Consider the following 137,449-nt stretch of genomic DNA (forward strand, 5'->3'; position numbering starts at 1 on the left):
AGCTAGTGCAATCATAGGTATGTCTCCAAGAACCTCTTCTGATATGGGAAAGTCAAAGCTTGATGGGAAAGTGGCCAATAGGCCTGTTGCTACCTGGCACTTAATGGCTTTAGGCCGTGTATACTCTATCACATACTCATTGAGTTGCATCATCCACTTAACGATTCTACCAAAGAGAGGAGCCTCACGTTTTGCCCTAGGATGTAGTGCCTAAATTTTTGTATAGAAAAAACCAAGGTCAGGCACTATTGCTCAATATGGGAATAGTTCCTTTCCGTCAGTTTCAAAGTTCTACTGGCGTAGTAGATGGGGAGTCCACTTTGCCCCTATCTTCCTATGCTAGTAGGAATCCTATGGCTTCTAATTCTGTTGCGATGTATATTCTGAACTCTGGCCCATCTTTGGGCGGTGACATCGTCGATGCCTTAGCTAGTGTTGCCTTTAATTACTCAAAGGTAATTTGATGCTCCTGAGCCCATCTAAATTTTACAGATTTCTTGACTAATTTCATCAATGGCAGAGCTGCATGTGCGAGGCGGGGGATAAACCTTCTTAAGTACGCGACCTTTCCTAGGAAAGTTTTCAGCTGGGACTCATTCACTAGTGGCGGAAGATCTAAGATGGATCTAACCTTACTTTCATCCGGATATATCCCAGACTGATCTACCTGATATTCTAGGAACTTTTCAGACTGTACTCCAAATGCGCAGTTTAGTGGGTTCAATCTTAACTTGAATTCTCAGCATCTCGCGAACACTTTTCTCAAAACTTCTGAATGTTGTTCTCTTCTTCTACCCTTGACAACTATGTCATCCACGTAACACTTTATTTACTTGTGAACCATGTCACGGAAAACACTTGCCATCGCTCTCTGATATGTGGCTCCAACATTCTTCAAGCCAAAGGGCATCATCTTGTAATAGAAGTTCCTTATGGGTATCCTGAAGGCTGTGTGGGGTGCATCTGCGGGGTCCATGAAAATTTGGTTGTACCCACTATAGGCATCTAGGGAGGAGAAAAGCTCATGTCCCACTATTGAGCCTATCAACAACTCCATGTTGGAAAGGGGGAATTCATCTTTTGGATAGACCCTGTTCAGGTCCCTAAAATCGATGCAACATCTGCGACAAGGTGAAGTTTGTACTTGGGTGTTTGACTATTGTTGAGGGACTAGGTGGGAAAGGTACTAACATCAGTTGCCCGTTCTTCTTCTTTACTGGAACTACAATAGTGAGCCACTAAGGGTGAGCTAATGAAGCCTACTTTCAAGAGTCGTTCTACTTCCTCTTTGATCCTTAGAGTTATTTCCAGCTTAAAGATCCTTTACGGTTGCTTCATTGGCTTAAATTTTGGGTCTATGCATAAAGAATGACGGACAAGCTCTAAATCGAGTTCTGGCATCTGGTCATATGACCAGGCGAATACATCTTGAAATTCTGTGAGAGAAACGCGGGTCAGACTAGTTTTGGGCTCTAAAGTTTTAGTGATAAGGATGTCTCCTTACCTTTTAGAAGTGTGATGAGTTTCCCTTTGTCTTTGGCTGCTGGCCTGGTGGATATGTATAAAGGTCTTTTATCTATTTCGTCAGTTGCTAGGTTAATCTCTTCTAATGGTTCCACAACCGTGTCGATGGAATCCGTCATGCACCTCGGAGGCGCTCTGACTTCATCGCAGTATTCCAGTGCATTTTCTTTCAATTCTTGAAGTTGTCCAAGTTGTTATTTGGTTTGAATTTTGGATAATTCATGTCTATATAGCTCTACGATTTTAATGTTGTACCTTTGTGCCATGTTCAGTAGTTGGATTTTTGCATGATGGTAAGATCGTAGCGACATCAGTTTGCAATGTGGTGAAATGGTACTAGTTAAGACATTACTTAGAGTCTTCCGTTAGAGAAATGCAAGAAAAATTTTTGAAGAAAAAAAGACATATTTGATTTGGAAAATATAAATTAAGTTTTGAATCTTCTTTTGAAAAAAATTAAACTTTATTTTTGTAATACAAGCTGCAATAAGGCTACGTGAAATAAATTGTAAAATCATACCTCAGGTATTGCTTTCTTAGCTACAGGTGGTTCGTCATCCTCATTGTCCTCGACGATGATGTAGTATTCCTTCCCGTCATCCCCTATCATCCGGACGCATCTGCTTCTCTTCCGATGTTCCGTTGTTCCTATGGGTTTGTTCTCAAGTGGGTGCGACATCTTTATTCCCTCGACTTTGGCTATCATTGTTTCGTCGTCTTCTGTTAAATTCGTGAAGTAGATGGGGTCTTGGAGGTGCATCTTGGACTTATCGAACAGGGCCCTAGTGGCTGGGATCCTTATCGATCTCCCTCGGTATCTGCCATTGATGCATTGGTGGTATGTTGAAGGGACGAGGGCAAGGTCATTGATCAGTGGACGTCTCAAGAGGGCGTGATAGTAGGTTCTTCTCAGGATTATTTGGAACTCTTGCATTATGGTAAAATGGCCTACTCACAGCCTACAGCTCGATGGACCCTTCGGTGATAGATGGGTTCCCGTTGAAGTTTGTTATCTCTAAAGGAAATCCTTTGATATCCTCTTTTCGAAAGTTTATTAATTCTAGTGTATGGACAGAAATGAGGTTAACAGAGCTTCCTGGGTCGACCATCGATCTTCTCATGTCAAAACCTCCTATCTTCTCCATGATATCTATGGGTCTATTGTGATGAGGGTCAGCGGCCAACATGTCCTCCATTGTAAACTCGATACTGCTACGGTCGTGGTTGTACAGTTGCAGGGGGTGCCGGAATACTTCGGTCAGTGCCCTGATGACCAACTCCTGTATTGTTGTGTTGGCTCCTTGTTTGGTGAAGAACTATCATAGCTCTTCACTTTTCTCCAGTCTTTCTATCAGAGCGTCAGCCTGGTACTGTCCGGACGCCCTTACCATGTTGATGCTGCCTCCTTGGGTATGGGCCGGGAGGGGTTGACTTCCATGCGAGCTTGGTCTTTCTTTACAAACTACTCTAATTTTACTTTCTATGCGAATATCCTTCTCAAGGTGAAACAGTCCATTAGGTCATGGTGAGGCGTTTGATGGTAGTTGAACCACCTACCTCCGCGCTTGTCTTTCTTTGGGTCTACTCCAAGCAGTGGTGGCGAAAGGCTGATGACCCTGTCCTCCACCAACTTATTCATAATCATGATCACCTCCTCCCTTGTGCAGGGGAATGGAGGGGGTGGTGGTGGGATTCCCCTCCTCTGGGTATTGTCTCACTAGTATGGCCCTTGTCTAGCTCCTTTGTTATTCCTGGGCTTCCTGTCAATCACGTACGCCTCGTTTCTGTTGTAAGGGAAAGTGTCTTTGACAGTTCACATTGTTCGCTCTACGCATCTTCAGAGCTGGATGAAGGTTTCGACTTCGCTATTTTCGATGCCGATTCTGTAGGTAGGGCGCATACCTTGGACGCATTGCTCAACAAAACTTCTTTCGGTGGCATGCTCATCAAAATCATAATGTATAAGTTTCCGGAACCTCATGACATATGCCAAGAGGACTTCTCCTGATCCTTGCTCTACATTCCGTAGACCATTGTCAACTTCCTTTCTAAGGTGAACCATTTGGATAAGAAGTTCTTGGCTAGCTTGCCCCACAAATCAATTCTCCTAGGGGTGAGGCTTACGAACCATGTATATGTTGGGGCAGTCAACGACTTCGAGAACTCTTGTACTTTTAAATCCCCATCGAGAGCGAAGGAGCTGAGGATGTCCTCGAACTTGTTGATGTGTTCCTATGGGCTACCTCTTTGGCTGTCATACTGTGGCCACTATTGAGGAGGGGTGTACCCAGCAGGGTAAGATTTATATACAATATGGTCGGAATAAGGTTTTTGTAAGGCTACCGAATCTTGGGCCCAATTGCGACTTTCAACCACTGGTCCTTGAACGTACTCCCTTAACTCGTCTCTACTAAGAGGGGTCTCCGATACTGGGTCGGCATAGGGGAAAGCACAAAACTAGTGAGCAGGCATGAAGCCTGCTTAGGTTGGGGTCAGATTGGCCCTATGAAGGTTTTCCGAGACAACGGGCATGGCGTTGCTGGCATGGCGACTAGGGTTAGGGTTGGAATTCGGGACACCAGGGATAGTGGCAGCGGGAGTCTATTCAGCTTGGGCTGAACAGTTGAGCAGGATCTGGAGGTCACTCCTTGTTTCTTCCATGTTCTGCTCAAGTTTCCTAAATTGTTCTTCGAAGAGCGCTTCAAACTGGTAGATCTTGTTTGACAAGATCTCGATATCAACCTAGATGAGTGTTTCCATCTCCTGCTGGTTTTCGACTCCAGGGTTAGTGTTTTCCTGGATGTTGCTCTGCTCCTCAGGGATGGTGGTAAGGTTGATTCGTCTTGAGGCCATTCTTCATGATCAAAGACGAAACCAAAGATTCTACTATAGGATGGGGATGTAGGGCTAGGTTGGGGAGAGGTCTCTTTCAAAGACAAAGAGAAGCCTCGAGAGCGAGGAAAATTGAAGGTCTTTAGGTAAAATCTTTAGAAAATGAGAGGGTCGTGGATACTCAAGAGTATCAGTAACAAATGCTTAAGATTAGATGAGTTCTAATATGAGGAGGATCTCTATTTATAGAGGAGGTCCCCAGATCCTAAAAGGTAGGAGATTAAGATATTTGCTCTGTATCGGGGAAGGGAATATTTGATTTGCTATCAATCATTGGGTTTGCTACTGAGGTATCGTCCCTGTTTCATGAGGATCTATCAAGGATTGGCTTTCCTTACCCTTGAGATTCCAAATTACTCACATGTGTTACTACCTTTTTGCGCGTCGTAACTAATCCTATGTGGCAACAGTAACATCATCATTTAGTGGTCGTACTTCATCAATTCTACGTAGTGGCTTGCAAAGTCCTTTGCTGTCTGGGGTTCGTGTGTGTTTGTGCACATGTGGGCCTCGCCGCGGGCTCGGCCTATTATCCTTTCTATCTTCTATCCAAAGTGGGCTTGTAGGTTGTGAGTTCATTGCACGTTGTAGCGGGTGTGGCTTCATCGCACACTTAGGTGTGTTTATGTCTCTTGGACAGGTCTTTCTAAGGCTAATTTAGGTATGGCTGTTAACTGAACTTGGTTAGTCATGGGTTTATTGCAACTATTCTTAATGTTTTGTGTGCTCATCGCAAAGGTGGCAGTGTACCGCAAGTTCATCGCAGCATGGGAGTTGATTGCAAGCTGCTCGTAAGTGCTTCTGTGGTATCACTCTTGGTGTCTAAGTGTTCTTTGAGGGTTTGGGTGAGTTGTACATACCTACATCCCGCTTGTGCAGTTGTTGGTCTCCCTCTGGATGTTGGGCAATAGAATACCCCAAGTCAGTTGCTCGAGCATGCCCTTAGTTTTCAGAGTGTCCTCTAGCTGGATACTCCAACTCGGCCTATACACTTCGGCCCCCTACTTTGCCAAACCCGAAGGGAGGACCTGAAGTCTTCCTTGCTGCATGGACCACGACCAATGTGCAGCAAAGAACTATCAGAGTCGACATCCGCCACGTCTCCCTCAACCAGCCTCGACTTCTTATGCAACCAAAGGTTCACAAACTCTAGGTGGCACTACTACTGAGCCACCCTGCTCTACGCAACAACCTACATGCTTCTCGTTCTCTCCTCCTCATCAACGACCGCCATATTTACTAAAGAGAACAAGTCAGTTAAAGATGAAGAAATGAAACAAGAAGAAAGACACTTACAAAAGCAAGGATAGACCAATTTGGGGCTCCATCAACCCAGCATCGATCAACATGGAGAACGATGTGTACTCCTACACATCTACCCTCCCTATCTGCCTGATGGCCACTAACTCATCCCTGGATAGCTCGGCCTTAGTCAGCACTATTAGACAGTTTTGTATGCCCTTAGCTTCAATCAAAATGATGTACTTTATGAGTTTATTGTAAATAAATAAAAGTGCATATTTGATTCATGTTCCCTTGGTATGTTTCTGTGTAATACCCTTAAACTGGACTTTTAATGAGACTCGGGTTAGTTTAGAATGTTCACAGCCAGTGGGTCAGTCTGGGGAGACCTATCCTGACAAGGCTAAGGCTGACACTGTGGTGCCACCTAGTCAGTTGGGGTGGTTTGTCTTAGCTACCGGGGTGAGACCCTAGGCACATATAGTGTAGGATTAATTGAATCTTTGAACTGGACCAGATTTCTAGTATTGCCCTGGACCTTGGAGATTGATGGGCAAAACTGGAAAGTTACACCCGACCCCTAGACTCGATTATGATACTACACTAGGTGTCGGATTGGGCTATCTTTGATGTACCAATCAGTGAGATCCTTAGCGGGGGTCATAACCTGGGTATGTTGGGACAGTCTGAGAATTCATCTGAGTGGGTGATCATAGTGACAGGATCAGCCCCTTTGTCGGACAAAGGTAATGATCGGGGATGCACTCTCACTGATGGAAACCAAGACTGCCGGCAGCCGATTTCAATCGTTGAGATTTGTTTTGCAAAATGTATTTTATATGAGATATAAAAGTATATAAATTATGGTTTCGAAATGATTTGCAAAAGGTTTTAATTCTTGGGAATTATATAAGAGAGAGTGCAACACTATTCCTTGCAGCCGAGGGAGAGGTCCTCTCTTGTCGGGCAGTGTATGATCATTATGGGCTGAGAGGTTAAGTGTAAGACCATTGAGGATAATACCTGATGGGCTAATCTTGCATCTGCCCACAGTCCCTGGGTGTTACAAGGTGGCTTGGCCTAGGACCACTAAGGGTAAGTGTTGGGCCCATAGAGCTCATCTGATGGGTTTTAGGGGGTGCACTGTCCATAACAGTGTATTCGGTCAGGCCTTGTAACAAAGGCTGGGCTGAACCCATGTGGCTGATGTGTAGATCAATGTTTGGGTCCAATGCCATAAAAGGAAGCCCAACTGGGTAGCAGTTTGGAAGGCTAAATGAATACATAACCTTAAATGGGCCTTAAGCCCATTTCGAACTGGGCTAATTTGATTAGTCACTTAAGGGGCGAATTATGAGATGGAACAGCTGATAGGATTGGGCCCACATCCTATCCACTTAGAGAGTCCAAGATCTAAATAAAATTTAGATCTTGAAACTTCCTAATTAGATTAGGAGATGGCTGATCTAATTTGCAGATAAGATAAGGCTCATCCCTTATCTTAAAGGGACTTCTAATCCATATATGATTTGGGTTAGCAACTCCTAATGGGATTAGCAGCTGATCCCTTTAAGTCTATAAAAGGAAGAGGGGGCGGCAGCCTTTAGACACACAACATAATCACAAGCAAGCAACAGATAGTCTTGTCTTCAGAGCTAAAATCACAGAAGAGAGAATTTTGCACCCTGCAAATACTCTCTTGCTGCCTCCTTCCTACAGCTGCCGCCTACAGCAGTTCAATCTCCAGTTCTTGGGAGAAATCAAGATTGGATCTTGATTCCAATCTTTTGGAGAAAAGATTGGTGGGAGTTGTATTCACAAGCCATCCAGGTGATTCTTGAGAACGATCAAGTTCTTTTGGAAGAACACTGTTGATTCTGCTCCACCCTGCACTGCGCCATCTTCAGTGGGAGCAGATTTTGGATCCTTCCTTGGGCGTGAACACCTCCATTGAGAGATATTATTTCTCTGTACAGGTATTATCTCTCCCTACTCCTTTTGGTTCAGACCTGGTTCAGTTTATGGTTCATGAATGATCTTTGAAAATATGATTTTCTAAATGGGGAATTCGATTCCTAGTTGAAGGAAGAGAAAAATTTTTGAAATTCGCCCCCTTATTCTACAATCTTTGGGCGTCCATGTGATGGATTTCCTATTATCCCTTCAGTGGTATCAGAGCCATGGTTCAAATCTTGAACCATTCTGTTTCAAATCTGAACCTGCGCAGGTATGGGTTTTGGGAAATTTGTTCCCAAAACAGATGCAATTAATCTGAAATTATTTTTAAATAAATCTGATTATTATTTAGAATAGTTCTTTATAATTTTCTTGATTTATGGACTGTTCGTACAAGAGGAGATCGAATTCTTGGTTTACGCAGGGAGAACTACAAGATTTGTAGTTTATTGAATTTATTTATTACATTTGGTCTATAAATATATATATATATATATATTTTTTTAGACTCAATGTATAAGCATTCGATCTGATGTAATAATTAATAGAAATGAGATTTCTATTTATTTTTATTTTTGGATCGAAGATTGCATCGCAGAGAAGGAGATTTCGTAGATGGGGCATTCGCTATCTGCGATTTGCAGTTTGTGAAACTACAATCTGTGATCTAACCTCTGTTTTGCAGGATGGAGTGTGCGAACAGCCCTGATTAACTGTTTTTTGTTTTTCTTTTATCAGTTATTTAATTTCAGATTATTTTCTTGAATTAAGGATTTAATTAAAGATCAAACCCTAGACCCATTCGAACCAAGATTGGTTCAAAATGTTTGGACCAAATCTAGGGTCTAATTAAGTCTGAAAGTCATCCCTAATTTTCCCACTAATGGGCCTAAGGATTGATATTTAATTAAATGGTTAATTCGGCCCAACCTGTAAAGGCCCAGTTTTAAATAGTTAAAACTACTAAAAGCCCACTTCAAAGGATAAAGCTATATGGGCCGAACTGGGTAACCCTAATTCAGCCCATATACCTAGATAATATTAATGGTTAATATTATGGATTTTTAACGGGCTTCCAATGGGCCTTACAGATAATTAATTGATTGGATCAATTTATCCCTACATGAGATGTTTGGATGCGTGATGTGTTGCATACATGGGCCATAAGTGCTTGGCCCATGCTCATTCGATGGTGGCTCTTACGTACACCATGGCTGAATGCACATCATTTCCATGGTGTCCCTTCTGGTCATTGGATGACCTCCCTCAGTAGTGGGCCCCACACCTCATCAAGTGGTTACGTGCGGAACCCTTGCCGATTTAAGGCCCACCGAAATCTGACTTTGTGAAAGTTAGTGGGAGCCACTTTGGTTTGACCTAAATCAAACAAGGGCATAATTAACTGTTCCCTCCAGCTAATATGAGTGCAAGTGATAGGGAGATTCATATGATGAACTCTCTAAAAGGCTTCCATCATTAGCATAAGGATGAGTCCTTCAGTAATGAGGAAACACATGAGAAAATGGGCTATCCATTTGCTGTTGGGCTTGTCTGAGTGTTTCATAAGATGATAGGGGCGTCATAGACCGATGTGGGAGGGGCTTCACCAGAAAATTGGAACTCTCTCACGGTACCTTGGCATTCACGAATATGATGGGTAAGCACTCACTGGACAGAAAGGTTTACCTGAAACGGCTCTGAACCTTGTCTGGTAGAGGCCAAAGGGAAAACTCATATGATGAGTGGATATGATCCTTCACAGAAAGGTGGTGGGGTTATGCAGCTGAAACAGTTGGCTCCATGCACCCTATGTGATTTCCCACATTTCCAGAGACAACCCGTAATCTCCGTCACTGAGAAAGGAGAGAAATCTCAGAGATGAATAAATGGAAATGGATCGTAGATTAAAATCCATATCTATGAAATGAACATGAATCAAATTCGGTTGTGGACTGATGTTTGCTCTTTTATCAGAAAATGGCAAAAGGATCATTTGCAAAGCTTCTTGACGACAACAAGCTTACGGGCCCAAACTATGCCGACTGGTATAGGAACCTTATGCTAGTCCTAACTTCTGAAAAGCTGGACAAAGTGGCAAAGAATCTTGCCCCAGAGCGTCCGAGTGATAGAGCTTCTGAGGCCCGAAGGAGAGACTATCAGGAATGGAAGGAGAAAAACTCCCTAGCCCGGTGTTACAACATTGCCTCCTTGGACAACCCAATACAGAGGCAGTTCGATCATATCAAACTTGCCAAGGACATATTAAATAGCCTGAGGACGATGTATGAAGAGCATAATCGTTCTACTCAACAAAAGGTCTTGAAACAGTTCATGACCACTCAAATTTCCAAGGGCCAACAAGTTCACGACCATTGTCTTCGGATGATGGGCTACATCAACGGACCGGAGGCTCTTGGATCCGGGCTGGACCTTTCAACCCAGATAAATGCTATCCTTAATTCTTTGCCTCCTTCCTTTAATCCGTTCATCATGAACTATAACATGAACAAGCTGAATGTCAGCTTGTAAGAGCTCAGCAATATGTTGCAAAGAGCTGAAGAATTGATTAGAAAGGATGAGCCTGTAGCTATGTTTGTTGAAGCTAGCAAGACGGGCAAGAGAAAGAGGAAGGCAAAGAAGCCTCAGAAGAAAGCCACTAAGGTAAGAAGAAGAAGAAGAAAGACAAAGCATCGGATGCCTGTCACTTCTGCAAGAAGACCGACCACTGGAAAAGGAATTGTCCTGCCTACCTGGAATCCAAGAAAGGTAATTTCGAAACTTGTGTTATAGAAACCAATTTATTGGTAGCTTCTGCGTCCTGGTGTATTGACTCTGGGGCTTCAACTCATGCGTGTAACTCGCTGCAGGGGTTCAAAGTAAGCAGAAGGCTGAGTGAAGGAGAAGTCACTCTCTACTTGGGGACTACTGCAACCGTTGCAACTGCGGCAATAGGAACCGTGGAGTTAATTTTTAGAGAAGGAAAAGTTGTATTGAAAGATTGTCTTTATGTACCAAACTTAAGAAGAAATTTGATTTCTATTTCAAAACTGTGTGCAGATGGTTATTCTGTCTTCTTTAGTAATACGATTACTATTAAAAGAAATAACAGATTCATCGCATATGGGGAACTGGAGAACGGTCTCTATGTTCTACATCCTTCTCTAGAAACTAATATAACCGAAACTGCGTCGGCTGAAATCCCCAAGAAGAGAGCCCGTGATATAGTTAATCCCATGTGTCTGTGGCATTACCGATTTGGCCACATCGGTGTTGACCGAATCACAAGGTTGGTAAAGGATGGTCCTTTGGATTTTCTAACTGTAGAAGATCTTCCCACCTGTGAGCCTTGCCTACAAGGCAAGATGATGAAACGACCATTTAACGGTAAGCCTGAAAGAAATACAGGCACACTTGACCTAATACATACTGATGTATATGGTCCCCTGAGTGTTAGGACACGGAATCAACATGTGTATTTCATCACCTTCACAGATGATTTCTCACGATATGGTTACGTGTACCTAATGAGACACAAGTCTGAATCCTTTGAAAAGTTCAAAGAGTTTAGACAAGAGGTTAAGAAACAGTTGGGGAGAGAAATTAAAGCCCTTCGATCTGATCGAGGAGGCGAGTATCTCTCTGATGAATTCAGGGACTACATAAAGGACAATGGGATAGTATCACAATTAGCTCCTCCTGGTACATCACAACTTAACGGTGTTTCAAAGAAGAGGAATAGGACCTTATTGGATATGGTCCGGTCACTTCTCATACACTCAGAGTTACCCACATCCTTTTGGGGTTACGCATTAGAGACTGTGATTTACGTGCCGAATCGGGTTCCAACCAAATCGGTTCCGAACACTCCATATGAACTTTGGACCGAAAAGAAACCAAGTGTTAGACACTTGAAGATTTGGGGTTGTCCAGCACACGTTAAAAGAACGAGTGCAGACAAGTTGGAATCCAAGACCAACCGTTGCCTATCTGTATGCTACCCAAAAGGCTTTGTAGGTTACCTTTTCTATGACCCAAGTGAGCAGAAAGTGTTCTACAGTCGAAATGCCCAATTCTTGGAGACCGATTACATCCTGGACACCTATCGTCAGGAAATTGTTCTTGATGAGGAGAGCTCAGGAGCAGTGGGAGATGTCCCACAAGTTCTAGGTAGTGACCAACCTAGAAGATCCACTCGGGTATCTAGGCCACCAGTCCGTTATGGTTATGACCAGGATAGTTACTTGGTGGAAACATTGACTAGTGAGGAGGATCCCGTGACTTACGCAGAAGCTATGTTGGACATAGATTCCCAGAAGTGGGTGGAGGACATGAGAGCAGAGATGGACTCAATGGATACTCATAGGAAGTGTTTAAGAAACACGTGGAAAGCATGGGACTCCGGTTAGTACCTGATTGGACCTAAGTGCAAATGAGAGCTGTTAGACAGTTTTGTATGCCCTTAGCTTCAATCAAAATTAGTACTTTATGAGTTTATTGTAAATGAATAAAAGTGCATATTTGATTCATGTTCCCTTGGTATGTTTCTGTGTAATACCCTTAAACTAGACTCTTAATGAGACTCATATTAGTTTAGAATGTTCACAGCCAGTGGGTCGGTCTGGGGAGACCTATCCTGACAAGGCTGACACTATGGTGCCATCAAGTCGGTTGGGGTGGTTTGTCTCAGCTACCGGGGTGAGACCCTAGGCACATATAGTGTAGGATTAATTGAATCTTTGAACTGGATCAGATTTCCAGTATTGCTCTGGACCTTGGAGATTGATGGGCAAAACTGGAAAGTTACACCCGACCCATAGACTCGATTATGATACTGCACTAGGTGTCGGATTGGACTGTCTTTGATGTACCAATCAGTGAGATCCTTAGCAGGGGTCAAAACTTGGGTATGTTGGGACAGTCTGAGAATTCATCTGAGTGGGTGATCATAGTGACAGGATCAGCCCCTTTGTCGGACAAAGGTAATGATCGGGGATGCACTCTCACTGATGGAAACCAAGATTGCCGGTAGCCGATTTCAACCGTTGAGATTTGTTTTGCAAAATATATTTTATATGAGATATAAAAGTATATAAATTATGGTTTCAAAATGATTTGCAAAAGGTTTTATTTCCCGGGATCCATATAAGAGAGAGTGCAACACTGTTCCTTGCAGCCGAGGGAGAGGTCCTCTCATGTCGGGCAGTGTATGATCATTATGGGCTGAGAGGTTAAGTGTAAGACCATTGAGTATAATACTCAGGATCTATACAAGGTGGTTTGGCCCAGGGACCACTTAGGGTAAGTGTTAGGCCCATAGAGCCCATCTGATGGGTTTCAGGGGGTGCACTATCCATAACAGTGTATTCGGCCAGGCCTTGTAACAAAGGCTGGGCTGAACCCATGTGGCTGATGTGTAGATCAATGTTTGGGTCCCATGCCATAAAAGGAAGCCCAACTGGGCAGCAGTTTGGAAGGCTAAATGAATACATAACCTTAAATGGGCCTTAAGCCCATTTCGAATAGGGCTAATTTGATTAGTCACTTAAGGGGCGAATTCTGAGATGGATTAGCTGATAGGATTGGGCCCACATCCTATCCACTTAGAGAGTCCACGATCTAAATAGGATTGGGCCCACACCCTATCCACTTAGAGAGTCCAAATCTAAATAAGATTTAGATCTGGAAACTTTCTAATTAGATTAGGAGATGGCTGATCTAATCTGTAGATAAGATAAGGGTTATCCCTTATCTTAAAGGGACTTCTAATCCAGATATGATTTGGGTTAGCAACTCCTAATGGGATTAGCAGCTGATCCCTTTAAGTCTATAAAAGGAAGAGGGGGTGACAGCCTTTAGACACACAACACAATCACAAGCAAGAAACAGATAGTCTTGTTTTCAGAGCTGAAATCACAGAAGAGAGAATTCTGCACCCTGCAAATACTCTCTTGCTGCCTCCTTCCTGCAGTCGCCGCATACAGTAGTTCGATCTTCAGTTCTTGGGGAAATCAAGATTGGATCTTGATTCCAATCTTTTGGAGAAAAGATTGGTGGGAGTTGTATTCATAAGCCATCCAGGTGATTCTTGAGAAGGATCAAGTTCTTTTGGAAGAACACTGTTGATTCTGCTCTAGCCTGCACTGCGCCATCTTCAGTGGGAGCAGATTTTGGATCCTTCCTTGGGCGTGAACACCTCCATTGAGAGATATTATTTCTCTGTATCAGGTATTATCTCTCCCTACTCCTTTTGGTTCAGATCTGGTTCAGTTTATGGTTCAAGAATGATTTTGAAAATATGATTTTCTAAATGGGGAATTCAATTCCCAGTTGAAGGGAGAGAAAAATTTTTGAAATGCACCCCCTTATTCCACAGTCTTTGGGCGACCATGTGATGGATTTCCTATTATCCCTTCAAACACCTTCACCTTGGTCCTCGGGATTGACAACTCAATAGGGAACGACCAGACCCCCGATAGTGCATAAAGAAGAACCCGTCCTTCTAGTGTTCCATCAAGGAGGGGGGCTCCAACAAGCACCTTATTGTGTTATCGAGCTGAGAAGTAATAATTGCCCTGGTGGTGCTTCTTCAGGTGTTGGAAGTATGTGAACATCAGCAGGGTGATGTCCATGTGGTACCACCTCAGCATCGTCACGATACCCTCACTTAGAGGAAGCCTTAGTCCAACTATCAGGTTGTGCTCATAGATGCAGAGCTCTCCGGGCCAAGCCGAGGTGGTCCTCTCATCGACGTCGGGGCACCTAAGCTCGTACTCCTTGGGAATGTAGTAAATGGTACTAATTCGAGCTAGGTCTCTAGGTGTTAACCCACAAGGCGAAAATGCAAAGAGGCTGTCGAACCACGCAGGAGCGCCAAGCCCCTCTTTTAACACAATATTCACTTCAGCTTCATCGGTTTCCCCGATCTCGGCCTCCCGAAGGACCACAGCCTCCTTTGCCACGGCACCCTCAACCTCGGCCCCGTGGGCATCGATCTCATGGGCCACAAGTGTAGTGGCCTCATGGTGAGACCCTGGCTCAAACTCACTACCTAATGTGCAAGAGCTAGACAAAGAGGAAGAACAAGATGAGAAGGAAGATGAAGACATCTTACTGAAGAGTCATATTGCAGGACACCTGAAGCACTAGTGGAGGACTAACTCTCGTTGAGATCCTATGATCGCTCACTCAAAATGACAAAGTAAAATGGCTCGTCACCTCTCATTTTATAGGTGCGACCAATAGTCCAAATCAGCTCAAAACAATGGTGTCAATTCGATGTTGCACCTCACATGTGTGTGATCTTAGGAAAATAAAATGATGCCTCTACCGACCCGTAACAGAAACAGCATGAACATTGAACCAGCTGGTTTTCCTAGCAAACCGGTCTTACCCTGGGCCAGTTAATTCGAAGAAATTAAAGTTTCTCAACTGAGGACTGCAGAACTCTTCCACGCTCATCTGCGACTGAGCACTACACTCCTTAACTTTGGAACTGGGGGAGTGATGTTTGGGTAATGGTTGTGCTGACCGAGGATGCCATTGGCTATCTCCACAGTCACACCCCTCTCAGGCCATGTTGACGCCACATGTAACGGAAGAGCACAACTAAGAAAGAGTGTCCCACACAGACACGGAAGCCCAACTATAAATAGGTATCCCCCACTTGAGGTAAGGCACTTTTGAGAACTTTGCACTCTTTGAATACCTCTTTGCACTATCTCTTCGGTTCAGACCAGCACTGTCTCAACTTGCTCATCTTGGCCACATCCCTTTTTATCCTACTGACTTGAGCGTCAGAGTGCCTACCTGGGGAACAACTCCTCGGGCCTTTGACCCTTATCTTGGTTGCAGATCTAGGTGCATGGCTTCGTTCTTCCACCTTGGTCTTATCAAGTTAGTAAGACTATCTGATTGTGTCTATGGTTTGGAACACCTCGGATCAAACAACATCAGAGGGGTATGCCAAAAAGGATGAAAATCAAGACGGATACAAGATGATGATCTGGGTTATAGGGCCGAAGATCTGGGGTGAAGAAGGAAGAGAAAGAGGAAGAGAGGAAGAGGGGTCGGAGGTGAAGGAGAGCTACCGCCGCCGGTTTCGGTGTGTTGAGAGAAACAAAGATGAATAGTTCTAAATAGTTGGTTCCTTTTATAATGGGGCTAAAGGGTATTTTGGTAAATTTGGTTAAATCTTGGTAATTTTTGTGATTTTTTTTAATTTTAGGGTGTAGTTTAGTCATTTCGGCTATAGGGAAGGTCAAAATGATAATCCAATCCAATGGTGGGGTTTCGGGTCAAAGATTTGAGGGTTGAGGTGAGTTTGACCGTAGAGAAGGGTTTTATGTGTGTGAGCTAGTGCATTTGGCCAAAACAAAATCTTTTTGGATGGATGAGTGAATTGAGGTATTTTTTGTTGAAATTTGGCAGGGTGGGGTTTTTGGATGTTTTGAGTTAATTTGTGTGGTCGGATTGAGCCAAATGGGCCTAGATCAAGCAGATTAGGAAAGGGCTTAATTCGATCGATCTGAAACCTCAAAATGGAATCTTTGTGTAATAGAGGGTTAAACAAGGGTATTTTAAGGTATCTGGGGTCTAGTGGTAGTGTCTGATCGATTCAGGGTTGTCGAGATCATAGGAATTTGGGTTAACGATAGGATCTAGAACGAAATTTCATGGAAGGGTAAATGGGATAATCTTTAGTTAAAACTTCTTAGGTTTGTATTTTGGTGTATCTGGAGTTTAATTGTGTGGTTTGATCGATTCAGATATGTTAAGATCAAGGGGATCTGGGTTGTGGGTGTTTTAGGCTAATGATAGGGGTCAAAATGGAATCTTTGATTGATAAGAGGATAAACAGAGGAGTTTTAAGTTAATATTTGCTAGGTATGTATTTTGGGAGGTCTTTAGTTTGATGGTGGTGTCTAATCTAATGATTGAGGTGTAAATGGGGGTTAATCAGAGTGATCTGAATGGTTTTGGATTGAAATTCGGGTTTCCTGGGTTTTTAGGTGTTTCAGAGTGATCAGAATGGCCTGATAGGGCATTCAGGGTAAATTAAGGGTTCATGCGATGAACCAAGCAAAAGTCGGTTGTTGACAGATATCAACAGCCTTCGAGATCTAAGAGCTTGTCTCATGTATTCATTAGGATCTCATTGCAATCAATAGAGATCAAGTCAAACTAACTGTGGTGTGCCTAAGAGTACTCTAAAGATCAATGGTTAGGATGGACAAACATTTAGGCCATGTTTGGTTTGAAGGAAAAGGTAAGAAAAGGAAGGGAAAGGTAGGAAAACCTATAAAGGTTTCCCTAACTTTCCCTTCCTTTCCTTACTTTTTCCTTCAAACCAAACATAGCATTAGAAAGCCTCGATTGATATTCATTGGATTTCTTGGACTAAATTTGCTCAACATATTGGAGATGATAATCCTACTTTATAAACCAAGTTAATAGTTCAAGGAGTCATCTCATAAGCATTGTGAAGTCATCTCCAAGAAGAAAAGTGTTAATTGACATCCTAAAAATCCAAAAACAAACTGTTGAGAGTCGACACATATTTTAAGAAACATCTCATTAACCAAGAAAACATTTGGAGGCTTCTAGCAACTGACTCCTAATCCTAGGGAATCATCCCCCAAGGCATGGAAACTCCCGAGTCTTGTTTGGAGTTGTCTCCTTTAAGCTAAGGAGTCATCCCCTTAATTCTAGGAAACCTTGACAACTTTTAGGAGTCATCCCCTTAAGTAGTCAACCCATTAATCTTTGTTTCCCACAACTTGTTAGGAATCATCTCATTACTAGGACTCAACCCCTAATATAATCTACCAGAACTCGATAAGAATATAAGATCATGATTCGACTCGCAAGATCAAGGGAGCCAATCTATAGACAGTACTCTATCTTTATGTTAGAACTTGATCTCATGTTTCATGAGGTTTAAACTCCTCCAACGGTTCTAAAATGACCATTTTTTCTTTAAAGAAACTTAGGACTAGGTGTTATTCAAGGTCTAACCATCACTAAATAGAGAGAATTAACTTTGATTTCTCAAAAGAACATATTCAAATGACCAAATTTATCATCACTAATAAGCATGCACGTATTTTTGTACATAGTAATTCTAGATGATGATAATGATAGTAATAATGTATAAAAAATTTCTATAAATATGTATTTTCTATTTTTTGTTTTTATTATTAATACAAAATCCTCCCCTAAAGTTTTTGACAATCATAAATCCCTCCCCTGTAGTTGTATTGTTACAAATACCTCCCCTGAACTTTTGATAAAGATAAATAAAAACCTCCCTTCCGTCACTAACCCGAACAAAAAGATTTAGCTGATGCATCAATTTTGCAGTGATATATAGAAATTGAAGGTGATGATTCTATAAGATTGTTTTGGGTTCTGTAGTGGTTCTCGAGAGAGAGGTGTGTTGGCTTCACTTCTCTGCTTCTTCATCCTCCTCTCGCTTATAAAAACCCACAAAGTTGGATCTAAAGAGTCCAAACCCACGAACACCTTCTAGGCTTCTACCACCCTCCTACTCTATTGCCCCCACACCACCTCCTATGTTCTCTGGCAGGCCATGTTGTTTGTGACTATCTAGGATGGAAATATGGAATGGAGAGCACTAATGTTGACAAAGATATTACTATCAAATTTGCAAGTGCCCATCGTACCGAAGCAATTTGTTTCTTATCTGTTATCTATGTGGCTCTACCCCCAACTCAATCAAACTCTTTTATTCAACTTAACAACTAAACATTTCATTTTTTTCCTTCTCTCAATATCATTTTAAAAAGAATAAATTTTAAGTACAGCTACAAAAGAAGAAACACATATCCTAGCTAATTGTAGGTTTAATTTCTGCATATAACCTTCAGTTTTAACTTCAATGGTTTTGCTAACAAAACATTAACTGAGATTTCTGCAGTAAACTCACACAAGCTAAAGTGCTTTCTAGTAGCCCTATTACGAAATTGCCAACTGCAAAAAAGTGCTAGGATTTTGAAATCGAAGCTTTTGCTAAGAATGCTTGGAATTTATGAAGGGAGGGGATACAACTACACAACACAGCGGCGTCAAGAAACATGTAACACTGACAACTTGGAGTTGGCCATTATCAAATATTCTCAGCCTCTCAGGCAGCCACAGTGCTGAGCCCTAGTCCCGGGTTTTGATAAATGGCTCAGGCGTGCCCCAAAACAGAGAGGACTGGTATTTCTTTTATTTCTCATCTTTTTCTGTCAAATCACCCAGATATTTATAAGGGATTCTAGTGGAGGAGGGCAATTTTTGGGCGCTAATACCAATAAAAATAATCTTTTTAACATAATTTCTAACATATCTTAACTTTTTTGAAAAAACATCCAATAAGGGAAGAGATATTATTCACCTCCTTCCTCCTCCTCCTAAACTACCGAACAAATCTCCCCCACCTCTGGTCTCTCTCTCTCCCTTCTTCTTCTTCTTCTTCTTCTTCTGAGTTGTTCCAAATTCAGAACAGATTCTCACCATTCACAACAGAGAAGAGTAGAGGGGGAGAGGTAAGGTGATTTCTCACAGTGGCCCTTATTGTTGGTGGAGGGTCCATGTATGCGAGTTCAAGAACCAGCGTGGGAGTGTAGAACTCAACAAAACAGATACCTCGTTCCCAATTGCAGGAAAACCCTAACTCCTCCTCTCTCATGCTCAATGCAACCGGAACCCCGCTGAGGTCTTGCAGCTAAGCAAGCACACGATGCCCAGATTGGTTTTAACTTTTGATCATCATTCCGACATTGGCTCGGTTTGGCATTGTAAGTTCCCGCCAACACAGAGTTCAATTCAATCTCTTATTATTCTCAACGATTCAATTTCATCTTTGATTTTTCTTTTTCTACTTTTTTCACCTTAACAGTGAAATGGTCTAAGTTCTATCTGTAATCCATCTTAGCTTTAATGTAAGGGTATTCAAGATTCAGGTTCCAATGCTAATACAAGTCAAGATTGTTCGCCATGATTCAATCTTTATCTTTGCATCTATTTACTTTTTAGTTCTCGACAATTTAAAATCTAAAGTCCATGGTTTGTATCTATTCAAGATTCGGCAGGTCTGATGCATGTAGTGTCAAAGGCCCACCAATCGTTGTTGTAGTTCATTACCATCCCTTCATTGGTGCTCGATCGAAGGAGTATCTCAGTCTTGTAATTTTGGAGGTTCAATGTCTCAGAGAAGGAAGGAGGTGAACCGCCCTTATTCGATATTTAAAAAAAAAAAAAGAAAGTTAGCTTATTCTAGAAATTATATTAAAAAATGTTATGTTTATTGATGTTAGGGCCCAAAAGTTTCCCTTATCCGTTAGAACCCCTTATTTATAAAAGGAATTTAAACAAAAGCAATTCAACTTGCAATGAAATGATTTGAGCTATAGAGCATACAAAAGGAAAGAAAAGCAACATTCAAGCACTTGGCTTACTTTGCGTTGAACTGAAGACCTAGGGTAGAGCTCAAATTGACTTTACAAGCTCTATTTCAGCCATGGTGGTAAACTATTGGATGGAACTTATCGTTATCCATCTAGTTCAATGATAGAAGGGTAAAATAGGTATTTAAAAAATTGATGCATCAGCTAACGTTTTTCGTCTAGGTCAATGATAGAAGGGAGGTTTTTGTCAAGTTTCTCAAAAGTTTAGGAGAGGTATTTGTTACAATGAAACTATAGGGGAGGTTTTTATGATTGCCAGAAACTTCAGATGAGGTTTTTGTATTTACCCTATTATTAATCATATGCAAATTGCAAAATCCAAATCTAATTACATAAACACCTCATCTAAATATGTGATAATCATATTGAGTTATAAAAGTTTCAAGTATCATTGACAGGCCTATCTTCTTGGTTAGATTCTTCTTTTGTAATGTTTTATTTTTGTTGGTGTATCTTTTTTTTTTTGTTCATTTATTAAAAAAATGTAAGATTTTAATAGATGTAATTGAAATAGGTGAAAAGTAATAATTCAATTTTCAATTTAAACCTCACAATTAAATAGGGACTAAATTCAAAAATGAGTATTTTAGTTAAAAGAAAGTTTCACAATCTTATTCATGTTTTTAATAGTAGTGTAAATATAGAATTGTAGATGTGTTTAATTTTTTCTTTAATTTTTGTATTTCTGTGTATAAAATTTTATTTTTTATTTAATATGCCACATTTACTTTTTGTGTAATATGATAATTATTATACATGTGCCTAAAGTTTTTTTTTGAAAATTTTATATTTTTTTTATTTTTAATTTTTATATTTTATCAATGTTTGTTATTTTTTTATGACATTAAATGATAACACGTTTGACCCCAAAAGTTAAACTATTGATTTTTGACAAATAGTAAAACTATTTCATTTTTGGTTAATTTTAAATTATGCATTTCATTTTCATTATCAATAAAAATAATTATTATTTATTTCACTTATTTTTTTTTATTTTGATTAATAAAAAATATCATAAATGTGTCTATTTTTTCTACATTTTGTAATTTTCTATATTTCTCTCTATTTTAAAAAATTTATTACCTTACTATGACTTCATAGGTTCGTCAATTTGATTTTGATGGTTGAATTTCTTAGCCACCACATAGATCTAAGTAGTAGCTTTTATTAGTGAAAAATAACTTAAATATAGGATTTAATAAGAAAAAATGGGAGCTAATACCTTAAGCATAAGACTTAATGAGAGGGCATTTATGAAGTGGATAATAAATTGAATTTACATTTTCAACACTTACAATTAGAGATGGACTAAATAGACAAACATCAACATTCTAGTAGCCATTAAAATGACATCAAATCTATAATAAAATGACTATTATACACTTTTTCAAACAAAGAAATGGAGAGTAATTTTAGTCAAAAAAAATTTCACTCTACATCCGCAGTTTTATATATAGTATAAATATTGGAAGTTTCAAGTATCTTTTACATGCCTACCTGCTTTCTAGATTCTTCTTTTTGTAATGCTTTATCTTTTTGTGTATCTTTTTATTTTTTTATAAAAAATGTAAGGTTTAAATAGAGGGAATTGAATGAAGTGAAAAGTATTAATTAAATTTATAATTTAAACCTCACAATTGAATAGGGATCAAATTAAAAAATGAGTATTTTAGTCAAAATAAAGTTCTACAATCTTATTCATATTTTTAATAATAGTGTAAATATATAATTATAGTTGTGTTCAAATTTTTCTATAATGTTTTCTTTTTGTATTTCTGTGTAAAAATGATTCTTATATGTCAAACTTACTTTCCGATTAATATGATAATTATATGATATTATACATGTGCCTAATGTTTTTTATTTTTGCAAAATATGTATTTCTCATTTTTGTGTATTTTTATATTTTTATTAATTTTATTATTTATTTATGACATTAAATGTTAACACATTTAACCCAAAAGTTGAACTATTGATCTTTTCCAAACAGTAAATTAATTTCATATTTGGTCAGTTCTAAATTATGTATTTTATGTTCATTATCAATAAAAATAATTCTTGTTATTATACTTATTTTTTTTTAATTTGGATTAATAAAAATATCATAAACATGTCTAATTTTTTCTATATTTATTTATATGTTAAAAATTTTGTTACCTAACTATGACTTCCTAGGTTGATCAATTCTATTCAAATAGTTGAATTTCTTAGCCAACACTTGGATAAAGAACGGTTTTGTTTTTGAGTTAGTTTCAAAATATATGGGTTTATATTGTTAAAAATATTGACATCATCTAATTAGTAACATTCATTAGTGAAAAACAACATAAATATGGGATTTAATGAGAGAAAATAATGGGAGATAATACCTTAATTATAAGACTTAATGAAAGGGGATTAAATCAAGTGGAAAGTAATAATTGAAATTACATTTTCAACCCTTATAATTAGTGATGAACTAAATAAGCAATGAAATAAAGGGTAATTTTAGTCCAAAAAAATTTTCACTTTGCATCCACACTTTTATATATAGTATAGGTTTGAACTTATGATATAAAATGGAGAAATGTAAAGTTGAACTTGGTGAAAAATCTAAGGAATAAACAAAAAGAAAAGAGAAAAATCATTTATATACTTTTTAAGAGAGAAATCAGCATCTTAGCTTTTTTTTTCTTTTTTTATTTTTTGATATCTTTTGAAGGGTTATACAACAGGGGATAGCCCATCCCCCAATCCATAACCCCCCCCCCCACCTAGGTGTAGACGGGATTCGATCCCAAGACTCTGCTATGACCACCTGGAGACCTTACCAACCAGTTGATTGTCACCTTGCAAGAGAGAAATATTTTTGAAATCGTTGAGCCCTAACTTACCATAATCACTACATGTTGAATAGTGTTGCTTTTATTATTTATTATCAGCCTATTGAAAGGTTACAATACATATATGGTACTGGAAAAACTTGTAACCAATCAACTGATAAAAGTAATAATCAATCAGGTTGTATTTATCAATATTCATGAGAGGTTTTGATTGGTCAAAGCTATTTCGGTATCATATCTTTCTAACAGCAAGGATTTTTTTTATGTACATATATTACTTATATGATATTCATATAAACAAATATGGCAATATGTTGGGTTTGAATAGCATTTTTTTTCCTACAATTACTTACATGCTGGGTTCAGCTTGCCTACCGATGTCAACTTAACATTTTCCGACCTTGTATTTTCTATTATTTTGTATGTATTTGTACTGTAAATATTTGTATTTGTACTCCTTCCACAATAGCATTGAAGCACTAATTCAATCTCAGATTGAACTTAATAAAGAAACTCAAATTTCCATTTCATTTTAGGGGATTCAACTTTTAATCAAGGACCATCCGGCCATTTTTGGTTGCATCCGTTAAGTTTTCTTTTTGAAAGCAAGAATTTATTTTTTATTTTTAGTCCTTTGGTCCATCTTCTAGCACTATACCCTATTAGTATTAGTCAGGACCTGTGCAATGCACGGACTTTATCAAATGTAATTGTGGCAAAATGAGTCTTGCAACAATTCCAAATGGATGGGTAAAGGGAAATCGAGCCAATTCAAACATTATATTTTGATTATGTATTATTATATAAGTCAGTGTTAGAATTACTTTTTTGTTAAGTTATAACTAATAATCTTCTTCCATTATTAATTGTATCAATAGATTCATAATAGTATTTTGTTTTATTATTTTTTACTAAATTTTATTGTTTATATTAGAATTTATAGTGTTAATATTTTAAATGGATTTTAAGTTCAATAGTCTTTCAAATATATTTATTTTTCTTATTAAGTGTACATTTTATTTTTTTGTTATCATGTTTATTAAATTTTGTCATGGTTTTTAAATGTAATTTTAGTGGATATTAAACTATAAAAATTAATTCCAAAACTAGTTATCTCTTAATAATGTTTTTTCTGTTTTATTAGTAGACTTGTATTTATTAGAATTAAAATGGATGGAAACTAAGTAGTTGTGATCATGGGCCAACTTGGGCTGGGTTATATTATAAGGCTATAGCCTAAGTCCAAGCCAGACCTAGGTTTTGGGCCAGAAACATAACCCGCACCAGCCCTACACGGATCTAGGATGGGGTTACCAATTGTAATAAGAGCTATAGCCTAGCCCGAGTAGCGATAGACCTAATTCCGAGCCAATGAATTTTATAAAAGGATTATTTTAATCATTTTGTATTAAAAACACCATATATTATATGTACTATAAGTATCATTTTATAATATTTATATATAAATAAAAAACAACATAAATAATACAATTATGCATAAATAATATAAATATGTGTGGACCAAGTGAGGCTTAGGCTAGGCTTGAAGTATTGGGCCCAAGCGCAACCCTTCAATTTCCGGTGCTAATACAGGCCAAACTGAAAATGATCACCCCCAAGGCTAAGTGAAATTTAAATTAATAAATACTATTTTTAAAACTAACAGTTTTGTTTAATTTTAATTTTACGAAAGATTTTGCTATATATTATATTATATAATGAATTAGTTAAAATTAGTGAAATTGTTAATTAAGTTATAGTTAATTATGTACTATTTTTAAATAAAAAATTTTCATATAAATATAACCTATTAATTATACGTGAGTAATGAATTATCTTTAATTATTAGTAACCTGTATAAATCGAAGAACTTTTCTAGAAAGTAATACCCACCTGTCAGGCTATCACACCCTTGAATCCAAAATACAACGGACTAAGGTGTAGAAAGTCTACTTAATTATCCGTTTAAAACTGTGGAATTGGGTCATTTTACACCCGTATTAAATGGCTGATTGGAAGTCTCCACTCTCTCTTTTCGATTCGATACTGTTTGGAAGACACATTAAGCAGGAAAATCTGTTTGACAAATATTCCTTATTTAAAGAAAAGGGTAAAATACAAAAATCTTTTCCAATCATAACAAGTTGGAAATTCTTTGATCCATTCCATAACATAAAAAGTTGGAAATTCATCCAATCAACATAATCATAATATTCTATTCAAATAACAAAGCAGGACCTTTGCTCCGATGTTTTAAACCACCCCATTCTTTTTTTTTTCTGATGATGTTTTTGAAGAATTAACTCCATTGATTAATTCAGAGCATCTGTTTCTCCATACATAGTATCTATCGATTCTTCCCAAGTAAGAAGAAAAAGGGAATCAATCGATTTTCTGGATGACACAATAGAATATAGATTTCTGTAGATGAGACATCATGCAAATCATTTCTATACTAATAGAACAGAACCCTACTCTACTCTATTTAAATTTAATTTAATTTGAATTTATGTCCATAAACTTTTGAGAAACTCAACAAAACCTCCCTTTGATTGATTGACCTAGACGGAACATGTATACATTTATAAAATTACCTCTCCATTGGGTTTGTGGGATGGGGATGGGAAAAGGGAATATATTCTAAAAATAGGGAAATAGGGGAATATGATGAGAAAAACAAGACCCAAAGGAAAGTCGAGGACCTCTGTGAGAAAAGTTATCGGGGCTTGTCAGACACAAAGCTCCTTCCTTCATCTTCTCCATCTACTTCAGACATGTTCCAACGGTCATATCTCCAGTCACTTTTCTGGCGTTTTTGAGTGGTTGTAAGACCACACTCATTTTCTACATAGCCGATTGGACGATGAGGCCATCAAGATTGATGGCTCGTTGCCTGAGTTGCACTGGAAAATCTCAGTACCAAGAGCAACGTCTTCCATTTTGGGATCCTACTGTTGGAAATTATCAGGGGCAGCCCTGCCACTTATCAAGCAGTTTGAGTTCACTCCTCAGGCAATAATGCATCAGTTGGCGGTGTTAGCGGCTTAGTGTGTTGGGAAGATTGCCAAGAATAGGTCATTGATGGTAAAGGTGGTTGACCTCGAAGAAGAGATTATTGTCAAGTAGAACGTTGTCAAGAGGAATAAAAAGGTATCCAGTGTTCAGGTTGGTGGTGTTTGTTCTACGAGAGAAGCAATTAGTTCAACTAGTGCTGCTGCTGAGGATTTTGGGTGATGACTAGAAGCATGTAGTTCAGTTTGTCCGGTTGGTATTCGTTACATTCGATCTCAATCAACAACTAGTTCGACTATTGCAACGAAAATTGGCTCTGCCACAAACCATCTTACACTAATTTAGAGAAAATCAAGTTTAGCAATGAGAATGCATGTCGTCAGATTGTTGAATAAATTCATATCTGGGTGTGTTGAAAACCACATGATTGGTGCAAAGTAGTGAAAGAGGATTATTCGTGTTTCAGCTGGTGAAAAATCCTCAATTCAGAGGGTTGAGCATGCCGAGATGGGTAGTAAGTGTTGGAGAATTTAAATGAAAGCAAAAAAATTAATTAGGTAATTAAATTTCCTCACACCAATTACTTGAACCATTAATTGTTCTATATGTATTTTATTGTGAGTGGTTCACCCAAAGTTGTTTTTTTTTGGCATATGGCAAAGATGACTATATAAATAGAGAGAGGGAGAAAGAGTTCTACAAGGATGAAAATCTTAAAATAAGAAAAGCAAACTAGGGGGAAAAATACAGGTAACAAAAATTTCAAATCTACCTCTAATTATTTTCCCATTATTTTCCCTTGTATAACCAAACGGTGGAAAATGAAATTTGCACACTTTCTCATCCCATCCAAATTTTCCCACAAACCAAACGGAACCTTATAAATCATAAAATACATATCTGCCCTGAGCAACATCTCCCAATTTCCTTCATTTCCGCTAACGAATAAGCATGACCTAGCTACAACCATGGCCATTAAACCACTCTCATTCTAATGAAAGAGAGGATCCTCAGCTGAATTCGTTCATTTTCATTTGAATGAATTCTTTCTCCCACTTAAGACCAAACATCTACCGTCCAAAAGGTATATCAGAATACCTTTATCATTGACGTCACATGTCTGCACTTTCAGAATTTCAAAATCTTCAATCCATTTGGCATCATCTCCATTTAATCTGAGCCTATGAAGCTGTTTTCTTCAGGGCTAACCGCTACTCAACAATTTTGCTTCATATTTTTTTTTTGGAACTTCAAAAAGGCGATTAGGACTCTGATGATAGTTGATAAATTCAACGGGAACTGATCAATTAGCCATTGTAATCAATACTAAACCCAATGGCTAATTTAACTAGTTTGCTATGCAAAGGAGATTTTATGAGCAAAGAACCCAAAAAAAAATAGACACGATATGGTGTATATCCTTAGTAAAATGGTGACTTGACAAACTAGAAGATGGCTCTCTGTCTCTTGTTAGAGATCACATGGAAAAGTTATAACAAAAGCATTATCTTTACTTTGGACTTCAAATCTAAAACTTGTATCAGGAACAAAGAGGCTAATACTCACCAAATAATGAATCTGATGTAGTTGTATAAACTGTTTGGACCCTAGGAAATTGCTTACCTAGGAGTTGTATAAACATTCAAAATTAAAGAGGAATTGAGATAGTGGTTAGGAAAGAATTATATGGTTTGGAATTTGAAGCCATAGTTGTAGGTTTAGTGCCTTCCTTACTCCATTATCTTTTAGAGTTGGAAAAACAATAATAATACAGGGCCATTACTTTAGTCTATTTAGTCTATAGAAGAGAAGAAACAATTTATGGTGGGCATGACCTTAGGCAGAGTACAGATTCAACTAGTTGGCCATTGGGTGAGACATCAATTCCCATTCTTACTCAACATAGGAGAATAAAACAAATGCAAAGAAAAACAGGCTAGTGTGGACGTGGCAGAGGAGATGAGGATGTAGATTTGTTCTCTTGGCAATAGAGTTCAAGAGGAAGCTTGCAGTCATTGACGTCATTTATAATGGTGGAGAGAGAACAGGCGAGCTTTTTCTTTTGGGGCTTAGACAAGCCAATGAGGAAGTTGTTTTTTCCGAATGGTTCAGCGAGGAAGAAGAAACATATCTAGGTCTGAGTCTCACTTAGCCAATGAGAAGGAATAACGCAAAGACCTACCTTGATCTTGGCAGAAGCGATGGCACCAATGCCGTTGATGTACGGGTGGTTAGTGTCAATGATGTTTTCCATTTGGGTTAGTAACAAAAGGGTAAAATCGATATTTAAAAAAAATTATGCATTAGTTAACATTTTTTGTCTAGGTTAGTGATAGAAGGGAGGTTTTTGTTGAGTTTCTCAAAAGTTCAGGGGAGCTATTTGTTACAATGAAACTATAGGGGTGGTTTTTATGATTGTCAGAAACTTTAGGGGAGGCTTTTGTACTTTACCCTAAAGAAAATGGCTATGTGGAATCATGTAGAGTTAAAAAAAAAAAATCTAAGCAAAAGATAAATGCCACATCATTTTCTTTGCTTCGGGTGGGTGGTGGGTAAGCAATTCAACCATTTGGGGTCAAATGGGTTAATAAATAATATTATAATTAAATAATAAAAATTTAAAACAAATAAAACATATAATACAAAAAAGAGAATTAGGCATATCTCTAATATCGTATATCATTATACTAAACAAAAATAAGTATGAAATGTAAGAAAGCATAAAAAAAAAGAAATCAATCTATAAATGAAATGATGTCAAAGTTAAATAATAAAATTTTTAAAAATAAAAATACAAAGAATCACAAAAATAAAAAAATTTAATCTCAACCTAGAAATCAAACCATTTTTCTTTTTGGGTGCTGAGTTAGTGGGTTGGGTCAAATGGATGGATTAATTGATGATATGATAGTTAAATAATAAATCTTTAAAAAATAAAACAATACAAGTAATCAAAAGAATATATAAAAAATTATGTATTAATTATGTCAAATAAGAAATATGTGTGATAAGTAAAAATTATTTATATAACGTAAATGAAATATGTAATTTAAAACTGATCTGAAAGCAAATTTATTTTCTTATCTAGATGGTGGATCAATGATCCAACTTTTTAAAGAAACTCATGATGTTATAATTAAATAATAAATATCTAAAAAAAGATAGAACACAAAAAATGAAAAATATAGAATTTTGTCGAAAACATTTGAGAACATTTCTAATGTTATATATTCATTATATTAAATAAAAAAAATTGTTAAAATAAAAATTATTTTTATTTATGGTAGAAATGGAATACAAAATTTAAGGGTAAATACCATGTACTTTGGGTAGTGACAGATAGGTACTCTGAACTTTCAATTGTAACACTTGGGTACCTTGAACTCTCAAAAATAGACATAAGTTCATCTGTTAGTATTCTATCAGTTAAACATTATATAAGACCAAAAATACCCTTCTCGAGTATCTTTGAGGAAGGAGTTTTGGCCCCTGGAGTCAACATGATTGTAGATTTAGCTATGTGGGCACTTTTTGCATCACAAATGGCTCCTCAGGGACCTATTGTGCATCTTGTGGTGCATTTGGCTTAATTCCAACAAATCCCTCTCTTTTTACATTGATGTAACTGAGATCTGATGTTTAATGTTATATTGTCTCTACCAAAAACTTTAGATAACCATCATCATTCTCCATTCTTTCCTCCGATCTCTGGATCACCAAGATGTCACGATCATCGTCCAGAAATGCTTCTGTGGGTTCTAGCATGAACTCATGGATGTCATCAACAAAAATACCAAGATATCAACATGCATTTTAGGTTTGATTGGCCCTGTAATGTTGGAACACAGGAGACAGAGACGGGGAGTGCGTGAGCCGAGAGAGTGGTCGACATTCAAGGCGTAGCGAGTGTTGATTGGATTCGTAGCTTTTTTACAAAAGTCCTATTGGGAGAAATACAGAAAAACCCAGAAAAGAACCCAGAAAACAGAGAAATATTAGAAACCCCCAAATCTTTTTCAGTTCACTGGGTCCATTAGAGCTGAACGCTGGTTTGTTCAACCATAGATTTCCAGAATGCAACCACGAAAGCGGATATGGTTTGTTCAACCGTCATCACTACAACAGGCTTTCTAGTTTGTTCAAATGATTACACGTTCTCCATTTTCCTCCGTTAAAGTGGTTCTGAAGTTCTGGATAGGCTCCTTCCAATGGACCAAGACTATCTTAATGGTTCTTGAAAATTTTCATTTTGGGTTTTATTTTGAAAATTCCAAGTGAAAGATAAATTCGACATTTCGTGTTTTTTTTCCGTTAGTACTAAACTACGATGTCAATTATCAGAAAATATTAAGAAGTGCTTTAAGACGATATGTAAAGTGTAAAGATAGAGTTAGTCAATTAGTTAAACCATAAAGGTAGTTTAAGAAATTTACCTTTTCCAATTTCTATCTTAATTATGTTATATCTAAAATTCAAATAATTAATATAAAGAAAGTTTTGTCATGGGCCAGGCTGGGCTTGGCTTTTGCCAAAATTTGAATGGGCCCGAGTGTAAGTCAAACCCAAAGCCCGGACTGTGAACAGGTCTACCTGCATCGCACATAATTTATAACTGAAACACAGGAAAAGTAAGAAGAAAAAAAGAATACACCCCAAGGACCCCAACCATCGTGCTTAATCTTAAAGTGGACAAAAACTTCCTGAACAAAAATGTACATTTCTTATTTCTACAAGAAGCATGTTTATCATTTAGCATACACCATGAAATTTAATAACTTAAATGTCTACAACTTGAGATATGCGTCTTTGAAAGGCTGAGACTGGATATGCTCAGAATCAATCAGTTCCTTATTATTCAGCTTATTTTAATTTGTTTGTATAATATAGCAATAAGAAACGTAGGGGCTTGACAATGACAAGTACAATCATGTAGGAGAATCACAGGCAAATAAGATCTTCCTCCTGCACTTGCAAGGTATTCTGCCAATTTATAATAACTACTGGTTGATGCTTAAAATAACTCTGTTGAAAATGCTTCAGAAGGACCTGATTTTCATTGCCGATTTTTGAAGAGCGAGAATAGAATCTGGAAGCTCTTACAAGGGCTGTGGTCGTGTTTGCACTATGAAGATATCTTTTCCAACAACACATCCTTCCACGTCCTGAGGGCAACCAAACTTCTGCTCCAGGAAGAAACCGACAGCACATAAGCGCTGACCAAGCTGCCGGCGGAAGATTGGGTCCACCGTCAATGGCTTCTTACTGTAGTCTACTGTCAAGCGCATTACTTCTCCATCAGCAGGGCCTGCACCGAGCACCAGCAATTCCTCGCTGAAATTTGCAAATGCCAGTGTACTCACTCGGCCATCGAATTTTCCAGAGGATAGACGCCAAGGGGTTCCTCGAGTGCCTGAAGCTAGGGTTTCACCAAGACCTGGAGCAATTTCAGCCTCAACCAAGTTTTGGTCACGGTCTGTTGGACTTAGTGTGTGGAGCACAAAGGAGAGGTCTGGTGACAGCATTTCCTGCACCAGCACTGCCATTGCAGCCTCCCTTTGTGGCACACCAGCAGCTCGACGGCTTAAAACTGCTCTCCGAGTATACAATGAAGCCCATACACGGCCAACAGCAGCTCCAAAAACCGTTGGATTCGAAGAAGCACTGACATTTGGAATTGATTCATATAACCCAGCAGCTGACATCCCAGCCAAGTCCTCTACATTGGCGCTTGAGCGGACTATTAGGCGTGCATTACTAGGAAAGAGTTTGGCTAATTCCACAATGGTTGCTTCAGAGGGACATTGAGCTGAAATCAGTTCCTGTAGTTCTGAACATACTTTGTCCAGAACGCCATCTTCAATTTTTGCTGTCTCTATCTGTTCAATGAGCAATTTGAAAGCTTCCGTGGACCCACTTTCCTCTATCGCTGATTCCATTGATCCAAAGGGTATTACCGCCCCAGCAGGTACACGAAATGATGCTGGAACTCCCTGATCACTGTAAACTGATATCAGACAAATCACATCAGCAGCCAAATATAAAATAAGAATCAATGAACAGTCACCAGATTACATTTTTTTTTTAAAATTAGTAAGAGGTTCTAGAATTGAAATAGCCAATTGATAACGTGGAAAATTTACCATTGTGCCACCCCTTTTTAACACCTTGAAATTACAAAATTACTCAAACTGCCACCTCCATGATTTTGGCATAAATCACCAGCTTTTAGCCCTTTTCTTATCAAGACTGGTTACATATTAAAAGTAGCTTGAATAAGAGTATTCTTGTCCTTTTCCATAAAGCTTAAAACAAGAGTTGCAAATCATGTACAAACTTTGAGCAAGTTATAATTGGATCCCAGTGTAAGTACATGGATTTAAACATCGCATCCCCTATGACAAGTGACATGCCACAAGACCACTTGGTAAACCATCGCATAGTGACAGTAACACAATGAGAGAACACCGTGTTAGCACAGAACCACAGCATAGCTATTTTGCAAATTTATATCAGCCACCCTTTAGCCTTCATCACAGTGAAACCTCATAATAGTGCATCGCATCACAAGTCCTTATCACTATCTCACAATGCGATATCGCAATCACCTCCCACCTGGCGATTGGATATCCATCTCTAAGTTCTTCGTGGCTCTCAGCGCATCCATTGCATGTATGTACTCAACTTCCCCATCTCACTCCCTTATCACATCCTACATTGTGGCAAAAGCTCTGTGATATCTTATCACACTTTGGATCCGTATTGCAGCACCAGCAGAATTGTCACAGTCCCATGTCGCTAGGGAGCCTAAGCTTGTGTAGATCTGCCACTATGGAGCCTAAGCTTTCTCTGTTTCCTGATCTCAACTCTCTTTTCCAATCTCAGATATCAGATCTAAGACCTTCTACCATCTTTCAGGTAGACCACTGAGGTTCCTTTCCCCTAGACTCACACCTAGAAGTAATTTTCCAAGATAACTATTGTTTTCTCCTTTTATTGCTTTACAATTATTAGTTTCCCTGTAAATAAGAATCTATACTAAATTCTGTGTGAACCAATGTCCAGGGTATCACCAGACATTGGATGTTCTGATCCCCCCTTTTTATCCATAAAAGCTCAAAACAAGAGTTGCAAATCATGTATAAACTTTGAGCAAGTAATCATCGGACCCTAGAAGTAATTTCCCAAGATAACTATTGGTTTTTCCTTTTACTGTTGAGCAATCATCAGTGTCCTTTTAAATAAAGAACCTAAACTAAATTCTGTTTGAATTAATGTCGAGGGTGTCACCAGACATTGGATGGCTTGCATAATGAAACCTTGAAAACATTAATGATTTGAAAACCTGAATGGTGGCATATAACCCACTCAAGAGTCTATCATTTTGTTACCAGAGGATAAAATGTCTATGCATACTTAAGGTATTGTTCCACGAATTAGTTTGTCTTGAACTTAAAGCCCAAATATGAAAACAGTTAGACAACAATGACAATTATTTAGCAGAGAACTACAGAACAGCAAGAATTAAACACCTTTTATACTCTCAACCCTCCCCATACATCTCTTGTGCATTCTTTGCCTAAGCATTTTTTGTTTATTTTTATTTATAAGTAACAAGGCATTATGGTATTTTCCTTCGTTGCCTGAGTTGATTGATTGGTAATATCACTTTGCTCAACACGAAACAAATATAAATAAAGAACAGAGAATCAAATATATTGAATGGTAAAATCAGAAACAAGTGCATCCATAGGAACATAGGAATTGGTCCAACAGTTCAAAAGCAATGAGAATCTCTTTGGAGACGACCAACAAAATTGGAAAAATACAGATAAGATTAACATGATCCCTGTGCAAGGATGGTATTTGCAAATTAAGAATAGTTTAACAGCAAAAAGATGGTTTGGATGGTTCACTCATGCATAATGAATACTCCTAGATGACACCACCAGACGTACTAAAAGGAATTTTGGATGCTCAAGCATGGTTTAAAATGTCACAACATTTCGGTAATGTCACTCAACAAATGTTGGTGTTGAGACCTACCGACATGAACTCTCACTTGAATTAAGAAAATACAAAATGTTGGTTGATATTTCTACCACTTCAGTAAATATCGCCTCTGTCATTCAACAAAAACAAAGAAAAAAAAGTATAATATTTCAAAATATTTCATCCAAATGTCGACAACTCAGCATATATTTGAAATACAGACAGAGAATCAAATTTCAAATCAAACACAAAGAGAGAAAGAGAGATTAAATGGGAAAAAGTAAGATTTCAGTTTACTTACCTGAAGCTGGAAGAACATCTTCAGGCTTGAATAGGCACAAGAGTGGCTTCTACCCTCGGTCTTGCACTGAAATACCTTCTAGGAACAAGAAGCAGGACGTTGGACATCTAAAGCTCTAAAGAAACTGCTCTTATCTCACTCTCAAGTCTCAGCTCGATTTAGGCATGCAATACTATCCCTATTCCCCTCTCACAGTGAATATCCATGAAAAATAAGGGAAAAAAAGAAGAAAAATAGAAGATGAGGAGTTGAGGACCCAAGGTTGAGGAGAATGCTTGTCTTCACTTCCTCTTCTATTGCTTCATCTTCATCTTCAGATTCCTGAAATTCTTGCACACTCATCACAATTCACACTGCATCTTTGTGTCTTTGTAGCTCGAAATTTCAGGTTGAGGGTTCAAATGACCAATAAACCCTTAAGTATAAATGTTTATTGCGATCGCAAACAAGATGACCCTTTTCTTCTGGTAAGGTGATTGTTTTATTTTGAAGACCTTCTACTCTTCTAGTTAGTTCCAGTTTTCACTTCTGCTTGATTTGTTTGATGTGTCTGTGTCTGTTGCTCATTAACTCCCTAGTTGTTTCCCCGTGTTGGGTTCCTTGTAATTTGGGGTCTCCCTATTGGGTGGACTTAGTGTAGTTTTTTGTCTCTGTCAGGGTCTTTTAGTCTATTTTCTTCCCTTATTTAGTGTCTTTCCCTCAGTTGAGTTCCTTTTGTTTTAGTCCTTTTCTGGTGCTTGTGTTTAGCTTTGGTTTCTTTGTCCTTCCCTTTGTCTGTGTCTGCACGGAGAACCTGTATGAACTACAACAGGCATTCGAACAAGCAGTTCGAGAGGAAGTCAATCTAGGTGTGGACAGATTGGACTTCAGAGGTAGGCCTGTCCTTGCCTGTTTGAAGAATGGTTTCACTGTGTTATTGGGTGCCTCTTCCCTAAAACCATGTTCCAGTTTCATGATTTGTGCAAGGCGCTGCATACAACCTGGAATATGAGTGTGGAGGAAGTTAGGATCTTGCCTCTTCAAAGAGGTTATTTCTGTGAAGGAACTTAGTGATCTTGGCAATGTCATCATGGATGATCCCTAGTATGTTTTCGAGTAATGGGCTTTACTAAAAGAGTGGAGTGCTGGTCAGATTCCCTCCTCCATTTCATTTAATGATGCTGAGATGTGGGTGCAGATCCATGACCTCCCTTATGACTTAATGGACACTGATGTAGGAACTGCTATCAAGGAAAAGATTGGTGTTGTCTATGGAGCTCAGGAAAAGGATTTCCTTCCTAGGGTCAAACTTCAGATTCCATTAGATTGCCCTTTAAAATGTGGCTTGTTTCTTTCACCCACTGTTTGGGCTGTGTTTAGATACAAAAAGCTTCCTTATGTTTGTTATCACTGTGGTAAAGTTGGTCATCATTTTCACAACTGTAACTCCGGCCCCATGCTTGCAGTAGATGATTTAGATGTGTTTTTTAGCTCTTGCACCATGGATCATCCTGGGCCCTGGCTGAGAACGCAAGCTGCGGAACAAACTCTGAAAGAGGAATGGAGGCGACCTGTCTTTCGCAACTTTGCTCTGCGCCTAGTGGAAGCCTGGAAGGTATTGGTGAAAGGGGACAAGGTACAATGGACGACAGTTCTGGTCACAGTTCCAGAGGGTTCAATCGCTTCCCAGAGCAGAAGGTGCAAGAGATGATTGGGGGTGCTGCTGAGATGGGAGTGGGTGGAGATTTTTCGGAAGTTGGGGGAGATGGGACGGGGGAGGGCGGTAGTAACGATAACAATCTAGGGGTGACAGCGCTTAATCTTGATAAAGAATATGAGCAGTTAAAAAATGACTCAAAATATCTGGACTGGCGATTCCCCTGTATCCATTAGAGAGATGATTGCCGAGTCAGAAAACTGGGTTCACCTAGGGAAAATAAGTGTGGTGCTTCTGGCAAACAACAACGAACAGAGTCAGGGAGCGGGTAAGATCTTTCATAAAGATACTGGATCTGATTATGGTGGCTTTAGTAGTTTTAGCCTTTTGTATGACTTTCGTATGGCTTATTTTCTTCCTCTGTTTGTTGCACGTTTCTGTGTTTATCATCTTATAGATGGGAACGACTTCACCCTACAGGTGGAGAAGCTACTGGGGTAGAGAAACTTTTCGCTGCTCAGGTCAATTGCTTGCTCTCTCTTGCTTGTCTTATGGGGTGATAGTAGCTGCCCTCAACAGCCACACGGGAGCTGATGAGGCTTTGTAGATGGAACTGCCGAGGGGGAAGCCACCCTCTGGCAGTTCATGGTTTAAAAGACTTAGTTTCTAGGTGATGCCCTGACCTTATCTCTCTTAGTGAAACTAAGATCCCTTCTTATCAAACTTCTTGCCTGAGTCAATCTATTAGATTTCCCCATTTTGTTGATGTTACCCCCAAAGGCTTAGTTGGAGGTTTGTTGGTCATGTGGAAAAGAGCTTTTGATATTTCCATCATGCTTACCCACCCAAAAGGTAAAAGTTTTCCTTCCTGTTTCAACTCCCAGGATGTTAGTCTGCTTGTATGGTGAACCTGATCATGCTAGGCATCAACCTAACCATGCTAGGCATCAACACCTGTTCATAAAACTTGGCTGATTATGGTTCCTCACACCATTTTGACCTATGTATGAGGGGGGGGAAGCTATCTACAACTTAGTTAAAAAGAACTTGGATGATTATGGTTCCTCACACCGTGATAATGCACATAACCACTATTTAAAGGCCATTTACAGCTTTATTCATGAAATACGACTATTTATGATCCCTATTTGCATTTTACGCATAAAAAGTTTACTTATTTATATTTGTTGGTTTTCTCTCAAACAAAGAGCGATTATCTACCATAAGTTTTGAAGGAAAATTTTGTAGGAAAATGCTAGTTAGTTTAGTCTATTCATTTATACTTCTAAATCAGAATAAAGAGGTTTCTTTCCCCCTAGTAGAGATGTAATTAAGGGAACAACTATGTGATTTCCTGAATGGGATTCACCCAAATATAAAAAAAGACCCTAGTTATTAGTCTAATTGGGTGAATTATGTTATGTGAGAAATTATACTAAAAAAATCTCCACCAACAACTGGATACAATCCTAACCTTTGGCATTTTTTGCACAAAGTGGCTACTTTGAACCCACATACTCATGCTTATCAGCCCAAGATTTACCATTACACCAAGTAGCGATTCCTTGATAATTGAAACACAAACTTATTATGGCTAAACAAATCAAACTACTAGGTTGGAACCATAGAGAACACATAAAATAATAAATATACTTACCATTATCATCATCCAATTCTCATCCCAACCATATGGAGTTGGATACATGAATCCTGTTTTTCCATTCTGCTCTGTTTAATTCCATATCCGTTGTTAAAGTATGGGTGCTGCTGATGGTCTTCTATGCACATGACCAATCCATCGTAGTCTACTTTCTCTCATTTTATTACCTATTGGAGCTACTCATCGGTTCCTTTGAATGACTTCATTTCTAATCCTATTTGGTATTTTCACTCATCTATCTCAATACAACTGTTTTATATAATTTTCCTTTTAATCTAGGTGGTATTTGCCTATCATATAAAATTCTAGATGCACCCCTCCATTTTGCCCATCCTACTCTAGTTCTATTGGCAATATCCTCCTCAATCTCTCCTTTGTTATGAATTATCAGATGAGTTATCTCTTGGTTTTCAAACTAAGTTTAACCTGATCTGTGTGCTATTATTATTAAACTTATATATCATATATTCTGTTTTAACCCAGATAAAGGAGGAGGGTTGCATTAGGTTGGTAGTCAGCAAACCTGTGATCAGGCTTGAGCTTAGCTTTTTGCCAAAAATTGAATGAGCTCAGCCCGAAGCAGTGTAAATGTTCATGGACCAAGCCTAAAGCACAAACAGTGAACAATCTAGCAGACGATACTAAAACTTTTGCCAAACTCTCGTGATCATGGATATTGAAAATGACCAAAATGTCCTTACTGTCTAAAATTACAAAAATAATAAATAAATAACCAGGAATTTCCAATAGTAAACTTTTTGTCAATTGCATCATGTATAGAAAATATATTCTAGGAACTTGACTTTATTACTTGTTTCAATCCTCTTTTACTCTAGTAGGAAGACAAGATACTTGAGGACTACTACTTCGAGACAATGGGATTACATGAAGAACTAACCAATGTTTTGAAAGCATAAGGAACAAAGAAATGCATAAAGGAAAAAAGAATATTATACATAAAATATGAATACCTGAACTTTGAACAAAAAAATTTGACTGTATATATATGATGACAGGATCAAATTCAGATCCTACGATCCGATAGGAATCAAATTCAGATCGAGTCCTATCAAATCCGGTTGGATCTTCGGATCGGATCGGATCCGACGTGAATGGTGTTGTATTTAACCCTCAAAAGACTTCAAAACCTGAACCAATAAGTAAGGAAGAACTCAAAATTTTGTCTAATCAACACATTATCTTCCTCCTCATCCACCTCCTTTCACTTTTTCCTTTTTGCTTTTCCTATAACAAAATAGGGGTTCAGCCCCCATATTTCTTTTCTTTCTTCTTTTTCTTATGAATATGTTGATCTTTCATACTTAAACATGAAGTTTATACTCTTCTTATGAAAATTATGGATAATTACTAAGGAAATATGTATGGAATATAGGGAACTACCTTAGGATATATGTTTTGTAGTTAAAAAAAAATCCATTGCCATGACAACTAGGCAACAAGGCGCCCCCCATCCTCTAGCCTCGCCTTGGTGCCTTTTTTTTGATAGATAGTGATAATGAAAATTTTATTAATTAAAGAACTAAGTATGCATCATACAATTCCCCACTAAGAGGCGTGAGGTGCAGCCTCTAGACTACATCACAAAGCTTACAATTGAGTCCAAAAGAGTTGATTCCTATGTACTCCTTGTTTAGCTAGGAAGCCTGCCAGCCCATTTCCCGATCTTCTTTCCCATTGAACTATGACTGAAATATTTGAAGTTAGCCACTTAAATCTTCTCAAAGCCCCCCTGTACGGCCAGGCTGCCATCTCTGGTTCTTTTAGCCATCAAATAACCAATTTGGAATCACCTTCAATCATTAAATGCTCCACTACCAACTCTTTTGCAATTTCTGCTCCTTGTAACACAGCTTGGAGTTCTGCATTTACTGAATCTCCCCACCCTATAGGACCAGAAAATAGAGCTACAATCTGACCCTCATCATTTCTAAAGACTCCCCCTACTACCATCAAAATTTAGTTTAATGATGCCTGCATTTTGAGGCTTCCAATCCACCACCGGCTTGCTCTAACTATGGAACTTTTAGCTAGTTGTCCCCAATTCCTCCTTATGTCATCAAAAGTGTAGGAAGAGAACAGATCAAAGGATTTTACCCAACTTATGGCCCTACATAAGATACTTTCTAACACACATGTTTGATCCCTCTCCTTGTCATTAAAGATTCTTGCATTTTGTTCCTCCCACACAGTCCACACCAAAGCAGCTCTAACACACCTCCACAAAACTCTTCGTCTTCTCTTTGGCCACCTAAAAGTTTTAGGATCAAAAGGATTGCAAATCTGCACCGGTTCTGTCCACCTGCACCCAAAAAGATCAAAAAGCTTTTCCCAAAGGCCTACAACAAAGGGGCAAGTGATTAGTATATGGTAGCAACTTTCCTCATTTGCTTTGCATAGGGTGCACCAGTTAGGAAGATACAAAGACTAGGTCTTCTTTTTTGCAAAACATCCTAAGTGTTGATTTTCCCGAGGGAAACTTCCCAACAAAGGGCCCCACTTTAGGAAGGAAAGGTTTGGACCAAACTTCCTTGCTATGAAAAGGTTGAGGCAATGGAGAGGAGCACAAGGAAGCACAAGAAAAGGTTCCCAAAGGTAAAGATTTCCAAATACGGGAATCTACTGAAAGAGGGTCCAAGCAAACGGGATCAATAGTTTTAAGGAGCAAAGCCTGGTCAATCTCAGAATCTCTCAAATCTCTTCTAAAACCCAAATTCCATTTTATACCAAAAGAAAAGGATGAGGATACAAACCATTGAATTGGCTCGTTTTTAAAACACGAGATGGAATACAAGGAGGGAAAGAGGTCCTTGAGGGCATAGTCACCAATCCAAACATTCATAGTATTCAGGAAAACGGGAAGAATACTATGAATAGCCTTCCATGGGGATTTCAGCGTAGTATGCTGAGATACACCAGCATCCCAACCATTGTCTGCAATACCATGCACACTCCTTACCACTTTATGCCAAAGCCTCTCCCTTTCTAGAGGCCACCTCCACAGCCTCGCCTTGGTGCCTTGAAAACTATGATGATCATCATCATCATCATTCAAGCCTTATCCCAACTATATGGGGCTGACTACATTAATCCTATTTCACCATTCTGTTTTGTTTATGTAGAAAACAATGATGTGGGCCCCACTGCAGTGGTCCCCACTGTGTTCGTAGGACAGCATGTGTAGTTATTTGTTCCAGTTATAGTAGTGTCAGCTTGAGTCAGTTTGTTAATTCAGTTGTTATTTATTTCAGCTTTTATTAACTTTATTTATTATGTAAGTACTAAGGGCAGATGTGTCCTTTCCATTATGTACTAAACATAACCTATAAATAATAAGAAAGTGGCGGCAGCAGATTAGTAAGAATCTGTCCTTCCTTTCAACCACTTGTGTTCTCTTGTTTCTCTTCTATTCTCTCTCCTCTCTCCTTTTCTTCTGTTTTGTAAACCTAAAACCTATTAGGATTCAAGACTGATTACAGTCTTGATCTTCTACTTGGTATCAGAGCCTATCTAGGGCTTCTCATGTGTGTCTAGTCCAGCCGACCACATGAGGACTAGCTAGGGCTGGAAGCTTTGAAGAAGTATTCGGTGGCTGAACCTTGGAGATTACTAGGAGAGGTTCGCAGCAATTGAAGACTTGCCGCAGCTTGCAGAGAGTTGATAATCAGGAAGAAGCAGCGAAGGTTAGGGCTCAGGTAACCCTAGAAGACAGTAAACCGAGGTACATAAGTTTGTTTTTTTTATTGAGTTTCAGAGACTGCAATCAATCGAGATAGGTTGGACCTATCTAGAAGTAGGGGCCGAACTATGTTCAAGTTTGTTTCTAGGGTTTAACTTGCCGAACTGTGCTTTAAGTCTGTTTCTAGGGTTGACTGTTGGGCCGAACCTCTTCCCTCTCAGAGGTGATTAGTTTTTAGGGTTTCATATTGCCCTACGACAAGTCCCACTTGTGCGGACTGCTTGGAGAGTGCAGCTGAGCACTTATTTCAGACCCACAGTTGAAACCCTAATTTTGCTCTCACAACAGTGGGCCCCATAGTAGTGACTTCAGAAAAATAGCATCTCAGATTGACAGGCTACCTGGTACTGTGCATGCCGATTGATTTCATATCAGATTTGTGTTGATTCCTTGCCTTAAATGTGATAGGCGATTGATTTCAGATCAGATTTGGGTTGGTTTCAGATCAGATTTCGGATCAAATCAGATTTCAGATCAGATTTTGGATCAAATCAGATTTCAGATCAGATCAGATTTGTGTTGGTTTCGGATCAGTTTTCAGACCTGCTTGTTTGACTCTGTTTTCTGGTATAGTGACTCTAACAGTTTGTAGCCACTGAATCTTGATCAAAGATGGAGTTTAAGGGTCAAGGAGAAAGTAGTTTTGGAAACCACAGTTATGGTAGTGTATATGAAACCGGGTTTCAGATTACAACTATGAGATTTGATGGGTCAAATTATTTGGAGTGGGCTCAGTCAGCCATGATGGCTATTGGAGGAAGGGGAAAACTGGGTTACCTCTTGGGAGATGTAAAAGAACCTTCCAAGGAGGACCCAACATACACCAAGTGGGTTCAAGAGAACTATTTGGTTATGGCGTGGCTGTGTAATTCTATGCAACCACATATCAGCCGCAATTACTTGTGGGCAAAGACAGCCAAAGAGATATGGGATGTTGTGAAAGAAACCTATTCCCAACCCCTTAATGTTGCCAGAGCCTATGAACTGAAGTGTGAGGTGAACATCCTTAAACAAGGAGAGAAGCCAGTTTCTATCTACTTCTCTACCTTGAAATCCTTGTGGCATGAGATTGACCATCTAGAGACCCTTGAGTGGGAGAGTCCCAAAGATGCACAGACACACAGAAAGCAAGTCGAGACGAATAGGGTATTTGAGTTTCTGGCTGGTTTGAATTCAGAATATGACATTGTGCGACAACAGATATTGACAAGAGATAGTGTGACCCTTACTAGCATACTCCCTGGTGCATAGTGAAGAGACCAGGACTAAAGTCATGATGCAGCCTCAGCCCTCTTTCCCAGCCTTGACAGCTATTAAACCTAAGCCAGGAGGTGACTCAGAAAGGGACCGAAAGAAGGAAGATAAACGGGATCTGGTATGTGAACATTGCAAGAGACCCAAGCACACAAAAGATACTTGTTGGAAGCTACATCCTCACTTGGTCCCAGCAAAACTAAGAAATGAGAAGGGTAATGCTCATGTGGCCGTGAACACTGATTCAGCATCCTCATCAGGCACATCCCTAGAGACTTTAGCTGCTGTTCAAGCTGCCCTCATACAGTTGGAAAAGGAAGTTCGGAGTTCAGTTCAGCCATCTCAGTCGCCATCAACTCCTGCCACATTTGCGTTTGCACATTCAGGTACTCGAGCCTCAACTTACCATGCTTCAGCTCCAGGTAATACTGACCACTGCTGGGTAATAGATTCAGGTGCATCTGACCACATGACTAGCTTGCCATCTTTGTTCACTTCTTATCACTTGTCCTTTGGCCGAGATAGAGTATCCATTGCTGATGGCTCCCTTGTTCCCATTTCGAGCAAGGGGGACATCAAGCTATCGGATACTATCTCTTTATCTTCTGTCTTGCATGTTCCTAAGCTTGATACTAACCTGCTTTCAGTTAGTAGTATTACCAAACACATGAACTGTTCAGTAACCTTTTTCCCTGACCGATGTGTTTTTCAGGATTTGGAGACGAGGAAGGTGATTGGGACTGGCCGTGAGACGAACGGGATCTATCTGCTTGGAGAGAGTTCTTGTCGAGAGGAGTCAATGGATAAGAAGTCTTTTGTTTCCCAGTCTGTGAATTCGGTTATTCCTTGGCATAACCGATTAGGTCATTTGTCTTTTAAGTCTTTGAAGAGTATGTTTCCTGCTTTATTTGAATCTGTTGAGTTATCAAAGTTGAGGTGTGAGAGTTGTGAGTTTGCCAAACATTGTAGAACCTCTTATTCTTTAAGTAATAAAAGGAGTAATTCATCTTTTGATATTGTGCATACTGATGTATGGGGGCCATATCATATCTCTTCTATGGGTGGGTACAGATATTTTCTACTGTTTGTTGATGACCATACCAGTTTTTCTTGGGTCTATCTTATGCGTTCTCGGTATGAGGTTCCTGCTCTGACCCAAAACTTCCATCAGATGGTTCTCACTCAGTTTGGGACCAAAATCAAAGTCCTTAGATCTGATAATGCAAAGGAATACTTTGCTCAGCCATTGACCTCCTACCTTCTTAGCCATGGAGTTATTCACCAGAGCACTTGCCCTTATACACCACAACAGAACGGTGTTGCCGAAAGGAAGAATAGGCATATCTTGGAGGTGGCTAGAAGCATTATGTTTAGCCATTGATCTCCTACCTTCTTAGCAATGGAGTTATTCACCAGAGCACTTGCCCTTATACACCACAACAGAATGGTGTTGCCGAAAGGAAGAATAGGCTTGGAGGTGGCTAGAAGCATTATGTTTACCTCCAATGTACCTATTCGCTTCTGGGATGATGCTATCCTCACCGAGTTCTTGATATGAGAACCCCCTTTTCCCTTCTATATCCAGACGAGGAGTTGTTCATTGTTCCCCTTAAAACCTTTGGTTGTACCTGTTTTATTCAACTTCTCGGGCCTCATCATTCCAAGTTTGAACTTAAGGCCTCCAAATGCATTTTCCTTGGTTATGCACAAACTCAAAAGGATTATTGCTGCTATGATCCGGTTTTAGGGAAACGGTTTGTCTCCCTGGATGTCACCTTCTTTGAGGAGACAACCTATTATCCTAGGGCTTCTCCTCAAGGGGAGAGCAGTGAGAGTGGGGCTGTTTTGAGTTTCTTTCCTCAGGGGGAGAGCAATTAGAGTGGAAGTGGGGCTGGTAGAAGTGGGGCTGCTTTGAGTGGGGCTGTTCCTTTACCTATTCCACTGGATAATGAAGGCTGTAGTGGTGAGGGTGGTCAGAGGGAGCCGGAGTTGAGAGTCTATCACAGGCAATGCAGGCAGGTTGATCCTAGTCATCGGCAGTCCCGACCAGCTCCAGTTCCTTCCGCAGCTCCAGATCCAGAGCCTACTGAGATACTTCTCACAGTTGCCACTTCCCCTCTTGTGGATGACCTTGATCTCCCTATTGCCATCCGCAAAGGGAAACGACATTGCACCACCTCTACAGCTCACAGTATCTAACAGTTCTTATCCTATGATTGTTTGTCTCCATCTTACCGGTCCTATCTCACTTCCATTGCCGATGTCCCTATTCCAAGAACAGTGCAAGAAGCCTTATCAGTTCCAGAATGGAAAGATGCAATGCAAGTCGAAATGGATGCCCTATTGAAGAATAATACTTGGGCACTAGTTGACCCACCAAAAGGAAAGAAACCGGTGGGATGCAGATGGGTGTTCACTGTGAAGCATAATGTTGATGGCTCTATTGAAAAGTACAAAGCCCGGCTGGTTGCAAAGGGGTTCACTCAGACTTATGGTATAGACTACTTGGAGACCTTTGCCCTAGTAGCCAAGATGACCACCATCCGAGTTTTGTTATCCCTTGCAGCAAATCATTCTTGGCCCCTGTTTCAGATGGATGTTAAAAATGCCTTTCTGAATGGAGACTTACAAGAAGAGGTTTACATGCAGTTGCTTCCTGGATTCTATGATACAGAGACAGGTAAGAAGGTTTTCCGACTGAACAAGGCATTGTATGGTTTGAAGCAGTCACCTAGAGCCTGGTTTGATAGGTTCAGATTAGCCCTTGGAAAGTTTGGTTATGTACAGGCTCAGTCAGATCATACACTATTCATCAAAAGGGTGGAGTCCTCTCTGACACTACTTGCAGTATATGTTGATGACATTGTGGTGACAGGAAATGACAGTCATGAGATTGAGTCCCTCAAACAACTCCTTCATCAAGAGTTTGAGGTGAAAGATCTTGGTGCACTACGGTACTTTTTGGGTATTGAGGTTGCTAGATCCAAGCAGAGGATTTTTATCTCTCAGAGAAAATATGTTCTAGATATGTTGGCGGAAACTGAAAAGTTGGGTGTTAAGCCGGCTGATACACCCATCGAACAAAATCACAAGATTAGTGCAAAGGGTGGGGAGCCTCTTGAAGACAAAGTTATGTTCCAACGGTTGGTTGGAAAGCTCCTATATCTCTGCCTCACTCAGCCGGATATCAGCTATGCAGTTAGTGTTGTTAGCCAGTACATGCACTCCCCTAGAACTTCTCATCTTCTTGCAGCAGAAAGAATATTAGCATACTTGAAGAGATGCCCAGGTAGAAGTATACTGCTCAAGAACAATAATCACATGAGGGTGGAAGTCTATACAGATCCCGATTGGGTTGGGAGTGTTCATGACAGAAGGTCTACCTCTGGATATTGTGCCCTTGTGGGAGGTAACCTTGTCTCTTGGAGGAGTAAGAAGCAGAGTGTTGTTTCTCGCTCCAATGCTGAAGCGGAATATAGGTCAATGGCTAATAGAGTGGCTAAAATCTTGTGGCTGAGGTCACTATTTGAAGAGTTGGGTATTGACTATGAAAAGCCCTTAATGCTGTATTGTGATAATCAGGCAGCTATTAATATAGCCCACAACCCAGTGCAGCATGACAGAACTAAACATATCGAAGTTGATCGATGTTTTGTGCGAGAAAGGGTCACATCACAAGAAGTGTGTCTTTCGTACATCACATCTAATATGCAACTCGCGGATATCCTCACTAAGGCTGTACCAAGGAAGAAGTTAGAGACAGACCTATCCAAGTTGGGAATGATAGATATCTACTCCAAACTTGAGGGGGAGTGTAGAGAACACTGATGTGGGCCCCACTGCAGTGGTCCCCACTGTGTTCGTAGGACAGCATGTGTAGTTATTTGTTCCAGTTATAGTAGTGTCAGTTTGAGACAGTTTGTTAATTCAGTTGTTATTTATTTCAGCTTTTATTTACTTTATTTATTATGTAAGTACTAAGGGCAGATGTGTCCTTTCCATTATGTACTAACATAACCTATAAATAATAAGAAAGTGGCGGCGGCAGATCAATAAGAATCTGTCCTTCCTTTCAACTACTTGTGCTCTCTTGTTTCTCTTCTATTCTCTCTCCTTTTCTTCTGTTTTGTAAACCTAAAACCTATTAGGATTCTTCTACTGTTTAGAGAAAAAAATCAAGATACAGATGATTTAAAGAGGTGGATGACAACAGAAGATTTTTCCATGCAATGGAAAATGGAAAAAGAAAGAAAAATTACATATCGAAGTTGGTAATAAATGGAGTCTTAGTAGAAAATAGAGTATCGATAGAAGGTGATGTGGACAGAAAGACAAATTACATGCAGTACCTCAAGTATACAACAATAAACTCAAGAAATACTAAGCTGAAGACAACAAACAAGTTGGATGTTTAGGGATTTCAGACCTAAACCTGAAGTAAAACTCCTCTCAGAACAGTTCTACTACAATAACAATGGCAACGAGTTGGTCTCCCGCTCAGACACACAGCGATAGAGGGATTGGAAGGTGACAAAAATGGGTCAACTCCTCAAAACCCAAGCTCCCAGTACTTGAAACCCTAACTGGGGCTGAGCTACAGCTCAAACGAGAGAAAGAACCAAAAAGGCCCCTACAGAAACAGCCCCCTTCTCTTTTATAAGACTAACTGGCTTACTGGACAAGCCACCCTCTCACAAACAACTCCTTAAGAACAAAACTAACTTCAAATGAGCCCTCAAAAGATAACTTTTGTTACAAAAAGACCCAAGAGACCCAAAACCCAACAGATATGCACTCAACTGCCCTTGACCAAAAATCCGACTTATAAAATGACAAAAATACCCCTCGTCCCAAACTGTCAACAAAGCTACCAAAAAACAACAATTTGGGATCCTACTACAAAAAAAAACATGCAAAACAGAATACATTCACACATTTTTTTCATATTTTTGTTTTTGTTTTTTTTTTTTTTTTTTGCCTCGTCAAAAGGGCTGGATTGGCCTATGCTCGAGGGAGACCAAATCAAGAAGTTGGAAAAGGAATTTGAAATGGAAGAGATTGTTGAGAAACCATAAAAGAGGGCCATAAAAAATGACCTAATTGTCGGAAAACCATAAAAGATGACCTAATTAGGAAACCACAATGCAATAGGTATGAGGTCTTGATGGTTTCCTAATGTCTTTTTGTCAAGATAGTTAGGAAACCATAAAATAGGACCTATTTGAGGTAGTTATAGAATTCTTTGATAAAGGTTCCGTTAACCATAGAGACACTGCTACTTAGAGCTTATCAGAGCATGCCACCTAGAGATTATAAGCCAATTAGCTTGGTGGGGTGTTTGTATATGATACATGCAAAGGTCCTATAGCTGAGGTTAAAGCAAGCTCTACCAACCATCATGACACAATTTCAAGTGCTTTTGTAATGAACAGACATCATAGAATAGATTTTGTTTGTAAATGAATGTTTTCAAGAATTGAAGAGATTTGGTCAATGGGGTTTTTGTATGCAAGTTAGATTTGGGAAAGCTTATGACTTGGTAGAGTGGGATTTCTTGGATGAGGTAATGGACAGGTGTGGCTTTGGGGAAAGGTGAATGAAGCAGAAAAGGGTTGATCAAACCCTAACTGGGGGGGAAGATTATACAGTGGGCATCATGAGTCATGATTAGTAGCTCTTTTGTGTCAGCCACCACCACCACCACAAAGTTCACTTTCCTTTGGTAAATGATGACAAAGACAAGAATGGTGAATCTAGTATGACAAACATCCACAACAGCCTCTCAAAACTCTCATCCACTGGTTGTAGTCCAAAACTCAGGAATATCGTGCAGAACCCACTTTCCAGCATCTCCAGCACATGGTGTGACTTGCTGAATTTGATGTAATTAGAAAAGTTTTCAACCAAGAAAATGTAGGCCATACTTCTTTAACCTTCTTTATTCTGAAACTAGATTGAATCTAATATAGATTTTCTAGTTTCTGATTCCAGAATAGATTAGATTTTGATGATTTGGATTGGATTTTGACGATGATGATAATGATAAATTGGATTATTATTAGATTGAACCAAAATCCGGTCCATTGACAGAACCATCCATAAAGAGTATTCCAAGCAAAAACACCATTATCACACAAGCACAGGTTTTCTGCAACATTCTCCCTAGTAAAAAATCATGCTTAAAAATTCATGCTCTTAACTCTTATACAAGTTTATACTGGAACTAACCAGAGCATTGAGCAGGAATTGGTTGGGAGCAGAAACAGGGTACTTGGAGTTGCAAACTTGAGACGTCCCCAGCTTAAGAGCAACTTGCAAGAAATACATAAAATAATCATCTAAGCATTGTCCCAACCATATGGGAATGGATATGAATCTTGTTTCACCATTCCATTTTGTTCAGTGCCATACCCATCAAATAATTATGGGCACTTAAATCATTTTTAATTACTTTCACCCAAGTCATTTCAGTCTTCCCCTAGCTCTTTTAGCCCCATCGACTTGCAACAGATAACTTTTCCTAATAGGTACTGTAGATTGTCTTCTGTGCACGTGAACAAACCATCTCAATCTACTCTCTTCATTTTATCACATATTGGAGATACTCCTATCTTCCTTTGTTGACTTCATTTCTAACCCTGTCCTTTATGCTATGCATCCTTGTGTATATTTATCCAATGGAGGTGAGTAATGGGAAAGACACTCGGAGCAAGAAGTGTAGCTTAACTATTTTGGTGAATGATCAGCAACGTTTGTGTATACTTATTCTATAAAAGTAGAGTTTTGCTTATCTAGGCGTAAGTAGACGGTAGCTCATAGTGCAGAAATAAAGTGCATTTAGTGTATCTCATAGAATCAAAGTAGAGTTTTGTGTCATGCACAACATGCAAATTTAAGTTGAGAGAGAGAAAGTGGACTGAGAAAGAAATTATGTTGGTAAGTTCCACATAAGAAGGAAATTAATTCTTCCATCACTACATCCTGTCCAATTTGGAACTATACTCCATATCTTTATCGAATGTGGTTCTAGGGCAACTCTACTTTCAAAGGGATTTATGTTTAAACCATGCCCTCTTGACACAAATTTGCTTATTGAGGTGTGCATATAATGGAACTGGCTAAGAGGATTACTCTAGCTTAACCCAAAAAATACGGACAGGGTTCTGATTATCTTGGAAGTAGATATATAGTTTGAGGAGGTTACCTTTCTCAGAAGCTAGTGCCAATGAAGCTAAGCGACCGCAAGCGGCAGACTTTGCCCCAGAAGTGCGAGTATCTGCATCCACAAGTGGGAGAACTCTGGCAGCAGAAGCACCCTGAAAGAAAAAAAGAAGAATCCATCAGCAAATCCAAGTTTATTATCAATACCAAATGAGTAAGTTTATATTAACTTGTACCTGATTTAAATAAGGCACTGTGACTGGAGACCAGGAATGAAAATGGGATCCTGGTGCTTCAGTTGTGGATGCTGTCCCATTACTTGACATATTACTTACAGGTAGGTCCTGTATGGTGTCATTTAACAAAGATAGAGATAAATCAACACCAGTGGAGGATGCTTCCAACCTGAGAGGTTGAACCAACACAAGGAACATCAGGACACAACTAACAGTTTTGCAACTTCATAAATTAACTTAAACCAAAAGTGAGTACTAAATTGTAATATATCAGAATAGCATAACCTCACAGATTTTCCTTTAAGCTTCCGAATGTCAGAAATTTTATCATCATCTTCACATGTCACAAACACAACCTTTTCCTGCACATTACCAAATTATGAACTCTTCTCAATTTTCATTTCCATTAAAGGAATCTAGTTTGCATAGAAGGGATAATGCAAGACTTACTTGCCGGGCCCTAACACCAAGATGTGACAAGTGAGGGAGTTCCTGTAGAAGAACCACCCCAACTATGTTACTCCCAGCAGCTGTAACCTGACAAATGCATAGTGTGCAAGTTCTACAAAGTCAGTGACAACAAATTTCCAGCACCTGAAGATCTAGGATTACAGAAAAGAAAAGAAAAGAACATCATAAATATTTAGAACCTCTTCATCCCCATCAGCTTTGTTGACAACAAGAATAACAGGTCCAGTAGTAGACAATGGCAATGATCCAGGGACAATGTTCTCCACCTGGAGTGCACCACATAAGTCACAAGTTATGTATAGAAGGGTGAGCTAACATTAAGGGAATCCATATATTATGGAGTTGGAAGAAAAATGTTGTGAATGAAAGCCAAGCAACACAAACAGAGCATTGTCCAGGAATTAGGAAGGCTTTCAGCCCCCAAAGTTTAGGCTCTTTTCACTCCACCACTTTAGGAATTCTTTCTTTTTTTTTTTTTCTTTGTTGATCAGTAGATTAGAATGGTCTTCATCCTTTATCACAAAGCATTTGTCACTTCCATAGACGTACAATCCAATACTTAAGAAAATCATTAAAATAAATAACTATTCCATATTCCTTTTTTATAGGTAATGTACTGTCCCAACCTCCCAGTTAACATAACAAATAACAAATAATTCACATACTATGGAATCATGAATAATTCAATAATTAGAGAATATTTTGTCATTTTTATTGTTGAAATTGAAAAAGGATCTATGTGGCTCTCTGCTGCAGGCATGTATTTTCATGTGCTTTTTCTCTCTAACTTACTCTTGTGTTGCATCTTAAGCACCGATATGCAGGCCTGTATCTGTACTTTTTTTTATGTTTTATATTTTTTTTTCAAAACTGGTTCAGAGGGGTCGGTTTAAGTCCCGGCTACCCACTGAACCATGGCCTGACCCAATACACCCCCTGTAGGGCCATATCGGGAAGGCCCCAATACGATACGTATCGGCCAATACAGGCCAATACGTAACGATATTTTGAACCTTGGTTCCAATGCCAGGTTCTGATATGTAAATATTCTTGAATCCATTCAAAAACTTAAGTGCATCATGGTTTTGCTTCAGCAAAATATTTAGATCTTCCATTTCCTATCAAAACTACCTCCAATTTGTTCCACTGTGCACAGTTGGGTCCATTTAGCTTGATAGTAGTCACATGTATTTGAAAGAAATCTGATAACATTAATTGGAAGCTTTTATCTCCATTCTGCACAAGAACTACTGTGAACAGATCACCCGTATAGTTTCTGGTCGATCTACACCAGAACAATATTATTTCAGTCACCAACAGGTCCAACGCTTCATGCAACTCACTAATTCACTTGACAACTATTGAGTGATCATTTGAACCGCTATATTCCAGTCTGCAATCACCCAGAAAATCTTCTCACACATCACTAACCTGTACTCCAACAACCAAATCACACCAATTAATTCCTCAACTGTTCATAGGTTTTATCACCCAAAAAACTCAACACTGTCTACTATTCACAGTTCTATTCTACCTATACTGATCACAGTATCATCTCTGGTTGAACCTAGTAGGAAGCAACACCCATCAATTACAAAGAGGAGAAAGCTGATTGAAGTCTGAGCAGAACAGACTCAATGTGAATCATACTCCTATGAGAACCAGGTTAACCAGCTAGAGAGAGAGAGAGATGATCCACTTGATCTAACCCACTTGCTCTGATACCATTTGATCCTTGCAGTCAAGGTTCGAAGTATCAACATGATACACTTGATACAGGGCATATCATATTGTATTCTTGGATGCCGATACACCTGTTATAGGTGTTTTCAGGAACTCCTTTTATTAGTATATATATGTATATATATAAAAGGCGCATCAGTTAAAGTACCAATACACCTCTGCCGATAAACAGAGGTGTATCAATACTTTGAACCATGCTTTCAGCAAGATTAAATTTGAAGAACCCTGTAGAATATGTGCGAAAAAAAAGAGGGAGAAAGGAGAAAGAAAGGACAATAATAGAAGAAAGAGCATATCATGGGATTCAATTGATTAATCCCCTCAACCTCTATCTTCTTTATATAAGTGGTGGTTGCTCTAGTTAACAAGGGACTACAACTTACATAAAAAGAAAATGATATCAGTAACCCTAATTAGCATTCTTTCTTAAACTAACAGTTCAACTCCTACCAAACATCACAAACATAAAAATAAATAAACATAGCCATGAATTCATATACTCCTAAACAGATTACTTGCCCAAATTCAACCTCATGCTACTTTGCATGTTTGCATGTATTAAATGTATTATAATAATTATTTCCTAGGATTCACTATGCTATTAAATGTTGCTTGGTGTGAGTATAATAGGACAAGGCAACAAAGAGGTCTACCTAAAAGACAGTAGATGGCTTTGGGAGAGGAGGAAGGAGGAAAGGGAGTTGTAGAATGTGTGAGAGGCTAGGATTTCAACCCAGCAGAGCTGTGCAAAGATCTCTGAAAGACTGAGGTGAGGAGGGCTTCAGGCCTCTTCTATTTATAGATATAAGGCACGTAAAAGGAGGGAAACTTTCCCAAGTGTGGGAAAGTTTGTTATTCAGTTAGATCTAAAATAGACAAGTCAAATGGGGTGTCACCACGTGTCCACACAGAGATACCTGTGTCTGTATTCTTGCCCTTCTCCATGGGATCTGCATGTGAGCACTAGTGCAGCTACTGCCCTCTTTTAGAAGCTAACCTGATTATGCCTTAGTTATTTCTCGAGAACACCAAAGTGTTTGTGTGACATCGCAAGATAGGTAGTGGAGGAGTTGCACTGCCATGGTGTTGCAATATAGTGTTAAGGGTGCTATCACAGCAGAAGAGACCACTACGATGCTGTATCAAATCGTGGGACAAGAGTGTAGTGACAAGTTTCTTAAGACCAAGACACTTGTGCTGCGATGACAGGCCATTATTTCGTATTGCAATGGTCAAAGTCACTGTAAGCGATTTTGCGGTTAGTACAAGCTCTGAAGATATATCTTGACGTACACTATTACAGTAGTCCTTATTGTACAATGCCGTATTCTTATTATTTTATTCGTTCTTTTATCTTTCAGCCCTGTAAGGGCATTCTTGTAACTGTACATATCTTCTATCTCTTTAATATAAAAGAGACTCTTTGGGGTGGGGGTCGACTATTCTTGACACCCCTAAATCTGTTTTCTTCTTGCTCTCAATTCAGTTCACATGGTATCAGAGCATGTTGCCCTTTGGTCTTCCTTCTCTCTTATCCACCTTGTTTTCGTGATCTATTGAGAACCTACATCTTTGCCGAGTGGTCCTGGACTGTTTTGATCTCTCCAGGAACCCCTTTTCTGTTTTTTGCACATCCAGAGAGAGATTTTATTGGATCTCTCTCGTTTGACTTCCGTTTGCAGCAAGATTTGAAAGGAGTTGTCGCCTAGTGCTTCTCAACATACGCTGAAATTTTTACGGTGATCCGTGAAGTTTTGAAAGAGACATGGACTCTTCTTCTAGGCGGCTGCACCTAGACTTTCCTTTTCTGGACGGTGTTCAGTTTTCCTTTGTTTTGGATTTTGAACAATCTCCGGTGAAAGTAAGGGGTTTCTATCTCAGTTTTTTTACTCTCTTGGATTGATTACAGCCTATTTCACTCGTTTTTAGATCAAGTTTTACTTCAGTTTAGTTCCTTTAAACTTCAGCCGAACCCTATTTTGTGCTACTTTCTTGCTGTAATGGCTTCAGACAGAGGTGATATCATTCCTGTGAAGATGAATGGACAGAACTGAATGGAATGGTCACCAAACCAGCTAAAGAACTGAGGCCAAGGCTTTACAACAATGGAAGTTGGATAATGGTAAACTTGTTTCTTGGATTCTGAGTTCTATTGACTATCATATATCTGTACCCATGAAGAGAATGAAAACAGCATATGAGATGTACATGTATTTAGAAAAAGTTTATCAACAGTCCAACGTATCTAAACAATATCAGATAGAATCAGAAATATTTTCTTACAGCCAAGGAGATAAGAGGATACAGGAGTATTATTCTGGTTTTCTTGATTTATGGGCTGAATATGAGATTGTTCACATTGAACCCTCAGATCCAATAGTGTGTGAAATATCTTCATAAACACTTTGAGAAGAGAAAGGTGACTCAATTCTTGATGAGACTTAGACCTGAATATAAGATAATCAGGTCCAAAATTCTGAGTAGGGGAACACTTCCAGATATGGATTCTGTTTTAGGGGAACTTCTGAGGGAAGAGACTAGACTTCCCACTGCAGCCGGGTTTGATGGGAAGATGGCTGAAGTTGGGGCTAAAATAGCCTTTGTTGCTCATGGGGGTAAGAAGCCAACCTCCAAGGGCTTCTCCAAAACCCAGTGCTATGAGTGTAAGGGTTTTGGACATATTGCATCACACTGTAAGAAGAAGAATGTGTGTACCTATTGCAAGCAACATGGTCACATCATTCCAGACTGTCCAGTCCAACCAGCTAAGGGCTCTCAGAAAAAGACTCAACCCCGGCCTATCAGGCAACAAATGGACAAGCAACAAACACTATATCTACCAAGGGTGAGCCTTCAGTGAAGGGTGATTCAACAGGTGTCATGGATGAAGAAAGGGTTCAGCAACTGGTATCTTCTGCTATTTCCTCTGTTTTCTCTGCTATTGTCTTGTCTAGTAAATTCTCTGCATATTGTTCTTCCCCTTCACGCGCTTAGAATATGGATTTAGGTGCCACCGACCATATGACAGGAGCTTACCTCAATTACCCAATCCCTTCCACTAAAACTCACCATAAACATATTATTACTACTAATGGTGAAAAGTTAGACATCATTGATAGTAATGATCTATCCCTTCAACTGTCACCAACCAGATCCTTCCCTCTCTCCAAAACCCTCTTAGTACCCAACCTTACTAATCTGATTTCTATTGGCCAACTTATTGATGAAAGAAATGTTCTCACTTTTTCTCATGATGATTGCTTGATACGGGACCAGTACACTGGGAAGGTGAAAGGGAAGGGGCGTAGGTTGGGCTGTCTGTTTAAACTAGACTTCGAAAAATCTCAATCAGAGGCATCCTCAACTTTACTTAGTTCTTCTTTGTCTGATTCTGTGTTGAGTTATAGAAATAATGTTTGGGATTTATGGCATAAATGATTGGGTCATCCATATTCCCAAAAATTAAAATTTTTGTTCGACTCTGGCTTGATTAATAATAAAATTCCTCCTATTCATACTTTTGATATTTGTTGCACTACGTGTTGTTTGAGTAAAAGTCATGTTTTACCATTTCTTCATACATCTAAACATGATGCTAAACCTTTTGAGATAATACATAGTGATGTTTGGTCTACTTCTATTACTTCATGATTGGGGTACAGATATTTCGTATTATTTATAGATGATTGTACTAGATATACTTGGATTTATTTTCTGCGACACAAATCAGATGTCTTTGGTGCATTTAAATTGTTTCATACTATGGTGCAAAATCAATTCAAGTGCAATGTGACTATCCTACGCTCAGATTCAGAGGGAGAATATAGAGATGGAGACTTCCTGGCATACTTGAGGAGTTATGGAATTCAATCTCAGCGTAGCTTCCCAGACACTCCACAACAGAATGGTGTGGCTAAACGGAAGAATGGACACATTCTCAGTGTTGTGCAGACATTACTACAAGAGTCTCATCCTCCAACTTCGTTTTGGGTAGAAGCAGCCAGTACAGTCGTGTATTTGATCAATTTTCTTCCATCCTCTATTATAGGCAACACTTCTCCCTTCCAAAAGCGTTTTGGTTATCCCCCAGATTTCTCTAGCCTTCATGTTTTTGGTTGTCTTTGTTTTGTTCATCTTCCTTTTCGTGAACAATCTAAATTAATTGCTCAGTCTGCTATGTGTTCATCTTCGTCGTATTCAGATTTCTTGGAATGTTGTGTTTCTTGAACATATTTCCTTCTTTGTTGGGGTTGCTAGATTGTTTGCTCCTTCCATCTCTATTTTGCGGGACTTTGATTCAAATGACACTACTACTTCCTCAACTGAGAGAAATCTTCTTGTCTTCACCTGCAAGTGGCTACGTGTCCCAGCTCCTACGCCTACAACCCCCCTTCCACCCGGTCTAGAGCATCCATCTCAGATATCCTCTATAAGTGATACCTTGACCCAAGATCCTCCTATTTCAGATAGTAGTTTGGTTATTCCACTTCGTCGTTCTACCCATATTTCTAGACCTCCTGACTGCTAAGGTTTTCCTTCAAACCATAATTCCTTTTCTGTTGTACATTCTTCCACAGATATCCCTAGATCTTATTAGCAAGCCATTAGAAGTTCTCAATGGAAAGAAGCTATGGATGCTGAAATTCAAGCCCTCCATGAGAATGATACTTGGGATCTTGTGCCAGCTCCTCCAGATGCTTCTATTGTTGGAAGTCGTTGGGTCTATACAATCAAATTGAAGTCAGATGGTTCTCTTAATCGATATAAGGCCCGGTTAATTGGCCAAGGATACAATCAAGTATATGGGATTGATTATGAAGAAACATTTGCCCTAGTTGCCAAGATCACCACAATTCGGACTCTTATGGCCATATCTACTGTTTATTCCTAGACTATTTACCAATTAGATGTGAAGAATGCTTTTCTTCATGGTGAACTAAAGGAAACAGTCTACATGAAACCTCTGCTTGGATATTGCAGTGATCCTTCACATGTCTGTCGCCTGAAGAAGTCTTTATATGGTCTAAAGCAAGCACCCAGGGCTTGGTTTGAGTGCTTTCAAGATGTTGTTGCAACTGGGTATATTCAGAGTTGCTCTGACCACTCCCTCTTTGTTAAGAGAAGACCCCAAGGTATCACTATTCTCCTATTGTATGTTGATGGCATGCTTCTAACGGGGGATGATCATGATGGCATTTTTGAACTTAAGTCCTTAATTCATAACTCATTTCACATGAAGGACTTGGGTCCTCTCACATACTTGTTGAGTTTGGAGGTTCATCATAGCAGTCGAGGGTATTTTATTTGTCAACAAAAATACGCCTTTGATCTCGTCAAACTAGTTGGAATCACTGATGAGAAACATGTTGATACCCCCCTGGAGCTGAACGTCAAGCTATCTAAATCCGAAGGCCTCATCCTTCCTAATGCTACCTTGTACCATCAGCCTATTGGCTCTTTGATCTATCTTACTATGACCAGGCTTGATATTTCACATGCTATTCAGGTCGTCAGTCAATTTGTCTCTGCCCCGCAACAATCTCATATGACTGTTGTTCGCCACATCATCCGTTATGTTAGAGACACAACCTCTCAGGGACTTTTTTTCTCTTCCTAATCATCCATACAGTTGAGGGTTTATGCTAATACTGATTGGGCTGGTTGCCCTGACACTCGTTGATCCACTACTGGGTGGTGCGTCTTCATGGGTAACTCTCTCATCTCCTAGAAGTGCAAGAAACAACAAACTATCTCTAAGTCTTCTATTGAAGTCGAGTATAGAGCTATGTCTTTTACATGTAGCGAGATTGTTTGGCTGAAGTCCCTTTTCGTGGATCTTGGTATTTCTCTTCCTACTCCTATCCATCTGTATGCCAACAACACCAGCGCTATCAAGATCGCATCTAATCCAATCTTTCATGAGAGGACTAAACATATAAAGGTGGATTGTCACTTTATTAGAGACCTCCTTGTTGCAGGCTCTATATCTCTTCCTCATGTAGCCTCTCACATGCAGATTGCTAACATCTTCACAAAGGCCGTGACTAAAAGTCGACATCTCATTCTTGTGGGCAAACTGATGCTGATGTCTACGCATCACTTTGAGGGGGAGTGTGAAGATATATCTTAATGTACACTATTAAAGTAGTCCTTGTTGTACAATGCCGTAATATTATTATTTTATTTGCTCTTTTTATCTTTCATCCCTGTAAGGGCATTCTTGTAACTAAACATATATTTTATCTCTTTAATATAAAAGAGACTCTTTGGGTAGGGGTTGACTATTCTTGACACCCCAAAATCTGTTTTCTTCTTGCTCTCAATTCAGTTCACACAAGCAAGGTTTGAAGTATAGATACAAGGCAATATGCCACTAGGGCATATCGGTCCTTTTTTTCTAAGTTTTAATTTTTACAAAAACTGGTTCAGAGGGGGTCGGTTTTAAGTCCCAACTACCCTCTGAACCAGCCCCTGACCCGATACAACCCCTGTAGGGGCATATGGGGAAGGCCCCAATACGTAACGATTTTTTGAACCTTGAGTACAAGGCAGAATCACAATCTTGTGGATTTGAGTCTATACTATGATGTGGATGCACTTTGGTGATTTGCTTGCATAGCCTCCATCACTTTATTTTTTTTATCAATAACTGCAGATTCATTAAGATTGAAAATTATGTGTACAGAAAAAATACAAAGACTAGGAGATAAACTCTCTTATCTCCCCCTGAATTATATTTTTACAGTTGTGCCCAGAATATATTCTCTTCCCACCCCTTGCTTTGCCAACACAACTGCAAAGCAGTTTACATTTCTCTTAAAACATTGTACTCTCACCTCCATATCTTTGGTCAACCATTTAAACTTTTTTCTTTTCTCCATTGTAGTGCCACAGCTTCATTTCTTTACTTGTTAACCATCCCACTACTAGCTTCATTTCACCCCTCCAATTCCTGACAAGCCAGGATTCCCTATACTGCTGCCATCAAAGTTAAGTTTGATGAAACCTATATCCGGTGGAGACCACAATGAACTGGTCGTGTTCTTTTTGTGGGAAGATTCCACCACTTCCTTCCAATTCCTAAGTAGATCATCTGTTGCGACAAATGAGAATGTTTCCAAGGACTTTAGCCAATGTGTTGCTCTAATTGTGATAGACTCAAATATAGCCTCCCTACTTCTCTCTTTCCCTGAGAAAATTCTTGAATTTCTTTCCTCACAAACCGCCCACAGTATAGTAGCCCTTATGCATCACCACATGATTCTTCCCCTCTTCTTTGTCCATTCATAGGTTGTAGGAGCAAAGAAGCTAGGAACATCAACCAGTGGATTCCACCTGCACCCAAATAAAGAAACCATTCCCACATATAAGCAACAAAGGGACAAGAAATCAGTAAGTGGTAGCAGGTTTCACCATTAGCCTCACACAGAATGCACCAATTGGGGGATAGACACCAATTTGATCCTCTTGAGAACAACTTCCCAACAAAAAGCTGCAATTCTAGTTGGGACAGGTTTTCACCATATCTCTTTAGCAGGGAAAGGGTGGAAAGAGGCACAAGAAAACAAGCCCAAGGAAGAACAGGTCCAAATATGACCATCAGCATAAGAGGGTCAAAGAATACTTCTTCCAGGGTGTGAAGTAAAGTGAGCATGTTAGGCATGTCAGAATCTCTTAATCCCCTTCTAAAGCCCAAATCCCAATTGAAACCATTATTAGAGTTCAAAGGAACCAAAAAATTGGAGATACACTGATTATGCTTAGATGATAAAGCAAAGATCATACCTGACATAGGGGAGAAAAGAAGGTAGCACTGCATTGATAGCTTTCCTGTGAAGAAACTCCCTGATGTACCATTTTATTGTAGTCCTTATTATATTGTTTTCTTATTTATTATTATTTTCACTTCAGCCCTGCAAGGGCCTCTCTGTAAATTCTCTAAATTGTGTTGCCCTACAAGGGCCTCTCTGTAATTTCTGTAATTTCACTTTCTATATAAAGGACCCTTGGGGTAGGATCGAATCATCCATTCTTCATCCCCAGAATTTTGTATTCTGCTCTGGGTCTGTTAAGATGGTATCAGAGTAGGCTGTTCTTTCCTTCCAGACAGAAGGATTTCTGACCATTTGTGTTAGGACTCTTCTCACCCTTGTTCCTCTTGAAGGCTTCTGTCTGGAAGGATTTCTGACCATTTGTGTCACCCAGAACCGTCTTCTTTCCCTCAGAAAATCAGCAGCAAATGACAAGTCTTGGAGGAGTTCCGGTCTTCTCTCTTGGGCGGCAGCAGTTTGTTTTCTTCCTCCAACTGTGTATTGATTTCTCCTGGGCGGCAGCAGCCTTTCTCTCTGTGGTTCAATTTCGAACAGTCACAGATTAAGGAGTCTCAACAGTCTGGCTGCTTCCTCAACAGCAGCAGTATTTGAACCTGGTTTCTTCTTCTGACTGAGGAACTTCAACAGACATCAAGTCCTCTCTTCAAAACTGATCTGGAAAACTTCTCATTTCATGTTGGTGCATCACACTATTGTCATAATCGACTGTTATCAGTCCTTGGAACCCTAGTTTATGTGCTGCCCTAGTGTATTTTCTTCTCTTGGTTACCAGTCCTTGGAATCCTAGTTTGTGCTGCCCTAATTCTGTGGTGCTATTGGAGGTTTTTTCATTCTTCTCTAAAGTTTCCTGCTGAAGTTGCCTTGGATTTGTCTGTATTTCATGCCTCAGCCCTCATTTTACTTTTTTGAATACTATGTTCAGCTCAAGTAATTTTTTCTTCCTTGTTCATTGCTGATTTGAGTACTTTTCCAACATCAGTACTGCTATTCTAGATTGTTTTTCTTTTTTTTTTTTGCTCGTCTATGATGGCTGAAAAGGTTGAATTTCTCCCTGTAAATTTGATGGAACTAACTACAATATGTGGAAGTTCCATTTTGATTTCTATGTTGAGGGAAAGGGACTTGAAGGTTACTTGAATGGGACTGTAAGTAAACCTGATGAGGCTGAGGCTGATGGTAAAGCCTATATACAATGGAAGCTTGACAATGGAAAGTTAGTCTCCTGGATTTTGAGCTCCATTGCGCCCCACATTAGTGTTCCTATGAGAAGACTAAGGACTACCTATGAGATGTATACCTACTTGAAAAAGGTTTATCACCAGTCCAATGTGTCACGGCAATACTAGATTGAATCTGAAATCTTTGCTTATTGCCAGGGGGACAAAAAGATACAAGAATACTAGTCAGACTTTATTGATCTCTGGGCTGAATATGAACTTGTTCATACTGAACCCTCTGATCCCGTTGAATGTGTTAAGTATTTGCAAAAACATTTTGAAAATAGGAAAGTTAAACAATTTCTAATGAGGCTAAAACCTGAGTATGAAAGAATCGGGTCAAATATTTTGAGTAGAGGAACTCTTCCAGACTTAGAATCTATGATGGGAGTGTTGTTGAGGGAAGAAACTAGACTCCTAATTGCTGCAAACATAGAAGGGAAACATCCTGATTCAGGAATTTATACTGTTTTTCTTGCACGAGGGAATAAGAAATATGGTGGAAAGGACCCTTCTAAAACTCAATGCTATGAATATAAAGGATATGGACATAAAGCCTCTCATTGCAAAAAGAAGAATGTCTGCACATATTGCAAACAACATGGACATATCATTCCAGATTGCCCAATTCATCCACCCAAGGGATCCATGAAGAAGAATCAACCACGAGCTTATCAAGCGTCTGAGGGACGAGTATGTGTACCCCTTATTGCCAAGGGAGAATCCTCTACTTCCATGAATAAAGAAGAGATACAACAACTGGTATCTTCTGCCATCTCATCTGCCTTTTCTGCTATTGGCCTATTTGGTGAGTTCTCTAGTTATTGCTCTTCTTCCATTTGGATAATTGATTCTGGTGCTACAAATCATATGACTGGGGCCTATCCTAAACCTTCAAACAGATTGTCTAAAACCGACCATAGACACATTGTCATTGCTAATGGTGAGAAACTTGACATCATTGGAAGTGATGACTTGTGTATCAAACTTTCTCCCTCAAATTCCTTGTCCCTTGCTAAAACCTTCCTTCTTCCTAAACTTACTACCAACCCTATTTCAGTTGGTCAATTGGTTGATGAAAGTCATATTCTAACATTTTCTTCTGATGGTTGATTTATTCAGGACCAGTGCACTAAAATGGTGAAAGGGAAGGGGTGTAGGATGGACCGCTTGTTTGCATTGGAGTTTGAGAAATCTCCATCAGCATCATCCTCTGCTTTTTTGAGCTCTTCTACATTGAGTCCTGTTTTGAGTCAGAGAAACTATGTTTGGGATTTATGGCATAACACTTGGGCCACCCAAATTCTGGTAAACTTAAATACTTGTTTGAGTCTAGTTTTATTAAAACTAAAACTCCTTCTATGAAATCCTTTGATACATCTTGTGTTTAAGTAACAAGCATATTTTACCGTTCACTCACTGAGCTGAACATGCTACTTCGCCTTTTGAAATTATTCATAGTGATGTTTGGACTTCTTCTGTTGTTTCTCGGATGGGATACAAGTATTTTGTGCTATTTATTGATGATCGTACCAGGTACACTTAGATCTATTTTCTGAAACACAAATCAGAAGTTTTTTCAACCTTTAGGTTGTTTCATAACATGGTTCAAGTTCATTTCCAAGTGAATGTGCAAATCTTACGCTCGGACTCAGGGGGAGAATACAATGACGGAGAATTTTTGGCTTACCTGAAACATCATGGCATACAAGTTCAACAATGCTGCCCAGACACTCCTTAGCAAAATGGTGTGGTAGAAAGAAAGAATGGTCACATTCTCAGTGTTTTCAATACTCTACTACAAGAATCACATGTGCCTCCCACATTCTGGGTTGAGACCGCTAGCACTGTAGTATATCTGATCAATTGTATCTCATCATTTGTGCTTGCTAACATTTTTCCTCATCAAAAGATGTTTGGATCCACCCCAGATCTTTCCCATTTTCATGCCTTTGGGTGTCTATGCCTTGTTCATCTTCCTCCTCGTGAACATTCAAAGCTTTCAGCTTAGTCTATCATGTGTGCTTTTGTGGGGTATAGCCCGAACCACAAGGGATTCACTTGTTACAATCCCTCAACACGTCGAATTCGTATCTCTCGAAATGTGATTTTTCTTGAGCATATCTCCTTTTTTTCAGGAATTGCCAAGTTATTTGCACCCTCTGTTTCAATTTTGCATGATTTTGAACAATAGGATTCTCCATCATCCATTGTTGAGAAGGAACTTCTCGTCTTTTCTCGCAAGTGGGTTCGTGGTCCAACTCCTACGCCTATGACCCCTCTTCCTCCTAGTCTGAATCCCTCACCCATCACAAACAACCCTGTAAGTGATGCCCCAGCTTTAGATTCCTCAATTATTCCTCCTGTTCCTTTACGTTGTTCTAATCGTATCTCTAGACCACCTAACTGCTATGATTTTCCTTCAAACCATAGCTCCTAAGCTGTTTTGACCTCTACAAATATTCCTTGTTCTTACCAGCAGGCTAGTAGCAGTCCTCAGTGGCAAGAAGCCATGGATGCAAAGATTCAAGCTTTACATGAGAATGACACCTGGGACCTTGTCCCAACACCTTCAAATGGCTCTATTATTGGGAGCAAATGGAACCTTGTCTGTGTTCTTTTAGCCCTCTCTGCTGCTCACTCTTGGACAATCTTTGGATGTGAAAAATGCCTTTTTACACGGGCATCTAAAGGAAACAGTATATATGAAACCTCCTCCAGGGTACTGTAGTGATCCCTCGCTCGTTTGTCGACTAAAGAAGTCCCTCTATGGGCTCAAGCAAGCCCCTCGAGCTTGGTTTGAAAAATTCAAAGATGTTGTGCACGCTGGATATATCTCTTTGTTCAGAAAAGATCCCAGGGCCTTACCATTCTCTTACTGTATGTGGATGACATACCATTGACTAGAGATGATATAGAAGGAATCTAGGACCTCAAGTCTCTTCTCCATAGTTCCTTCCACAAGAAGGATCTTAGCCCTCTTAACTATTTCTTGGAACTTGAAGTCCAACAGAACTCCTGAGGTTATTTTGTCTGCCAATACAAGAATACCTCTGATCTTGTTAAGTTGGCCAACCTCAGTGATAATAAACAGGTTGATACTCCCTTGGAGCTGAATGTCAAATTATCCAAATCATAAGGCTCCATGCTTCTTAATGCTTCCCTCTATAAACAACTTGTAGGGTCTCTCATCTATCTGACCATGACTTGTCCTAACATCTCACATGTAGTTCAAGTTGTTAGTCAAATTGTCTCTGGACCTCGTCAACCTCATTTGACTACGGCGCATTGAATCATCCGCTATATTCGAGGTTCTTTATCACAAGGTCTTTTGTTCACTTCATCTTCTTCTCTCCAACTGAAGGCCTATGGTAATGTAGATTGGGTTGGATGCCCTGACACACGACGCTCCACTACCGGGTGGTGTCTTCACGGGTGACTCTAATATCATGGAAGTGTAAGAAACAACAGACTGTTTCCAAGTCCTCTACGGAAGTAGAGTACAGGGAAATGTCATTTGTTTGTAGTGAAGTTGTTTGGTTTCAATCATTATTTCAGGAGTTAGAACATTCCTCTCCTACGTCCATTCCTTTGTATGCGGATAACACTAGTACTATTGTTGCTTCTAATCCTGTCTTTCATGAGAACAAAACATATTGAGGTGGGCTACCACTTTATCCATGATCTGTTTCTTGCAAACTCTATCTCTCTCCCTCATGTTGCCTTTGATATGCAAGTTGTTGACATCTTCACAAAGGCCATGATGATATCCAGACACTTATTTCTCGTAAGCAAATTGATGCTTGAGGGGGAGTGTGAAGAAACACCTTGATGTACCATTTTATTGTAATCCTTATTGTATTGATTTCTTATTTATTATTATTTTCACTTCAGCCCTGCAAGGGCCTCTCTATAAATTCTCTAAACTGCGTTACCCTACGAGGGCCTTTCTGTAATTTCTGTAATTTCACTTTCTATATAAAGGACCCTTGGGGTAGGGTCGAATCATCCATTCTTCATCCCCAGAATTTTGTATTTTGCTCTAGGTCTGTTGACATTTCCAAGGGGAGGTTTGAGTTGCCCTAGCCAATACTCCAACGTCCCACCCATTGCCCAAGAGCCTGTGAATGCTGACAATCACTTTATAACCACAATTTTTCCCTCTCTAGAGGTATCCTCCAAAGCCACTTCTCCAATAGAGCTAAGTTCCTTCTCAGTACATTCCCTATTCCTAAGCCCCCTAAAGTTTTACCTCTTTTCACTACCTCCCGACTGACCCTATGGTCCTTTTCTTCTTCTTCTGTCTTCCATAAAAAATCTCTCATCAATATTTTTAGCCTTTGACCAACACCTTATGGGATTTTAGAGACTGAAAAAAAAGTATACTGGAAGGTTTTCTAGGGTCAACTTAATCAGTGTAATCCTTCCCCCTAGTGACAAGTACCCTTTTATCCAACAAGCAAGCATAGTTTTCAAGGTGCCTAGAAGAACCTAGCCGACAGGGGAGCACTTAGTCTCCTGGTCACCTACGCGAGCACCTAGGTGTCGCTTAATGTCTAAAAAGAATAAAATAAAAACGGGATGAACCCCTATTTTTGTTGTTGAAATAGAAACAACATAAGGGCACAACCCCTATCTGTCTTCCAGAAAAAAGAAATAGACCCCTGTTTTTTGTTCCAAAAAATAGGGATTTTTTGGAAAGAAGAGGAAGAAGAAGAAGAAGAGGAGGAGAGGAGGAGGAAGAAAGAAGAAGGGGCAGAGCCCTTGTTTTTGTTCCAAAAAAAGGAAAAGAAGGGGCAGTAACCCTATTTTTGTTCCAAAAAAAGAAAAAGAAGAAGGGACGGAGCCTTGTTTTCTGTTCCAAAAGAAGAAAAAGAAGAAGGGGCGGAGCCCCTAATTTTTGTTCTAAAAGAAGAAGAAGAAAAAGAATAAGAACGAAAAGCATACCTTATACATTTTGTGATTGATTTCCCTTTCTTCAAAGACATACAACTTGGAACCTTGACGAGGATATCCCTTGAACTCGTCTTAGGATATCATTTCTCTCGAACTCATCTTCAAATATTTTATCTATCATAAACCTTAAGAAAATAAGAAATTAATTAAAAACTTATTATATTATGAAAGAAATAAAAATAATGATTCGGTGCATCATGTCTATGTTTATATTACAGACTTAAAATATAAAAAAAAAAAAATATTAAATGTTCGAAACTTACAACAGGTTATATATCATATGGCGTTTGGGTAAGACAAGACTCAAAAAGTGTCTACATGTCGCCTTGACAACTATGCAAGCAAGTTTCTTAGTAAACCTTTCAACAACGGTGTTCTAGAAGCTTGACTCCTTTGGATTAGCTCTTGGGGGTAAACCTAAATAGTCGAGAGTCCATTGCACGACACTACAACCCAAGATTGATGCACACTCTGGCAGTCCCCTTGCTTCCATATTTATACCAGCTATGTAACTCTTGTCAAAATTAATCTTTAGGTTTGACATTCTCCCAAAGTGTTGTACCGTCATCTTCAGGTTTCTAACCCTCTCTAAATCCTCCCCATCACAAAAAAGTAGGGTATCATCTGCAAATTGCAAATTGCAAAAGTAGTGTCCACTAAATAAGGGTAGAATGGTCATTTAAGTTTTATCAGTATGGTGATATGTCTTTGAGTTAGATGGTGTATCCCATACTTAAGTAGGAGCACAAGAGTCATTTGTATGTAATTTAGAAAGGCTAATACACCCTGGCCGAATGTAGAGAACTGCTTTTCTCTTCAGTTCGAACCAGGTTTTCTCTCTTCATTCTTCTTCCTTCTTTCCTCTCTTTTCTCTTCTTCCTTCTTTTTCTTTTTCTTCCTTGATTAATCTGAAGGCAACAGGTTTACAGATCTGAACTTTATCATGGTACCAGAGCTATATTAGATTGGTTCGGATCTGTACAGTCTCTGTGCGCCCTAGTTGAGGTTTTTGCAGATTTCTCTTAGGGTTTTTGGAGTTTGTCAAAAAGGCTGAAAAGGAGTGGTCGTTTTCTCCTTCTAGAGGTTTTAATGCCTCTAGTTGTGTGGTGTGTTCGTTTCAGGTGGCTGGTAGGGCACTCTCTGATGGACCAACGGGGGTTGCTACAGTAAACTCGTGATCTGTGTTCAGGCATGTCGTTCAGACAGGTGGTCGAAGGTATGTGGAGTGTTGTGTGATGTTCTTGTGGGTGCTAGTCTCTTGTGAGGTGCCGAAAGAGGAGACTGTTTAACTACCATTGCTGAAATCTGTGACAGTGGATGTTTCAGCAATGGTCAGCCGCAAGTGTTGTGGGACAATGGTGATTGCTCAACTATAGGAGTGTAGTGTGGTGGGTGTTGGTGAGTTGAGGTAACATAGTAGTGTGAATAAAAAAAAATTAACATTTTTTTCAGCAGCCATGGGAGACAGCAGTGAATACAAATCTGTTATGGTCCCTCCTGACTACTTGAATGTGCAAATGACCTCCATCAAACTGAATGGAGAAAATTACGTCCCTTGGGCCAAATCTGTTTAAGTGTTTCTCAGAGCTAAGAAGAAAGTGAAACATGTGAGAGAAGAAAAACCTTTAGTTGAATCGGAAGAATACAGTGATTGGGAACAAAAAGATGCATAGATTATGACTTGGTTATGGAACAGCATGGAACCCAAGATTAGTGTGAACTTTATGTTCTTAGACACAGTTAAAGAGATTTGGGATCATGCAAAGAAACTTTACTCAGGGCAAGACAATACCACTAGGATATACCAATTCTATCAAGAGTACTTTAATTTGCAACAAGGTAATTAGAGTCTTGAGGAGTACTATGCTAGTCTGAGGAATCTTAGGAATGAGCTGAATGTGTATCACGCTCTCACATCAGATGTCAAAGTTCAACAACAGTAGAGAGAACAGCTTGATTTTACCAGATTTTTCGTGGGTTTGAAATTTGAATATGAACTGGTGAGAGCCCAAATTCTGGGTGGGTCTTCCCTCCCCTCTCTTGAAGAGGTGTTTGCCCGTCTCCGAAGGACTTCCATTGGACATCCGGAAAACCCTACCATATCGGACAGGTCTGCTTTTGCAATGACAAGGAGGGAGAGGTCCTGGTGGTAGAGGTGTTGCTCATCAGAGTCAGCTAGGCCGTGGTAGTAGAGGTGGGCGTGTTGGAGACCGAAATTCAGGGGGAGATCGTGGTAGAGGACGTAATAATAGTCCAAGGTGTACACATTGTGGTATGGATGGACACACTATAAATTTTTGCTATGATCTGCACGGTCCACCTTCATCTTGGGCAAATCATGCAGTGGCTAGTGATGGTATGGAACAAGGGAATCAAGAAACCAGTCAGACACCTACATCTACAGATGCCTCTGGACAAGAGATGATGAGTATTTCACGTACTGAATATGAGCAGTTAATCTAGGCAACTTCTCAGCCAAGTACAGCTATGCTTGCCCACTCAGGTATGGTTTGTCTGGCATCCAAACCCTCCCATTGGATCATTGATTCTGGAGATTCCAATCTTATGACTAGGACTCCAAGTGTTCCAGTCGTGTTCTCTTCACTTTCTTCATCTTCTACTACCCATACTATCACCCTTGCTAATGGTTCAATTTCCCCTATAAGTGGCATTGATGATGTTAACACTAGTTCACTATCTTTGTCCTCAATTCTATATGTTCCCAAATTTCCTTTTAACCTTATATTTGTTAATAAATTAACCAAGTCTCTTAACTGCTCCATCACTTTTTACCATTCATCTTGTGTATTTCAGTATCTCAAGACGGGGATGAAGATTGGTGGAGGGCATGAAACCAATGGACTGTATTACCTTGATGGTGGTGGTGGTGGTGGTGGTTCATCTCTCTCCCCTCTCCAATGGCATTGCAGACTTGGTCATCCGTCTCTTAAAGCTTTGAAGCAACTTGTTCCATCATTGAGTCGTCTTTCTACTTTAGATTGTGAGTCGTGTCAATATGGGAAACATCATCGGGTTTCCTTTAGTCCTAGATTTGAGAGTTGTTTGTCAAGTCATTTTCCTTTGGTCCATTCGGGCATTTTGGGTCCAAATAAAATAGTGTCACACAATGGATACAAATACTTTGTTATTTTTGTTGATGAATGACATGGCTTTATCTTATGAAGGAAAGAAGTAAATTATTTTCTATTTTCCAAAAGTTTCATGCTGAAATCCGCACTAAATTTGGTGTCCATCTTAAAATTCTACATTTAGATAATGGCCAAGAATATTTTTATACACCATTTCAGCAATATTTAGAACAACACGGTATTATTCATCAAACCTCTTGCTCTTACACCCCTCAACAAAACGGGGTAGCTGAAAGGAAAAACCGCCATCTCTTAGAAACCACTCGGTCCTTGTTGCACCAAATGAATGTTCCCAAACGGTTCTGGAGTGATGTTGTGCTTACATCCTCCTTTCTTATTAACTGAATGCCTATGTCCATCCTTGATGGTCAGTCTCCCTTCTCGGTTTTTTTTCCTACATTGTTCCTTTTTCCTCTTACCCCCAGGTTTTTGGATGTGTTTGCTTTGTTCATAACCTTGGCCCTAGACTAGACAAGTTGGATGCACAATCTACAAAGTGTGTCTTTCTTGGCTACTCTAGGACCTAGAAATGGTACAAGTGTTACAGTCCCAGTTCTCGACATTGTTTTGTGTGTCTCAATGTGACCTTCTTTGAGTCGGTTCCTTTCTTTTCTGGGTCGGATGTCTCTTCTCCGTCCACTCTCCTTCCGCTTCCAGTTCCTATTCCAGACCCCATTCCTCTTGTTCCAGCTATGACTAAGTCTTCGCCCGATGCCACTTCCCCTACACGACCACCTATCCATCAAGTGTATATGCATCAACATGCTCCAGCCCCTCCAACTTCTTCACTGTCGACGGATCCAGCAATAGTTTCCACAGCACCCTCACACCCAATGTCTGATCTTGACCTTCCCATTGCCCTACGAAAAGGTAAACACAGTTGAACCCTTCATCCTATCTCCAATTATGTTTTTGTTTCTCACCTCTCTCCTTCCCATCAACAATTCATTTCATTGTTATCTTCTAGCTTTGTTCCTAAGAATGTCCAGGAAGCCCTTATCTCTCCGGGGTGGCATCAGGCAATGGAAGAAGAACTCTCTACTCTGGCTCATAATCATACGTGGGATCTCACCACTCTTCCCCCTAGTAAGCATGCTGTTGGATGTAAGTGGGTTTACACAATCAAGTATTTGCCCGATGGTAGTGTTGAGAGATTGAAAGGTCGGTTGGTGGCCAAGGGTTATTCATAGTTATATGGTATTGACTACACAGAGACCTTCTCTCCTATTGCCAAGATTGGTTATGTTCGTGTTTTGATCTCCCTTGCTGCTATGTATGATTGGTCGTTGTTTCAGCTTGATATCAAGAATGCTTTCTTGTATGGTGACCTTATTGAGGAAGTATATATGGAGCAACCACCTGGGTTTGTTGCCCAGGGGGAGGATGGTAAAGTGTGTAAGCTCAAGAAAGCTATTTATGGACTTAAGATAATCCCCACGAGCATGGTTTGGGAGGTTCAATGAAGTAGTGAAAATGTTTGGCATGAAGCAGTGTCAAGTCGACCATTCTGTATTTAGTTACGATTCTGATGTTGGGAAGATTTTGTTGGTGGTATATGTGGATGATATTGTTATTACTAGCAGTGATAGGTTTGGGATTGATAGGTTGAAGACCTTTTTGTATGATCACTTTCAGGCAAATGATCGTGGCAAACTAAAACATTTCTTAGGGATAGAGGTTGCAAGGTCCAAACATGGTATTAATTTGTGCTAGAGGAAGTATGTCCTTGATCTACTGGAGGAGACAAGGTTGTTGGGTGCCAAACCAACTGAAACACCTATGGAATTGAATGTTAAGTCGAGTAGTGATACGGGTGAGGAGTTTGAAGATCCATGAAGGTACAGAAGGTTAGTGGGTAAGCTAAACTACCTAACTAACACTCAACCAGATATTTCATTTGCAGTTTGTGTGGTGAGCCAGCTTATGCAGAATCCTCGGATCCCTCATTGGGATGCAGTTCTAAAGATTGTAAGGTACTTGAAAGGTGCTCCAGGTCGTGGTTTGCTATACAAGAGAGGAGGAAAACTTGAGATAGAAGGGTACACCGGTGCTGATTGGGTTGGTTCTGTATCTGACAGGAAGTCGACTACAGGTTATTGTACCTTTATTGGGGGTAACTTGGTGACATGGAAGAGTAAGAAACAAACAGTGGTTGCAAGAAGCAGTGTAGAAGCTGAATACAGAGCCATGGCACATACAACCTATGAACTGGTGTGGTTGAAGAACCTTCTACTAGTGTTTTAAAAGGCGTGGGAAGCGTACGCATGGAGGCACACCTCCAGGTGAGGTGGTGCTCCCAAAACGCCCTGAAGCATATGCTAGAGGTGTTGACACCTCTGAGGCATATGCCTCATGCGCCTCATGCACATCTGATATAAAAAGACGGAAAAAAAAAGAAAAAAAAAAGGAAAAGAAAGGGAAGGGAAAGAAAAAGAAAGAGGAGAAAAAAAAAAAAAAGAGAAAAGGAAAGGAAAGGGAAGGGAAGAAAAGATAAGGGGAAAGAAAATGGTTTGCCCCTTGCCCCTTTGGCTGGGGGGCTTCGTCCCCCAGACCCCCCCCCCTATCTCCTTTTCGATACAGCCCCAAATTGTTTTTTTTTTTTATTTAGGGGGGTCTTGCTCCGCTTTGACAAGACCCCCTCCCCCCTTTAAACTAATGTTATGCATCTTTGTTCTTCTTAATATAAAAGATTTTTATTAAAAATAAAGAAAAAATGAGATCCCCCCTTCCTCTTCATCCTCCTCCTAACCCCCCTCCTCTTAAGGAGGCGTAAGCCTCCTTGTGTTCAGGAGGCTTACACATCTTGCATTCTGAACTACGCCTCACGCCTCTGGGTAGTGGAACGCGTTGCATCATGCTTCCGCGTTTCAAAACATTGCCTTCTACAGGAGATGGGGTACTCAACTGGCACACCGATGAAGCTTTATTGTGACAACCAAGCTTCTGTCCACATTTCCTCCAATCCAATCTTTCATGAGAGAACAAAACATATAGAAGTTGATTGTCACTTTGTGAGAGAAAAGGTTCTTAGTGGAGTAATAAGTACAGCTTATGTTAACACAGGAAGCCAATGGGCAGATCTGTTCACCAAATGGTTGAGTCAGGCAAGAGTGGATTACATATGTAAGAAGTTGGGACTATATGAAATATACTCTCCAGCTTGAGGGGGAATGTTAATGTCGATTAAACAAGGGTAGAATGGTCATTTAAGTTTTATCAGTATGGTGATATGTCTTTGAGTTAGATGATGTGTCCCATACTTAAGTAGGGGCACAAGAGTCATTTGAATGTAACTTAGAAAGGCTAATACACCCCGGCCGAATGTAGAGAACTGATTTTCTCTTCAGTTCGAACCAGGTTTTCTCCTCATTCTCCTTCCTTCTTTCCTCTCCTTTCTCTTCTTCCTTCTTTTTCTTTTTCTTCCTTGATTAATCTGAAGACAACAGGTTTACAGATCTGAACTTTATCAATGACAATTTTGGAGGCAACCCAAAACCCACTTGCACCATTTCTCCCCCAAGCCTGTTCAACACCTCTAATAGGAAAGGCTAGTCAACCAAATCGTAAGCTTTCCCCAAATCCAATTTGCAAATGTTACCTTTCTTCCTATTCTCTTTAATTCCTCCACAGATTCATTTGCAATCAAGATCTGATCAGTGATCTGCCTATTTTGAAAGAAAGCTCCTTGGTTTGGAGAGATGATAGAAGGGAGAGCTTCTTTAAGTCTACGGAACAAGACCTTAGCAATTATTTTGTAAAGGCTACTAACCAAGCTTATCAGTCTAAAGTCCCTTGGGTGAGCTGCTCCAGACTTTTTATTACACTCCTCTCATGAAACTTAACAAAGACCTCTAGCAAGTCATTTTTGAGAATGCCCCAACAGTCTTGGTAAAAGGCCATAGTAAAACCATCTGACCCTAGAGCTTTGGATCTATCCATAGAGAATATTGCCTCCTTAATTTCCCCTAGGTCAAAATTCCTCTCCAACCTTAACTTTAAATCTTCCGATAAACAAGGCCAATCCAAACCTTCAACCCACATGCTTGCACAAAGGGGCTTCCATCACAATTCCCATGATGCCTAAATCTATGGACTTATACTTGGCATCCTTGTTTGGATTATTGTTATAGGAAAACTCATAATTTTAAACATAAAAATGTCAACATGGGTCACATCCAACAAATTATAATCTTGTTTGTCACAAAATAAAAACCTAGGTGGCACTGCCTAAGTGCTTGGGCAATGAGGTGGTACCAAGCCACCTAATTCTTGCCTTGCCACCTTGATAACTATACAACACGTTATGACTAAAATTTACCAATCTAGGTAAAGGCATGAAGAAATTATTGATTCCCCATGTTTTAATGTTGGGGACATCCTTGTAGTTTTTGAAAATAAAAATGAGAAAACCTATAAAATTCAGATTTAGATAACATGTACCCAACCCATAACTCTTAACCTCCAATTGTATTTTGGAACATTAAGAGAACCTTTTTCTCAAATTTCATGGTAAGTTGGTGACAAGCTGTAACACTTCTTATTCTGTATAATTGCAAAATTTAAAAAGTACCTGTACAAGGGATCCAACAGCAGTTCCTGGAACAAGAACATCCCAACCTTGAGATCCTAGTGCAATACGTACAGCTTTTAATAGAATTGTACAAAGTTTTGAGACCTGAAAGATTACACTACAGATAGCATTTGCAAGTAGAACAGTTAGATCAGGGTGCTAGCTTTAGAGTACTGACAAATCTGCATGACCTAAAACAGAACAAAAACAATATATTGAAATGAAATATGTTAGGTTCATGTACCTTGCACGAATCTCAGCTTCAGTATATGTCCTTACACTGTTTGCAGCAATTCCAAGACCTCTCCCTAGTATCTGCAAGGGTCAGGAAGAAACTCTTATCAGAAACCAGGTTATATTCTTAATAATTTGAAGTAAGCTAGTTTGCACCTAGCACATGTAATGCACATTAGCTAGGACAGAATTTTTTTGTATAGACACTAGATAGGACAGAATCACCAAGAAGTACATATATAGATTATGGTAGCTCCAAGTTCAATTCATGCCAATCCACCAGCAATTCAAAGGTCTGAAAGAATGAAGAAGAAAAAGGAAGAGCAAAATATTCAAGAAAATTCTAGGGACTAGTTTTTCAGAATTTGCCAGGAAGGTAAGCAGGATGCCATACCTTCAGAAGTGTTTGACTCTCTTAAAACTTCATATGCAACATCCTTTTCATTTCATAAACAGATTCTTATGTTTAATAGTGACCACATCAGCAGAAGACCAGAATCCAGCAACATGGGTGATGATGGATAGCCAGATTTTATCCGAATTTAACATTTGATTTTGGACTTCGGAAGTGGATACAAAAAGAGTAGCTAGACCATCCTTCGGTGCCTTTGGCTAAAATATGGTGAATTAAGTTTTACAAAGTTCTAAGCCAATTTAGTTCAGGATCTTTTCTTAGTTCTCCCCTCCCCTTTTCTTTGAAAAGAAGGTAAGAATTCCATAGCCAGCTCTAAGAACTAACAAATTCAAAGAAAGGGTCCCTAGATCCCCCATATAGTGAGAAACGGTAAAACCAAAATGAGTGAAACTCTTAATCATAAATTTGCAAAAAGAGTCAACTATCAACCAACTAAAGTTTCTATAGAAAAAAAAAAAATGAATGAAAAGGACATTTCTGAGAATTTCAACAACTGATAGCCAAGTTCTTGGGTTGATTTATTTTCGAAAACATAGACTTTCGCTCCATCCTAACAGTTCAAATATGTACCACTGGAATAAAGCTCCAGGTTATTTCTCTATTTAGGCCCCCAAGATGCTATCCTTCCAAGGACTTTCTAACAGTTCTAGAGATCACCCAGTTTATGTTTGAGGGTTTAAGAAAAAAATGAGCAAATTTTTGCACTGCTGTGGCAATGAATGAAGGGGCCATCAGCTGACTTCATGTCATGATTGCTGAACATGCAGCCAGTAAAGGGGATGTCCAAGACTCTTTTGAACAGTAATCAATTTTTCCCTTACTTAATTTTGTGGGATTCATGTTATTTGGGCAATATTTTATTATTATTTTATTTTTCCTGGTGTCTAATAAAGGATTTGGTAGGTTCAGTAAAGATTCTAGAAGATTTTGAGCAGAGGTTTTTATACTTTAACATGGTGCTATGATACTGATGCAAATACTGAATAGTATCAATCAGTAGTTTTTTTCGGTTGGAATAATATTTCTGACAAATCATTATCCACTATAAAAGTTGGAGAATAAGACTTGCAAACCTGGACTCTCTGAGGGAAAATCTGAAGAAGAACTTCAGAATATTCTTCAGTTAGCCTTCTTGCTCTATCAAGAGTGGCCTTGAGTCTCAATGCCCAAATATTCTTGCCATCTTCACTGCCTGACCAGAGACAATAGAACCAGGAACATGAAAACATACCCAAGGAAGTATTAACACCACTTGATATCAACTAAGAAATTAAAAGATGGATTAGAAGTAACAGAAAATGATGGAAAATACCTTCTCTTTCAGATAGACCTTTCTGTTTCCATGCATTGAGTTCATTCTCAATAGCAATACATTCTTCTGGCTTCCAGCCAGACAGTCCCAACTGGCGAATACCAACAACAAGGGCATACAGTGGATCATTCCAAGAACTTACATTCTTTGACCCTGCACTCTGTGCAAGCCAAGATGACCCTCCCATGGCTTCAAGTGCATTGAGAAACCTATTCAGAGAAATCACATCCCAAAATGCTTTATTCCCATGTAAATCTCACCAATCATTTTAAAAATAGAACACTTGCTAACAACAGAACTATATAGCAAATTTAGATGAATGTCCAGATTGTGCAATGCACTTTGATACACATATTGACTTAGCAGCATCCAACTTAGATCTGTTAGTAGATAAGACCTGTGGTTTAGTGGGTTGGTCGCTGTGCCTCACTCTATTGCATTTCCTTTGTCTCCCTTTAACAGTCAGAATGTAGGCCCAGCATTTTTCTATAAACCATAATGCATTTAAGTTTCATCCTTACAGTCCGAAAAGAGAATGTAGACCATCCATAAATGATGTAGACATAGTCCTTAATCAGAAATTTCCAGCACATATAGTAAGGGTTCCTAGTTTCATGTGATCCTAGGAGTTAGAAATGTATGAACATCAAATAATAATTTTGTCTTTTGTACATGGATATAGACATGTGAATCGGCCATTGCATATTATTTTGATAGAAAACTGAAAACTTTATTAAATATAATAAGATATGTAAAGGACTGTACATGCAGTCTGCTCCCTATACATCCTAACACCTCTGAGCTAAAATTGTTGGGTTCTAAGTACAATACTGCCCTTTGCACCCCAGACCTTGCCAAGGAGTCTACAAATCTCATTTATTGATCTCCTAATCCACTGGAATGAGAAGCTCCTTGTGGCAATAGGAGATCTGGCTTCTCTTAATGGCTGCTAATATTTCCATGGACCTGATAAATCTCCTTGTATCTAGCCTACAATTACCCGTGAATCCCCTTATATTTTCACCATGTTGTTCAGTTGGGCCTAGTTGTTTTTATTCTTATTTTAAGTTATTTAGTTGGGAAGTTGTTGGGCTTTAGGCCCATTAGTTTATGTTTTTAAGTTGTGACTGTTCAGCTACATTAGTAGCCGCCCTACTAAGGGCATCCTTGTAATATCTCATCCTTTAAGTTAAGTATAAATTATAATGAGGGGTTGGCGGATAGGGTTAAACTAAGAATCCTGGTTGACTTCCTACTCTTTTCTCCTCCTCTTTTCTTCTCTACTGCTGAAATCTTCATCTTCCGCTTCCTTCCCTTCACAAGTATAAATCTAAGAATCCTGCTGAAATCCTGTTCAGCTACATTAGTAGCCGCCCTACTAAGGGCATCCTTGTAATATCTCATCCTTTAAGTTAAGTATAAATTATAATGAGGGGTTGGCGGATAGGGTTAATCTAAGAATCCTGGTTGACTTCCTACTCTTTTCTCCTCCCCTTTTCTTCTCTACTGCTGAAATCTTCATCTTCCGCTTCTTTCACAAGGAATTCAACTAAATCTGCAATCAGTGATTTCTACTTGGTACCAGAGCAGGTCAAAGGTTCCTTGAGTTGTTTTCTCATGAAGCCCTAGATTGGTTGACTGTATAGTGATTTAAGAGGTTGATCGAAGATCTCAGGTAAGCCCAGTTTTTGGATTTTTTGGTGGATCTGTTTGCCCTGTAGCTGGTCTAGGGTTTCTCATCAAAATCAGGAAAAACTGGAGAAAGGAGAAGAGTCTTGTTTCTGTTGGACTCTTCAATTTTGACCTAGGAAGTGGCACCCTAATTTTTAGGGTTCCTTGGAGTTTTCTATAAGGGGCGATTCAAGTCCTGCCTGATTCAAGTCTAGGACACCAAGAAAGATGTTGTTAGTTCCAGAAGTGTTTCGTTTGATCTTCTTGCATATTTCAGTTATTTTCTTTACACATTTTGAGAAGCATGGAGGGAGTGAAATGGGACCAATGGGAGGAGGTGTTGGAGACCTTTTCGGGACTGGAACCATTACTACAGTTAGGTTGGATGGTGCAAATTACTTAGAATGGTCATAATCTGCAAAGATGGCCATTGGTGCTCGTGGGAAATTAGGGTATATCACTGGTGAAGAAGTGAAACCCAAAACTAGCAACTCCCAATGGGTACAGGAGAATTATATGGTGATGACTTGGTTGTGTAATTCCATGTTGCCCCATATAACTAATTTTTTTTATGGGCAAATACAGCTAAGGAAATATGGGATGGAGTTGCAGAAACCTATTCACAAAGGGAGAATGTTGCTAGGGCTTATCAGTTGAGAAATCAGATTATTTCTACAAGACAGGGAGATAGACCTGTTGCAACCTATTTTTCATCCCTTAAAACCCTATGGCAGGAAATTGACCATTTAGAGACATTTGCTTGGGAAACCACTAAGGATGCAGCTACCTATCAGAAACATCTAGAGAAGTATAGGGTGTTTGAATTTCTTGTTGGCCATCCCAAGTATGATATTGCAAGACAGCATCTTTCCAGGGACAGGGTTACCCCTCTCCTAGGCATATGCCTTTGTGTCAGGGGAGGAGAGCAGGAGAGATGTGACGATGAAAAATCCTGTTTTTTATCAGTCTGCCATGGTGAGTAATGTGAAACCTAAACAAAGTGAAGATTAGGGTGGCAGTGAAATCAAGAAGGAAGGTAAAAGAGATTTGATCTGTGACTACTGTAAGAAGCCTAAACACACAAGAGATACTTGCTGGAAGCTTCGCCCACATCTTGTGCCGACTAGACTGAAAAATAAGAAGGGAAATGCTCACATGGCAGTTACTGGTGACATTCCGGCCCCTCCTACTACAACTTCTGCAATAAGGACCGAACTTGAGAGGTATGGGCAACTTCTGAACCAGCGGGATACAGCCAGTTCCAGTTCAGCAACAAGCGAACAGCAAGGTACAGGTGGTACTGGTGGAGTCCACTCTACCCTTTGCTCACACAGGTAGTTCACATGTCACAGCAAATTATGTTTCTACTTCAGGTAAAGAGGGACCTCCTTGGATTATAGATTCTGGAGCCTAAGAGCACATGATCCATAGCTCTACTATTTTTTCCTCTTACCAGCTCTGTTCTGGCAGAGATAGGGTCTCCACATCTAATGGATCCCATGTTCCCATTGCTGGGAAGGGATCTGTCAAGATTAGTGATTCTATTTCTCTTCCCTCTGTCCTTCATGTTCCCAGATCCTTAATGTTCCTAGATTGAGCACTAATTTGTTATCTGCTAGTAGTTTGATTAAGAACCTGAACTGCTCAATAATTTTTTCTCCTGGTCATTGTATTTTGTCGGATCTGGATTCAAAGAGGACAATTAGGAGTGGTCGTGAAATGAATGGGATCTACCTCCTGGATGTGCTTCCTCTTCATCAGAGTCATCATGTCAGCAGGGATAGTGAGTCAGGATATGTGGGTCAAATTATGCTTTGACATAATCGTTTGGGCTATTTACCTTTTTCTTCTTTGAGTCTTTTGTTTCCAAAACTTTTTGAGTCTGTTAGTTTGTCAAGTTTGGAGTGTGAAGGTTGTCAACTTGGAAAGGATTGTAGACATTCATTTAAACCTAGTAATAAAAGGTGTTCTTCTTTTGATGTTATTCATTCTGATGTGTGGGGGCCTTACCATGTTCCTTCTATGGGAGGCTATCGATATTTTCTCTTATTTGTGGATGATTTCTCATGATACTCTTGGATTTACCTGATGAGATCCCGCGATGATGTACCATCCTTGGTGAGGCAATTTCATCAGATGGTGCTAAACGGTTTGGAACAAGAATAAAGGTGTTCAGATCAGACAATGCCAGGGAATATTTTGAAAACACCTTGCCTCATATCTGTTAGAATAGGGTGTTGTCCATCAGAGTAGTTGTCCCTACAGTCCACAGCAGAATGGTGTTGCAGAAAGGAAGAACAGACACATTGTTGAGATTGCAAGAAGCATGATGATCACATCTACAGTTCCAGTTCGGTTTTGGGGTGATGCAGTTCTCACAGCAGTATATCTGATTAACAGGGTGCCATCTCGTATACTTGGATTCAACACCCCATTCAATCTCCTTTTTCCTGAGTATGTTTCATATTCCTCCCAAGGTGTTTAAGTGTGTCTACTTTGCACATATCCTTGGTCCTCACCGCTCGAACCTTGATCCCAAGTCAAAGAAGTGTGTCTTCCTTGGATATGCAGAAAATCAGAAAGGGTACTACTGCTATGGTCCAGTCTCTGGGAGTCGGTATGTTACCATGGATGTCACCTTTTTTGAATCCATATACTTCTTCTCAAAGAATCCTTCTCAGGGGGAGTGTTTTGGGGAAGTGAGTCAACAGTCTATTCCTCTCCCAGTTCCAGTCCCTGTGTCTATTCATGTGCTTGACCCTCCTGTGTCACCTACCTTACCACCTCCTTTGCGTCCTGCTTCTCAGCATTACTTACAACAGAGACTTCACAAGGAGGTTGATTCCACTACAATAGAACTCACATCACTTCCTGTTGGTTCCTTGGAGACTCCAGATTCAGCTGACATGGATTCAAGTATTCCTCTTGGTCCCACTATTGTTTCAGTTCCCATTGATTCTACTAACCCTGTTACAGATAACCTCGATCTTCCTATTGCTCTCAGAAAAGGGAAGAGAAAGTGTACTGCTTATTGTATTTCATAGTACTTATCCTACAGTGGACTTTCTCCTTCCTACTGTGCTTTTCTTTCCTCTCTTGACTCTGTGTCTATACCCAAGGGTGTTAGTGAGGCTCTCTCCAAATTTAAGTGGAAGACAGTTATGTAGGAAGAGATGGAAGATTTGATTAAGAATCAAACATGGGACATTGTAGATCTGCTAGAGGATAAGGAGACAGTTGGATACAGATGGGTTTACACAGTAAAATATAAGGCAGATGGAAGTATAAAAAGGTACAAGGCAAGACTTGTTGCAAAAGGGTACACAAAGACCTATGGCATTGATTACTTAGAGACCTTTGCACAATTACAAGGATGACCTCTATTCGGATACTTCTTTCTCTTGCTGCCTCATACTCTTGGCCCTTGTTTCAACTTGATGTGAAGAATGCTTTCCTAAATGGGGATTTGCAAGAGGAAATGTATATGGATCTTCCTACTTGCTTCTACAATGATGCTGAAAAGGGAAAGGTTTGCAGGCTTAAGAAATCACTTTATGGCTTCAAACAATCTCCTAGAGCATGGTTTAAAAGATTCAGAAAGGCCTTGATTGCTTTTGGCTACACTCAGACTCAAATCGATCATACCTTGTTTGTGAAGCGAAGGGGATCTTTGGTGTCAGTCCTAATGTCTGAAAAGGAATCTACATGAAGAATTTGAAATTAAGGATCTTGGAGAACTGAGATACTTCTTAGGCATTGAAGTTGCAAGATCAAAACATGGAATTTTTATTTCTCAATGGAAGTATGCCTTGGATCTTTTTCAAGAAACAGGGAAGCTTCGAACGAAGGCAATCAATACCCCTATTGATCAAAACCATAGAGCCAATGCATCAGAAGGTGAGCCAATAAAGGACATTGGGAGATATTAGAGACTTGTGGGTCGGCTGTTATACTTGTGTATGACAAGACCAGACATTTCCTATGTAGTAAGTGTGGTAAGTCAATACATGCATGATCCACGAGTCCAACATTGGGAGGCAGTTGATAGGATTCTTGCTTATCTAAAGGGACACCCGGGCAGAGGCATATTGTTTACTGATCATGGACAGTTGAAACTAGAGGCTTATACAGATGCAGATTGGGTAGGATGCCTTAATGACAAGAGATCAACTTCAGGAGCGTGCACCCTTGTTAGGGGTAACCTTGTATCATGGAAGAGTAAGAAATAAACAATGGTGGCAAGATCAAGTGCTGAAGTTGAATACAGGGCCATGGCACATGGAGTTTCAGAACTTCTCTAGATCCGTTCCCTATTAGAAGAAATTGGTGTACAGGCAGAAGAACCTATGATATTGTACTGTAATAACCAAGAAGCAATTAATATTGCCCATAACCCAGTTCAGCATGACCGAACTAAGCACATTGAAGTGGATAGACGTTTTATCAGAGAAAAAGTGACTTCTGGAGAAGTTTGTCTTCCATACATTGCTTATGATCTGTAGCTCGCTAATGTTCTCACAAAGGTGTTGCAAAGAACAAGCTGGAGCATGATCTACACAAGTTGGGAATGTATGACATTTACTCCCAACTTGAGGGGGAGTGTTGAGTTGGGCCTAGTTGTTTTTATTCTTATTTTAAGTTATTTAGTTAGGAAGTGTTGGGCTTTAGGCCCATTAATTTATGTTTTTAAGTTATGACTTTTCAGCTACATTAGTAGCTGCTTTACTAAGGGCATCTTTGTAATATCTCATCCCTTAAGTTAAGTATAAATTATAATGAGGGGTTGGCGGCTAGGGTTAATCTAAGAATCCTCGTTGACTTCCTACTCTTTTCTCCTCCTCTTCTTCTCTACTACTGAAATCTTCATCTTCCTCTTATTTCCCTTCACAAGGAATTCAACTAAATCTGCAATCAGTGATTTCTACTCAGGTAAAAGAAAAGATCTCTACCCATTTTAGGTCAGTCCAGTAGGATGTCACCTACATGGTTTCTAAACTCTCCTCCAATACCAGACAGATTATCCAACGAACAGCCATCAAAATTTAGTTTCAATGCTCCAATAGAAGGATGTTCTATTCTTGGGCCACAAAAATGAATGCACCACAGTTTGTCTTTATCATCACCATTCCTTGGGAAGTCACTTCTCTTTGCTCCACTAACACTACCTTTTGCAACCAAAGCAATCACCCTCTTGCTCTCCTCTAACTGAACTAAGGCAATACACCTCCTGAACTGAGGGTAGATCCCTACTACCTAAAATCTGAACTCTAATGGGGTCATACATGGGATTCAAGCCCAACAGGAAAGCAAACAGTCATTGCTGAAACACAAGTTTATTGTAGGCCTTGGCATCCTCGTCATTCTTCCATTCAATACTCTGGTAGTGATCATACTATATTATCTTGGTCCCACCTCTCATGTTCAGAAATCCCAACCTTTGGTTCCTGAAATTTACCTTTGATATAACCTACTTTCCCCCTAGCGGTAGTGTATTACTTGATTCCCTTGGACCATTCTAAGTAATTGAGACCATCCAAAGGAACAATAGTCATGGGAAAAGTTATACTGTCCAAACCTTCATTCAGTCTGCCTTGATTAGAAGTAATACTAGAGGTAGCAGAATCGTCGAAAGCCAATGTGACTGATTAGACCACTCCATTCAACCCAAAATACATCAAAAAAGCAAGCCACTCCAGAAACACTAATTATTAAGGCCTACAGAAAGGAGGAAGTGACCTGTACTTCAGTCGCACCACCAACAACCTCAATTTAATCACTTTTCACAAAAGACTGACTGCTACACCTTCCCTGAAGCAAAGCAGCCATCAGAAAACTCCTAAACACTGACTAGAAAGTCCACATAAGTACCATACATGCACAAAACACATTCGACTAACAATAAAAATGGCCATACTAGACTCAAAAGGTATTTACCTTACAACTGGATCACACAATCCACTAGTGGGGTTGAAAGTCTTCAAACGACCCTTAACACTATTCAGCCGCCACAACAAATGTTTCTCTTGGTGCTACAACCAAGAAAAAAAGAGGAAAAAAAAATGTCCAGGTGATTCAGAACAGGTCTATTGGAGTTTCTTTAGTCTTCAGTCCAAAAAAAGGTAAGTTCAATAGAGAAACCATGATCAGACTGCTTCTAGTGCCCATAGAATTGCTCAAATACCAAATTATCCAAGTAGAAATCAATTAAAAGGTAGAAGAGAGAAGGGAAAAGAGAAGGAAAAAAAATATTTGAGGCTAAAAACTCTAGGCTGGCAGCGCCTAGACTGTTATTTATAATAGGAAAAAAGTACATGAAAGTAAAATGACAAAACTGCCTTTGCAGCACATACAAGCAGAATTACAACACCAACATTGGGCAATAGCCTTTTATACCATATTTATAACATCAACATGCATTCCAATTCTAACATTTAAAACCATGACAATAGCCAAATCAAAGAATTATGAGACATCAATCATTCATTAGTTTCTTGAAACATCCTTCATTGACACAAGCATGACGCATGTGCCTAAATTATGAGCATGAACCTCCAAGGTTGACTATTGATGCATTTTCTTTACCCTCACCTTGTAAGCTTCTAAGTTACTTTTAGAACAGTTCTAAAACCCCAACCAGTATCAGAACTTACTGGAAGGAAACATTATGGTACCACCCAATACTCTTTATTTCTGGTCAATCCAAGATCAATGATTTAAAAGGTGCGCCTAGGTGCACAGGTGAGGCGCATTTTAGGGTATGCGCCTCACCTATGCCCTAGGTGCAGCCCTTTCAAAAGGTGCACACCTGGTGCACCTAGGCGTGCACCTTTTGAAAATTTGACGCTTTTTTGCTTCTTTTGAACCTAGTAAACTAGTACCATAGCGGCTTCGAGAACCCCCTATTTGCTAATGTTGTTCATTCATTCATCCTACTAAAATATCTTCATAAAAAGCAATTAAAATTATAAAATCAATATTTTTTGAGTGAGAACTAAGAATTTAAGACCATAACATGGACTTGTTTGGGCTTGCCTTGAGGGGTATGGCACAAACGCGGCTCGTAGAATCAGGAATGTAATATGTTTTACATCACATTAGCTACTTGAAGTAATGCAATTGAGGAAAAAAAGAGAATGTGGGTTTTACATGCTTGAAAATGTTTTATATGTTTGATTTAATTTTTAAATTCTCATTTGAATACGCTTTACAAGTTATGTTTATTATTTTAATTTTAGATAATAGGTTTTTTAAAACATTTATTTTAATATGTTCACATTTTTTATTAATATTATGTTTAATATTTTTTTGAATTTTTTTACTTTTTTATTTTTTAGCATTTTTTGTATTTTTGTGCCTTGCTTCAAAAAGGTGCACACCCTCGCCTTGCACCTTGTGCTTTTAAAACACTGTCCAAGACAAGCGATTCATTGAACTATTAACATGATATTATCAATTTTTTGTGATGCTAATACCATTTTTTTGGAATAAGTTAAGGTCATTTTATTAAAGAGAAAACATACTAATTGATACCAATTCAAATTAATATTTAGGAGATTTTCTTTTCCATATAGGTAACATAATTGTAAGCTTAAAAGAGATCTGAAGTAGGATCAAGATTAAAAATACATACTTAAAACTAACCTAAGATCAGCAGATTTTAAAGTTTTGCTCAGAAGTCTCAAAGTACTACCATTTTTTTTTTTTTTGATGGGTCTCAAAGTACTATTGGTTTATCGATTAGAATCACTACAAAATGCACTAAAATGTTAAGATACCAGAAAATACTTGTTACCATGGCAAACCATATTGGTAAACTGAAAAATCAAGAAACAACAATACGATATCAGCAAAATAACTCACACTTTAGTTCCTAGGTTTAATTGAAAGTCCTCTCCAAGATGCATATAATAAAACGCAAATACAGTAAAGAGGAAAAAGTGCACAAATTAACTTTATTTTATTGACAATATGTACTAACTACATTCTCTAAGGGATAATTTGACACAGGGTCTTTCAAATGTTTCAACTGATTTTCAGGGAGCATAACCAGTGACTTAGATGGCAAAAGTTGGTCCCTTTTCAAAGAAGCAACATCTAAATACTGTAAATTTCGCAAAAACCAGAAAAAAGGGCCTCAAGAGGTCCTCCCTGAAATGTTGTAGCAGATCTTTTTACTGTGCAACATTTCCAAGAAGCTAGACCGAATTAGCCCTAAACTCCAAGGTGAAGACAAGAATCTCAGTATCTAGACAAACATTACCTGCTTAAAAGAACAAAAGAATAGTCCTCTAGGCCAATCTCACAAAGACGCCACTGCAGATAAAAGGTATTCAGAAACAATACCTTAAAAATCTATTGTATAAAACATAAAATAAAATTACTATTAATAATCAGAAAAACCTTACTTTTTGACGCATTGCTATTGCAGCATCAGGGGCATCATTGCGAAGACCACTTTCAAGACCTTTCACAATTACTGCTCTTAGACCCATCAAGGATTTCAAGGTTGTCATTAATAGATCAATGCCACCACTTTTAATAAAATTAGTTGATTCATCCAACCTATCCAGGTTCTGCAAAAGAAGCAATTCCTAACATATTATTATCCAATACCACTGTTAGAACAAAATATGCTGCAAGAGACTGAACATACAGAAGACATTAAAACCATAAAAAATCAATCATCAGTATTATTGCCAACAGAATGGCAGGAATATTTTGGAGGAAAGATGATGGTGAAGACGAAATTCTATGCTCTTTTTCTTACCAGTGTCATTAACAAAGTATGTAAGTGCATGCTGACTCTTAAAATAATAAAATTAACCATAATAGCATTGGAAAGCAGCATTTTACCTTCTTGCACTCCAAAAATAAACCAAGGGCAGATAGACCCTTTTCATCCAAAGATTCCCCGATTGATTCAAGTTGTTCAGCAAGGCTGCAATATCCACTATTACAATTAGAAAGGAAAACCAACAAAACCAAACAATTTCCTAGTTTCCTTCATCCATAAGTTGGCTCAAATTTTGTATAACCAGTACAAACTAAATAATTGTTAATCAACATAAAGAATGAAAACAGGAGAAACAATGAACAACTAGAGGACAATGAGATTATGTATTTGTATTTTAACCAAGGAACTGCATTTAAGCACATCCAGCAGACTAGGAAGCTTTACTGTTTTCACCTTGGAAACCAAATAATAAAATACTTTCACTTTTCCGTTTAATGTTATATCTCTTTTTCTTCCAAAACTTTTCTCCTCCCATCTTAATGCAGGTATTTAGCCAAGCATCATATTGAAAGGATTCCCAAACTTTTTCCCTTTGTTAATTTTGTAAACCTTTTCTTCTTTGCCTATGGATGCTTCCTTTAGGGTAGCAGGCAATCATGTTGAATAAATTTCAAAATCATTGGCATCCAAGCTATGCAATCAAGTGTATACAAAACTATACCACAAAACTTGGACACTGACAAGAAATGGCAATATTTGGAAACCATGCTTGGCAGACAGTTCATACACATCCACTGCATGTCCATTTTCCTTTATTCATTGACTTAAGAAATAAAGACAGCATGGAAAGTTCATAATATTTCTATATAATCACACATTTCTAGGCTTCTAGTTTGTTGTGATAATGAAAGGTCAAAACCATTTCTCTTAGCACACCTTCCAGCATTAAAGAAATCTTTGAGCTCACGATGGAATATCTTGAATTGCTCCACAAATGCTTCACTATACTCCCCAGGGGTCCTGGTAATTCTAGCAAGCATTGCCTCTGTGGCAATCAAATCCTCTGGACCAGCATTTCGGTGAAGCTTATTTTGTATAGTATGCTTGATTTCTTGCTGGAATTAAGCAAAAATATGAAAAAATAAATCAACAGACACTATTTAACTAAAATTGTAATCTATTGACTAGCATTCCATGAGATGAAACCTTCAGATCATGAGGGATGTCGCCCCGATGAGCAATGTCTCTTATTCGAGTAAGAGGAACAGAAGCAGTGAATTCTGACTTAAATGATGGTAAACATGGATGAATCTTCGAAATGACAAGTTTTTCCTGTAAATGTATCAAGGAAAAAGATTTTTCATTTGAACAACATATACAAAAACAAAAGAAACACATAATAAGAAAAACTGAAGGTTGAAGAAGAAAAGGACAGAAGAAAGAACTAAGAAACAATTCAGACCATATTCAAATACCAGAAAAAAGACAGAATGTCTATTTATAGGACCCTAACATAAAGAATGCCTAAAAAAGGAATGCAGATCTACTTGAAAATGAATAAGTTTACAAAAAAAGTAGAGCAAAAAAATGAATATAGAACTTGGAGTCTTGGATAGTCTCAACACTCAACTATGGAACCCCTTTACAGTCCCTCTGAACACTCATAACCTGATGACTCTTACCTGGAAAATTGCCATTTTTCCCAAAACCTTTCCAATCCCAGCAATCCCTTCATTTAGTCCTAAAATCATCCTTAAACCCCATTCTAGATAATTAATACCTTCCTAATTTCACCCTTAGTCAGCCATCCTACATCAGTTTGGTATCAGAGCAGTTGTCCTACTAGAGCTGCAACTTGGGCTGGGATATCCCAAGCCCAACACGAAAAATTTGGGTTGGGTTGGGTAGGGTCGAAATTCGGGTTACGGTTAGAGTTGAAAAATATGAACCTGACTTAGATTTGGGTTGGATTAGGGTAGAGGACTTGGGTAACCTCACCCAACCCAAACCCAACATGTCTTCATTTTTGTATGTATGCATGTACATATGCAACTAAAAAGAGATTTCAAGGAAGGTGACCAGAAGTCACCCAAGAGAAGAAAAAGAAACAACTTTGGGTTGGGTTAAGGTAGAGGACTTGGGCAACCTCACCCAACCCAAGCCCGACATGTCTTCATGTTTGTATGTATGCATGTACAATCCCCTGAAGAAGAGCTTGAAGTTCAGCCTTTATTGAATCTCCAACCCCTATAGGCCCTAAAAACATAGCCAGCACTTTGTTTTCTGAGTTTCTGAAGACACCCCCTATGCCTGCCAGTCCCAGGTCCCCTATGGAGCTGCCATCAAAGTTCAGCTTTATTTTGTTTGAGGGGGAAGTATTAAGATGATTTGTTCTTTATTATTGGTTGTTTTTTATTCTTATTATATTTATGAAGTGTTGGCAAGAGGTACTTATGCCAACTTCAGTGTCATCCTCACCATCATCATCCATGCCTTATCCCAAGTAAGAAACATGTCGGAAATGTCTGAAATATCGGATGGAAATATTGTAAAAATTACAGACATGGTGGAAACATCGTAAACTATGCAAAATATAGAATTATACTTTATGAAATGATAAAAGAAGCATAGGCATACTTTATTAAATTATATCTTGTTCCAAATCATTAAACAAAACTAAGAAACTTAGGTAAATGGTTGTAATAGGTCAACCAAATAATCAAAGCTTCATGATAGAATGAGTTAAAGCAAAATTTAAACTCAGAAAATGTAAATGGTTGCAATAGGTCAACCAAATAATCAATTACACATACAAAAACTAATATTTAACTTCATATTTGAAATGAACATTGAACTAGCTCAAAGTGGTAATCATGTAAGTTAGGCAAGCAATAAAATTGTTACTCTACATATTTACAATGTTGTCACCAACTCATGTTATAATACTATCTCTTGTACTCCACAGTGTTGGTAGTGTTTACTAGGGAATACATTGATCCTAGTAAACTTTCATACTGCTACCCATGGAAGTGGAAATGGAAATATGTTGTGGAAACTATCTATTGTACTCCACATAGTGCCGGTAGTGTTCATTGGAGAATATGTTGATTCCGGTAAAATTTCGTGTCGCTACCCATGGAAATGGAAATATGTCATGAAAGGAAATTAGGGAGAGTTTAAAGCATGATCCCAACTATATGGGGTCAGCTACTTATGTCAATTTCAGAGTAATGAGAAAAAATATAAATAGAAGAGTAGGCACATGCCCCATTACTTGTTGCCTCCCTTCAATCTTTCCTTCTTCTATCCTCTTCCTTTCTTCTCTACTTCCTTTCTTACTCTCTTACTCTTTCCATTTCTTTCATAACACTAAATCTACTAGAACAAACCTAGAATTTCCGATTCCAAGTTATCGAAATAAAAGATGATCATTGGAATCATTTTTGCAGCCCATACAATCAAAAGGTCAGTATACACATGGAAAAATAAGTCAAATACCATTGAAAGTCCAAATTTCAAAGCAGTGGAATGACATACTGAGACACTTCCATGGCAAGAAAAAGCAAATTGACAGATTCTTGATATGTTGAGAAAAAACCTGGGCTGATGTATCTTTCCCATAAGAAATTCTTTCCAGTTCACGAAATATGAACATGGAGATCTCAGCATGCATGTTTGGCCGACGATGACCTCCATCTTCAAAGCACGGAATCTGCCCCGTGTTTATCCACTGATAGAAAACCAAAGTATTAATTTTAAGACCACGAATAAGTGGGCTTGCACAAGGATGGTGGTGATACAAATACACACAATAAAAGACAACCTTCAGATAGATTGCAGAGTATATGAGAGCCTCGAAGCGGTCCCCATTTTTCAGGCTTTCAACCAGCAACTTGCGGACAACTTCCAACTGCACAAGTATGAGAGAGAGAGAGAGAGAGAGAGAGAGAGAAATTCAGGTGAGCAAAACAATCATATCTTTTGTGTGATGAGCCTTTATTTATGCACAATTACTGTGAAAGTTTTACGCGCCATTTTCTATATGTACTTTTGTGTAGGCATCCTTTGTGTAAGACCTAGATCTATATGTATGATATTTGAACACACTCCTAAAATCTTTGACAACTAATAGAAATACTTGCATTGTCACAAAGAAAAGTAAGGAAAGTAAGCATAGAAAACAACAACAAACAAAATACACAAGACTAAGCAAAGACAGCAAAGGATATAAGCTTAAACAATAAATACTTACTATTGCTTATGCAAATAAAAGACACTAAAAACTGCTAAACATACCACAGCAATAAGCAAACAAGAAGGGGCTAGAGAAACAGATGATAGGATACAAAAAGGTTGCAATTATCCTAAATAAGGAGAGCACTTGGAAAAGCTAATAAAGGAAATATAGATGAGGAAGTATTAAAGTTTTGACACCTACTGCTTTTAAGTATTCTTTTTTGCAACTCCTACTGATTGGTTTTCAGTACTATAATCTAAAAAAAATGGAAATAGTAATAGCATTCCAGCATATCATTACAAGATAATGGGCACAACCATATCAACGTGACACATATTCCTGCATTGAAAAATAGTGTGAAAATGAAAACTATTAAGCTTGAGGAAGACTGTCAAGAAACCCCTAGGGAGTCCAGCACCACCCAAAGGGAGATGTCAAAGATCCTGTTAGGCGTGGCCAGTCGAGTCCTGCGCTAGCTCTGTCTAGCTCATCTCCCCTAACAATCGGCATGCAGCAACTCTCATCAGAACAGGAGGAAGTGTTGGAAGATCCGGTGGTTGTTGAAGATGTCACAGAACGTGCAGTGGGGCCTGATTGCAATTCTCTAGAAAGAGAGGTTAGTACTCATATGTCTGAGGGGCTTCCAGTTGAAAAGGCAGTGGCTGAGACTTTCCCAGTGGGAACAATCTGGGGGCCAGGATGGTGAAGTGGGGGTGGAAAATAGGAAGATGAAGGCTGTAGAGGAGGCAGGAAGAGGTGGTAAGAAGAAGTTAGTCTATAACAGGAAAAGAAGAGTAGAGGGTCTTAACACTGGATTGGAAGGGAAGAGGGTGGAGAAGTTGAGAATAGGAGTGGCTCTACGGAAGAACAACAGGGAGGATAAAGTAACACAAGGGACAAGAAGAGAAGGGGATCAAGGGGTTTTGGAAGGGGCATGTAAGGGAGGTGTGGATTTAAATACTTTAGTCAAGAAGGAGGTGTCAAGGGGTAAAATGTTGGGTTTATTCTTCTAGGGAGGGAAAGATTTTGCAAGAAGAGCCTTTGAACAGTTCAAGAAAGCCAGGAGCAAAGAGAAGAGCAAGAGAGAGGATGTCCTATCGAAGAGCAGTGGCTAGGATGAAAAAGGGAGAGAGAAGGTTATAGGAGAGGATATGCGAGAAATTGGGCCTCTATTTGTTTGTAGGGGTCAGACAGGATCTTGAGGATGAGGATTTTGAGCTGGAACACTAGGGATCTGAGGGAGAAGAAAAGAAGAGCAGTGGCCAGGAACTTAATCAGAAGATTCAAACCAAAGGTTGACCTTCTCCAGGAAACAAAGTTAGAGACTTTCAACATGAACCTAAAGGAAGAGATCTGGGGGCAAAGGTCGCGGGGAGTAGCTGGATGCTGAGGGGCTTTCAGTGTGGGAGGGGGGTTAATTGGTTAATTTAATCGAACTATAAATATAATAGTTTGATAACTCAATATACATCTCATTGGTTCTGGTGCTCCCTGAGTTTGAAATGATAAGGAGATCAGATTTGGGAGCAAATTTTTGGAATGTACTTGAAATCTAGAATTGTAACAGCCATTAGTATGTCTCTTGCTGGTTTGTAGTTGTTGTATTTTTGTCAAGGTGCCATCTTGTCATCCTTTTTGTTATCTATTTTCTATTAATAAAATTTTTTTGTTACTCTTCAAAAAGGTTTAGTTGATATTTAAATTTCATTCTTTTTTGTAAATTCATCCAGCAAGATTAAGATCATATATAATAGTGATACACATTCTGTCTCTTCTTGTCATTCCACTATGTCATTGTGTGGTATTTAGTAAGGCAAACTAATTATATTAATTTTACAATCATGTAGGAGAAATGGACGACTTTGCAAAAAAGGGGAAAAGTGAAACTGAAAAAGAATGGTAGGAAAGGTATTTCACCCACAAACAGAATCCTAACTATTTTAGAGGAAAATCAAGGCAAATATGTTTTATTGCATGGTTAAACTATCAACATTGAAAAGTGTACCAATAGGTCAATTTTGAGAAGCACACAATGGATACCCATGCAATCCTATAGTGGATTCTATCCTTCCCTTGATTATTTCTTCAGACTTGAGTATCCGGAGGGATTTAATAGATTTGAGAGTGATGAGGTTGTTTCCCTTCTCGATTCTCTTATATATTTTTCCTTTCCCCAATAGGTATTGATCAGATAGTTTAGTCCATAGACTCCCTAGGTAGTTTTCTTGTTCCTCCTTTTTCAAGATTTTGTATTTGTCCCCTAAATTCCCCTTGCCTTCAAACAAAACTCTCTAGAATGGTCCTATTACACAAAAAATAAATAAATAAATAAAAGCTTTATGCCAGGAAGCTGTTCTGGAGATAATCAACACTTGTGATGCTTCAATGAAGACAAAAAGCTTGGTGTCTCTTGTCTCATGTGTGCAACCATGTATTCTTTGTTTTAAGTGCTTAAACCGTCAACTAACTAATCTTTCATGTCCTTATAAGATATGGAACAACTTTCTTTCACATCTTAGGATCTCTTGGTATCTCCCATAAGATATTGTAGATCTATTCTCCTCTCAATTGACTCTCCTCAGTAGCAATAAGATACCAAAAAAAAAAAAAAATCTTATTGAGATACTAGTGTGCCAGTTGGGTGGTTTGGGTTGGGTTGAGGGTCACCCAGGCTAACCCTAAGACATAGACCGTGGCTTCAATTCTGCCCCAACAAGAGGTTAATCCTGAGTTTACCAACTCAGGCCCAACGCGAACTTAACCCAACACAACTTGGGGCAGGCTTAGGCTCAATCAGGCTCAGGAAAGTTTGATTGGACCTGAGCAAGTTGGTCAGATTTGAATGGTTTTTCAATGTATTTTTTACATTCACCTTTTATTGGACTTTTTTAATCAATAACTGTAATGATTTATTTAAAAATCAAATCAGAATACAATCAAACATTGAAATTGGGAGAGATAAGCTCTCTTAATTCTCACCCTAAATCTTACTTCAAGTTACAACCGAGCCCAAAAAAGAAGATTTCTACCACTCTTGTCATCCTCGGTGATCACCCAAATCCAGCTTTTCTTTTTTGAAGAGTAAATGAAAATTCATTAAATCAGAAAAGATGAGTACAATCCAAATGGTGACAAGGTATCACCACTACTCACACAACAACTAACTCTTAAAAAGAAAATAAATTAATCCAAATTACAACAGCTGAATCTCTAGAACATTCCAAGAACTCTTCCCAATTTCAGATCTGCTGATTTGATCAAATTCTGGTAGCACCCAAACCCAATCCGCTACTAGCTTCCCAACCAAAGCAACTAGTGTTTCAGTGTTCTTTGATCTGTCATCAAATAGTTTTCTATTTCTTTCATTCCAAAGAACCCAGCACACTGCAAAAGGAATGTAGCTCCAAACTATCCTTGATTTCCTGCTCCTGTTAAAGCTTGGCCAGGAAGAGAAGACTTCTGCCGTAGAGCTTGGCTGGGAAACACTCTCCCCAAATAAAGAGAAGTAGAAGCTCCAAATGACCTTTGCTGTCTTGCAAGAGTAGAACAGATGAAAGACAGTTTCTTCACCCTCCCAACATAATACGCAGACATTTGCCAAGTAAATCCCTCTGCTATTTAGCGGGTCAGCAGTAAGTATGCTGTCCAAAGCAGCTAACCAAGCGAAAGCTTCCACTCTGGGAGGAACTGGGTTCCCACAAATCCCCTCCAATTGATCTGAGTTCAGCTGATCCTTCACCAACGCCATGTAGAAAGACACCCTATCCCTGGACTCTTTCCACCACAACCCATCCCTCAAAGAGGGAGAGACTTCAACTTTCTGAAGTGCTTCCAGCAGCTGAACACATTCTGCTACCTCCTGATCCAGCAATGGTCTTCTAAACTTGGGACACCATACAATCTGGTCACCCCTCAGTTCAAAGCAATGGGCTACCTTGACTTGATGTTCAGTCAACTTGTACAGCTCCGGGCATACCTCACAAAGTTTTCCTGCTGCACACCACTCATCCTCCCAAAATCTTATCCTTGATCCATCACCTACCTTAAATCTAACTGAAGATTTAAACATTTGATTGAAATGCATTATTCCCTTCCATACACTCACCCCATAAGAATTTGAAACCTCCCTTGATTCCCATCCAAACCTCACCAACCCATATTTGTCAGCTACTACTCCCCTCCAAAGAGACCCTCTCTCCTTCTCCAACCCAAACCTCCACAGCCATTTACCCAAAAGGACCTTGTTGAAAGCCTTTACCCTCCTAATTCCCAAACCCTAAAATCCATCTTTCTCCCTATTCCTTTCTTACCTTAGTCAAGCATCTTCTTCCTGACGTCCATACCTTTTAAATTTTGAGCAATTGAAACCTAGAAGCCTTCTTTTGTCCTCTTCACCCTTCCTTAACAGATTGACCTTCCTACTATCATTAATGTCAACATTCATGACCTGGGCCCCACTTGATTCTCCATTGAGCCCGGCAATCTTAATCATCTCTTTAAAATCCACCAACTTCTTCTTATTAAGGTCGTCCACGTGTCTCACCTCCCCTTTCTCCATGTCATCTTCGCAACCCACTAAAACAACCGAACCCTCCCTTTCAGTTAAGCTAGCCTACTTCAGTTGAGCCCCACACAATCCCTAACTCTTCAATTTCTTACAAGCTCCAACTTCATCATGATCCATCGAGCCTTCCCCATTCTTTTTCTTAAAATACCAAAAATACCCTCATCTTCTAAACACTACCTGTGCGTTCGGCTTCTCACTCACATCGTCTGAACACTAAGCTCTCTTGTAGCTTAACTCCCTCCACTCTTCAAATTCATCCACCCCCCTTAAAGGGTAGGTCCCTTCAACGACAAGTCTTAATTCATACCTCTCCCTAGCAAAGCAAAGAGATAACAACGTTGGCACCATCTAGATCTCTGCAACTTCCACCAGAATCTGTGCAACATTCAAGTTCCGCCATGAAATCGTTTTTGCCTCCACAAATCTAAACCTTCCACAAGCATCCCCACAGCTTTGAACGTAGAAAAAAATCCAAGAATGTAAAAGGAATACCAAAAATTATAATCCAGACCAAGCTCGACAAACCCACATCTTTGATAGCACCAACAAGGGGAAACCACCTCCTGATTCTAATATCCAGATGTCGCACATTATTTTGTTCTCACTCCAGAATAAGGTTCACCTCCACCACACTAACAAACGTAGAGAGGAAGAATCCAACATTTAGTTTCCTTACCTACAAAGACTTTCTTGGGCACCATACAGCAACGGCCCACTCCCTAACCTCTTCCACATCTGGATGAGAATTAACAAATCAACCACCAAACTCCTCTCCAACACCCTACGATTAACATGAACATCATGTGTTGGGTTCACAAACAGCTCCATCCCAACTCAATGTTAGTGCTTATAGTTTCTAAAAAGCATAGTTGTCAAGGCAACACCTAGGCAACAAGGGCACCCTTGGATGCTCACCTTGCCTAATCACCAAGCAGTTTTGTACAGTTTGTTATAAAATACTTTTATATTCTTAATTTTTTTGAGGTTATAATTATAAAATAGACATTATTAAACTAAAATAGTCATTCTGTGTGTTTATATAGTAGTTTCTTTTTATTATTTTCTTATTTGTTAGGACTAAATCAACAAAAAAAATGCTAAATGCTGTATTGAACCCTCAAAGACTTAAAAAGCTGAACCAATAAGTAAGGAAGAACTTAAAATGTTGTCTAATCAACACATTTTCTTCTTCCATATCTTCTTCTTATTATTCTTCCACCTTTTTTTCTTCTTTTCCTATAACAAAAAAAGGGGGTTCAGGCCCAATATTTTTTAAATTTTCTTTTCTTCCTTCTTTTTCTTCTCATGAATATATTGGAATATGTTGATTTTCTATAATTTAACATGAAGTTTATACTTTTCTTACGAAAATCATGGATAATTATTAAGGAAATATGGTTATGGAACCTAGGGAACTACCCTAGGATAATATGTTTTTTACTTAAAAAAATCCATTGCCTAGGCACCCCCTGTCACCTAGCCTCACCTTGGTGTCTTGAAAACCATGCTAAAAAACCCTGAACCCTTGGAAGCAATGAAATAGTGAAAGGCCAATGAATAGAAAGGAACATTTAAATTTGCATATTTACACCCCACTGTGAGTAATAAGGTTAAAGAAGATAAATTATCATGGAACCTTTGTACACCTTCCATTACCACCAAAATCTCAGCCCTTGAGGAAACCCCTTTACCAAGTAGGCTTCAAAAAACTGCATATGTTTTGCCCTCCTCATTTCTGAAAACACCTCCAAAGCCTGATTGTAGTTGCATGGTCATGTTCTTGCGAGACATTCTTTGTCCAGTTGTCCTGATGTGATATTCTTTGAACATGCCTTAACATAAAGCACATTTCTCCGGATCAAACTGTGATGAAGAACCAGCGCGAAAAGCAGCAGTTGGATCTGGTGTGGGATTCTGAGTAGGTTGTCGATCTGAACCAAGATAGGAGATATCAAACCTACGTCTACACTTCCAAACACCATGACTAGGGATGTTGCACAATTGACATATAATATTGCTACATCCACGACCTCTCAAGGAGTGTGTGAGGTTCTTTGGCTAAAGAGGGTGCTAGCAGATCTTAAGAGACCAGTGAGTTTTCCTATGAAATTGTATTGTGATAACAAGGCAGCTATCAGCATTGCTCATAATCCGGTTCTACATGACAGGACTAAACATGTTGAGATTGACAGACACTTTATAAAGGAGAAACTTGAAGAAGGAATAGTTTGCACTCCGTTTGTACCAACCACGCAGCAAGTTGCAGATGTTTTGACTAAGGGCTTGTTGAGACAGCCATTTGAACTTCAAGTTAGCAAGTTGGGCATGATAGATGTATTTGCACCAACTTAAGGGGGAGTGTCGACAAGATATGATTTTCGGCAAATTAAGAAAGATATGATTTGCTGCAAATTTAGAAAGATTTGATTTGATTGATTACAGATTTGAATAAACTTAGGAAAGATTAGATTTGACTAAAATTAGGAAAGTCATATCCTAGGATTAAGGGAAAGATTTAATTAATCCCTAATGGAGAGAGATTCTAGGAGTAATTAAGAGAGATCCTAGGAGTTTGTCTCTCCTATCTTTTCTTATTTAAGTTGTATGCTCAACATGTTTTATCAACACATTATCAATACAGAATTATTTCTTCTTCTCTCCCTCTTCATTTCTTCTTCTCTCCCTCTTCATTTCTTCTTCTCTTCCTCTTTATTTTTCCACAATGTATAATGGGCTGACAATAGTGTGTCCAAATACACAAAAGAATTTTTCAAGTTCTTTGTAAACTCATTGAAAGTGATAAGGCCCTTCTAGATAGGCATGTAAATGTGCTATGATCCAAAATTTGGAGTGATCTTGCTCATTTCCCTTACTTGGCTTTGTCATTCTCTAGAAAGCAGTCCCCAAAAAAATTTTATCAAAAAAAAAAACAAGATTCAAATAAAGAAAGGTACTAGACTGCATTTGCACATAATCTTAGAGGAATAGGTTCTTCATTTATAGTGGCATTGCAAATTTAGCAAGAAAGGTTATTCTGTAAGAACTTGCAAATGCTGACATCCTCAGTACCAGATGGGACTCCAGTGACTGTGGAACCATGTTATGGAACCTGCTACCTTTTATGTTGTGTGGGTTCTTTGCAAAAGTAGTATATTTGATAGAAAGAGCCCTCTCATACAGTTTGGTAATTATGAAGATTGAGCGGCAATAAGTTTAGTGGTTATAAATATGCTGAAGGTTTTGGAAGGGTTAAAGCAAACAGGAATAGATCTTTTCTCGATCTTCTTTTGTTGTCTAGAGCAGTATACTTGCAAGGCTACTGTAATTACACAGGATCCCCCCCCCCCGATTTTGCAATTATTAATACAAGTACCTTCACTACTTGTGAAGAAAAAAAGAAAGAAAAGAACAGTTTACTCAGAGAACAAGGCATTTACTATGATGGCAGAAGGGTATGATACAGGAAGGACTTTGACCGCACCCATCCTCCCAGTGAATTTTGATGAACACCAGTTGCTTAGTTACCACTTCTATGATACCAGTTTATCAATTTTTTAGGTACCATGGCTTTTCGATATCATAGTCTAGTCGGACGCAGAGAATAAAGGGAGATATTTGCTAAAATATGAAAAATTGAAAAAAAAAAAAAAAACAAAAGTAACTGAAGAGTAACAAGAGTTTAGAGTAGAAAATATTGCCATAAAACTAGATGAAAGTAATACTCATTCAAATCGTTAAGCAAACATGAAAACCTGACTTTCCAGAATAAACTGAAAAAGGAAATACTAAACATTATCAGAAACATGAAAACCTTCATAAGTATTAAACAATTAAATACCACTGATTGACTGAATGCTGAGATGGGGCAAAATAATAGAGCTTACCTTCCGCCACCAATTCCTGGCACTCCGATCACCTTCAACAAACTTCAATGCCAACCCTTCAAGGCCTTCAGTGTTCCACGTTCTCTCAGCTTCTCTGTTTGTATGGTCATTTGATCGCATAAAAGATGCAGCTTTCCCTTGCCACTGCTCAACAAAAGGGCTTGGCTCTCCTTCCGGAACAGTCTCAGCATCAACAACCGCAGACCCATTGTCACTCGTATCCTCCTTCTCTGTCGCACCCAATGGCAATAAATTCACAGCCTCTCCGGTCTTATTCCAGTGACAGATCATCTCGAACCTCCCTCCCTCTGGCAGCTTCAAGCTACGATTATCGCCATTTTCCCAAATGATACTCTTATCCTTCCTCAGAATCACGAATTTGTATTCTACCTCTTCACCCCCTTTCATCTCCAAGTCACACACCCATCCATTCTCCGTCCAATCCAAATTCACTTTCTTCTTCCAGGATCCCAACTCCTTCGACGAACCCAGCATCGCAACATGCTCTCCGAATTCAACTTGGTGATTCAAACGAACACTCAGCAGCACTTTCCCACGTCTCTTCCTCGACTCCATATTCTTCTCTTCTTTCCTGCAACTCAATTGGTCAGTTTCTCTTACTTTGAGAGAAAGGAAACACGGGAACACAAAAAACTCGGAAAATCGAAGTAAGGAATGAAGCAGAAGTACCTTTCCTCCACAGACGAAACACCGCAAGTAATCCGAGATGAGCAACTCAGGGGACTGGTAGATTTCTCCACAAACCCTAAAAAATGAAAAGGAAATGAGATTCTACGCTTGCGACGGAAGCTGCTGGGGAGCTTGTTTCGCCATTGACGAAGTAATTGCCTCTGGAAAGTATCGTCGTTGCAGGTGGAGCAGTGGAAGAGACGAAGAGAAGCCATGACCTCTTATTGCAGGTTCAGTTCAATAATCAAACCCCCACAAAGATATCAGATAAAGAGCATTGCTCGCAGAAGATGGGATTTTGATTCGAATTCCAAAATCTGGAGTTTTCCGCATCACGGTGTCGGTGACGCTGAGCTCAAAATATCGGTTGCAGAGGTGATTTCATGTGACGATGAGCCCTTCCTCCCACTTTTGCCACGTGGAAAAGAGCCCTTCATTTAATATAAATTTCATGATTCCGTCCCAGTTGATTAGATGAGTTGCTAACTTGACAGGCCTACACGGCACGTCTAGGGAAGCGCCAATACGTGCTCCCATTTTAAAATTTCGGCTGCTAGGATCTATGATTAATGATTTAATGCACTCGGGTTCGGTTTTGCAAGTATTTGATTAATTTGTAAGTCGTCAATTATGGACGATGACAATCTAGACATTTAAAGCTTCCGACGTAACCATCAAGCTCGGATTTATTATTACCCAAAAAAAAAAAATCTCGGATTTATTGGTCAATGAATCTTTTAATTCAAATTTCAGTTTTCGCGTCTTTTGTCCAAGAGGTCTGAAAAAATAGTGATTGATCTCTGCTTAGAGAATTGATGAGAAATACTATCATTAACGCCAAGTCAGATCTGGTAAGAAACACCATTTTTCTATTCGATCAATTAATCTAGATGTTAAAATGGTGAGAAACACTTTTTTCCCCCTCAATCTTGCAATTCACTGATAAAAGTATTGACCTGTTATTCTCCTTTCATTTGTATCATTAATAACCAAACGACATAATTGTAAATCGAGCTCATAATCTAATCTCCATCTACATTCACCTAAACCCTAAGTATGCATTTGGTATAGCTTCAGTACTTGATGTATTAACAATTATCTGTGTAGGCACCATTAAGGGAAATTTTAACAGTGTTGATCAATGACTTATTGATGATTCATTTATACTAAAATAATAACTTTTGCCCCTCTTCCCAATCTATGTTCATTAGTATTTGACCCCCCCAATATAAAATCCTAGCTCCGCCCTTGCGATTACTTGCAGCCTTTTTCCCTTGTCTCGTAAAACCCTAATCCATTTTTCTTCATTTTGCAGAGATCTAAGGAAGAAGAATTTGGGACTCCAAACAGAAAGATATACACTCCTCTTCACATGTCTCTAACTCTCCATAAACATCAGATCGGATGAAGAAATTAGAAAATCTTATCGAAGGACATAAATCTATCACCCCAATAAATGCTAATCTCCACAGATGAAGATATTGCTACAGAAGATGTTCAACAGATTCGTGAAGCATTCGAAATCTGAATAAAACCCCAGCCTAAAGTTTGCAAAACAAAAAGGGTGCGGGGGAGAAGCCATTTACAAAAAATCATTTCAAGATAAAAACAACCAATGTGCTTGTGTGAACTAGTTTCGAATATATAAAATTTCAAGGTCAAAACAACAAGATTGTTGTTGCTTCAATTTTCATTTGTGGAATAACAAATACTGAACCTTGACATAAAATTTCTACCAAAAAAATAAAAAAATAAAAACCTTTACATAAATATTTTCTCCATGCAAATTGTTCATTAACGGCGTCCGCCTGATTTGCTTTGTAATGGTTTTCTCTGTTTTTTTCCCGATTTTCCATCTATCGGAATTGTCAACTGGTTTTTATACTTCATACCTCAGCCTATACAAACATTGAGTGCAGAAAATCTCACGATATCTACATTTGGCAGCCTCACACTACCACGTGGAGGATAAGCATCAAAGCTCATATCTCAAAAGGTATTTTAGTAAATAAACATACTTCATTGATTAAAAGCATCCCGTTTATTTACGGACAGTGGGTCGCATAGACTCACAGCCTTTCGGACATGCCTTTTCTGACTTCGTGAATAGTTCCAATCTTTCCAATCTCCACACTCGGACTCCTCCATACGACAAAACACGCCTGGGTCTGTTTTATGCTATGTTATCCTTTTTGGCTTTTTATAATTTATCAATGAGTCAATTATTCGAATTGGGGTAAATCGAATCCGATCCTATGATACAAATCTTAGTTGCCGTCAATTATTTGAATATGATCTAATCCAATCCAAAAAAAACATAACAGTTTATAAAGAAAAACAAATAATAAAATTATTTCTTCATCCTAAATACATATATCTTTTTATAAAAAAATTAAATAATAAAAAATATTTACAAAAGTTCAACATAAGCATATACGCACACACATATATATAGGGGTGATTTGTATTCGATCTAATTTTTATTTGGATCTTATTATCTGATTTGATCCAATCAGAAACCTAACCAGGGGAGGGGATAACTGAAACCAATGAACTAGGATTGGATTCAAATTTAGATTGGATCATGATCCAATCTGCTTTCACCCCTAATAATTTCACATAAATATTAAGACCTGTTCTATAATTTGTATATTATTAAGACACCCCTTTTGTCATCATTCATGCCTTATTCATTCTATTTAAAGCCATATCCACTAATTATTAGTGCTTAAATCATTTCTTACTATTTATACCCATATCATCTTTGGTCGACCCCAAGCTCTTCCTAGCCCCTTCAATGTGTAACAAGTCATTTATTCTAACTAGCCAAAGGGTGGTCTCCTATGCAAGTGTCCAAACCATTTTAACATAACTCTCCCTCATTTTATCACTTATTGGAGTTATTCCTAAGTTCCAATAGATAACTTCAACTTAATCATATTTGTTATAGATTTTCCACTCATCCATCTTATCATTTGCATTTTTGTGATGTTCATTTTTTAAACATGTTGTTACTTGGCTGGCTTCCTACGGGTTTTATAGAATTTTCCTTTTAATCTAAGTGGTCCTATAACATAAATACACCCCTCCATTTTGCCATCATACTCTAATTATTTGGGTGTCATCCTCCTCAATCTCTCTCTTGTTATGAATTATTGAACTAAGGTACCATAAATGATCACATTGAGTTATCTCTTGGTCTCCAATCCTAAGGGGATCTTGATTTGTACTCCTATTATTACTAAATTTACATGTCTCTTTTTTAAGTCTTACTTATTTTAAAATCTCTTGGTTCTAAGGCATTTAACCATAAATTTAAATTTGCATTTAATCCTTCATCAGTTTCATCAATTAACGCAACGTCATTTGCAAACAACATACACCATAGAACTTCTTTCTAAATATGTTTAGTCAATTCATCTAGGATCAGTGCAAATAAGAAAGGGCTAAGTGCTAAACATTGTTGAAGACCCAAAGTAACTAAAAAATATGAAGTCCCTCCAATTGGTATTCTAACATTGGCTGTTGGCCTCTCACACATATCTTTAATTAGTCCTACATACATATTTTAAACCCCTTTCTTTTCTAAGACCCACCATATTATCTCTCAACAACTCTATGATATGCCTTTTCTAGATCAATGAACACTATATGAAGATCTTTTTTCTTCTCTTTAAACTTAGCTTCCATGGTTGATCTCCCTGGCACAAAACCAAATTAGTTCTCTAATACACTTGTTTCAAATCATAATATTTGCTCAATTATTCTCTCCAAGAGTTTTATAATGTGGTTCATAAGTTTAATTCCCCAATAGTTATTACAACTTGATATATCACCTTTGTTCTTAAATATAGGTACCATGTTGTTTCTCTAATCATCAAACATTTCTTTTTCTTTCATTATTTTATTAAATAGCTTGGTTAACCATAACAAGCTTATCTCTCCAATACCTTTTCATCTTTGTATTAGACTCCCATTAGATCTTAATGCCTTCCCTTTCTTCAACTTATTTAGTGCCTCTTTTACCTCAATAGGTCTATTTTACAAAGGTATGCATTATTTTTAACACTACTAGTCAATGTTTTTGAACCATCACTTAGCCATGATTCAAGGTTTAATTCTCTTCAAACTTGGTGATTGGTAAAAAACTATTGACTTAATCAAAAACCACCCAGCCTAGGTGGTTGAACCATTGACCCATTCGACCCGGTGATCGAGTCATAGGTTGCACACTAAAGTGTATGCAAACTTCCATCTTTGTTTGATTTCCTCATTTCTACCAAGATTCTTTGATTTTCATCATTAATGCACCTAACATGATTTAAATCACTATCTTTCCTTTCTTTTAGTTTTGCTACTTTATACATTCCTTTCTTTGATTTCATTCACTTTCCTTTTAACTTCATTTTTTATAATTTTATATTTTTCTCAATTTTTTACATTTCTCAGTTATTTTTTTCTATTTTTTTCTATTTTTTATTTACTATCATTAGAAGTTGACATTTTCATTATTATTTTCTTATGATTATTCCGGTCAAACAAATGTTCAGATAAAAAATTCCATTTTACACTTCCATATAAGAGAATTAATAATAAGTAAAGAAATTGTAAATAGAGTGGGTGTCTTAATACTATTCAAACTATAGGGTACGTCTTACTAAAATACATGAAACTAATGAGAGAAAGCAAAACCACCCAAGCACCCCTCTACCCCATTAGTCCATGGAATATATGTAATAATGCTCCCAAGAGAAATGTCTAGTCAAGTCAATCAAGCAACATTGTCCCTTGTTTGTTAGCTAGCCAATCTGCCACCTGATTCCCTTCCCTCCAGATGAGAATATTTTATATGTAGACTATGATCTGCTTGATTCTTTCTACACACCTTGAGAATGCAATCACATCTCCAAGGTGGGGCTTCACAACTTGTTACATAGCCAATTGTAGTCTTCGAGTCTCCTTCAATCCAAATCCAAAATCTTGTGTTGTCGATCTCCTTGTAGTTTATGAGCCTAAGAGCCACCCAAGCCTCTACATTGATGAAAATGATGTGCCAAGGTTACCTGCATATACCACTGCCAAGATCTTTCCTTTACAGCCCCTAGTGATAAATCCATGTATCATAGCTTTTCCCCCAATAGTTGAAGTTCCATGTTTCCCCCAATAGTTGATCTTTGTTTTGTTTTAGCAACCAACCTATAGTTTTTGGATTCAAGAATAGAGCTTGTGGTTCTTCTATAAGCAAATTAAAACATGTTATATATTTGATTGTTGCACACCAAGTGTTCAATGGAAAGCTAAGGGTTGAAAGTTCATTCTAATTTGGCATAAGTTTGTGGTTTCTAGCAAGTGGTGCAACAAAACTAACTTCCACATTTTGAAATTGAAACAAGAGTGAGTTAACTATGAGTTAAAGCATCTCACATAACTCACCCAACTTATTGGAAGACAAATATTATCTATCTACAACATTTACTCCACATATTAGACATGCATCATCCCACATAACACATGGATGGCTTGTTCCACGATATCATACACACCTTGGCTTCTTATAGCAAACAAGCAGTGTTATCACATATATATGCAACAACCCCAAAACTATTTGACACCTCTTCCAATCATGTAAAAGAGAAAAAATACTTAACATCGGTCCTTTTCCTCTCTAAAACTAAATTGACTACCAACAATAGCTTGGCCCTTGCAAGGAAACTAAAGCTCGATCAATATGCGTATGTTGAAGTCGAAGGTCAGTCTAGAGGCAACTTTCTTTTATCAAAACTTTTGGAATCTGATTAGTCAAGATATCTTCAACTTGGTGCTTCATTTTTTCAACTCTAATCATATACCAACATTGTATTAATCTCCAAAAATCAAACTCCAATAGATCCTTCTAGCTACAAATCAATCAGCCTTTGTATTGTGGTTTAGAAGATCATTTCCAAGTGGATAGTTTGTGGCTACAACCAATTCTTCAAGAGCTCATTTCCCCCTTTCAATTTGGTTTCCTAGAGTACAGACAAATAATAGACAATGTTCTATTAGGCTCCGCTTGGTTTGTGGGATGGGGATGAGAAAAAAGGAATATTCCATAAATATTCCTTTTTCTCTCATTTGTTTTGAGTGAAATAGAGGGATGGGATGAGAAAAATGTGGAATGTCAAATCCCAAAATCGTGGATTTGGGGTCGCATCAAAGTTGTGTGACCCGGTGGAAAAATTTGAGAAATCACTGTTATAGGTACCAGTGACGCTGAATAGAAGAGGGAGAGAACTACTGCCTTCCCCGTTACCATCGGCAGTCTGTGCGAGGGGTAGAGGAGGCAGCAGTGGCAAGAAAACCAGTGCGAGGGGCAGCGGCGGCGACACCCCCTCTCAGCCACTCCCTTCCTCCCTCTCTCGTTTCTTCTTCTTACATTCATCGTCCTGTAGCTCCCCTTCCCCATTCAAACCTAGAAGCAGAGCAGCGGCGGCGGCACCCCCTCTCAGCCCTCCCTTCCTCCCTCTCTCGTTTCTTCTTCTTACATTCATCGTCTAGTACCTCCTCTTCCCCATTCGAACCTAGAAGCAGAGCAGCAGCGGCGGCACCCTCTCTCAGCCACTCCGTTCCATTGTTTAGTTTTATAGACATGTTCAAGAACTTGAAACTGAGGAGTAGAGGAAAATTAGATGGGAAGTTACCGTTCATGGCGTTGTTAGAGATGTCCAGGTACTGTAACGAGTGAAGGTTGGTGATAGGCTTGGCGCTCCCTGAAATATTACAACTTGAGAGGTCAAGGGATGTGAGCTTCTCCAACCCAGAAGGCAAAACTTTGAGATTGTAATGCGACAGTTTGAGCACTTCCAGGCTCAAGAATCCCAAAAGATGCACTTTGGCGAACCTGTTGTGTGAGAGATTGAGCTTCTGAATTGACGACAAAGAGGAACCTAAACCGTTTCTCAACATGGGCTCAAAACCAATACTGCCTCCGAGTCGATTCATCACGAGATTGACTTCAACAAGGCTCGGCATAGACCAAAACCTATATGGAACAGACCCTTTCAATGAATTATCGGAGAGATTAATATATTGCAACTGCGTCACATTCCGAAGAAAATTCCATAAAATAGATCATTCAGATTTCTCGAGGGAAGCCTTATTTCCTTAATTGGAGGATTCAAGCATTCCTCATCTCCAAATTCCAACAGTGAGACGTCAAATATGGTTATGGAATGAAAGGCTTTTGAGATCAACTCCTTGTTAGTAGTATTGCAACTAGATTGCATGAAAACTACAAGAAGAGATAGAACGAGCACAACCTGGAAGAAGAGCTCCATTATAGAATCTTACTTGTTTAATTTCTTAGCATCATTTCAAGTTTCAAAAGCCATGGATTTGCTTGCATAGGGAGAGAGAGAGAGAGAGAGAGAGAGAGAGAGAGAGTAGAGTAGACGAAGGTGCAAAGCTTCTGCTCTTCCCACAAGAGCTGTACTTGTTGGTTGTTGCATATATTCCTTGAATATTTTTATACAATAGTAATTGACTAGAGAACTAGTGCTTTCCGCCGGAGAACTACTGTTCATCTTCCTCTTGGTGAAACAGTGATTTTCTCATTATTTTCCCATATATAAAACCAAACAAAGGAAGTGTGAATTTTTACACTTTCCCATTCCATCCAATCCCATCTTTTCCCATCCCACCCAAATCTTTCCACAAATCAAATGAAGCCTTAGTGAAAGAAACATTTCACTTGATGGGATCTCAAAGAAAAGGAAAGGATTGGGTAGCTCTTAAGATGGCCATGTCCAAAGCTTTTGGTAGAATGAGCTGGAATTTTCTTAAAGATGTCCTTTAGAGGATGAATTTTCCTAGCAAATGGTGTCAATTGATTTATCGATGTATTGTCACTCCTACATTATCAATTAAATTAATGGGATAAGTTCATGATCATTTAATTTCCATTTGCAAAGAGGTCTCCAACAAGGAGATACAACATACTTATATTTGTTTACCACATGGATGGAAGTTCTTACTCAGCTTTTACAACAAGCAATTGATGGAAGTCAAATAGAAGGTGTTAAGTTTTGTTATAAAGTTACACCTATATCCATCTTCTGATTTACTAATGACTACATATTATTTTGTAAAGCTAACATCAATTAGTTTAGAACTCTTTGCTAAATTCTAGAAAGAGTTCAATCTATTCAGGTGAAAATAAATAAACCATGTCAAGTCAAGTATCATATATAGTAGAAATGTGCCAAGGCACCATCAATAAAATTTCTCACAAATTTTACAAATAAGAAAGCCTTTGAAGGGCACAAGGTATCTAGGCTCTAAAATGGGTGTGAAATCTTGAACAAGGAACTATTAGATTTAGTCTTATTGCATGGAGTTATAAACTACTCTCCTAAGTAGGGGTGAGCATTCAGTTTATTTAACCGAATCGAATAAATCGAAATTTTAAAAATCAAACTAAAAAAATCAAAACCGAATCAAAACCAAAATTTAGAAAAATCAAAATAACCAAAACTGAAAATTTTTATTCGGTTTTCAGTTAAAACCGAATTTTAATAATATATACTCTATTGTATATATTATAACATATAATATATTATATATTATATATTATAAAATATATATTATGAAAACAAATTTCAGTATATTATATCTGAATATATAAATATATAATATATTATATATTATATGTTACATAATATTATATATAATAATAAAAAGTTTGGTTAATTTGGTTAACTCAAATTCTAATTTTAAAAACCAAAACCGAAAATCGAATTAGTCAAAAACCAAATTAACCGAACCGATTTAACCAAAAACCAAAAAAAAAACAAACCAAAACTTTTGGTTCGTTTTTTTTTGGTTTTAACCGAATAGTGCTACCCCTAGTCCTAAGAAGGCAAGACTACACTTGTCAAATAAGTTATGCAATTCATCCCCCATTTACATTTTGAATACAACAATCTTGCCTAACAATGTTAAATCTCAAATTAAAAAGTCAACAAGGAACTTTTGGTGGCAAAGTAATAAACATAATTCCAATCATACAATTTCTTGGAACAAAAGTTTTTTTCTTCCAAAAGATATTGGTAGGTTAGGATTTAGGAGTTTTCCAATGAATCATAACTTGTTCGGTAAACAATTATGGAGATTTCTTTCTCATCCTAGCTGGTTGTGGAACAAATTATAAAACAAAAATATTTCCCCAACAACAACCCTTTCTTAGCCAAGGTATCTCAAAGAAGTTCTCTATGAGGGAAGAAAGTTCACAAGCTACTATCAAAATTGAAGCCTAATCTATTATAGTTGGTTAAGGATGGTACTTCTATTCATGCATCTCATGACCTTTGGATCCCATCAACTAGTGGCTATCTTCCTCAACTAAACCATCCTCTACATAACAACTTCAAGCAGCTAAAAGTTGTAGGTCAACTTCACCATGACAGATCGTATGTGGAATCTAGATCGTTTGCAATAATATTTTCATGCATCATCAATGAGTCATATTTTTGCAATTACTCCTCATACAGAGTTGAATTCAAATAAGCATTGTGAAAATGCAACAAAACAGAGGTATACATAGTAAAGTTAGCCTATAGAGCATTTCTTAACTCCTTGCCATCCTCATCTTAACCACATTTGAATTGGAACCAATTATTGATGCTCAAGATACCTTACAAATTTCAAATCCTAACATGGAAGGCCTTATGGGATAGACTTCTAACAAAGGATAAATGCACCAGGTGGCTGGCAACACCAGACCATTATTGTTGTCCATGTGAACAGTAGCAAGAGACTTTCATCCATTTAAGTGTCCTTTTGCCAGGGCATTTTGGTGGCAGGCACAAACAGGCCTTAACCCAGAGTTATTGCGACATAAGCCCTAACATCAAACAATACAAGACTGGCTCAATCACCTTAAAATATCATTGAACAAACAAGAAATAGATAGGTTGTTTGGTAGGTTTTGCATTCTTTTATACCTCATTTTGGAGCCAAAAATTAAAAAAAAGAAATCTTTGAGAGCATTCAACCATCACATTTAAATGTTATTAAAAAGGTTGCAATCTATCACCCTGATGAAAACATGCAAGGACAATCAAATCAGCCAACCATGTCATGTTTTAATTTACATTAGTGGTGTTGGGACATGTTGGCCTTACCCAAGAGGGAGGTGAATTGGGTAGCTTAAAATTTTAAACTCTTGATTTAGTTAAGCTTAAAACCTTCCCCAAAATTGAAGCTAAGCCTTCTTGTTAGTTTGAAATAAGATGTGGATCCAATAGTTGATCAAGAGTGTGTTTCAATGGTTAACCTTACTATTGAGTGTACATCCACAACTTCAAAACAAATAAACAATATAACAACTAAGGCTATAGAGGTTAGTAGTTAAACAAGTATATAACAATAAACACAAAGAACTGCTTGAAAGTAAATAAGAGTTGAAATTAAATATAATAGAGAAATAAACAAGCCGCTATAAGGTTATTGTTGACCCTATATGTTTTGATGATAATAAACACATTGAGATTACTAATCATGTATCTAAGTGTGTAGAAATCTTTAGTAAGCTTCTCTAGGATAAATGAGTTTTGAAGCTAGAATACTATAAATGATGAAGTGGAAGCTCTACTAGCTTGGCTGCTTATGCTACAAAGATCACCTACACTATCCTCATCATCTCTTTAGTTGAAGAAGCTTCAAGCATATCAAGTATCAAGGCTAATGAAGAACTTAATGGCTTTAGAGCTGGTCAAGAACAATCTACTACTACATACCAACAAGGAGAAGACTACATCAAGTTGTACAAAATTGTTTTATTTTTAGGGTCTTGATGTAATCAGTTATATGGTGCACTCTATAGATGCTCAACAAGACCAAACTAATTCAGTCTACCTTAGAAACCATAATCCTTATTGGATTTGGCTCCATTCATTTCCTAAGCTTGAACAAGTGATAAAAATCAGGAAAATATATGTTGAATGTTGATAGAAAAGTTTCTAAGCCTTTAAACTTATTTTTTTGAGGTTTCTAGGTGCTGGGTTGTCTGTTTGACAAATTGGTCCTGACTGTGAAAAGTAACTGACTACCCAAAAAGATGTGTTGACTAATTGTGGCAATCGAGGCATGCATAGTCAGGACTATGAAGATTAGTTGATTACCCCCAAAAAGATGTGTCGATTAACTATGATAGCCAAAGCATGCAAAATACCTTGTTTGAGTAGATGTGTCGACTACTTAGGAAAGTACAATCGACCACTTAGACAGGCTGAGTTCAAAGCTTACCAGTCCTCTCTTCGTATTGTAGTTAACTAACAAATTGCATAGTCAACTACTATGAAGAAAATTGATTGTTGAAAGGCTCCAAAGACTACTACTATTATTAGAAAGCTTCTATCGTGCTAGGGAAATTTTGAATCATTACTAAAGAGAGTAAAATCCCCTCAATGGATAAAAATGGTTGTAGACACCCCATTTTTGTGCTCTTCAGTATTTCTGCAACACTTTGAGCTTCAAGCATGCCTCAGCTAACCTCTCAGCAGGCCTAGGGGCATTCTTCAATTTTTTTACAAAAAGTTTGAAACTAACTCTGATTGTCCAGTTGAAGTCATCTTCATCTTGAACCTCATCTCAAATCAAATAAGAAATCCAAAACCAAAAACAAAGGTACATAGAGCCTAAAAATCCAAATCCAATGACACAAAGATCACCTGAATCTAACACCATTTACCCCTTTCATCTTAAGACTTGAAGTCAAAACTAATTTTGATCCTGAACCTCATTTCATGTCAAATCATAAATCTAAAACCATAGGTATGTAAGCACAAAAGTCCAAATCTGACAATACCAAGATCACTTGAATCTGACTCTGTTTACCCCTTCATCTTAAGACCCGAAGATGGAACTGATTTTGATCATCCAATTAGAGTCATTTTGATCCTGAACCTCATTTCATGTCAAATCAAAAATCCTAAACCATAGATACGTAGAGCCCAAAAATCCAAATCCAATGACATCAAGATCGCCCAAATCCCACACCGTTTACACCTTCATCTCAAGACCTAAAGCCAAAACCAATTCCAATCATCTGATCGGAGTTGTTTTGATCCTAAACCTCATTTCATGTCAAACCAGAAACCCAACACATTAGATATGTAGACCCAAAAATTACAAATCCCATGACACCAAGATCACCCGAATCTAATACTATTTACCCTTTCATTTCAAGACCTGAAGCCGGAGCTGATTCCAGTCATCCAATCGGGGTCATTTTGATCTTAAACCTCATCTCATGTAAGATTAGAAATATGAGACCATAGGTACATAAACCCCAAAATTCCAAACCTGACGACACCAAGATCACCTGAATTTGACATTGTTTATCCCTTCATCTTAAGACCAGAAGCCAAAGTTGATTCCGATTGTTTGATTAGGGTCATTTTGATCCTAAACCTCATCTAGTATCAAATCAAAAATCTGAGACTATAGGTACGTAGGCCCCAAAAATCCAAACCCAACAACACCAAGATCACCCAAATCCAACACTATTTACCCTTCATCTCAAGACCTGAAGCCGGAACCAATTCTGACCGTTCAATCATGATAATTTTTATCCTGAACCATATCCCACATAAAATATGAAATCCAGCCTTGTAGATGGATAGATCTCAAAATTCTGAGTCCAATGATACCAAAATTGTCCAATTTCAATACTATTAACCCCTCCATCTTGATACCCGAAGCTAGACTTGATTTTGGCCCTCCGTTTGGAATCCTCTTCACTACAACTTCGAACCTTGAGACCCACACGACGAGATCTTTATCCCAGCCTCTAGAATCTTCTTAAAATTTTAAATTTAACCAACTAAAGTATCTCCAATCAATCAAACCAATCACCTAAACTTGGAGTGTCCAATTTAGGTAAATTGGTGAAATTTTCCACTTATTTTCTTGATTCATTGAGAGAATCTCTCCCCAAATTGTCTTGACAGCCCCTTCACAAAATCAACTCCCCTCCAAAAAGCGTTTAAACCTCAGCTATTGATCTTCCTAGTCTCCCTATATCAACCCTCCAATCCCTTCTAGAACTCTTCTCAGAAATTTATAAATACCCCAATTTTCTCACACACAAACACACAATGCTAGCTTAGGGAGAGCTAGAGAAATTACCCTACCTCCGCAAGGCTTAGAAATGCCTTTACCACGTCTTAGATAATCCTTGTTTGAGAAGCCCTCCATATTCATCCTTAGTGAAGCTAAAAACCCATTCCACCTTTTTTAGTCATTCTAAGAAACCTTCACAACCCTTTAGGCTTCCAAGCTAATCAATAACTATTTTCATCCACTCAAAACATCCTAATGAAGGGATGAGAAATCCATTAAATGGATGGCCAAACCCTACAGAAAGGTTGGGTGAAATTTCAAAAATTTCTCTCTCTTCCATCTGAGAATTACATTCCCTATTTTAGAAAATTGCATTTTTAATGATCATTCTTGAAACAAAACTGGACTAGATCTGAAACCAATAGGAAGTGAAGGATATACCTGATATGAAGTAGAAGTAACTCCTAATGAAGGTATACACACCCAAGGAGAATACCAAAACCCGCTTCCACTGAATAAGACACATTGTGTGGTGAAGCAGGATCAATAGGATGACTCTTCAGCAAGAATCGAACAAGGGCTAGTGAGCACGACTTCAAATTGTTTCTTTAACCAAAGAACAATATCAAGAACCTTTCTTGATCAATTCCACAAGTCGATATCGAATTGGGTAGGGATGGCAAGAATATGAGAGAATTCTGCAGATTGCTGTGTATAAAACTGAGAAATCCGCCCCCTATTTATAGTCTTCTTTGGATCAACCTCCTAATCTAATTTGGAGAGAGTTTCTTGATCCAAATCTGATATTTGGATCTAGACTCTTAAATGGATAAGACTTATCTTATCCTTCAGCTTATCCTAATAATATTATAAGTCAGATCTTTCCCCTTTTAATTAACAAACTTAAGGCAAGTTCGAATTGGGCTTTAGGCCCATTAAGCTTATGTGCTCACTTACTCCTTAACTTGCTGCCCAGTTGGCTTTCTTTATATGATGTGGGACCCTTACATTGATCTACACATCAGCCACATGGGTTCAATCCAGCCTTTGTTACAAGGCCTGGCCGAATTCACTAAAGGAGATAGTGAACCCCTGAGTCCATCACCATGGGCTCTAATGGTCCCAACATTTACACTAAATGGTTCTTGGATCCAGCCACCTTATGAAAACCCAAGAACTGTGGGCAGATGCATGATTAGCCCATCAGGTATTATCCACAATGGTCTTACACTTAACCTCTCAGCCCATAATTATCAAACAATGCCCGACAAGAGAGGACCTCTCCCTCAGTGGTAAGGTCCAGTGCTGCACTCTCTACTCACATGGATCCCAAGAATTAAAACCTTTTGCAAACATTTTGAAACCATAATATATATATATATATATATATATATATATATATATATATATATATGTATATATGTATATCTCTATATAAATATACTTTGTAAAAAACAAATTTCAACATTTGAAATCAACTACCAGCAGTTTAGGTTTCCATCAGAGAGAGTGTATTCTCCGATCATTCACTTTGTTCGACAAAGGGGCTGATCTTGTCACTATGATAACCCACTCAGGTTTTGACCCCCTCTAAGGATCTTAATGATCGGCATATCAAAACAACCCAATCCGACACCTAGTGCAGTACCATAATCAAGTCTAGGGGTCAAGTGTAAAATTCCAGTTTTGCCCATCTATCTCCATGGTCTAGGGCAATTCTAGAATTTGGTCCGGTTCAGGGTTTCAAAAAAACTCACACTGCATGTACCTCAGGTCTCACCCTAATAGCTGAGACAAGCCACCCCAACCAACTTAGGGGCACATCAGTGTCAGCCTTGGCAGGATGAATCTCCCCAGATCTATCCAACGGTTGTAAAGATCCTAAACTAACACGAGTCTCATAAGTGTCCAGTTTAAGGGTATTACACAAAAACATACCACAATGACATGAATCAATTATGTACTTTATTCATTTACAATAAATGTCAAAAGATACATCAATCTGATTGGAGCTAAGGGAATAATTGTCTAACACCTAAACCTCATAAAATCATCCCACCACAGCTCCCTAATGTTCCATTATTTATATATATATTGAATGCATGCGCATGGCGAGAGGCGACATGTAGAGCGGACCCAACAAGAATGCGCATGGAGTAGAGGCCGACGTGAGATGTGGGGCCAATAGCGCAGCCACACGCGGCAGCCTCAGATGTCCGCGCCCTTAAGGTTGGACAACATCCTAGCCGTCTGCGTCCACCTACCTCCAGGCGGCCTCAAGTATAAATAGGAGTAACCCCCCAAGGTAAACATCTAGACTCTTTACTATTAAGAACTTCCTTGCCTCCCTTGTGGACCTGTTTGAGCATCCCAACCTTAGGCCTCATCCACCTCTCATCACACCCGTACTAACTTGACCATCAGAGTTTTTGTCTCGGGCTAACATTCGGGGCCTCTGAGATTCTCTCTCTCCACAAGTATGACCTACCAGCCCTTGGCTCCGATGGACCTTGAACTCATTAGCTAACCCTCAACTCAGAATTGGATTTACCTTGTTGTCCTTAGCCCATCCTAGGCAGCAACAATTGGTGCCGTTTGTGGGAACATTTCTAAGACTTCCCTCATACGAAATTACACTCTAAAATTTTGTCTTAAAAACCTAACTCCTAAGCTTCAGCCGAGATGGAAAGGAACACTAGGAATGCTCAAAACTTGCTCACGATGGACCAATACCAAGCGGTCCTCGACCAGCTTGACAACCCCGCACAGAGGTTGGATGACGTGGGGCACCCGACAGGAGACCACCCTCGGGGTGACCACCCAACTAGAAGCCTGGGGCACCATGGCGGACGAGTGTCTCCGGACCCGCTGGCCATCGACCCAGTCAGATCCAATAGGTCTGACCTCTCAGAATCAATAACAATCGACGCACTAGTCAGCCGCTAAGGACCTCCCAGCCTCCAGCCAACGAGGGGATGAATCAGCATAGTCTCGCGATCACCACCGAGACCACGAACGCTGTCGCCAACGAGAGAGTCCCCAAGATGAAGGTGGGCGATCAGGCCACCACATCCCCCTTTCAAGGGTTGAGGGCCAATGTCATGCCTCTCCCTCTCTAGTCTCAGATCTCTGAGAACTCCTAACAAGCCAAAAGAGACCGAAATGTGCCCACATCAGAGTATTCGGGGAATAGGGCCAATCCGTTCTACGTCCGGGAATACCAAAATGTGGACCAGACCCTCATCAATCAGAAGCTTGTCAACTTGGAGGCGCAGCTCGACATTGTCAAGGATGACCTTCACTAGGTTAAAAGAGAGCAGAGTCGATGCCTCGGCAAGCGGAAACCCATCATCCAGGAAAATTGACTCCTTCACCATTGACATCACCTCAAAGTCCATCCCGCCACACTTCAAAGTTCCAACACTCGAGATGTACGATGGAACCTTTGACCCAAACGATCACCTGGAGAGTTCCAAGGCACTCATGCTACTCTATGGCTATTCCAACATCGACCGCTTGCGGTCCTACATCGATCGCTTCAAGAAGGAGGAGCTTGAGGTCCAGGACCTTGACTCCATGGTCTGCATGCACATAGCCATCAATGGCCTCCTACCAGGCTCGGCTCTCAAGTGCTCCATTACCAAGACCTCGCCCAAGTCCAAGGTGGAGTTTTTGAAGAAAGCTAGAAGTACATTGCCACTGAGGAGGCCTTGGCTGGTTACCATCAGGAGGGAGAGAATGACCACCACCGCAGAGGCCTAGAGAAGAAGATAAGAAATGGAGATGGCCTTAACGACAACAACATCAGCAAAGACAACAAGAATTCACTGGCCTAGGCCCTGGCTTATAACAAGTATACGCCACTTAACTCCACCTGAAGGCAAATCCTAATGCAAGTAGGGAAGGAAGAGTATGTGAAGTGGCCCGAGAAAATGAGGAGGAAATCCAAGAGGGGTAATCCACAAAAGATATTGTAAGTACCAACACGGCACATGCCACAACACTGAGGACTGCTACAAACTGAAGAATGAGATCAAGTCCCTCATCTTCCACAGTCAACCGAAACAGTACGTGAGCGGCGAGGCTGGCACCTCGTCCTCCTAGTAGCAACAACAGTTAGTAGTTTTCATCGACGTCACTATCGGGGGCTCGACCTCAACCCAAAAGGACTATGCTAGGAAGATGAACATCTAGGGTCTAGCTCCCAAGAAGCCAAAGCAGAGTGAAGCCCTCACCTTTATGGACGAGAACTTAAAGGGGATCTCAGTCCCCCATGATGATGTTCTAGTGGTGTCGGTCGTCATCACAAATTTCATGGGGAAGAGGATATTGGTCAACAATGGTTCTTCAGCTGACATCCTCTTCTATGACTTCTTTGAGAAGATATAGCTGGCGTCCGAGTGCCTCTAGCCTGCCGACGTGCCACTCGTTGGCTTCTCTAGGAATGTTTTCAAACTGAAGGAAAGAATCACCCTACCAGTTACGGTAGGGACAGAACCTTGACAGGCGACGATGATGAATGAGTTCCTGGTCGTGAAGATCAGCTCCCCTACAACTCTATCATCGGGTGACTGACCCTCCACGCACTCAAGGAAGCCATTCCCTACTAGTTACTATAGGGACAAAACCTTGACACGGTGTCAGAGTAGTCCGGGGTGATCAACAAACTGCCTGCCAATGCTATGTGGTAACACTAAAGGGCAAGAACAAACAAGCACTACCGTTATAGGGCCTTGACCTCAGGGAGGAACCGGCGAGCCAAGGCCAACCGATCAAGGACCTTGTCTCGGTACCGCTAGATGAGGCTGAGCCTGAGACGACGGTGCACGTTAGGTCCAACCTTCCTCCAAGTAGCCTTTTTGAACTAGTAAGTTTCCTTAAAGCCAACGCTGATGTCTTTGCTTGGTCTACCACTGACATGCCCAGAATTAACCCTTTGATCATTACTCAATGGCTGAGCATAGACCTGAGCTCTAGGCTAATTCAGGAGAAGAAGAGGAACTTTGCACCGGAGTGATGGAAAGCCATAGTAGAGGAAGTTGACAAGATACTCGACGCTGGCTTCATCCAAAGAGGTACATTACCCTAACTGGTTGTCCAATGTGGTTATGGTAAAGAAAGCTAATGGGAAGTGGCAGATATGTTTTGACTTTACTGACCTCAACCGAGCCTTCCCCAAAGATAGTTTCCCTTTACCGAGGATAGATCACCTCATCGATGCCACTACAGGGTATGAACTACTAGCTTCATTGATGCCTTCTTTGGATACAATCAGATCAAGATGCACCCCAAGGATGAGGTGAAGACCTCATTCATCACTGAGCACAACACATACTATTACAAGGTCATGCTCTTCAGCCTCAAGAACGTCGAGGCCACCTACTAGCGCCTAGTGAACAAAGTCTTCAAGTACCGAATGGGAAGAAATGTCGAAGCCTATGTGGATGACATGGTTGCGAAGAGCCAAAAGAATGACCAACGCACCTCAGACTTGGGCGAGACCATTGACACCTTGCAGGAGTACAACATGATGCTCAACCCCAACAAGTGTGCCTTTGGCATCACCTAGGGAAAGTTCTTGGGCTTCGTCATTACGCAGTGGGGTATAGAGGCCAACCTAGAAAAGATCTAGGCTATAACATTCCACCTCCTCGGTCAATCATGGAGACTCAAAGGCCTACTGACCGAGTGGCTGCCCTTAGCCGTTTCATGTCAAAGTCATTCGACCACTGTCTGCCTTTCTTCTAGGCCATCGAGAAGTTAAAAGACTTCCAATGGATGGACGAGTGCCAGTGTGCTTTCGAAGAATTGAAGTCCTACCTCGCCTTGCCTCCCCTACTCACTCGACCATTCTAGGGGACGTATTGTACCTGTACCTCTTGGCTGGAGATGAGGCCATTAGTTCAGTTTTGATAAGAGAAGATGGAGTACATAGGCCTATCTACTATGTCAGCAAGGTTCACTACGACGCTGAGACCCGATACCCAAAAGCGGAGAAATTGGCCTTTGCTTTTGTGATCTCAGCAAGAAAGCTTAAACCGCATTTCCAAGCCCATACCATCACGATCCTGACCAACTAGCCCCACAAGGCTGTCCTCGCTAAGCTGGAGACCTCGGGACAACTGACCAAATGGGCCATCGAACTGTTTGAGTTTGTTCTACAGTACCAGTTGAGGCCTGCAATCAAAGCACAAGCCTTGGCTAATTTCGTAGCAGAATGCACATTCAGCCAAGCCCATGAACAAGCCCTAGTAGAGGCGGAAAGGCCTTGACCAGCTGAAGGACCTTGCCCTACCTGGAAAATACTCATTGACGAATCCTCCAATTCCAAGAGGAGTGGAGCCGACCTCATACTCCTCACCCCAGACAACACCGAAGTAGAGTACACATTGTGGTTCAACTTCTCGACCTCCAACAATGAAACCAAGTACGAATCCCTCCTCGCTGGCCTACAACTCGCCAATGACCTCGACTCCCAGCATTTTTAGGTCTTCAGCGACTCCCAGTTGGTTGTGAACTAAGTCAATGGTGAGTACAAGGCCAGAGAACACAGCATGGCCACGTACTTGGCAAAGGTGCAGGAGCTCACCTAGCACATCCAACACTTCGCCTTGCAACAAGTCCCACGGTCTGAGAACATGATAGTTGATGCCCTATCAAAGTTAACAAGTACCTCGGGCACAACCCTCGGCCACACTGTCTATATTAAGAAGTTAACTCACGCCAACATCTTAGAAGCCCATGTTCTCCCTGTGCAAGCTGAGCCTTGTTTGATGGACTCCACCATTGCCTTTTTGTTAATCGAATAGCTACCCATTGATAGAAACCAACCTAGACCAGTCCGACAACAAGATGTCCACTACACCTTGCTTGAGGGAAGTTGTATAGAAGGCCTTTTACCTTGCCCAACCTCCGATGCCTCCGCCACGAGGAGAGCGAGTATGTGCTCTTAGAGATCCACAAAGGCATCTGTGACAGTCATATTGTAGGTAGAGCCCTAGCCCAAAAAGCACTAAGACAAGGGTATTTCTTGCTGACGGTTCAAAAGGATGCAACCTAGTTGATGCAGAAGTGCGACCGATGCTAAAGACACTCCAACATCTCCCATCAGCTAGCCACAAACCTTTAAGCCCTCAACGGTCCACGACCCTTCGCTAAGTGGGGTATGGATCTCCTCAGCCCCTTCCCTAAAGCCACTAGAAATAGAAAGTACCTCATCGTCGCCATTGATTACTTAACCAAGTGGGTCAAAATCGAGCCCTTGGCCACCATCATGGCCAAAATGATACAAAACTTCTTCTAGAAAAACATTATCTATTGCTTCAGCCTCCCCCACAAGCTAGTCACCATCAACGGGAAGCAGTTTGATGACACGAGGTTCAGAGAATGGTGCACCACCCTCGGCATCAAGTAACAATACACCTTGGTAGGTTATCCATAAACCAATGGTCTAGCCAAGGTCACCAACAGAATAATCCTTGAAGGACTAAAGACCGGGCTTGACAGAGCCAAGGGCCTTTGGGCCGATGAACTAAACAACATACTATGGGCCACCAGACGACACCTCGGACTGCCATAGGAGAAACCCCATTCAACCTAACTTATGGTACCAAGGCCATCATCACAGTAGAGATTGGCAAGCCAATGCTTCGAACTAAGGCACACAATGAAGCTGAGAATGATGAAGAGCTCTGGAACAACTTCGATCTACTAGATGAAGTCTAAGAGTAGGATCAACATAGGGTTGCGGCCTACTAGTAGAGAGTAGCCTGCTATTACAACTCTCAGGTGAAGGAAAGACACTACAAGGAAGGAGACCTCATCCTCAGAAGGGTCGTGGTGCTCGTGCTCGGTGTGGGCAAGCTTGGCCCCAACTAGGAAGGTCCCTATAGAATCAAGTAGGTCATCGACCCCAACACATTTCGACTCGAATATTTGAATGGAAGACTAGTCCCTTGCGCATGGAACTAAGAGAATCTTTGGATATATTCTAAATGAATGTGCTCCTTAGTGGCTGAATAGTGAATAAAGTGCAAAGTTCCTCCCCCCTTGGCTCTAACTTTTAGGGAATTAAGCCTCAACACCTCGACGACTTGGTTCAAGCTTGTGCAACCAATTTTGATGGGGGTAGAGAACCAGCCAGGAGAGCTAAGGCGTTCCCCTCCCTTTCCTCCTCGCTAAGAAAAGGGGCCTTGAACCCCATGGCAGCATAGCTCAGCCTTGACTACATTCCCGTAACATAGCTTCCTAAGCAAACGACTAAGTAACAAGCCACTTTGGATAACTTCTTTGCTACTTGTGACCTCTCGGAAGGGGGCATCAACCCTTAAGCAAAAACTAATAATAATAATACGCAAGTACAAAAACAGACAGCAAAGGCATAAGTTATGCAAAAAGTGTATTTCATTATGTATCCTCCCTCTGTTTTACAAAAACTAGCCTCGGATGGGGGAGGCCGAGCCCCTTATAAAAAATGACCAAACAAAAACACAAAAAGAAGCTAAGGAGCAGCCTACGTAGCGTCCTTGATTGGAACGGGAACCTTGACAACGTCAACTACTGGGTCCTCCGTGGAAGGGACCTTGGCAGCAAGAGGATCCTCGGCATCAAGGACCCCAGCTTGTCCACTGGGAAATCAAGCATTAGCTTCAACACTTGAAGCTTGGCATCTTCAAGGCCCTCCAAGTATGAGTCGGCCCCATAGTTGGTGAGGGTATGCTAGTACTCAGTCGTCATCTTCCAAATCTCAATGGCGTCCTTGGTCCTCTCCTCGCCCTCCATCACCTGCACCCGAGCAACATCCAGGGCCTTGTTCATCTGAACATGCTTAAGCTCGAACTACTTCAACATCTCATCAGCCTTCTTCAAGGCCTTCTTCAGCTTCGTTGTGAGATCCATCACCACCTTAAGGTCCTCTTCTAGGACTTTCCTCAGCTCCCTCTCCTCCCTCCTAACCAAGGCAGGGGACTCCCAGCTACTCTCAGCATTGACAACCCGCACCTCGAGCTTCTCTCGCCTCTCCTCAATGTTCCTCAGGTGCTGATGAAGAGGTTTCACTTTGTCACCGACATCGACAAAGTACCAACATGCCTACAACAAGAACACTGTCATCAGTGGCTTAGAACAAAATGACAAATTTCACTAAGTCAATGAGACAAGAAGGCAATGTACATCGACCAAGTGTTGTTAAGCAAGGTCTCAGAGGTTTGGAAACCCTTCGTTCACCATAGCCATCCAATCGTTGGGGGGGATCATCCCCATGATCAAGGCCTTCCCAATGCCCCAAGTGTTGAGGGAGTCTCCCTCTTTAACCTCCCAGTGAGGGTGGAACATCCACCTTGTCACCAGCTACCCCTCACCTTTGTGGCTTGGGTGAAGAGTGGGGGGGATCATCCCCATCAGCGTGCTATTGCTTTCTCCTCCTCTTTGTTCACCCTCAGTTGGGTGGTCCTTATGCACCAACCTCTTCCTCGCGAGGGTTGAAGTGGATCAGCTGGCCTCTTCTGGCTAGTCTATCGACCCCAGTCTCCCGTGGCCGACCTCTTCCCTCGGTTTCCCTTAGCATCAATTGGGACTAGTGGCTGAGGCGTCCTCTCGGCTGGCACCACGGGTGGTGGTTCCTATCTCTGCGAAGGGCCATCGCCCGATGTCCTCTTTTTTGAATTTTCCTTCTCCAACAACATCTGATTTGCGTTGATCGGCATCTCTGCAAAGAAACGAAGCATACATCAGTACCTCCAAGAAAGAAAAGAAAGCCACTGTGTTAAAAGCCAAACAAACACCAATGGTAGCTCTTCGTCCACTAGAGGCTTGGCCCAGATAGTCCCCGACACTCAAATGCGGGTGATCACCTTGGCTTCATCGTCGCGGAGATGATGAGTGGGCTTCTCAATGTTTAGGTTCAGCTCCCCCCAGCCTGACCTAAATGACCAAACCTCAGGACAAGAGGCAAAGAAAAACATGCTCTTCCAATGGTGAAAGGGATGTAGGGTTGTCGGCAGCTTGATCACGGTGAGCCTGAAAATAATATATGCCCACCACCTAAGGGTGTGGCCTCAGCACGAACATAGCCCGAAAGATTTCCTTAGTCAGTCTCACATCTTAGAGTCGATCCCTCACCAATGTCCCAATGATGGTCCTAAGGGCATTAGGGGCAGCTAACTGATTGAGATGTCATACCACCTCAGCAGCTCGGGAATAAGAGGATGGAGAGGAAACCTAAGGCCAAACTCTAAGTAGTGTTGCTAGATGCAGATTTCACCCTCCTTTGGCATCCACAGCCGATCACTGGTGTCTCAGACCCAATGTCTATAGGACTGAGGAATGTAGTACTTCCTAACCAGGGCCTTCACTTGCTCAAAGCCGAGGATACTATCCTGCTAAGAGCGCGGATAACGTCCTATTTCCACCACTCAAGCCACGTGCTTGGCCACCAACCTTGGACTGGGCTTGAGAACTTCCTCGCCCTCGACCACCTTGGGTGACCCTGAGCGCCCCTCGGCTTCCCTAAGCCTCATACATCCAATACTTTCATTAGGAGATTTGTCAACTCTTTGGCTACATTCAATGCCGACAAAGGCAGTCCTCTCCCTAGAACCTTGACCTCAGGCCTTGAAGCAAGGACCTCAAGCTCACCCGAGTAGTATTCACTATTGTTAGTAGGCGACGGGCTACGGAAGGAGCTCACTCCCAAGGGGTTTGGGAGTTCATAGCACTCTAGGCTAGAGTTTGAATAAGACATTATGGAAAAGAGGTCCTTTACGTAAGAAGACGAGGTCAAGAGAGCTTTAAAGGAAACAGGAAGGTAGACCGAGACCTCTGAAAGTAATAGCGCTTGGAAGCAAATGGTGAAGGAGGATTCGACTTAAGTCCCCTATTTAAAGGAAAATGGATTGCGCAGATCACCTCTAATCTAATGGCTGTGTAGCGACCACCTCTACGGTGTTAGACAGTTTTGTATGCCCTTAGCTTCAATCAAAATGATGTACTTTATGAGTTTATTGTAAATGAATAAAAGTGCATATTTGATTCATGTTCCCTTGGTATGTTTCTGTGTAATACCCTTAAACTGGACACTTAATGAGACACGTGTTAGTTTAGAATGTTCACAGCCAGTGGGTCGGTTTAAGGAGACCTATCCTGACAAGGCTGACACAGTGGTGCCACCAAGTCGGTTGGGGTGGCTTGTCTCAGCTGCCGGGGTGAAACCCTAGGCACATACAGTGTAGGATCTATTGAATCTTTGAACTGGACCAGGTTTCCAGTATTGCCCTGGACCATGGAGATTGATGGGAAAAACTAAAAAGTTACACCCGACCCCTAGACTTGATTATGATATTGGACTAGGTGTCAGATTGGGCTGTCTTTGATGTACCAATCAGTGAGATCCTTAGCAGGGGTCAAAACTGGGGTATGTTGGGACAGTCTGAGAATTCATTTGAGTGGGTGATCATAGTGACAGGATCAGCCCCTTTGTCGAACAAAGGTAATGATCAGGGATGCACTCTCACTGATGGAAATCAAGACTGCCGGTAGCCGATTTCAATCATTGAGATTTGTTTTGCAAAATATATTTTATATGAGATATAAAAGTATATAAATTATGGTTTCAAAATGTTTTCAAATAGGTTTTAATTCCCGGGATCCATACTTGAGAGAGTGCAACACTGTTCCTTGCAGCCGAGGGAGAGGTCCTCTCTTGTCGGGCAGTGTATGATAATTATGGGCTGAGAGGTTAAGTGTAAGACCATTGAGGATAATACCTGAGGGGCTAATCTTTCATCTGCCCACAGTCCCTGGGTGTTACAAGGTGGCTTGGCCCAGGGACCACTTAGGGTAAGTGTTGGGCCCATAGAGCCCATCTGATGGGTTTCAGGGGGTGCACTGTCTAGAATAGTGTATTCGGCCAAGCCTTGTAACAAAGGCTGGGTTGAACCCATGTGGCTGATGTGTAGATCAATGTTTGGGTCCCACACCATACAAGGAAGCCCAACTGTGCAGCAGTTTGGAAGGCTAATTGAATACATAACCCTAAATGGGCCTTAAGGCCATTTTGAACTGGGCTAATTTGATTAGTCATTAAGGGGCGAATTTTGAGATAAGATCAGTTAATAGGATTGGGCACACACCCTATCCACTCAGTGAGTCCAAGATCTTAATGAGATTTAGATCTGGAAACTTCCTAATCAGATTAGGAGATGGCTGATCTAATTTGCAGATAAGATAAGGATTATCCCTTATCTTAAAGGGACTCTAATCCATATATGATTTGGGTTAGCAACTCCTAATGGGATTAAGAGTTGATCCATTTAAGTCTATAAAAGGAAGAGGGGCGGCAGCCTTTAGACACATCACAACAGACAACCCACAGTCTTGTCTTCAGAGCTAAGATCACAGAAGAGAGAATTCTGCACCCTGCAAATACTCTCTAGCCGCCTCCTTCCTGCAGCCGCCACCTACAGCAGTTCGATCTCCATTCCTTGGGAGAAATCAAGATTGGATCTTGATTCCAATCTTTTGGAGAAAAGATTAGTATGAGTTGTATTAATAAGCTGCCCAGGTGATTCTTGAGAAGGATCAAGTTCTTTTGGAAGAACATTGTTGATTCTGCTCCACCCTGCACTGCGCCATCTTTAGTGGGAGTAGATTTTGGATCCTACCTTGGGCGTGAACACCTCCATTGAGAGATATTATTTCTCTGTATTAGGTATTATCTCTCTCTCCTTCTTTTGGTTTAGATCTGGTTCAACTTATGGTTCAAGAATGATCCTTGAAAATATGATTTTCCAAATAGGGAATTCGATTCCCAGTTGAAAGAAAATAAATTTTTTTTTGAAATTCACCCCCTTTTTCCGCAATCTTGGGCATCCATGTGATGAATTTCCTATCCCTTCATACGGTCCAATCCAGTGACCAAGACGCATCGCTTGCCTGAAGAAGATGAAACGACACCATGTGAGTCGACCGGTTTGCTCGCTGAGTTAGCTGGTTCACCTAGCGATCCTGAACCAGAACCAATGTGAACCGACCATCCAAATGCTCATCCTACGTACGGTTATGGCATGGTGACCTATCCAATCCACGGCCCCGACCTAGAGCCCGCCTCGGGCATAGTTCTAACCTTTTAGCGTTGGGATCCATAGCAGCTAAGGCATATAGATCGCCACTATATCCGTAAAGTGTAGGACCTAGGGGCAAGCATCCCTCGTACCCGTATCCAACATGGGCCCGAACTAGTAGAGGCCTTCATGCAACGGAATCCCCACAACATTCCTTGAAGTAATTGGAGCCTAAGTCAACACCACTACAATCAAAGACTAAGTGCATCCTTGACAAGCCAAAGCCAAGGCCAAAGCCCTCATCAAAGATGGCCCATCGACAACTCCCATTGAAGATAATGCACTCTCTTCGGCCGAAGTTGAGGTCCCCGGTCAACACACCCACCACGGCCTTGAGAGTGGGGGCAAATGATGTAGGTGCTTATAGCCCGGGCCAATGGCATGCATGTGTGGGGTGGCAGGCAGCACGCAGAGCAAACCCAATGAGAGCGCGCGTGGAGTAGTGGTCGGTGCACGACGTGGGGCCAATAGCGCAGCCACACGTGATAGCTTTGGATGGTAGTGCCCTCAAGGCCGGACGACATTCTGGTCGTCCGCATCCGCCTAACTCCAGGCAGCCTCAAGTATAAATAGGCAGTGACCCCCCAAGGTAAACATCTAGACTCTTTACTATTAAGGACTTACTTGCCTCCCTTATGGCCTCATTTGAGCATCCCAACCTCAGGCCTAGTCCACCTCTTGCCACACCCATACTAACTTGACCATTGGAGTTTCCACCTCGGACTAACACCCGGAGCCTATAACGTTCTCTCTCTCCACAGGTCTGACCTACTAGCCCTCGGCCCTGACGGACCTCAAAATCATTAGCCCGCCCTCGACTTGGAAGCAGATTTACCTTATTGTCTTCAGCCCATCCTAGGCAACAACAATATACTTGAAGACAAAGAAGTCTAGAGGTCGTGAAAGAGTGTTGGAGAAGGAGCTTCTAATTAAAAGGCATGTATCAGTGGAAAAAAAAGAAAGTTTAAATTGGACAAAGCTCTCAATGAGGTGTGGCTTTTGTCAAGATATTTAGTTGCTTTTGTCAAGATTATATAGTTCCATGTTTTCTGTCCAATTTTCTTGGTTAAATTTTCATATCTTACATTCGATGTTGTTAAGTTTATCCTTTTAAGTAGCCACACAGGATTAGCTTGTGAGCTCTTTGAGGGCGAACATTGCTAGTCTGTTTGGAAAATTTCGATTGGCTTTGATCACTTAGTTGTTTTTTAGTTTTTCTTTTTCTCTCTTCATTCCATCCTGCTACCCTTCCCAGTCTAAGTGTTAAGGTTTTATTTTATTTTTTTGGCCTTGGTTTACTTTCCAATTAGTTTGTTGCATGCATCTAGCTTTGTTCCCATCAATAGAATAGCCATCCCAGACTCACAATAGTATTTTCTAAGGCCCCATTGGGCACATCTTTTTGCACAATCTACTAGTTATTTACAAGGTTGGTAGAGCATGATTCGCTCCTTTCCCGTTTGATTTGTAGTAGATTTAGCCACCAAAAGCCGACATGCCAAAAAATTTCCAAAAAGCCCCAAATGAGTGATTTTTAGGAATCTCCAAATTGAGGTTTTGCGTTGATCTTTTCTAGTATGCAAACAGGCTTTATGCTGCTTAGATCTTAATTTGAAAGCTTAATGCATCATTTGATTGTCAGAACTACTAGAAGATCTTCCCAAATAGATTTGCCAAACAACTTCAAATTTTACTTTAGTTAGTATCTAATTGCAATTGGATTTAATTTTTTTAATATTATGTTTTGCCAATCAAAATTTATTTAATATTGCATGAATTAAAGTATGGAACATTGTTTTCCAATTAAAAATTTTAAATCCCCCAAGTCAAGTAAGGGTTTGGTTTCACTAAATCAGCGTTCAAAGACAGCCCAATCCGACACCTGGTTCAGTACCATATTCAAGTCTAGGGGTCAAGTGTAACATTCCAGTTTTGCCCAACTATCTCCAAGGTCCAGGGCAATACTAGAATTTCGGTCCAGTTTAGGGATTCAAGAAAACACATACTGCATGTACCTCAGGTCTCACCCTGGCAGTTGAGACAAGCACCCCAACCAACTTGGCAGTACATCAATGTTAGCATTGGCAGGATAAATCTCCCCAGATCTATCCAACGGCTGTGAAGATTCTAAACTAACATAACTCTCATAAGTGTCCAGTTTAAGGGCAATACACAGAAACATACCACAATGATTTCCTTGTGTTTTGAAAAAAATTGAATTTTTTCGGATCGATCTTGCACTAAACTGGACTCGATGTGAATCCAAATCAAAAGGGGGAATTATACTTGATACGAATACCACAAACATAGAGCCCAAGGTGGAAGTTCATTACCAAATCAATCCTAAAACCCGCCTCCATAGAAGATGGCGAAGTGTATCGGTGAAGCTCGTTCAGCAACACTGTTTTCTCTAAAACTGCTACCCAACTAGCTTGGATCGAATGGGGTCAGTGAGTCTGATCTCCCTCAATGTTTTTATTGCAAAAAACTTGAAAAATTGATCAAAAATTAGTTCTTCAAAGCCTAGGTAAAATTATTGTTTCTTGGGAAACAAGGAGAAGATGATAGAACAAGAGAGAGAGGTGTTCGAGTTTGGTTCGCCATCTTCGTCTTTTATCTCTTTATGGAGCACTCTCCTAATCTAATTAGGAGATTATTCAAATATGATTTGGATTTAGACTCTATTGAGAGATAAGACTTATCATCTTAATAGGATATGTGCTCTATACTCAATACCAAACCAAGAGCATATGACAACTTAAATTGTCATGTTACACCTTAATTAATTTTATTAATTTTGGGACTTAGGCCCATTTACTTCAAAGGCTCTCGAACCAAGGTGTTGCATGGACACTTTAGGCCGAATATTGTTTGGCGTGGGACCCCACAATGATCTCACACAAGCCCACATGGGTTCGGCCCAATCTCTAAAAGAGGCTAGGCCGAATTCACTACTTAGGGTATTGAACCCCTGACCTAATCAACATTGGTCCAATTTGGGCCCAACATTTACAACTAAATGATCTTTGAATTCAGCCACCCTATGAAGACCCAAGGATAATGGACTCATTTAAGACAAAGCCCATAAGGTAATCATCCCTGTAATGATCTCTTATACTAAACCTCTCAGCCCATTATAATTTAAAATACTATCCGATAAGGAAGGACGTCTCCCCTGGCAGCAAGGTGTAGTGCCACACTCTCTGCTCGGATGGATCTTAGGATTAAAACCTTTTGCAAATCTTTTTCATAAATAGTAGTATATATCATATAAATACTTTTACAAAACCAAAATTCAAACAAAAGTGAAATCCACTACCGACTGTTTAGGTTTCCATTAGAGATAGTGTAAACCCTGATATTCTCTTTGTCTAATAAAGGGGCTGATCATATCACTATAATCACCCACTTAGGTGAATTTTTAGATCGCCCCAACATACCCATGTATTTGACCCTTAATGGATTTCATTGGTTGGAATATCAAAGATAGCCTATTCCAACACCTAGTTTAGTACCATAATCAAACCTACGGTTATCTGTAACTTGAAGGGATAAGATATCCATCACATGGAAGCCCAAAGATTGGGGAATAAGGCACGAATTTCAAAATTTTTTCTCTCCTTTCAACTGGGAATTGAATTCCCTATTTAGAAAATCATATTTTCAAAGATCATTCATGAATCATAAACTAAACCAGATCTGAACCAAAAGGAGTAGGGAGAGATAATACCTGATACGGAGAATTAGTATCTCCCAACGGAGGTGTTCATGCCCAAGGAAGGATCCAAAATCTGCTCCCACTGAAGATGGCGCAGTGCAAGATGGAGCAAAATCAGTAGTGTTATTCCAAAAGAACTTGACCCTTCGCAAGAATCAACTGGACAGCTTGTCCAAAAGATTGGTATCAAGATCCAATCTTGATTTCTCCCAAGAACTGGAGATCGAACTGCTGGAGGTGGCGGCTGCAGGAAGGAGGCGGCAGGAGAGTATTTGCAGGGAACATAATTCTCTTTTCTTGTAATTTCAGCTCTGAAGATAAGGATCTCTTGATTGCATTGCATGTCTAAAGGCTACCGCCCCCTCCTTTTATAATCTCAAAGGGATCAACTCTTAATCCCATTAGGAGTTGCTAACCCAAATCATATTTGGATTAGAAGTCCCTTTAAATGATAATGGATAACCCTTATCTTATCTGTAGATTAGATCAACCATCTCCTAATCTAATTAGGTGGTTTCCAGATCTAAATTTAGATCTTGGACTCTCTATGTGGATAGGGTCTGGGCCCAATTCTATCAGTTGATCCATCTTAGAATTTGCCCCTTAAGTGACTAATCAAATTAGCCCAGTTTGAAATGGGCTTAAGGCCCATTTAAGGTTATGTATTCATTTAGTTTTCCAAACTGCTGCCTAATTGGGTTTCATTGTATGGCGTGGGACCCTAACATTGATCTACACATCAGCCACATGGGTTCGGCCCAGCCTTTGTTACAAGGTCTGACCGAATACCCTAAGTGGTCCCTGGGCCAAGCCACCTTGTAACACCCAGGGACTGTGGGTAGATGCAAGATTAGCCCATCAAGTATTATCCTCAATGGTCTTACACTTAACCTCTCAACCCATAATGATCATACACTGCCCGACAAGAGAGGACCTCTCCCTCGGCTATAAGGAACAGTGTTGCACTCTCTCTTGTATGGATCCTAGAATTCTAACCTTTTGCAAACCTTTCAGAAACCATAATATATACACTTTTATATCTCATAGAAAATATATTTTGCAAAACAAATCTTAACGATTGAAATCGGCTGCCGGCAGTCTTGGTTTCCATCACTGAGATGAATTCTTGAACTGTCGCAACATACGCAGGTTTTTACCTCCTCAAAGGATCTCACTGATTGGTACATCAAAGACAGCCCAATCCGACACCTAGTGCAGTATCATAATCGAGTGTAGGTGTCAGGTGTAACTTTCCAGTTTTGCCCATCAATCTCCAAGGTCCAGGGCAATACTGGAAATCTGGTCCATTTCAAAGATTCAATTAATCCTACATTGTATGTGCCTAGGGTCTCAACTGTACTTCCTGTAAACACAAGGTTCATCTGGATTCTGCTCGAAATCAAACGATTTGACAGTAGAGTCAAAACGGATGTTTCAACTTCTACAAACTTGCTTAAGTCCATAAATGGATCTATTTAGTTTACATACCATGTTTTACTGACCCACAGCTATAAAGCCTTGCGGCTGCTGTATATAGATATCTTCAGTAAGATCTCCATTTAGGCATGCAGTTTTGACATCCATCTGCCAAATCTCATAATCATGGTATGCTGTTACAACTAGCAGGATCCTAATGGAATTAAGCATGGCCACAGGCGAAAAGGCTTCCTCATAATCGATGCCCTCTTTCTGAGTGTACCCTTTCGCCACCAGATGAGCTTTGGAGGTCTCAACCCTACCATCGGGGCCCTTCTTCCTCTTGTAAATCCATTTGCAACCGATTGCTTTTATCCCGGAGGGTGGATCTACTAGAGTCCAAACTCCATTGGTCTCCATTGAGTCCATCTCTGCTCTCATGGCCTCCACCCACTTCTGGGAATCTATGTCCAACATAACTTTTGCGTAAGTCACAGGATCCTCCTCACTAGTCAAGGTTTCCACCAGATAACTATCCTGGTCATAACCATAACGGACTGGTGGCCTGGACACCCAAGTGGATCTTCTAGGTTGGTCACTACTTGGAACCTGTGGAACATCTCCCACTGCTCCTGAGCTCTCTCATCCAGAACAATTTTCTGACGATGAGTGTCCAAGATGTAATCGATCTCCAAGAATTGGGCATTTCGACTGCAAAACACTTTCTGCTCACTTGGGTCATAGAAAAGCTAACTTATAGAGCCTTTTGGGTAGCCTACAAATAGGCAATGGCTGGTCTTGGATTCCAACTTGTCTGCACTCGTTCTTTTAACGTGTGCTGGACAATCCCAAATCTTCAAGTGTTTGACACTTGGTTTCTTTCGGGTCCAAAGTTCATATGGAGTGTTCGGAACAGATTTGGTTGGAACCCGATTCAACACGTAAACCGCAGTCTCTAATGCGTAATCCCAAAAGGATGTGGGTAACTCTGAGTGTATGAGAAGTGAACAGACCACATCAAATAAGGTCCTATTCCTCCTCTTTTAAACACCGTTAAGTTGTGGTGTAGCAGGAGGAGCTAATTGTGATACTACCCCATTGTCCTTTAAGTAGTCCCTGAATTCGTCATAGAGATACTCACCACCTCGATCAGATCAAAGGGCTTTAATTTCTCTCCCCAACTGTTTCTCGACCTCTTGTCTAAACTCTTTGAACTTTTCAAAGGATTCAAACTTGTGTCTCATTAGGTACACGTAACCATATCGTGAGAAATCCTCTGTGAAGGTGATGAAATACACGTGTTGATTCTGTGTCCTAACACTCAGGGAACCACATACATCAGTATGTATTAGGTCAAGTGTGCCTATACATCTTTCAGGTTTACCATTAAATGGCCGTTTAGTCATCTTGCCTTGTAGGCAAGGCTCACAGGTGGGATGATATTCTACAGTTAGAAAATCCAAAGGACCATTTTTTACCAACCTTATGACTCGGTCAACACCAATGTGGCCAAGTCGGTAATGCCACAGACACGTGGGATTAACTGTATCATGGGCTCTCTCTTAGGGATTTCAGCCGATGTAGTTTCAGTTATGTTAGTTTCTAGAGAAAAATGTAGAACATAGAGACCGTTCTCCAGTTCCCCGTATGCGATGAATCTGTTATTTCTTTTAATAGTAATCGTATTACTAAAAAAGACAGAATAACCATCTGCACACAGTTTTGGGACAGAAATCAAAATTCTTCTTAAATTTTGTACATACAGACAATCTTTCAGTACAATTGTTCATTCTCTAAAAAATAACTCCATGGTTCCTATGGTTGCGGCTGGAACACTTGCTGTAGTCCCCAAGTAGAGAGTGACTTCTCTTTCACTCAGCCTTCTACTTACCTAGAACCCCTGCAGTGAGTTACAAACATGAGTTGAAGCCCTGGAGTCAATACACCAGGATGCAGAAGCTGCCAATAAATTGGTTTATATGACACAAGTTTCAAAATTAACTTTCTTGGATTGTAGGTAGGTAGGACAGTTCATTTTCTAGTGGCTGGTCTTTTTGTAGAAGTGACAGGCATCCGATGCTTTGTCTTTCTTCTACGTCTTACCCCTAGTGGTTTTCTTCTGAGGCTTCTTTGCCTTCCTCTTTCTCTTGCATGTTTTGCTACCATCAACAAGCATAGCTACAGGCTCATCTTTTCTAATCAATTCTTCAACCTTTTGCAACATGTTGTTGAGATCTTGTAAGTTGACATTCAGCTTGTTCAAGTTATAGTTCATGATGAACGGATTAAAGGAAGGAGGCAAAGAATTAAGGATAGCATCTATCTGGGTCGCAAGGTCCAGTCCGGATCCAAGAGCCTCTAGTTCGTTGATGTATCCCATCATCCAAAGACAATGGTCGCGAACTTGTTGGCCCTTGGACATTTGTGTGGTCATGAACTGTTTCGAGACCTTTTGTCGAGTAGAATGATTTTGCTCTTCATACATCATCTTGAGACTATCCAATATGTCCTTGGCAATTTCAATCTGATCGAATTGACTCTGTATTGGATTGTCCAAGGAGGCAATGATGTAACACCGGGCAAGGGAGTTTTTTTCCTCCCATTCCTGATAATCTCGCCTTGGAGCCTCAGAAGCCCTGTCACCCGGATGCTCTGGGGCAGGATTCTTTATCACTTTGTCCAATTTTTCATAAGCTAGGACCAGCATAAGGTTCCTATACCAGTCGGCATAGTTTGAGCCCTTAAGCTTGTTGTCGTCAACAAGCTTTGCAAATGATCCATTTTTCATTTTCTAATAAAAGAGCAAACATCAGTCCACAACCTAATTTGATTCATGTTCATTACATAGAAATGGATTTTAATCAACGATCCATTTCCATTTATGCATCTCTGAGATTTCCGTCCTTTCTCAGTGATGGAGACTACGGGTTGTCTCTGGAAATATGGAAAATCACATAGGGTGCATGGAGCCAACTATTTCAGCTGCATAACCCCACTACCTTTCTGTGAAGGATCATATCCACTCATCATATGAGTTTTCCCTTTGGCCTCTGTCAGACAAGGTTCAGTGCCATTTTCAGGTAAACCTTTTTGTCCAGTGAGTGCTTACCCATCATATTCGTAAACGCCAAGGTACCATGAGAGAGTTCTCATTTTCTGGTGAAGCCCCTCCCACATCGGTCTATGGCGCCCCTATCATCTTATGAAACACTTAGACAAGCCCAACAGCAAATGGATAGCCCATTTTCTGGTGCATTTCCTCATTACTGATGGACTCATCCTCCTACTAATGATGGAAGGCCTTTAGAGAGTTCATCATATGAATCTCCCTATCACTTGCACTCATATTAGATGGAGAGAACAGTTAATTACGCCCTTGTTTGATTTAGGTCAAACCAATGTGGCTCCCACTGACTTTCATAAAGTCAGATTTTTGTGTGCCTTAAATTGGCTAGGGTTCCGCACGTAACCTCTTGATGAGGTGTGGAGCCCACAACTGAGGGAGGTCATCCAATGACCAAAAGGGACACCATGGCAATGATGTGCATTCAGCCATGGTGTGCATAAGAGCCACTATCAAATGGACATGGGCCAAGTACTTATGGCCCATGTACATAGCACATCACACATCCAAACATCTCATGCAAGAATAAATTGATCCAATCAATTAATTATCTGTAAGGCCCATTGGAACCCCATTTTAAATCCATAATATTAACCATTAATATTATCTAGGTATATGGGCTGAATTAGGGTTACCCAGTTCGGCCCATATAGCTTTATCCTTTGAAGTGGGTTTTTAGCAGTTTTAAATATTTAAAATTGGGCCTTTACAGGTTGGGCCGAATTAACCATTTAACTAAATATCAATCTTCAGGCCCATTAGTGGGAAAATTAGGGCTGACTTTCAGCCTTTATTAAACCCAAGATTTGGTCCAAACTGTTTGAACCTATCTTGGTTCGAATGGGTCCAGGGTTAGATCTTTAATTAAATCTTTAATTCAAGAAAATAATCTGAAATTAAATAACTGAAAAAAGAAAATCAAGAATCAGTTAATTAGGGTTGTTCGCACAATCCATCTTGCAAAGCAGAGGTTAGATCACAATTTGGCAGTTTCACAAACTGCAAATCGTAGATAGCGAATGTCCCATCTGCGAAATCTCCTTCTCTGCGAAATCTCCCTTTCTGCGCCGCCATCTTCGATCCAAAAATAAAGAAAATAGAAATCGTATTTCTATTAATAATTACATCAGATCGAATGCCTATACATTGAGTCTAGAAAATAAAAAAAAAATTATTTATAGACCAAATGTAATAAATAAATTAAGAAACTGGAAATCTTGCAGTTCTCCTTGCACAAACCAAGAATTCGGTCTCCTCTTGTACGAACAACCCATAAATCAAAAAAATCATAAAGAACTATTTTAAGCAATAATCAAATTTATATAAAATTAATTTCAGATTATTTGTCCACCAATTTTGGGAACAAATTTCCCTAAACCCATATCTATGCAAATTGGATAGAACGCCTTCTGCCCATTTGCGCAAGTTCAGATTTGAAACAGAATGGTTCAATATTTGAACCTAGCTCTGATACCACTGAAGGGATAGGATATCCATCACATGGATGCCCAAAGATTGTGGAATAAGGGGACGAATTTCAAAAATTTTTCTCTCCCTTCAATTGGGAATCGAATTCCCTATTTAGAAAATCATATTTTCAATGATCATTCTTGAACCATAAACTGAACCAGATCTGAATCAAAAGGAGTAGGGAGAGATAATACCTGATACGGAGAATCAGTATCTCCCAACGGAGGTGTTCACGCCCGAGGAAGGATCCAAAATATGCTCCCACTGAAGATGGCGCAGTGCAAGATGGAGCAAAATCAGCAGTGTTCTTCCAAAAGAACTGAACCCTTTGCAAGAATCAGCTGGACGGCTTGTCAATACAACTCCCACCAATATTTTCTCCAAAAGATTGGTATCAAGATCCAATCTTGATTTCTCCCAAGAACTGGAGATCGAACTACTGGAGGCAGCAACTGCAGGAAGGAAGAGGCAAAAGAGTATTTGCAGGGAGCAGAATTCTCTCTTTTTGTAATCTCAACTCTGAAAACGAGGATCTCTTGATTGCATTGCATGTCTAAAGGCTGCTGCCCCCTCCTCCTTTTATAATCTCAAAGGTATGAGCTCTTAATCCCATTAGGAGTTGCTAACCCAAATCATATTTGGATTAAAAGTCCCTTTAAGTGATAATGGATAACCCCTATCTTATCCGCAGATTAAATCAACCATCACCTAACCTAATTAGGAGGTTTCCAGATTTAAATTTAGATCTTGGTCTCTCTATGTGGATAGGGTCTGGGCCCAATTCTATCAGCTGATCCATCTTAGAATTCGCCCCTTAAGTGACTAATCAAATTAGCCCAGTTCGAAATGGGCTTAAGGCCCATTTAAGGTTATGTATTCATTTAGTTTTCCAAACTGCTGCCCAGTTGGGTTTCCTTGTATGGCGTGGGACCCTAACATTGATCTACACATCAGCCACATGGGTTCGGCCCAGCCTTTGTTACAAGGTCTGGCCGAATACACTATTATGGATAGTGCACCCCCTAAAACCCATCAGATGTGCTCTATGGGCCCAACACTTACCCTAAGTGGTCCCTGGGCCAAGCCACCTTGTAACACCCAGGGACTGTGGGCAGATGCAAGATTAGCCCATCAAGTATTATCCTCAATGGTCTTACACTTAACCTCTCAACCCATAATGATCATACACTGCCCGACAAGAGAGGACCTCTCCCTCGGCTATAAGGAACAGTGTTGCACTCTTTCTTGTATGGATCCCGGGAATTAAAACCTTTTGCAAACCTTTTAGAAACCATAATATATATATTTTTATATATCAAACAAAATATATTTTGCAAAACAAATCTCAACGATTGAAATCAGCTGCCAGCAGTCTTGGTTTCCATCAGTGAGAGTGCATCCCCTATCATTACCTTTGTCTAACAAAGGGACTGATCCTGTTACTATGATCACCCACTGAGATGAATTCTCGGACTGTCCCAACATACCCAGGTTTTGACCCCCGCTAAGGATCTCATTGATTGATACATCAAAGGCAGCCCAATCCGACACCTAGTGCAGTATCATAATCGAGTCTAGGGGTCGGGTGTAACTTTCCAGTTTTGCCCATCAATCTCCAAGGTCCAAGGCAATACTGTTAATCTGGTCCAGTTCAAAGATTCAATTAATCCTACACTGTATGTGCCTAGGGTCCCACCCCGGCAGTTGAGACAAGCCACCCCAACCGACTTGGTGGCACCACAATGTTAGCCTTGTCAGGATAGGTCTCCCCAGACCTACCACTGGCTGTGAACATTCTAAATTAACACGAATCTCATTAAATGTCCAATTTAAGGATATTACACAGAAACAAACCAAGAGAACATGAATCAAATATGCACTTTTGTTCATTTACAATAAACTCATAAA

The 137,449-nt window shown here is 39.7% G+C and overlaps 1 protein-coding gene and 1 non-coding gene across 2 annotated transcripts; one reads left to right on the forward strand and one right to left on the reverse strand.

Annotated features, from left to right (window-relative positions):
- Nucleotides 1-30,615: 30,615 nt before the first annotated feature.
- On the reverse strand, nt 30,616-100,134 carry LOC148874419 (chloroplastidic phosphoglucan, water dikinase (ATGWD3)). Its single transcript, XM_088963288.1, has 19 exons — nt 99,595-100,134; nt 98,905-99,496; nt 90,040-90,126; nt 89,815-89,946; nt 87,423-87,548; nt 87,153-87,331; nt 86,336-86,420; nt 85,888-86,055; nt 85,743-85,795; nt 75,812-76,020; nt 75,573-75,691; nt 74,095-74,165; nt 73,851-73,968; nt 50,563-50,649; nt 50,363-50,449; nt 50,198-50,274; nt 49,913-50,081; nt 49,720-49,831; nt 30,616-31,922 (listed from the first exon to the last, which is right to left on the reverse strand). The coding sequence occupies exons 1-19, from the start codon at nt 99,807-99,809 to the stop codon at nt 31,015-31,017; spliced, it is 3,594 nt and encodes a 1,197-aa protein (XP_088819414.1). The 5' UTR covers nt 99,810-100,134; the 3' UTR covers nt 30,616-31,014.
- Nucleotides 33,708-33,810, forward strand: LOC148874420 (U6 spliceosomal RNA). Its single transcript, XR_016106327.1, has one exon. It is a non-coding gene; the product is annotated as a U6 spliceosomal RNA (small nuclear RNA).
- Nucleotides 100,135-137,449: the final 37,315 nt, after the last annotated feature.

This window comes from Nelumbo lutea, chromosome 1 (genome assembly GCF_056320005.1).
Source record: "Nelumbo lutea isolate HS-2025 chromosome 1, American lotus-T2T, whole genome shotgun sequence".
In the NCBI taxonomy this organism is placed as follows: Eukaryota; Viridiplantae; Streptophyta; class Magnoliopsida; order Proteales; family Nelumbonaceae; genus Nelumbo; species Nelumbo lutea.

Excerpts from the sequence above, each read along its gene's own strand:
- LOC148874419 (XM_088963288.1), bottom strand. The coding sequence starts at position 99,809 with ATGGCTTCTCTTCGTCTCTTCCACTGCTCCACCTGCAACGACGATACT. Across the intron at positions 89,947-90,039 it reads ACTCTGCAATCTATCTGAAG|TGGATAAACACGGGGCAGAT; the intron begins GTTGTCTTTTAT and ends GTTTTCTATCAG. Across the intron at positions 86,056-86,335 it reads TATTTTTGGAGTGCAAGAAG|AACCTGGATAGGTTGGATGA; the intron begins GTAAAATGCTGC and ends CTTCTTTTGCAG.